Source organism: Pecten maximus, chromosome 13 (assembly GCF_902652985.1).
Source record: "Pecten maximus chromosome 13, xPecMax1.1, whole genome shotgun sequence".
Taxonomy (NCBI): Eukaryota; Metazoa; Mollusca; class Bivalvia; order Pectinida; family Pectinidae; genus Pecten; species Pecten maximus.
This window is the reverse complement of record NC_047027.1, coordinates 25,683,615-25,827,793: the sequence shown is the minus strand read 5'-3', so window position 1 is coordinate 25,827,793 and position 144,179 is coordinate 25,683,615. Positions and strand designations below refer to the sequence as shown.

At 36.4% G+C, this 144,179-nt stretch overlaps 2 protein-coding genes across 2 annotated transcripts; both read right to left on the bottom strand.

Moving 5' to 3' along the window:
• Positions 1-7,029: 7,029 nt before the first annotated feature.
• Positions 7,030-15,187, bottom strand: LOC117340857. Its single transcript, XM_033902628.1, has 5 exons — positions 15,021-15,187; positions 11,596-11,840; positions 10,099-10,209; positions 8,456-8,499; positions 7,030-8,260 (listed from the first exon to the last, which is right to left on the bottom strand). The coding sequence occupies exons 1-4, from the start codon at positions 15,068-15,070 to the stop codon at positions 8,456-8,458; spliced, it is 450 nt and encodes a 149-aa protein (XP_033758519.1). The 5' UTR covers positions 15,071-15,187; the 3' UTR covers positions 7,030-8,260.
• Positions 15,188-42,841: 27,654 nt separating this feature from the next.
• On the bottom strand, positions 42,842-135,656 carry LOC117340581. Its single transcript, XM_033902340.1, is given in 9 exon segments — positions 42,842-43,975; positions 43,977-44,647; positions 57,794-59,773; positions 112,804-113,079; positions 114,166-114,331; positions 117,700-117,841; positions 118,039-118,234; positions 129,412-130,952; positions 135,528-135,656. Coding segments are annotated over 8 exon segments (5,898 nt in total). The 5' UTR covers positions 130,829-130,952; positions 135,528-135,656; the 3' UTR covers positions 42,842-42,925.
• Between the last annotated feature and the right edge of the window lie 8,523 nt (positions 135,657-144,179).

Genomic DNA, 144,179 nt, shown 5'->3' with positions numbered 1-144,179 from the left:
AACAAATTCTCATGATTATTTCTGAAATAAAAATCCTTGCAATAGTTTTTGATTTCCATAAAATGTCCATACGACGCATGGTAAACGTGACGTATACATTCATTAGATTCCAAACATATATTTTCATTCGCTTTATCTATATACACATCATTACTATTTTTGGAAAATTGAACGGCGAACTTACGGAAATGAGACAGGTGAAAGAAAGTTCCAAAAGTCTTACAGTACCGACTGGTAGCTGTACATAACAGGTCTTAATGAGACATATTCTAAGGGATACAACAACTCCACCAAATCCGCTCCTTTTCCCCAATCGCCCAAAAAGTCCATCAATTGGGTTGTTTGAAAACAAACTCTTAAATATAATTCCACTTGGTTGAAATATGGAAAACATTAATTTTCTGTGTATACGAGGGCTGATTGATATGTTGTGACCCTCATATGAAAGGATTTGAATTTTGCCGGACATATTGTGTATTTTTTTCATCATAATCCCCTGCAGTATCTATATGCTTTTGCCAGCGATGTTTAAGGGCTTCAATGCCACTTTATAGAACTCCTTTTCTTGGCTGTTCAGAAAGCCATCCACTGCATTATGTTGCCATAATCGCACTGAAAATGGGTGCCTGAAATAGCTGTTTTCAGTTTTGGAAATAGATGAAAATCTGATGGAGAGAGATCAGGTGTATAAAACGGATGCTCAATCAATTTAAAGCCACAATCGTGACTGGCAGCCATGGCAACGACAGACTTGTGAACGGAAGCATTGTCCTGATGGAATAACACACCTTTAGTGAGTTTTCCAGGCGCTTAAGTTTAATGTTCTCCCATAATTGCATCAGATACATAGTATGTGCCATTAATTGTTTGTCCCTTTTGGAGATAATCTATCAGGAGAATACCATCTGCATCCCAGAGAACCGAGGCCATAATCTTTCCAGCTGATGGAACAGTCTTTGTCTTCTTTGGCGGGGGAGAGACAGGGTTCCTCCGTTGTTTCGATAGTTGTTGGGCCCCTGGTGTAAAATGAAGGACCCATTTTTTCATCCGTAGTTACAAATCTCTGCAGAAAGTTGGCAGGATCTTCATCAAAAAGGTTAAGATAAGCACGCGATAATGTGCGCCTGGTGTGCTTCTGATCAACTGTCAGAAGTCTTGGTACCCATCGGGCCGAAAGCTTTCTCATAGCAAGATCCTTGGTCAAAATGGAAATAACTCTTTCCTGTAGAATGACAACTCTACTGGCTATATACATGTATCTTTTTGTGACTCGTCTGCCAGTCATAACAATATCGAGAAATTTAATAAGCATTTCTTGGTTTGCAACATTGACAGGCCTTCTGGAACGGGGTCATCCTCAATGCTCTGTCGGCCGCGCTTCAATTCCGCAACCTACCTTTTCACTATAGCATATGAAGGGACATCTTCCCCTAGTGTTGCTGCTATATCATTATGGATATCTTTAGGTGTTAAAGTTGTTTTTTTTATTTGTTTGGGGTTTTTTTTGGTTTTTTTCCCGATTTTGTCCATTTTGCAAAAGTCTTGTTTACCTGAGAGTGCTACCTTGCCGATATAAACTAACCAAATGAGACCAGTCCTTGGGTACACGGCCCTATATAGTCAGAGAATAGTAGGGCTTGAAAAGAACATCCTTGAGTACCTCCTTCAATACGAGGCTCATAACATATCAACATCCGTTGTGCCTGTCTTTTCGATACCTCAGTCTTTAGGACATCGGAACGATACCATTCTGACGATTATCCAAGGTGTATGGATCCTCTCGAGCTTGGGACTGTGGTCACAGTCCCTCATGTGATGTCATGTTGTGACCTTCATACCAACCTCTCTGTAGAGCATGTAGCGGAACATTAAATGATGTAGTCATCAGCTACTACAAGGATACCAGCTTTAAAACCCTGCCTATTAACGGGAAGTAAACAACAACAAAAACACATGAAAACTAACGTAGATGTATCCACGAGGTGTGCACCTGGTATATTGGTGGTTTGTTTGACCCCACAGATAAAGTTATCGTTATACCTCAGACCGTCCGTACTTACTCGGAGGTAGTTGTTGGGTGAATTTAATATTTATTCCATCAAAATCTATCTTTGTCGTCTATAGGGGACACAATTTAGTGCAAATTTCGTGTTTAACCCGAAATTCAGTATTTAACCCACATGTGCAAGTTCTGTCTAGCGACGAAATGAACAGGAATTAAAACAGTAATCTGTATTAGGATAAAACCTGTGGGTTGCACTAAACAGGTCACATTAGAAAAGACCTTATTCCACTCCCCGTGCGCCCCTACACCCAACTCCCCGTGCGCTCACACACCCAACTCCCCGTGCGCTCACACACCCAACTCCCCGTGCGCCCCTACACCCAACTCCCCGTGCGCCCCTACACCCCACATACCGTGCGCCCCTAAACCCCACATCCCGTGCGCCTATCTTTTCTGTGAAATCGCTGTAAAGGTGATTTGTTTTGCATCTTTGGTTAAAAACTGACAAAGATAATATTTTTTACAAACAAGAAATATATTTTAAAAAGATAAACGGCATAGTTTACATGCTGGTGTTTAACGTCAGTTTACCCAAATTGATACCAATTTCCAATACTTACCCTGATAATGCATTTGTCGCTAATCATTATTCAAATATTACCTTTTTTTTAACTAAGAGTGAGTACGAGCTTCATCTTCGCGTGTTGGTTTAGTTATTACAATGCGTGTGTTTATTATTAGAACGCTTGGCAGTAGGTGTCGTCACTTCCGGTTTAGAACAAGGTGTGTGTACCCAAATTGATACCCTGCAAGGAAAGCGGCCAGAATGCCATAAACTCTCCCCCCATCAAAGGACGTTATACAGTCATATGGCTCAGTCCATGACTCTGTGATGCCCGTTTAATGCGGATGCCCCTGTTTACATCATTTACTGCAGATTGTAGTTGTGATCGACTGTATTTCTGGTATTTTACTGAATGAATTAAATAAAAAAGGAATCTAAAGCCATGTGATATATTATATGTGATTATTTTAATGTGGTAAATGCTCTGTGCACGATCAAGATGCATTAAATTTGAAATTTCTATGAATTGTTTTGTATGTGATTCTTAAAACTCATCAAATCATATATATCATGTATTTTTTACATGAAATTACAATGCTTGAAATCTTAACTACAGACATAATTCAATTGCAACGTCCCACCATATGAGCAATTGGGAATGTGTGTTATAAAAACACTAGACATCAAATCTATTTAAAACCAAGTTAGGGTTTTATACAGGATACAAAAAAAAAATGTTTGCTACATTTCAAGATGTGATAGCATGTTCAATTAGGGAAATTTCTTTTCTGTGTAAATTTAAACTGGAAATGATATTTGAAAAATTAGTGGGAAACAACTGCCATATCATTGAAATACAAACCTATTTTTGCGATATAAGGGAAATAATTCTTAGATCAGAGCAAAAATCCGGATTTATAACCGGCCTCATTCAAACATCTGTCTGATAGTTCGACATGCACAGAGCAACCGAAACAAGATGGCGGAATCAACACCCGTCTAGTTGTTGGTACTAACAATTTGAGATTCTAGCGGGGTTCAACGTTGTTTTTCTCGATTATGCTGACTGTTTTAGATTTTTGAGAATATCAGATAACAAAAATATACTTTGATAAAGTCTAAATGTGCCCTAAGGCAAGAAAAAACACTTATCGCATGGCCATATGGTTCGGGAAGCATACATATCGGACCGACTTACTCATTTCAAAATTTTCTCACTGAGCAATTATAGTACACAGGAAAAACATGTGGAATAAACGGTAATGTTGCCATTTGACGTTATAAACTGGAAATAGTACAAATTTTATTCACGACGATTTCGGAGCGTTTTTCACATTTGAGGTATCAATTTGGGTACAGTATCAATAAAAATCAGTAATTTGTAAATGGTATATCTAAACCATTATGATTCAAAAGAGTCGAGTTGTCTCCCTTTCACCTAGAAGTTCCTATATATTTTGTACATTTAAGGACGTGCCACGTTTTGGAGGTGGAGGAAAGCCGGAGTACCCGGAGAAAAACCTACGGTCAGGCCCTGGCAACAGCACCACACGGGTTTCGAACTCGCGACCCAAAGGTGGAGGACAAGTTTTAAAATGTCACTATCGACCAAACTATCACTCCACATTTATATAAATGTTAGATTTGAATTAGATAAAATAATATAAAAAAAAATCAGATTTTTAACCTAAATATTCTACAGTTAATCAAATTATATCATTTTAAAACACTATATTTAGTCAGCTGGATGAAGTAAAGAAAATAAGACTAGTTTTCGTGACATAAGTGAGGCAGTATTTAGCAGAGTATGGGATAGACGCTTAATACATAGATTGGGGACATATGGAATTAAGGACATTATGTTCGGGTGGTTCACAAATCATATCGGTGATAGAAAACAAAGAGTATTATATAATGGTTTCCATGCTAATTGGCAAACATTGAAAGCTTGGGTGAAACTGGGCTCGGTCCTAAGGCCATATTTATTTCTCTTGTATATTAATGATCTGGAAAATGTGATAGAATAATATACTGATGCTGATGACAGTTTCCTATTCATTTATAATAAAATAATTTTTTTTGTAAACTATTTTAAGTTTACTTTGCCGCCATCACAATCTTTGTAATATATATTTATGGAGAGGACTTTTAAGCTGTTCAAACTTGTTCCAAATCCAATAGACAATAACTGCCAACAAGCAGCTGAGTCTGAATAAATGTTTACGCAAAATATCAAAATTGGGAAAATGATTTGGGTATACTTTTCAATCAAATTGATTCGGTTCAATTAATGCACATAGCTTACATCAAAACTTCAATTCAATAAAATATGTCAAAGGAATGTCAAAAATAAAACTGACAGAAAAGCATTTGAACTGATAATGTACACTACACTTTCAGACCTTTACTTAAGTATGTTTGTGTTATATGGCAAGACTCTACAAAACAAGAATAATAACTCTTGGACTCAATCCAGTTTTATGTTATTAGGCTAATTAACGGTATAGGAAAAGGCATGTGAAAGTTTATAGAATAGGGATATATATAAACACATCCTTTTTAAAATACCTAAGAAAATAAAATAAAACAATCTACAGTACATGAAATCGTTCATCCTTAAACATTATACTCAGAATGATGAACATATGGAACAGTATCAATAATAACTTTATACAAATATTACTGATCTTAATATCTTATCAGGTATATACAAACAACAACTGAAGCGGGCACAAAATGAAACGTATGTACTCTTACATTAAAATCCTCTGGTTTACGGAAAAGAAAGATATTGATATGCTATTTAAGAAATGTTGCTAGTCAACTTCAACTATGGTTGTTTTAAAGATCACTTACAAACCATTCCAGAATATCCTTGTGGTCACACAATTGAAAATACCGTTTATCTCTATACAGATGGACGACAAACTTTTATGCAAGAAATGATGTTTATTGATGCCGATTTTCCATTTTTTTTTTAAATATTTTTGTATTCTATTCTAAATGGTAGCATTCGTTATGCTAATTAACAGAACATACAATTAATGGAGTATAATTACATTATTGCTACAGGACGATTCAAACAATTTCTCCTACCTACGACATAAGTATATTCTCACCTTACCAATTAACATAACTGTAAGTTTATTACTGCCTGGAGATGCTTCTCTTTCCATCGACGATATCACGAGGATATTCCTTACCGTGCAGAATTTCCTTTAAAATCAAACTCCAATCAAACGTAACATGTTCATATTTTGTCGCCTATCATTTTAGATTAATACCATATTAAGTATATATCTACAACCAGATGGAAGCAGCAAATCCTACTTTTACGTTTTTTCCCCTTTCATTAACTGCAATATATTTGATCATGTGATCAAATTCACACTGACGTTTTCATACTAGACTCTATTGTCATTATAATACGATGTTGTGTTTTATCATGTCTATGCTGTTATGTAACGTCAATCTATATATATATATATAGGTGTCAGATTTATCCAAGTGTCTTGACACTTGTTTCTGATTCCTGTTTATATTATTTATATGTGTGTATATATATTGTTAAATGGAAATTGAACATACATACATAGATTAAACAAAATTAAATCCAGTATAATACATACATGCTGTATGTTGAAACGGTATTGCTTGTATTTAGTAAAATAAATCAATTATTTCTATTGTTTTGGATAATTAATATACAACAAATGTCCAGGAAGTGTATTTGATCATGACGCATACATATGATGGAGTTATATAATGTATTCAAGCATTGAAAAAGTGGTATTTTATTATGAAATACCAAAGGAACATATACATGTATTTGTATTTCTTGAACTAGTGTACTTTTGCCCAATTGGACAATAATTTGAAACAAATATAAACTACATCCATGTATATCAAACATGATCACAAACCCATGTCACCTGCAACATAATTATTTTGTGATAGCGAACAAGTATGTGTGTTTTGATAATTATTATCATCATCATTTTTGTGTGCGTTCTTACATAATTTTTATTTTATTTATTTTTATTTATTTATTTATTTTATTTGTTTGTTTGTTTGTTGTTGTTTTTTTTTTTTTGTTTTTTTGTTTAGTTCATTTAATATTTGATTTCCCCACACATTTCAAGACACATTTCATTTTTTTGTTTTTGCTTTTGTTTTCTATACAGTACATGTTTCAGTAATAGGAAATTCCATCAAATCATTGAAAAATATTGATTCATATAAGCATTATCACCAAAGTAATTTTGAGTCCGAGCCTAAAATGTGTATTTGCTCACATGCATGGTTCGATGAATACAGATTATTTGATCAGTCATGTGTAGTTGTCAGCATTTCACCCTATGTACTGACAGAGTCAAACAAAGGGACGTAACTCGTGTAGGTCAGAATTAACAATGTCATGGAGTCCGTGGACAAAAGAAGACAACAGAACTAAACAACATCAAATTATATCTAACATTGATTTATTCACGAGGAATAACAGAGGTTTAACAATTGACTTCATTTGTCACAAAGATTCGCATGCATTTTGTTATATCTAATGCGACTTCAAAGTTTATAAATTAATGATCAAATTAAAAAAAATAATCAAAAAACTAATTGGTGATTTATTAAAACTATACACAATGCAATAATTACAAAAACAAAAATAGATGTAAAGGATTATTTGATAATCAACTAGAATATTTTCATGTTAACGAGCCATATCCCTCAGGCCAAAACGGAAAGAAAAAAATGCACTCCGGATGTTTGTGTTATGACTCCATAACGTAAAAGAAAATAATAATTCAAGTACATTCTTATAATTTTATCTAGTGACAAAAACCTTTGAGAACCAACTTTTATTGATGAATTATTTCTCTTAGAAATTATCGCACCGCTGTAACATCCAATTGTGGACGGCGTTACAAAAAGTGACCCCATTTTTACATAATGAGATGATAATATGAAATAATTGTTTACGCCAATGAAATTGCTTGTTACAAGCAAGATTAAATTAATTCGATAACGTGTGCACAGTTACCCTAACCCTGCTTAGCGTAACAAAATAATTATCTTGTTAAGGTCACAAGGTATTTGTTAGATGACAAATGAATTGATGAATTAACAAAAGGTGCTCAATGACATGAATTTTTCAATGACATGACAAGCTGTTAAGTCTGATTTAGGTACATATTAAATATGTATCACCTATTTTAAATCACATCCCTACTTGTTTAAATATGTTACATCGTCGACAAAACAGTACTTATGCTCGACTGAAAACCAGAATATGCTGTTGTACATTTCCATAAATTACCAAAACTTACATAATTTGTGGTATTTCCATTACTATCATCCATAACATTAAGTTTCTCTTTTATGATTTTTTTAAATTACGTATCACTATACTTGGGGTGACATTTTAATTTTAATGAATTTTCGTGACAAACAATGTATAGCTCTCGGCATTATAGCATAATTGATTAATTGATTAAGTAATAAATTACAAAAATGAATAATCAAAGACCCACATCACATTGTTTAACCTTGTCCAATTTTTAAATGTAGAATTCCGGATGTCCTGTCCGCTGATGCCCGATTCGTGTATTAGAATGTCGCTACACTATATACAGCTCGTGATCCCTGATACGTCCAAACACTTTGGGTAAAGTGCTTTGAACAGCCTCTTGCTAGAAAAAGAATAAAGAATTGTGATAATTTATAATTACACAAACACGAGATCTCTAAAATATATTAAATTACTCATAGCTTTATTTACCCAGCCCCACAACATCTTAAAAAATAGTCTTATGATAAATGGGTTGCTGAATCAAAATCATTTTAAATTCATATCAAACACATTACATAAATAATTTTGACCTTACCTAAAATTTTCGGTAAATAGTTACCATCTTTGGTGTGCCAGTGCCTGAAATAAGCGAGAGACATAAAAGATTTAAACAATTTGTCGTCTAGAATAAAATGGTACTTAAACATTATCACTGAATAAATAATTGGTGTTTGATATCAGTAGTCATACAAGAGGTTTAGATTTGAAAATGTACGCGTAAGGTGTGATCTATATGAATTACTGGGTAAGGTGTGATCTATATGAATTACTGGGTAAGGTGTGATCTATATGAATCACTGGGTAAGGTGTGATCTATATGAATTACTGGGTAAGGTGTGATCTATATGAATTACTGGGTAAGGTGTGATCTATATGAATTCTGGGTAAGGTGTGATCTATATGAATTACTGGGTAAGGTGTGATCTATATGAATTACTGTGTAAGGTGTGATCTATATGAATTACTGGGTAAGGTGTGATACATATGAATTACTGGGTAAGGTGTGATATATATGAATTACTGAGTAAGGTGTGATCTATATGAATTACTGGGTAAGGTGTGATCTATATGAATTACTGGGTAAGAAATCTGCATTTCTTTTTTCATAATCTGTCATTTATTTGTTTTATTTATTTGTTTATTCATTCATTTTTATTTATTTATTTATTTTATTTGTTTTTATTTATTTACATTATTGATTTATTTAATATCGTCTTTATCGTTCAACACTTCTGCAATATACATATCTATTATGTAAGTTACCTAATCTCTACAGAAAAGCGGAGGTGAAAACAGAAATATTTTCAAGTATAATTAAAAAAAAAACAAAACAAACAAACAAAAAAACTTTGATATAGTACTGTTTAAAGTTCAAGTTGCTAAACAAGTATGTCACACTAACTTTGATCTACACAGTACTTATATAGTACATAGACTTAAATTCTTCTGTTAAGTGTTGATTTACATGCCCGGCGAGGGGATGCTTGAGTTCTCGTTTAACACACTGTCTCGCGCTGAAAAAAAATATAATTCATCCACTTGTCCATGTGTCGTCATCAAGCAAGTAAATATATTTACTACATAAGTGCTCCATTGAGAATGAAATCTTGTCGTGGACCATGGATTGTAGCTTGTTTTATTTACGTGTTATGACTAACCGTGGTTCAAGTATATGACACAATTATCATGTTTGTTGTACACATGTAACGACAAGGTCTCTATTATATAAATGACAATGGATGGTTTATACTTTTTGTATATGGTACAAGGTGTGTGCAACAATTTTGATATTTGATAATATGATCTATATTTTCAGTTACTGGTTCCTATATTTATCACTGTTTGATAATGCAATAGTATCAAGCAATTTATTTAAGCATTGAGCAGTGGTCATTTAATTTTGACGGATTCCCATGCTGCATCTGCCCACAGCACATCTCGCTGCCATATCGACTATAACAGCATTAAAACCAACGTTCATTGCTTATATTTACATTGTCTTGCCATTTTCGTCAATGATGAAAAATGAATCAACGAAAAAAAATCCCGCCTTTTTTAATGTCACATGACCCACTGGGTGGGTGATTATACTTACAACGTTTCCTCAGGAGGAAGAATAAGTGTGTAGCTATAGAGATCTATTTTTAGAAGTCTGGTAGCCATGGTGATTATACTCACTACGTTTCCTTAGAAGGACGACCACCACCAGGACAACAATGCAGAAGAATAGGACACTGACGACCACTATCAGTACAATAATGGCTTCCTGATTTGGCGTGACGTCACCAGCTGTAAAGTAAATAAAAACAAACATGGGATATTACCTACAGTGATGTATTATACAGTAGTATCCTACATCTAACAGTCACGATTGAAAACAAATCAAAATGTTAGCCGCATGTGTGAAACATATTTGGTATCAACGAAAAAGTTAGATATTCTGTTTTTTACATTTCATAGCAAAATATACTGGCTGATCTTTTCTTTTTCCCCGTTGTCGTTTTTGAGCGGTGTTTTGATTGGACAAATTAGAAATAAAAAGTGAAAATTTTCACTCTGATTTATATCAGAAAAAAGTGACAGTGAAAAATATAACATTTATAGAATGAATATTTTTCGATATTTCACAGGTAAAAATGTGATAAATATATATGTATATATATATATTGACCGTGGGATTGGAATTCGTGACGGGTTCATGAGTCATCATCTAAACTGGATATAAAATGTTGATTGATACACACTCCTTTGCCATCCTCTCTATCTTACCCCGGTCGGCATGGCTTGTTGAACTCTCTACACACAATAACATACTTGTTTCCCTAATTTCACGAGTTTTTAAAGCATTGTTAGCCAGCTGATGTATTTGTTAAACCAAAATATCAAACTCGAATAATTTCACCAGTATTACACTCAGTGAAAATGTAATTGCTATGAAGACAAGAAAAAAATGTTGAAATTTCATGAAATGAGGTCTGACATTAAAACATTTGAATTCTGTAGACGCCGCCAAGAAGATATCTCTTTAATACCGTAACATTACTGAATAATTCAATCTCCGGATTTAAACACTATAGCTTTAGTCGATCAACTACACAGGGAGGTACTGAAACACATGGGCCCGGATATGGCAAATCTACGATTAAAGAGATTAAAAGTACTGTTATCCTGCTTTTAAACTACACCAGAGTTTTTTTTTCTATCTTGACATAAAAAGGACATTGAAATATATTTCACTGGACTGGGATACTTTGAAGTTAGTAAGAATGGAATGGAAAATAAATTAATATCAGTAATTAATATCAAACACAAATAATTTTGAATTATCTAACGCAAATTATTGGTTTCATCGATACATCATGTTTAGCATTGTAAAATGTAATACAGTAACTGTATATGACTTTAGGATGATTGTTTTAATTTTAACAGTGGATGGATATTGGCTATGTATAATGAAATGTCGTGTCTATCGTTGTATGAGGAGTGTAGAAGATGGAGATGTGTGCTTTACTGTCAATCCTATCATTGTATTATTGTATTTCATATTGACCTCTTGTCGCGCACAATATAAAGTGCACCTGGGTGAATAAATAAATTGAAATTGTTCAGATATTAATTTTGTAGCCCCCCCAGCAGCTGTACCTAAATATGCTCCATATCTATTATGTTACTTACACTTGGTGGGTGTGACAGCGACGTCGACACTAGGATCATGCCTGACAGTCGTCGTCGTCTCATCGATAAGTATTTCGTCATCCGCAGCTGACGTAGACGGTATGGTGTCATCTATATTGTTATCTTCATTCAATATCTTAACTGCTGTTGTCAGTGAAAGTCTTTCAGTTACAGCATCTTCAACTTCCCCGGATCCTTCGCCAGAAAAACCTGGGAAATTGTCCCCGGGGATTTGTTTTGTTGAACTGTATTGATAAAAAAAAAAATGATAATAAAAAAAATAATAAAAATAAAAAAGGATTTCAGAAAACGCATTTTTATGTTAAACCTTTTAGCAGCTGATAGTATCCCTAATCCTTCTGTGAAAGATTATTTCCGTATTATACTAAAATATATAATTTACACAAGACAATGTCGACGTGTAAATAAAACCGTAACTCTAAACACATGTTGTATTAATCAACACAATAATAATATAATATAATAAAATATGACATGACATGACATGACATGACATGACATAATATAATATAATATAATATAATATAATATAACATAATATAATATAATATGACATGATATAATATATGATATGATATGATATGTTATAATATAATATGGTGTAATATAATATAGTATAATGTAATATGGTATAATATAATATGACATAATATAATATGACATGATATGATATAATATAATATTGTATAATATAATAAAATATAACGACAGAGATCCTGGAGTAAGAATTTAATGAAGTAATAATGAAGTCCATGTGTTTCAAAAGAGTAAGCGTCTTCTGTCATCGACGATACTCGCATAAGACTGCATAATAATTGTATTTGTGCCTTTATTACAAAAATAAAATAAATAAAGCTAACTGTGATAAATACACTTTTATGTCTGGTGTCGTCATGTTACAAACTTCCTGTTTCAAATAAGAACAAACAATCTTGTTCCGGAATATGCATCTGATAGAACAGATACAACAAGTATATTCTGGAGTGTTTTTTCCTCAGGTTTGTTAAGTAAATATGATAGAAGTTCTATGACTCAACCAATAAGATATTTAACAGTGTGACGTTTCGATGACTACACTGTCAACTTCATCAGACTAATGACCAATGTGAAGCGTACTAGCGCTGTCTTATGTTGTGTGACGAGATGGTAAAAGATTAGATCTACTCTGAAGGATCTTTCGTCTTTATGACGATCCTATCAATACCAAGTTCGAAATTAGTGTGACGAGATGGTAAAATAACTTGACATAAATAGGATATTAATAAAGACGAAACATCCCTTAGAGTAGATCGAATCTTTTACCATCTCGTCACACAAATTTCGAACTTGTTGTCAATAGGATCTTCATAGGACGAAACGTCATTTAGATTAGATATAATCTTTTACCATTTCGGACACTTAAACAGTGCTTATACGCCTCACATTGGTCTGATGAAGGTTATAGAAGTCATCAAAACGTCACCCTCCTCAATATCATATTAGTTTTGTCATTTAACTTCTGTCATAAAAACGTAACAAGTGATTTCCATTGTTAATGTATCGGGTACATAACTGCTTTCAAAATGTTTAACTGAATTCTTAAATGTGTCGTGTATTTCAAGTCGTTTTCCTGTTTTATAAGCTTATCAGGTTTAAACATTTTTGATGTCAAGAGGATGCGAGATTTATTTTTGGATGGGTTTACACCCCCCTTAAACAATATACTTTTTCTTGGTAAAGTAAAACTGCTTCAAAGTACACTGTCGGACATATATTATAGGCAACTACATCGCAAAAATAAGTTTTCTGCAGATGGATGAAAGATACCGACCAGAGATATCTAATATTCTGCGTGATTAACAACGAAAAACACAAGTAATTATTATAGCATGTTTTGCCAATCCCGCTTCTTCAACATACATGTAGTAAGTTTTGAGCAAACTTCAAATTTCCTTAAAATCTTTAAAAAAAAATAAATAACTAAAAAATCTTTAAAAAAAACCCAAAAAAACCCCACAACAAACAAACAAACAAACAAAAAACAAAAAAACAAAAAGAAAAAAGAAAGAAATCCACTTGACAGTATGAAACACCATTTGTAAAGTACAAAATTGTATATATGTGTGTAAATATTTGACAAGTGTAAATATTGATGCATTGTCAAACTAATATCAAAGTTGCTAAATCACAAACTCTCAAATTGAATTTCCCTATATACATGTATGTGGGTTTTTTTTATCCGTGAGTCTTTTTTTTTTTAATGGGACAGTTTTCTGAGTCATCGTGAAAAACGGAAATACATATCACACAGGTTAAAAACACAGACCTGTTACAAAAACACAGAAAGAAACAACAAAAACAACAGGATGGAAACAGGAAGGTCTCTGAAAATAACAATAGCATGAAAAATATTTCCAGAAAAACGAAACCGGAAGTGTGGCATGAACGGACTGGGGACAAAACTCATTGTCTTCCAGACAATGGCTCGAGAACGGGCAATGAAAAGCCCAACGTAAGGCGTTTGTAACTTACCATTAACTAAATGCCATTTTAATTAAATATTAATTTGATACTTACCATCAACCAAATATCAATATATATAATTATATTAATTATATTTTAATTTGATACTTACCATCAACCAAATATCAACATATATTTTCACATTAATTTAATAATAGATTGAAACTTACCAACAACCAAATATCAATGTATATATAATCATATCATCTAAATAATAATTGGATTTTAATCAATATACAGTGAAACCTGTCTAATCCGACACCATGTGGGAGTGTCACTTTTGGTCGGATTAAACAGGGTGTCGGAAAAGTCAGGTGTTGGATTAGACAGGTTTCACTGTATATATATAATCATATCATTTAAATGTTAATTAAATTTTAATCTATATATATAATTATGTCATTCATTATCAATTCATTTTTCACCATCAACCAAATGCCGACATACTATCATATTAATTAAACGTTGATTTAAAACCTACAATTCACTAAATATTAATATATATATAATCATATTAATTAAATGTTAATTTTAAAATAACCGTCAACAAAATTTCAAAATAAATAATCATATTGATTAAACGTTAATCAATATACATTGTATATGGAACTATGTCATTAATTGTCAATTAATATCTTACCATCAACCTAATGCCGATATATTCTCATATTAATTAAATGTTAATTCAAAATATACCATAAACCAAACACATGTATCAATATGTATGATCATATTAATTAGATATTAATTCAAAACTAACCATCAACCAAATATCAATATATATAATAATATTAATCGTATTAATTAGATGTTAATCATTATATATATAATCATATAATTAATTGTCAATTTATATCTTACTACCAATTAAACACTGATACATAATTTGATTAAAATCTTACCTTTGACACACAAGGCCGAGTAAGAATACGATTGCGAGAAAGCCATTCATCTTGATTTCTGAAACAAAAATGAAACCTTGGCCAGAGTAAGTGTTCTCACGACTTTCCCCACAGAGTACGGACGAATGAGTAAATGTTTGTCAGCATTTGTCCAAGTACTCTCGGTTCTGACGCGTAACGAAAGTCCGGAAACTATACAGCGTCATAACCGGAAGCTGGTCCTTTGTGTTGTACAATCTAGCTATACAATATTTGCTGAAACATGTAGGCAGTACTTTAGGTAAAACCGCGGTTTAACAATGACTTTATTTAGTAAGATGATGAATGAAGCATCAGAGCTATATGCATTGCAGGGTTTAAAGGCACATCGTAGTGTTATTTTGTAATTTGAATAATATAAACTCATAATTACATTCCCATTGTTTGTACGCAGAATACGGCTTGCTGATTGGCTGAGGATATTTTTCAAGCCTCCATGAAAAAATTCCAAAAATGAGGCCATTGACGTTGTGTATTGATTTGTGAAAAAAGATTCCCGTATAAGATCAGTTAAATTGTACATAAAGCATTCTCTAAATTTCAAAATTAATTTCAATAATTATCAGCGTTGATTTGTTTTAAACATATTTTATTGTATCTTAATATATACAAGGGAATTGGGCACAAGTTATCAAACTTATATCAAGCCCTTTCCCTATATAATTTTACATACATATAATACATTTATTTTTACAAGATGACATATATTTACATTTTAAATATTTAGCTCTCGGCATCGGAATAGATACAACAAGCACACATAAATTTACACAGATATATATAGAGAGATAAGGGGAATTAAAATCTATACGAATCAAGAATGTACTTCTGAGTGTTTTTACATATTGTAACATTATCCTCTATGGATAAATCACTGTTTCCATACAGTAATAGCTGCAGATCTAGCGGTATGAAATTGTTCAGATTCCGGTACAATTCGATTCCCTGCTCTACATAATTATTACAGACGAAGAAGAAATGATATGTATCCTCAATAGGATGACCACATTGACAGTGAATATAATCAATCAGATGAGATCGGAAAAGGTCATTATTTAAAGTACTACAACTATTTCTTAATTTTGCATGCAATATATTAGATTTTCTTTTTCCAACAGAGTAATGATAAGGTACTTTTGATATATTAGTGATAGACTTTTTAAAAACTAAGTATGAGTTACTTTGCCTAGTTTCTAAATCTAATTGGTTCCAAAGTCGAATAGTAGCCAGGAAAAACGAAATATTGGTCAAATGAAGTCGGAAATTTGGTAAAGAGTAGTTATTGGCGTCTCGGAGGTTATAGTGAGAGTTTTCAGATACTAAAGGAGGCAGTAGAGTGGATAAATAGTTTGGTGAATTGTGACTTTATAGAAAAGTTGCAGTTTTCTCCTAGTACGACGAGTAGCAAGTGGTTCTAAACCACTTTCAGAATATAACGAAAGTCTGCTAGCAACAGATGGTAATCCAGTAATTATTATTGCTATTTCTAAGTTAAGTTTTTCCAATTTGTCTGCATCACCGAGAGAACAAACGTCCCAAACCTCGCAACAGTATTCAAATAATGGCAGAATATAAGACTTGTAAATTATAATTAAAGTGTGTCTGTTTAAAAGATATTTGAGCTTTCGGAGGATACTTACCTGTTTTGATACCTTTTTACAAATGTTGTCAATATGAGCGGGAGGCACTTTTTTCTTAACCCCACCACCCATAAAATAAAATTCAATCGGTACCCCAGCAGGCATGCAATAGCATTTTTGTTGAATCCAACCACCCACACAATTCAATTTGTTACTTTTGGCCACCCGCCACACAATTCAATTTGATATTTTAGGGCACCCCCACAGAATTTAATTTGTTATTGTCAACAGGACCACCCACACAATTTTATTTCTAGTCATATTCAAAATGTTGCAGCAGCAAATTCGTCTTGATAATATAAACATTTCAATCTCCATTTTAAAAGTCCACTTCACAGAAACTTTGGTGTTGATGCATCATCGTTTTCCTATTGGTTTTAAACCTTGTGGTGTATTTCTTGTCCTTGCTGCGGTCTGACCGGCTGGTTATCAACCACGGTGTACTAGGATGTGCGAATTTGAAGTCGCATAGTTCTCGTGTCTGACCTTCAAGCAAGCTCTTAAAATATTTGGAGATAAAATATATCTGTATTTTTGTCGTGATTTTAATATAATTTACGAAGAAAAACTTCTTGTAGTTTTATATGCATAATCTAAACATGACAAAAGACAATAGAAATTTCAATTTTAATTCTTGAATAGTGTGTTTTACTGAAAATGTTCATACATGCACAGAGAGGATAATGATGGGATGAACAAAACTTTGTTTTCTAAACCTATTCAAAACAAAATTGATTGCAGAAGATGGATTGGACTATAAACTTTTTGACTTTGACATCTTCAATAATTTATATGGTCACCAAAGTGGAAGTAACAGCTAACAATTGAATTCATAAAGCATTCTTAGTGGATGCTCTGTAGGATTATTAGATATGTGAAAACACTTGAAAGGTAATTCCAATTTCGTTAAGATCCTGGAGTTTGATTATTCGGTTAGCAGGAACATAAAATTGGTAATGTTGACAGCATGTACATTTATTAATTGACATTTTGTCTTTCGCGGGATGCCCCTTTAACAATAAATGAATTAGAGATAATGGTCTTCGTGATTACTTAATGATTAGGCCCCCGTGTAAACAAATACTGTTTGTCCCAAAACATTTCTACCTGGATTTTCAGTTTTAGGAGAAATAGGAAAGTGTCAAGGGTATGGTGTATCCGCCCTACATCGTCGCTCCGAATAACGAGTTATAGATAAATCTCCCTTTATATGTATTGTGCAGCAGCCAGACATGAACAGGTCTGGGGATCGAGACTTTCGTCACGTTTAAATTGATCAAGAACATCACAGAATAAATTGATAAAAGTTGTCTGTAACGTCACGTTTGAAACTATGTGAACGTTTTTTCAGTCGAGTTGAAAACATCATCATCAACTATCGAAGGAACGACGAAAACTTTGTCATCAAACACGACATAACTGTACATGAAATAATCAATAACGACCATGACAGTAAGCTTGACTGAACCAACTTTATTACCTACCAATGAATGTCTGAACGACGGAAGCTAGGCCATTTTCGCCTAGCCACATCGTGCGTCGTGCACGTGTCCGCCATTTTTTCTGCAGTCTCGTTAGTTCTCGCACGAAACGAGAAGTTACTTCCCTTGAACTTCCGGATCCACGAACAGTAGAAGTCGTGAATAAACAACAAGACACCATTTTTGATGACACCCATCACAATTTAATTTCCTGGGTCTGTTTTACCCACACAATTTAATTTCCTGGGTCCGTTTTACCCATAGAATTTTATATTATGGGTTTTTGTCGATCCCAATCACCCATGCATTTCATTTTTTTACCCCCACCACACATAAAATACAATTTAGTGTCGTCCCCACCACCCATACAAAAAAACAATTCAGTTGCCGCCCGACTCCCCCCCCCCCCCCCCCCCCCCCTCCACATTTAATTCTGGAACAGCCCTATATAATTATTCAAAAAATTCACAACTAAGCGTTCAAAAACTTTACCAATAGTACTGAGTAATGATATAGGTCTATAATTTGAAGAAACATGTTTATCCCCATTCTTAAATAATGGCATAACTATTGTTAATTTCCAATGTCCTGGAAAGACACCAGTATCCAACGAGTATCTAAAAATTAATGATAAAGGATAAGCTACAGATACTGCAGTATTTTTTAACATACTGTGACTAATCCCATCATGACCTACAGCTTTGTATATAGATAAAGATTTAAGTATGTCGATTATGTCATTGAGTTCAAATTGTATGTCTGATATAAATGTAGTAGCGTCCGTCCTAAGTTATCAGCGTTGATGTCAATTAATCTTTTTAGTTTCGTAGGGCTAAGCGGATTAATACATTAATAATTTGCGAACAATTTTTTTTTTCATTTAAGCATTTATGTCATTTTTGTTGTTAGTTTCATCGGGGTATGAAACAAATTTTGTTTGAAAACTGTATGAATCCGCGTAACGGATTCTTACAGAATTTTGCAAACAAAAGTTTCATACCCCGATGAAACTAAAAAATAATTGACATCAACGCTTTTAATTAATTTTTGAAAATGATTTTCGAATTTAAAACATGTTTTATGTACAATTTTACTGGTTTTAAATGGAATTCTTTTGATCAAATCAATACATCACGTTTTTTTTTTTTTTTTTTGTTACAATTCCACGGTCTATGCGGCCTTAAAGTGTATACTATTCATTGTTCTCAGGATGTGATCAGATTTGAATAATACTAAATTTCTGGTGCTCTCCATACTTACATAATTTTGTATTAGCATGTCCACAACATATTATGATCCAGATTATCTAAAACACACATGTCTATATCATCGCACAGCATCAATTAACCTATACTCCAACGTCCTAGGTTTTATCTTTACCAAAACAAAAGGTACTATTATACTATATATATGATGCAAACTACCGAATTTTAGTTTCTACTACGAATTGAAATATCAACAAACATATATTGTAGCAGTGGTTCTTATGCGAGCTGTATTACGCTTTTTGCATGTAAAATACTCGCATATTATATCTTGAACTGTTATTTATACATTTAAATATATGTACACGAATTTTAAAAACGTTCTAAGCTAGAAAAGCCAAAATGCTATCACTCGCTAGCCACCATAGTCAGTAAATTGTATTTATATGTATATATTGTATATACATAGTTTATACATATATTGTATACGAACGGTTTCGAATATTGGATACAGTGTCCACGTGCTTGCATGATTGATCTCGCTAGCTAACACAGCCAGTGGTGTGTACAATGTTTAAAGTTGTAAACATCTATATTTGTATTAATTGTGCACTATGCAATCATTCTATCCATGTCGCATTACGATGGCTGAGTATTTAATGCTTCTTTTTATACGTCATATGCATCAGTGGTAGTAATGTTTCCCGTATTTAATTAAAAACAAAAACAAAAAACAAACAAACGTACTTGCAATCGGAATTATAATCTAGTGATTCCCAGTCATCCTAATGCCTTTTTGTTCCCATGAAATGTTTTACTGCCAAAACAATATATTTATATACATAAGAACTTATTGTTTTTATACAAACCTAACCCCCTTCTTATTTACACGATTCACCCATCATATTATGTTTCTCTACTATTTCACTATTCTCTCATCCCACCTCACTTTTATTATTCTTACCCTATAACCCCCCCCCCCCCCCCCCCCCCTTTCCCTCTACCCAGGTGAATAAGCGCGCCCTGCCTCAAAGTACATACTACATAGCTGACTATGTACTCCATATTGGTATATGTTTTTACTTGTCCCTATCCGGATACGCAATTTAATATTCGTACTGCGGTTAACCTCTGTAACCTGAATGCCTATATGTCCTAATCTTGTCTGTGTCCGGATAGGTCGTTTTTACAACCGAATCAATTACGGATCCTGTAATTATATATACCTGGGCGGGTCCTGTAATTATATCTACCTGGACGGATCCTGTAATTATATACATGAACCTGGGCGGGTCAGCGTTTGTGGATATCTTATTTGTATTAGTTATATTATATGCATTACATATACTAAAGCATGTGCTTAGAGCTTCGATTTAACTTAAATATGAATTCCATACCCTAACACATTATATGACTCACGAAGTGAAGAGTGTTACATCTCTCATTGTGTATATCTCTTGTATTTCTCCGAATATTGCTCATTCTCTCCGGTGATATTGAAAGAAATCCAGGGCCTAGCGAGTCTGACTTACTGTCAGTCTCCTCGTGTTCATCTAATTATACTACATTGTTTGACGAAGAAAAATACACGTTTGTTCATCTAAACGTACAAAGCATAAAGCAAAAAATTGACATTCTCCTCAGCGAGCTGCACAAGATTAACATGCTATCTTTTACTGAAACATAGCTTAGTCCTGAAGAAATAACTAACGAACCTGATTTACCTGGTTTCTCTCCCCCATTCTGTTACTGTAGACCTCATAGGCAAGGAGGAGGAGTGTCAGTATATGTTAGTAATACTATAGCATCTAAACCACGATCAGGCTTAGAATCATCCCCTATCGAGTGCGTATTGGTCCAACTTAACCTATCAGGTAGTGTATTTCTATATGGGACATTCTATAGACCCCCTGACGAACCTGTTTCTACTTGGGACCATATTGCACATTCTATCGAACTTGCTTTCAATACTGTAATATCTAACATTATCATAACTGGAGATTTCAACGCAAACTTACTTACTGATAATAATCACTCTCTTCATCTTCGTAACCTACTAACCCTTATAATCTATCATAGAGTGTCACTAACCCTACCGTTTACACTGAATCTTCCTCTAGATATAGTCTGTGCTAGTGATCCTTCCCTAATCAATCTATGTCATGTTGGTTAAAGAGTCCTAAATCAGCCTGTTAGATAGCATTGTCCCGTTTATGGTAGTATTTATATTTCAAAACCTATTCAGTCATGTTTAAAACGTAACATCTAGTTATATGACTTCGGTAACTATGACGAATACAGAGACAATCTTTCCAAAATTGACTGGGATTCTATTTTAGAAAATAATGACGTTGACAGAATTACCGAGAAAATACTGTCATCGGAAAGCTAAGCTTTCTGGTAAAGTAGACGACTGGGCTAAATTCAGAAAACACAGAAACGCTTGTACAAATGCCATTCGAAATTCCAAACGTGAATATCTAGATAAACTCTGCGATAAACTTAACCACAGTAATAACACTAGTACTAAGGAATGGTGGAAAATTATCACTACTTTTATGTCTAACTCTAAAAGACAAGAGATCCCAGAGGGATCTTGGCGCCCACCATTGAATGATGTTTATAGGTTCCATGTCAGATTGATCTTTTCTCTACTTTTCCCTTCCTCTAAGTCTTACTAATCTGTGTAAATTCAGAAACAGCCCTCTAGTACTTTTCAAACAAGGGGAACCTATATATAAAATTTAAGATTTAGCGATAATGGCTGTCTGTCGGCCATGTTGTTTTCAGATTGGTCCCAAAATGCAACACCAGGGACCGAAGGAGAACCTACATATGAAATTTGAGAAAGATCCCTTCAGCCATTTCTGATAAATAGCGATAACAAAATTCAATTGTCAAAATCCAAGATGGCTGGCTGTCGGCCATGTTGTTTTCCTATTGGTCCCAAGATGAAATATGCAGAACTACAGACCAAGGGGAACTTACAAACAAGTTTGAGAAAGATCCCTTCAGTACTTTCTGAGAAATAGCGATAACAAACTTCAATTGTCAAAATCCAATATGTCTGCCTGTCGGCCATGTTGTTTTCCAAAAGGTCTCAAAATGCAATATGCATATCAAGGCAACGAGGGGAACCTACATATGAAATTTGAGAAAGATCCCTTCAGTACTTTTTCAGAAATAGCGATAACAAACTTCAATTGTCAAAATCCAAGATGTCTGCCTGTCGGCCATGTTGTTTTCCGAAAGGTCTCAAAATGCAATATGCATATCAAGGCAACGAGGGGAACCTACATATGAAATTTGAGAAAGATCCCTTCAGTACTTTCTGAGGAATCGTGATAACAAACTTCAATTGTCAAAATCCAAGATGGCTGCCTGTCGGCCATGTTGTTTTCCAATAGGTCTCAAAATGCAATATGCATAACTAGGCACCAAGGGGAACCTACATATGAAATTTGAGAAAGATCTCGTCAGTGCATTCTGAGAAATAGCGATAACAAACTTCAATTGTCAAAATCCAAGATGGCTGCCTGTCGGCCATATTGTTTTGCGATTGGTCTCAAAATGCGATATGCATAACTAGGCACCAAGGGGAACCTACATATGAAATTTGAGAAAGATCCCTTCAGCACTTTCTCAGAAATAGCGATAACAAACATCAATTGTCAAAATCCAAGATGGCTGCCTGTCGGCCATGTTGTTTTCCGATTAGTCTCAAAATGCAATATGCATAACTAAGCACCAAGGGGAACCTACATATGAAATTTGAGAAAGATCCCTTCAGTACTTTCTGAGAAATAGCGATAACAAGAATTGTTTACGGACGGACGGACGGAGGGACGGAGGGACGGACCACGGACCACGGACGCAGGGCGATTTGAATAGCCCACCATCTGATGATGGTGGGCTAAAAATCCGATATCCCTCCTATTTCTGTCAACAACGACATTGTATACGACGATCTCGATAAAGCCAATTCTTTTAACAAGTTCTCCTCACAATCTACTATCAATGACTCTAATATTACCCCCCTGTAATAACTCACTCACATAATCATATACTTACCGACATCGTGATATCTCGCCAAGACGTCCTTGATTCTATACTCTTCCTCAACACGTAGAGAGCCTCTGGTCCCGATCTCATCAATACATGTTTAAGAAAGGTAGCCGTTATGTTCTCAGCTACCCATGGCATATCCTATTTAACTTCTCACTTACTGCATGTACTTATCCGTCAACTTGGAAAACTGGTAATGTTACACCGGTATTCCAAAATACCATCCGTCTATCTTAAGTAATTATCGCCCCATGTCTCTATTGCCCATTGTTGGTAAACTGATGGAACGCTGTGTATATAAATACGTTAACAAACACCCTTTCAATCTGGATTCAGATCCGGTGATTCCACTATCAACCAACTTGTTTCTATTTCTAATTATATCTCCTCTGCTCTAGATAAAGGTAAAGAAGTCCGGAATGGTCTTCTGTGATATCAGCAAAGCTTTTGACCGGGTATGGCATCGATGCCTTCTTTGCAAATTAAAATCTTTCGGCATCAAAGGAAATCTGATTAGCTGGTTTTCTGATTACTTACATAATCGCTGTCAGCGTGTCGTTATAAATGGTAATCAATCTGATTTAGTTTATATCTCATCAGGAGTTCCACAAGGATCAATTCTAGGACCACTTTTATTCTTGATATTCTTAAATGATATTGTTCATGACACTAATTGCACCATTAAGCAATTTGCTGACGATACATCTCTATATGTCGAAGTGGATTCACCGGACTTGACCGCAAACCTGTTAAATAATAATCATTCGAAAATTCACGAGTGGTCTAATAAATGGCTTGTTAATTTTAATCCTAACACAACTTTAACACTGACCGTTAGCAAAATACTCCATAAACCAATCCATCCTCCTCTGCTTATGAACACATACTTAACAGAAGTCACGTGCCACAAACACCTCGGTGTGTCTTTTTCATGTAACGGAAGTTGGACTGACCATATACAATACATTATTGGTAAATCCTCTAAAAAACTTACTTTAATTAGGAATCTTAAATTGATCATTGATAGGAAGTCTCTCCAAACTATTCATTGTACTTTTATAAGACCATTACTTGAATATGGAGACATCATATGGGATAATATAACTTTACACCAAAGTCAGATGTTAGAAAATATACAGCTTGAAGCAGCCAGAATCGTCACTGGGGCAACCAAGCTCACAAGTCACAATAACTTATATACAGAAACTGGTTGGGACCCCCTTGTCGTCCGAAGAAGAAAACATAAAATTATTTAATTTCATAAGACTGTTCATGGTCTTTGTCCTCCATATCTTACTAACACTCTGCCTGCTCGCCGTTTAAATATACATGCGTACAACACAAGAAGAGCTAATGATTTCTGTCAAGTTAAGTGCCGAACTAATCTATATAAAGCCTCTTTCCTACCCTCCTCTGTCGACTTATGGAATTCACTCCCCGACGACATACACTATAGTCCCTCAATTACCAAACTAAAAGCATTCCTAAATACCGACACTTACTCTGTCCCTAAACACTATTACTACTGCAATAGCAGACACGGTCAAATTCATCATGGAAGGCTTCCAATGAACTGCAACTCTTTAAACGATCACCTGTTTAGACGAAATTTAGTTGTTAGTTCCCTTTGTTCATGTAAATTGTCTTCTGAAACTACTGAACATTTTCTCCTCCATTGTCTTAACTATCAACAGATTAGAATCCAATGCTTTAGTCATCTACCCCCCAACTATAGTTGTTAATATCTTACTGTATGACAGTCAAGAAATACCAGATCACATGAACGAAATTATTTTTGATTGTGTTCAAAGTTTCATCTGTCAGTCTAGACGCTTCTAAAAGTTCTAAGAACTGGGATGTATTCTTATCATAAACCGCGAAGCGAAAGCGGTTTATGAAAAGAGCACATCCCAGTTTTTTGTGTTATTGCTCAATAACGTAAAAAAATATTACAGCTAATCCTTAAATATCGCCATGTATTATCGAATAAAATAAAGTTTAAAATAATTGTCATATTGTGACGTCACTTTTTTCGCGCCATTCTCGGAATTTCTTTCATAGAAGAGTGCAAATAATTTTTCGACCAATCACATTTGAGTATTTAGCATGAAAACAAAGAACAAGGGCCCAATTGGACCGAATCGCTCACCTGCAATGTAGTGATCTTTCCATATATGGATCCTGCAGTTATTTGAAAGCATGCTACAGGACCAATATAATGTCTCTCGACACTTTGGCTATTCACTAAACGTCATTTATAGATTTAAGCATACTTGATCGACGTGACCTTGAATGTGAGTCAGGGTCATTCATCTGCACAAACTTGGTAGTCCTTCACCCCAGCATGCTCAAGACCTAATATCAACTCCATGAGGCTCTTGGTTATTGAGAAGAAGCCGTTTAAAATGTTTAGCCTTTTTTACTCCTGTAACTTTCAATCAAGGTCAAGGTCATTCATTTGAACAAGCTTTAGAGCCCTTAAGCCGTACATGCTACAGGCCAAATATAAGGTTTATGGGACTCTTGGTTATTGAGAAGAAGTAATTTAAATATTTTAGCCTTTTTTGTCTCCTGTGACCTTGAATGAAGGTCAAGATCATTCATTTGAACAAACTTGGGAGCCCATTACCAAAACATGCTACAGACCCAATATCAACTCCCTGGGACTCTTGGTTATTGAGAAGTCGTTTAAATATTTTAGCCTTTTTGACCCCTGTGACCTTGAATGGGAATCAAGGTCATTCAATTGACCAAACATGGTAGCCCTTCAACCCAGCATGCTACAGACCCAATATCAACTCCCTGGGACTCTTGGTTATTGAGAAGAATCGTTTTCAGATTTAAGCTTTTTTTACTGCTGTGACCTTGAATGGAGGTCAAGGTCATTCATTTGAACAAACTTGGGAGTCCCTCACCCTAGCATGCTACAGGCCAAATATAATGTCTAGGGGACTCTTGGTTATTGAGAAGAAGTCGTTTAAAGATGTTAGCCTTTTTGACTCCTGTGACCTTGAATGAAAGTCATGCTACAGGACCAATATAATGTCTCTCGACACTTTGGCTATTCACTAAACGTCATTTATAGATTTAATCATACTTGATCGACGTGACCTTGAATGTGAGTCAGGGTCATTCATCTGAACAAACTTGGTAGTCCTTCACCCCAGCATGCTACAGACCCAATATCAACTCCCTGGGACTCTAGGTTATTGAGAAGAAAATCGTTTGAAAGATTTTAGCTTTTTTGACTCCTGTGACCTTGAATGAAGGTAAATGTCATTCATTTGAACAAACCTGGGAGTCCCTCACCTTAGCATGCTACAGGCCAAATATATTGTCTCTGGGACTCTTGGTTATTGAGGAGAAGTCGTTTAAAGATTTTAGCCTTTTTGACCACTGTAACCTTCAATGAAGGTCCATGCATTCATTTGAACGAACTTGGTAGCCCTTCACCCAAGCATGCTACAGGCCCAATATTAGGTCTCTGGGCCTTTTGGTTATTGAGAAGATGTTGCTTGAATGGAAAAGTTGACGCCGAACGGACGGACGGACGGACGCCGCCCAACGGCATAAGCTCACTTGCCCTTCGGGCAGGTTAGCTAAAAATTAATTATGCCCCTAAGAAACTAAAAACGTTGACATCAATGCTTAATCAAAATACATAAGTAAACAAATATGTATATTATCATAATTTAACTGCGCATGCTTCCTCAGTTCTATTCTGTTTAAGGAAGGGTTCCCACGTATTTACGCTCAATTCTTCTTCCCATCCTCCACCATCTACATTTCAATTGTTGCCTACGTTATGAGTACTCGACTTACATACAAATACTGGCGATCGGTGTGTCAGATCGAGAAAACACTATTTTTGGAAGGAAATCTGATCTATACAGAGCACGTGCAGATTTTGCTCATTCGATTTAAAACGAAACGTGAAGACATATGTAAATTGTTCAGTCGGTTTTGAAAATACCACAACAAAATCGCGACGGTGACAACAAGCCTAGTACATGAATGTGCATGTATCTTTATTTTACAGACTGGCGTTAGCTTTAGGTCCGATCTCTCACTTAAAACCGCGTCATGCGGTGGGTTTCTTCCTGAATTGCGCAAAACACGTGTAAGTGTATAGTAATCGCTTACGATAGGGTAACGCCGTAATGTCTTTTCTTCGTTGATTGGTTGGATCCGGAAAATGCATTATCCGGCAGGATAACTTTCATATTCGACCTTCGACCTTTGTTGGCAATTTTAAACATTAATTAAAGCAGAACAATGATTTGATTGTAATTAATAGGTGTTCTGTGTTTCTAGATTATATATCTCATATAGGAAAATAATCATTTGTCTGAATATAATATTGAAACCATACGGTGCGGTATAAATTAGGTAATATCTTAACAGTGAACCCTGTTGGATCTATGATGATGATAACATCTCAAATGATATCATATTATGCGAACTAGTAGTCAGGACATTTTTCAGTAAAGAGGTAAATATATCCATTTATGATGTGAATATGTTGACAAATCTCAATAGTTAAAGGAAAAATCTGACAGATCTACGTAGTTACAGGATCAATCTACATAGTCACATGATCAATCTACATAGTTACACGATAAATCTGCATAATTAAAGGACCGATCTTCTTAGTTACAGGATAAATCTACATAGTTACAGGATCAATATACATAGTTACATGATCAATCTACATAGTTACATGATCAATCTATATAGCTACAGGATCAATCTTCCTCGAAAAAGGATCAATCTACATAGTTACAGGATCAATCTCCATAGTAACAGGATCAACCAACATAGTAACATGATCAATCTACATAGTTACAGGATCAATTAACATAGTAACATGATTAATCTACATAGTTACAGGATCAATGTAGTTACAAGATCAATCTACATAGTTACAAGATCAATCTACATAGTTACAAGATCAATCTACATAGTTACAGGATCAATCTACATAGTTACATGATCAATCTACATGGTTACAGATCAATATACATAGTTACAGGATCAATTTATATAGTTACAGGATCAATCTACATAGCTACAAGATCAATCTACATAGTTACAGTATCAATCTACATAGTTACATGATCAATCTACATGGTTACAGATCAATATACATAGTTACAGGATCAATTTATATAGTTACAGGATCAATGTACATATTTACAGGATTAATCTACATGGTTACAGGATTAATCTACATAGTAACAGGATCAATCTACATAGTTACAGGGTTAATCTACATAGTTACAGGATCAATCTACATAGTTACATGATCAACCTACATAGTTACAGGTTCAATCTACATACTTACAGGATCAACATACATAGTAACAGGATCAATCTACATGGTAACAGGATCAATCTACATAATTACAGGATCAATCTACATAGTTACATGATCAATCTACATGGTTACAGATCAATATACATAGTTACAGGATCAATTTATATAGTTACAGGATCAATCTACATAGCTACAAGATCAATCTACATAGTTACAGTATCAATCTACATAGTTACATGATCAATCTACATGGTTACAGATCAATATACATAGTTACAGGATCAATTTATATAGTTACAGGATCAATGTACATATTTACAGGATTAATCTACATGGTTACAGGATTAATCTACATAGTAACAGGATCAATCTACATAGTTACAGGGTTAATCTACATAGTTACAGGATCAATCTACATAGTTACATGATCAACCTACATAGTTACAGGTTCAATCTACATACTTACAGGATCAACATACATAGTAACAGGATCAATCTACATGGTAACAGGATCAATCTACATAATTACAGGATCAATCTACATAGTTACAGGATCAATTTACATAGTCACAGGATCAATCTACATAGTTACAGGATCAACCTTCATAATTACAGGATTAATTCTACATAGTTACAGGATCAATCTGCATAATTACAGGATCAATCTACATAGTTACATGATCAATCTACATGGTTACAGATCAATATACATAGTTACAGGATCAATTTATATAGTTACAGGATCAATCTACATAGCTACAAGATCAATCTACATAGTTACAGTATCAATCTACATAGTTACATGATCAATCTACATGGTTACAGATCAATATACATAGTTACAGGATCAATTTATATAGTTACAGGATCAATGTACATATTTACAGGATTAATCTACATGGTTACAGGATTAATCTACATAGTAACAGGATCAATCTACATAGTTACAGGGTTAATCTACATAGTTACAGGATCAATCTACATAGTTACATGATCAACCTACATAGTTACAGGTTCAATCTACATACTTACAGGATCAACATACATAGTAACAGGATCAATCTACATGGTAACAGGATCAATCTACATAATTACAGGATCAATCTACATAGTTACAGGATCAATTTACATAGTCACAGGATCAATCTACATAGTTACAGGATCAACCTTCATAATTACAGGATTAATTCTACATAGTTACAGGATCAATCTGCATAGTTACAGGATCAATCTACATAGTTACAGATTCAATCGTACATCACATGAGAGGAAAAATGTTACCATCCGTGTTGAAACAGATGGAAGCGTGCAAAGAAACCAGATTATCTGGAGAAACTAGAAGGACATATAACCCCATGCAGTACCTCTTCAAGCCCATTCGGGAAATGTACCTGGTGTGACAGTGTGCCGTACCGTAATACAATTTACAGGGGTTTCCTGCTACACTATACCCTGTTTACACTGCTATTGTTAGTGATGTACATGCAGAAAAAATACTATGTTTCATAAAGATCTGAATGCTATTTTTTTAAGTGTTGCACATTTACGATACAGAAAATGGACGTCAACAATCACATGGCAGTAAATCAGCTTTATTTATACCAAAAACATTTGTTTTCATACAATAATACTGTTCCTTCATATAAAATTGTGTATCAGTAAACCAGCATTAAAAAAATGTCTGTAATACAACAATACTCTTCTGTACATGTATATCATGTAATACACCATTGTGTGTTCATACAACAATATTTCAATTTCTACTCAAGTTGGACTCAATGAAACTACCAAACTTATCCTGTTTCATTTGCTCATGAATTTGATTAACACTGATCAGTGCGTATGAATACATGCTTAAAATCATTCCGCGGAACGATTTCACTTTTTCTACATTGATGTTATAAACATGGAATAATTATTAAACTTATCAAATTTATAATGTATTCTTGTATTTTATGAAAGACCAGAAATGCTAAATACTTCTATTTTGACAAAATAATGCTGTTTTTAATCCTAATATTGCGGACTATTTTACTCGACCGACTAGACATGCACAATCCGGGACTCCTCGGGCTTTTCCGCATTTGGACAAGCTTCGAGACATTAAATTTCTAGACCGACATTTTTTTTCGAAAAAAAAACAACAACCAACAATTGAAATATAAGGGTTGAATCTTGATTTGGTCGATTTCATGGGGTCATGAATTGAGTTGATTTTGAGACAAATTCAACATGAACTGCTTCGCAGTTCATTAAATTTGTCTCAAGAGCAACTCAATTCATGACCCCATGAAATCGACCAAATCAAGTACAACAATGTGTATACATACAACCATGTGTATACATACAACGACGTGTATACATTCAACAATGTGTATACATACAACAATGTGTATCATATAACAATGTGTATCATACAACAATGTGTATACATACAACAACGTGTATACATACAACAACGTGTATACATACAACAATGTGTATACATACAACAACGTGTATACATACAGCAATGTGTATACATACAACAATGTGTATCATACAACAATGTGTATACATACAACAATGTGTATACATACAACAACGTGTATACATACAACAACGTGTATACATACAACAATGTGTATACATACAACAATGTGTATCATACAACAATATGTATACATACAACAATGTGTATACATACAACAACGTGTATACATACAACAATGTGTATACATATAACAATGTGTATACATACAACAATGTGTATACATACAACAATGTGTATCATACAACAATGTGTATACATACAACAATGTGTATCGTACAACAATGTGTATCATATAACAATGTGTATACATACAACAATGTGTATACATACAACAATGTGTATCATATAACAATGTGTATACATACAACAATGTGTATCGTACAACAATGTGTATCATACAACAATGTGTATACATACAACAATGTGTATCGTACAACAATGTGTATACATACAACAATGTGTATCATACAACAATGTGTATACATACAACAATGTGTATCATATAACAATGTGTATACATACAACAATGTGTATACATACAACAATGTGTATACATACAACAACGTGTATACATACAACAATGTGTATACATACAACAATGTGTATCATACAACAATGTGTATACATACAACAACGTGTATCATACAACAATGTGTATCATACAACAACGTGTATAATACAACAATGTGTATACATACAACAATGTGTATACATACAACAATGTATCATACAACAATGTGTATCATATAACAATGTGTATACATACAACAATGTGTATCATATAACAATGTGTATCATACAACAATGTGTATACATACAACAACGTGTATACATACAACAACGTGTATACATACAACAATGTGTATACATACAACAATGTGTATACATACAACAATGTGTATCATACAACAACGTGTATACATACAACAATGTGTATACATACAACAATGTGTATACATACAACAATGTGTATACATACAACAATGTGTATCATACAACAATGTGTATCATACAACAATGTGTATACATACAACAACGTGTATACATACAACAATGTGTATCATACAACAATGTGTATACATACATACAATGTGTATACATACAACAACGTGTATACATACAACAACGTGTATACATACAACAATGTGTATCATACAACAATGTGTATACATACAACAATGTGTATACATACAACAACGTGTATACATACAACAACGTGTATACATACAGCAATGTGTATACATACAACAATGTGTATCATACAACAATGTGTATACATACAACAATGTGTATCATACAACAATGTGTATACATACAACAATGTGTATACATACAACAACGTGTATACATACAACAACGTGTATACATACAGCAATGTGTATACATACAACAATGTGTATCATACAACAATGTGTATACATACAACAATGTGTATCGTACAACAATGTGTATCATATAACAATGTGTATACATACAACAATGTGTATCGTACAACAATGTGTATACATACAACAATGTGTATACATACAACCATGTGTATACATACAACAATGTGTATACATACAACAACGTGTATACATACAACAACGTGTATACATACAACAATGTGTATACATACAACAATGTGTATACATACAACAATGTGTATCATACAACAATGTGTATACATACAACAATGTGTATACATACAACAATGTGTATACATACAACAATGTGTATACATACAACAATGTGTATCATACAACAATGTGTATCATACAACAATGTGTATACATACAACAATGTGTATCATATAACAATGTGTATACATACAACAATGTGTATACATACAACAATGTGTATACATACAACAATGTGTATACATACAACAATGTGTATACAAACAACAATGTGTATCATACAACAATGTGTATACATACAACAATGTGTATACATACAACAATGTGTATACATACAACAATGTGTATACATACAACAATGTGTATCATACAACAATGTGTATACATACAACAATGTGTATCATACAACAACGTGTATACATACAACAATGTGTATACATACAACAATGTGTATACATACAACAATGTGTATCATACAACAACGTGTATACATACAACAATGTGTATACATACAACAATGTGTATACATACAACAATGTGTATACATACAACAATGTGTATCATACAACAACGTGTATCATACAACAATGTGTATACATACAACAATGTGTATACATACAACAATGTGTATACATACAACAATGTGTATCATACAACAACGTGTATACATACAACAACGTGTATACATACAACAATGTGTATACATACAACAATGTGTATACATACAACAATGTGTATCATACAACAACGTGTATACATACAACAACGTGTATACATACAACGTGTATACATACAACAATGTGTATACATACAACAATGTGTATCATACAACAATGTGTATACATACAACAATGTGTATACATACAACAATGTGTATACATACAACGTGTATACATACAACAATGTGTATACATACAACAATGTGTATACATACAACAATGTGTGTCATATAACAATGTGTATACATACAACAACGTGTATCATATAACAACGTGTATACATACAACAATGTGTATACATACAACAATGTGTATACATACAACAATGTGTATACATACAACAACGTGTATACATACAACAACGTGTATACATACAACAATGTGTATCATACAACAATGTGTATCATACAACAATGTGTATACATACAACAACGTGTATACATACAACAATGTGTATACATACAATGTGTATACATACAACAATGTGTATACATACAACAATGTGTATCATACAACAATGTGTATACATACAACAATGTGTATACATACAACAATGTGTATACAAACAACAATGGGTATACATACAACAATGTGTATACATACAACAATGTGTATACATACAACAATGTGTATTCATACGAAAATATTTGCATCTCTCCATTCTTCAGTTAAGTAAACCCTGACTGCGTTAAAATAAGCGTAAAGCAGTGAACAAAAACGGCTTGGCGGATTAATAAGCGCGGGAATCGGTAACATAATCATGACGTCGTTTCTTTGTGACGTTACCCGAACGTCAACTGGACGGCGCCATTTTGAAAGGACTGATCTACGCGATTTTAGCGTTTTCTCTTGTTACTCAATGATCCAAAATCTGTACCAAATGCTAATGTCAAGTGAGTGTTTTGTCAACAACAAATGGCTGAAGCGTACACTTCCTATAGAACTGTGTGAAAATCCGCTGTGCTTTACAACCACATTTAAAAATGTGTATTGATGAAAAAATGTTTATTCACACAACAATGTGTGTTCACACAACAATGCGTGATCATACAAAAATATGTGTATTCATATGAAAATACCGTGTTTTATACAACAATGTGTATACATACAACAATGTTTATTCATATAGCAATGTGTACTCATCAAATAATATGTAATCATTTAAAAATATGTATTCATATAACAATATGTTTTTATTCAATAAAGTGTTTGTGTATCTATTCAACAATATGTATTCATACAGCAATGTGTATACATACCACAAAGTGTGTTCATTTAAGCAATGAACAGTGGTTTTAATGTTGTTATAGTCGATATGGCAGCAAGATGTATGGTGGGCAAATGTAGCATGGAAACCCTAACCCATGCCATTTGCCCACCTTAAAAGCACTGTTCAATACTTATATTTACATTGTCTTAATATTTTCTTCAACTTTGAAAAAAACTAAACCAACACAAAAAAAATCCCGCCTTTTTTAATGTCACATGACCCACTGGGTGTTATAGCCTGAGGCACTGGGTGTTATAGGCGTATGGTGGCAACTGCCTCTTAGCATTGTGTCAATGGCGAAATGCAGAGCAAATGTAAATAACCAGCAGTGTGTATATATACCACAAAGTGTGTTCATTTAAGCATTGAACGGCTTTCAGTTGGCATTCATAGTCAATATGAATGCCAACTGGACAGAGGCAAATTCAACATGAAGCGCGCATATTGACTATGAATGCCAACTGAAAGCCGTTCAATGCTTATACTTACCATCTGCGATTTTTTTATTTGTCGTGCGATTTTTTTTTTAAATTTTCAAATTCAAATTTCAGTTGGCAGTTCATTAGCTGGTGAACTCGCAACTGAATTGGTAGGGTTATATAGTGGCAGTGCCATGCAATGGTAAATATACAGCAATACATTTTTGCTTAAAAGATTTCATTTTCATATTGGCCTTTACGTCTGATATGTATAAACTGCAGACCAACGCAACATGAGGTGACACAGTTGATCTTTCTCTTAGTTTGATGAAATATGTTTAAGTTAAAAAAAGAGAGTTAAAAATCACAAAAATAGTAAAATGTTAAAAATAAATGTAATATAAAAAAGTTTCCGCCTACTTATTACATCATTCCTGTTCTGCTTTGACAGCTTGTTTTTTTTAAGTAGGATTTAAAATTTTACTACAATTAATAGAACTAAAAACATTTCATAGTTTTTGGGTAGGCAAATTTCAAATTATCTTAATTACAATTGGGTGTTAAAGTGAATTACGCTAACAAGATATTAAAATGTAATGGTTTTTAAGGAAATTTGGATTTCCTAAAAAAATAAAAAAAAATAACGGTGACCTTGACCTTGACCTAGGAGCTTTGAAACTCCAACTTGTCCGAGATAAGGTCCTTTATCAATGTTTGATAAAAAAAACTCGAGGAATGAAGCCGCTACAGCAATTACAAACATTGCTGTTACCTACATAAAACATTATGACATACGATTCAAAATATTCCTTCCTGAGTATCGAAAAGGCATTTGTTTTAATATGAATAAACATCAATTTTATGTCCTTAAATGACCCTGGCTGTTAACAGGACGTTAAACAAAAACAAACCAAACAATAAACATCAATTTTATGTCCTTAAATGACCCTGGCTGTTAACAGGACGTTAAACAAAAACAAACCAAACATAAACATCAATTTAAGCGACAAATGAAAAGGTGATTATAATATGAAAATCTGAATTTCTAAAAAGCACACAAACAACAGCACAACACAAAACAACAGTTTGAAGAAATAAAGCAAACAAACAAAAAACAAAACAACTAAAAAAAAAAAAAAAAAAAGCAAAAAGGAAAAGAAAAGAAAAGAGAAACAACACAAAAAACAACAACAAATAAATAAAAAAAAAAATCCCAAAATCATGCTTTCTACTTGGTTGGTATATTCTAGATGTTGATGGAATGATACATAAATATTAATATCTCAGAGACCAAGCTAGATCCTAACCTGAAAATCAAAGGTCCCGGTATCCCTAGAGAGAATATCGCATTATTATACACAAAGTTAAAATGGAATAGTGCTTTTTGAGTAACTGTTCTAAACTCAAAAAGTTAATATGATTATTTTAGAATGGTCTTTTCATGCTTACTGAAACACTTTTAGAAATGTCCAGGTGTTGATGATCTGTATTTATATGACTTTTTTTTAAACTATTTACTCAAAAGTAAGATTAACGTGCAATGACGAAACTTTGCACGAGAGGTGAATATTGAATAACGTGAAACATGCGTTGTATATAAATATGTTTGTTTTTGTGGTTGCTATGAGACCAAGAATATAAATACAACTAATAGTGTTGTAAGTTTTAATTGGTACATATATTATTGCTGCATGGGCTAACCACGAAATTGTGTACCAACAAAACAATTTGAACGTTCCGAACCACAAATAAATTACACACGAATATTTCATGTTACACAGTATCCTGTTAGTGACTCAACTATTTGACATCTTATGGTCATATAACACTAGAACATTTATCATTGGTATAGATTGGAGATTTAGCTGAGACACTCGGACATTAGAGTTTTATTGTATATAGATGTCATGAATAACAATTAACCAAGAGGTTTCAAAGCGTATACATGAGATCAGGCATCCAGGAGTCATTAAACAAGAGGCCCATGGGGCCTGTATCGCTCACCTGGTTGGATTTGACCAAATGTCAAAATAATGTTCATGTTCAATTTGTTAATACATATACAAAAATGTATTCTCTGAAAGACCATATGGATTATTTTTACAACATAATGGTGTTTAAAGAAACTAAGTCCCTTTGGCCTATTTTTACATAAGAATTGTGTTTATCCCTTAATGCCCAGCGATACTATACATAGTTATGGGATTGAGGGTCACAGTAACCATTTATGCAAAATCTGTTCCCCCATCACCACGGATGTTTCTGATCAAATTGGGTTCAAATCCATTTAAAACTCAAATCTCTATTTCCCTTATTTGGCCCCTCCCTTCAGGCCCCTTGGGGGTCAGAGTCAATATTTATATAAACTCTCTTTCCCCCTTCCCCTAAGGATATTCCAGACCATTTTGGTTCAAATCCTTTCATAACTTTATGAAAAATAGCGATTTAAAGGATAAACCCCTATTTCCCTATTTGGCCCGCCCCTCAGGCCCCTGAGGGTACAGAGTAAACATTTATCCAAACTCGGTTCCCCTTCTCCCAAGGATGCTCTTGACCAAATTTGGTTAAAATCCATTTAAAACTTTATGGCAAATAGCAATTTAAAAACGAATCTCTGTTTCCCCTATTTGGCCCCGCCCCTCAGGCCCCTCAATATTTATACAAACTCTTTCCCCCCTTCCTCTCTGGATGTTCCTGACCAAATTTAGTTAAAATCCATTCGTAACTTAATAATTAATAGCGATTTAAAGGATTAACCCCTATTTTCCCTATCGGACCCCACTCCTCTGTCCCCTGGGGATTCAGAGTAAAAATTTATACCAACTCGATTCCCCTTCTCCAATGAATATTCCTGACCATATTTGGTTAAAATCCATTTAAAACTTTATGACTGGTAGCAATTAAAAGACTAATCCCTATTTCCCCTACTTGGCCCCGCCCCTTAGGCCCCTAGGGGTACAGAGTAAAAATTCATAAAAACTCTGTTCCCCCTCCCCTCAAGGATGTTCCTGACTAAATTTGGTGAAAAGCTATTCAATACTTTAGGACTAGTAGCGATTTAAAGGAGTAACCCTATTTCCCCTATTTGGCCCCGCCCCTCAGGCCCCTGGGGGTTGAGAATAAAGATTTAAACACTCTGTTCCTCTTCCCCCAAGGATGTTCCTGACCAAATTTGGTTCAAATTCATTAATAACTTTATGCCTAGTAGCGATTTAAAGGATTAACCCTATTTCCCCTATTTGGCCCTGCCCCTCAGGCCCCTGGGGTTCAAAGTAAAAATTTATACAAACTATGTTCACCTTCTGCCAAGGATGTTCCTGACCAAATTTGGTTCAAATTCATTAATAACTTTATGACTAGTAGCAATTAAAAGGAGTAACCCTATTTCCCCCATTTGGCCCCGCCCTTCAGGCCCCTGGGGGTTCAGAGTAAAAATTTATACAAACTATGTTCCCCTTCTGCCAAGGATGTTCCTGACCAAATTTGGTTCAAATTCATTCATAACTTTATGACTAGTAGCGATTTAAAGGAGTAACCCTATTTCCCATATTTGGCCCCGCCCCTCAGGCCCCTGGGGGTTCAGAGTAAAAATTTATACAAACTCTGTTCCCTTTCTGCCAAGGATGTTACTGACCAAATTTGGTTCAAATTCATTCTTAACTTTATGACTAGTAGCGATTTAAAGGAGTAACCCTATTTCCCCTATTTGGCCCCGCCCCTCAGGCCCCTGGGGGTTCAGAGTAAAAATTTATAAAAACTCTGTTCCCCTTCCCTCAAGGATGTTCCTGACCAAATTTGGTGAAAATCCATTCAATACTTTATGACTAGTAGCAATTTAAAGAAAAAGTTGACGGACGACGGACGCCGGACGCCGGACGACGGACGCTGCACCATGGCATAAGCTCACCGGCCCTTCGGGCCAGGTGAGCTAATAAAAAATACATCGACAAATAATAAAAAACACGGATAGAATTTACAAAATTGCTCATCCCATAGACTAGTATTACACAAAAATATAAGAAAGATATTAAAGGATTCTATACACATGCTATTTATAATATGATAACAATTTATAGAATGAAATTCTATAGTTCTGTTGGTTTGTTTTTAAGTTTTTGCCGTCAGAAAAAAAATAAGTTGCATTAATACCGAGATCTGGTGCACAAAAACTTTCTAAATGAGATGGCCGTTGACAAAATAACATAATGAGACATGGAATTGCATACATTTACTGGTCCACATGGTAACAAAAACTTGTAAAACATGGTATGTGATGATTTAATCAAGCCAAATTTGATTTTTGTCATATGCATAAAAAGTAACGAATTGTAAGTTATTGTTTTTTTCAACTTATCGAGCCATCATCAGTGTCCCAAGAAATGTTCGTCAAAATTGATGACGTCATTAATTTGCGACAAGCTACGCTACATATAATGATGACTATGCTACTGTAAGTATCATCATAGCGGATGCCATCCGTGTGAGGTAGAGTTATCCCATCGTTAGCATGATAATGTATACAGTAATTCACAATAGTATCGTTATACATTTTAAATCGAAATAACAACTTAATTATTTCTTCAAAGATTTTCTTCAAACTTCTTTTCAAAATTTTACACTGTGATATTAGCAACAAGAGATCCCAGAGGGATCTTGGCGCCCACCATTGAATGATCTTCATAAGTTCCATGTCAGATTGATCTTTTCTCTACTTTTCCCTTCATTTTACTAATCTGTGCAAATTGAGACATCCCTCCAGTACTTTTCAAACAAGACTGGTCCAAAAATGCAATACAAGGGACCAGGGGGAACCTACTTATGAGATTTGAGCAAGATCCATTCAGTACTTTGAGAAATAGAGATAACAAACTTCAATTGTCAAAATCCAAGATGGCTGCCTGTCGGCCATGTTGTTTTCCGATTGATCTCAAAACGCAATATGCATAACTAGGCACCAAGAGGAACCTCCATATGAAATTTGAGAAAGATCCCTTCAGTACTTTCTCAGAAATAGCGATAACAATCTTCAATTGTCAAAATCCAAGACGGCTGCCTGTCGGCCATGTTATTTTCAGATTGGTCTCAAAATGCAATATGCATAACTAGGCACCAAGGGAAACTTACATATGAAATTTGAGAAAGATCCCTTAAATACTTTCTCAGAAATAGTGATAACAAACTTCAATGGTCAAAATCCAAGATGGCTGCCTGTCGGCCATGTTGTTTTCAGATTGGTCTCAAATCGCAATATGCATAACTAGGCACCAAGGGAAACTTACATATGAAATTTGAGAAAGATCCCTTCAGTACTTTCTCAGAAATAGCGATAACAAACTTCAATTGTCAAAATCCAAGATGGCTGCCTGTCGGCCATGTTGTTATCCGATTGGTCTCAAAACGCAATATGCATAACTAGGCACCAAGAGGAACCTTCATATGGAATTTGAGAAAGATCCCTTCAGTACTTTCTCAGAAATAGCGATAACAAACTTCAATTGTCAAAATCCAAGATGGCTGCCTGTCGGCCATGTTGTTATCCGATTGGTCTCAAAACGCAATATGCATAACTAGGCACCAAGAGGAACCTTCATATAGAATTTGAGAAAGATCCCTTCAGTACTTTCTCAGAAATAGCGATAACAAACTTCAATTGTCAAAATCCAAGATGGCTGCCTGTCGGCCATGTTGTTTTCCGATTAGTCTCAAAACGGAATATCCATAACTAGGCACCAAGGGGAACCTACATAAGAAATTTGAGAAAGATCCCTTCAGTACTTTCTCAGAAATACCGATAACAAGAATTGTTTACGGACGGACGGACGGACGGACGGAGGGACGGACGGACGGACGGACGACGGACCACGGACGCAGGGCGATTTGAATAGCCCACCATCTGATGATGGTGGGCTAAAAATGTATCGTTTTGAGTCCCGGGATAGCTAGGTAGGTATTCACGGTTAGTTAAACAATGAAACAAGAGATCCCAGAGGGATCTTGGCGCCCACCATTGAATGTTCTTCATAGGTTCCATGTCAGATTGATCTTTTCTCTACTTTTCTCTTCTTCTAAGTCTTACTAATCTGTGTAAATTCAGAAAAAAACCTCTAGTACTTTTCAAACAAGGGAAACCTATATATATAAGTTAAGATTAAGGCACCAAAGGGAACCTATATATGGAATTTGAGAAAGATTCCTTCAGTACTTTCTGAGAAATAGCGATAACAAACTTCAATTGTCAAAATCCAAGATGGCAGCCTATCAGCCATGTTGTTTTCCGATTGGTCTCAAAATACAATATGCATAACTAGGCACCTTGGGGAACCTACATATGAAATTTGAGAAAGATCCCTTCATTAGCTTCTTCGAAATAGCGATAACAAACTTCAATGGTCAAAATCCAAGATGGCTGCCTGTCGGCCATGTTGTTTTCCGATCTGTCCCAAAATGCAATATGCATAACTACGCACCAAGGGGAACCTACATATGAAATTTCAGGAAGATCCCTTTATTAGTTTCTTAGAAATAGCAATAACCAGTTTCAATTTTCGAAATCCAAGATGGCTGCCTGTCGGCCATGTTGTTTTCTGATTAGTCTCAAAATACAATATGCATAACCAGGCACCAAGGGGAACCTACATATGAAATTTGAGAAAGATTCCTTCAGTACTTTCTCAGAAATAGCGATAACAAACTTCAATGGTCAAAATCCAAGATGGCTGCCTGTCGGCCATGTTGTTTTCCGATCTGTCCCAAAATGCAATATGCATAACTACGCACCAAGGGGAACCTACATATGAAATTTGAGAAAGATCCCTTCAGTACTTTCTCAGAAATAGCGATAACAAACTTCAATGGTCAAAATCCAAGATGGCTGCCTGTCGGCCATGTTGTTTTCCGATCGGTCCCAAAATGCAATATGCATAACTACGCACCAAGAGGAACCTTCATATGAAATTTGAGAAAGATCCCTTCAGTACTTTCTGAGGATTAGCGATAACAAGAATTGTTTACGGACGGACGGACGGAGGGAGGGACGGACGGACGGACGGACCACGGACCACGGACGCAGGGCGATTTGAATAGCCCACCATCTGATGATGGTGGGCTAAAAAATAACAATGTCCAATGTCTTCTATATATACATGTGGCGTTGATCAATGAGAGCACTTTATTGATTAATATAATCTATCATGGGTCTGATCCGTGGACAGGGATATCTCTACCCGAGTGTAAGAGTTTGATCAGTCAGCACGAGGCTTGCCGAGTACTGGCCAGCCAAACTCTTACACGAGGGTTGAGATATCCTTGTTCGCGGACAGACCCGTGATTGATTATTTTTCTCACATACTTGCAACCAAACGCAAGTTTATATGAACGTTTTTCATCGCGCCATCTTCAATGCTCCTTGGAATGTGCATCAAAATTTATGACGTCATCATTTACGACTTGGTTACTCAACGTAAAATGATGACGTTACGTTATTGTGAGCAGCGTCATATAGCGCGTTCCGGCTGTCTTTACCCACCCTGTGTAAGATCGATTTATCTTTCCCCTAGCAACCGCCGGATAACCCTGTGAAGTATGGGAGAAAGTCCTTATCATTGTCCAAATATAACTGGTGAAACACGGCATTGCATCAGATGATCGCACATGACGTGGTACTGTTCATTGACTTCCCTAGCTTTAGTGGCGTTCTGTCTTAGGATGCTGACTTTAACGTCAGGATCCTCGATATCGCCAACATCTATTATTTCAGTTCTGGCGGTGTCAGCCTTTGCTATACCACTCTCCAGAAGAACAGCAGCCTCAGAGAATTGTCCCGTGAAGAAAAATTTAAATGCAAGATCATCTAAAACCTTCATCTGAGCCAGAGTGCAATGCAAAATTCCCTTGTTGATCGGTGTATCTGCCACCGGTCCGTTATAATTCGGGCCAACGATATCTCTGACAACAGCAACGCCAGAGTCTCGCTGTATGGAGGCTTTTATGTTCATGTTGAATTGTTCATCTAGCACTTTCGCCAGAGCAAGCCTTTCCACGACATCTTCCTTGTTTAACACTCCTACAATAAATTCCTTAAAAGAAGACGTATCCATAGGAGACAAACTATCTTTCCTCGAGTTCTTGCATTCTTCGAATGCCATCTGAAACATCTTTCCGACCATTTCAGCATTAGATCTTAGATACGATTTAGCTAATATAATGACACTCGGCACAAACGCTTCTTTGATTGTTCTATCCATGTCATTGTCACGCTTGAATTTAGCAATATCCTCTATCACGGGGTGAAGCATATGTGTTTGCTTGATACCATGTGACTCTGCTAGAAATACCAAGGTCGGTATGGGAAACAATCTAATACTACATACGATTTTAGCTATAGAGCCTAGGGCCTCGTCGGAGTAGTGGTCGATCATGTTGTTGCTGCTGATAAAATAGTTCGGAAGACATTTTTCGGAGACATGCGATTCTAGTTTGCTGAGCAAGTACATAACACATCCACCGCAATTCTCTCCCCAGTTCGAACCACTAATCTCCTCACATGCATAAAACATGATTGATTTCAAGTGGACTGTTTTCAACTTTGTGGTCAGGTTCTTGGAACACTCATCAACCAAGATTTTAAAAACTCGGAAACAATACTTCTGAGGCTCGGGAAAGGCTTTTGATGAGCAATTCTTCAGCATAGTTAAATACAAACTGCCATTCAATGTCCTTGCGTGAGCTATTGGCATGTGGCGTGGTCACTACGAGGCAGCCGTGCTGGACAACTGTCTCAATTGATGAAGGAGATGGCCAGGAAGTAGTTCTGTCACGTGTCACCCATTCCAAGGCGGCATTAGGGAGTCCGTCGCACTTAAACCCAAAACGAGTCTGCTTTTCTGAGGAAGTGAGGTTCAGAGGAATATGTTTCAACCATGAAACACCATTGACAGGGCATTGGAATACACCCTCCTTCCAGAATTCCAGATTGTTTGTTATCAACCTTGTGTAGCCGGGATGACACTCTTGCGTGTCCAATTGAAAGTCAAGTGAATACTCATCCTGATCTGACTCGTCATAAACCAGCGACTCATAATTGATTCCTACTACCATGGGTATATGGAACTTTCCTGCAGTCTTTGTTTTATCGTTGAAGTCAATCAGGACTCCACTGAGAGAGTCAGCTCCGCTTCCGATACACAACGCTGTTGCTTCGGCAGTGCTCACTTTAAACATTTTGGTAGTTAGTATTACTGGCGATGTAATTCGATCGCAGAAGATAACGTATGGTGAAGCTGAGGTGTGGCATTGGTACATCGCTGAATTCTTCGTCGCAACTGTATTTATCCAGAGCTACCTGCATCAGATCTGTAAAGAAAATTCCTATCAATTAGATTATCAAAAACGTATATTACAAAATATAAAAAAAAGATCAGATGCCTTGTATATATTGATGTGAATATTTTTATTGAATTTATCATACTAAAAAATGTTGACCCCCCTATGACTAGAAAAGAAACTCAAGTATGTAAAAGACTAATATAATCTGATATGGTTCAATTTTGTGGACTGGAGTACATAAAGCCAAGTGGAAGAGTTTGGTAGGCTTAAAGACGAGGATTACTGAGTGCTTGTACAATACATGAGTATTGTGCTTGTGATACCACAGTATGAGCCCGTGTTTGATAATGTTTCTCATACTTAAACGTAAGAACTTTAATGAAGCGTGCTAGCGCTTCATGTTGAATTTGCCTTTGTCCAGTTGGCATTCATCAGCCCATAACTTCCAAATGAAAGCAGTTCAATTCTTATATTTACATTTGACAACGAATTTGAAAGACTATATCCAGGAATTTTACTCTGATAATGAATGAACAACTTATTATCGTCAAGGACGGAACAGCCTTTTCAACAGCCATCTTTCGTTATCGCCGACGTGACAATTATGACGTCGCTATAATAATGACGTCATAATAAAGATTTGGAAGTTATGGACTCATAACTTCCAAGTGAGCTTGGTAAAGTTATATAGCGGGGCTGCAGTGTAAATGTAAATATACAATGATGACGTTACGCTACATAAATGATGACGTTACGCTACATACAATGATGACGTTACGCTACATACAATGATGACGTTACGCTACATACAATGATGACGTTACGTTACATAAATGATGACGTTATGCTACATACAATGATGACGTTACGCTACATACAATGATGACGTTACGCTACATACAATGATGACGTTACGCTACATACAATGATGACGTTACGCTACATACAATGATGACGTTACGCTACATAAATGATGACGTTACGCTACATACATTGATGCCGTTAGGCTACATACAATGATGACGTTACGCTACATAAATGATGACGTTAGGCTACATACAATGATGACGTTATGCTACATACAATGATGACGTTACGCTACATACATTGATGACGTTAGGCTACATACAATGATGACGTTACGCTACATAAATGATGATGTTACTCTACATACATTGATGACGTTAGGCTACATACAATGATGACGTTACGCTACATACAATGATGACGTTACGCTACATAAATGATGACGTTACGCTACATACATTGATGACGTTAGGCTACATACAATGATGACGTTACGCTACATACATTGATGACGTTAGGCTACATACAATGATGACGTTAGGCTACATACAATGATGACGTTACGCTACATACAATGATGACGTTACGCTACATAAATGATGATGTTACTCTACATACAATGATGACGTTAGGCTATTGTGAGTAGTGTCGATAACGCGCCTCTCTATAGTACCAAGTGGTATTTATAAAGATTTATCCCATCCCCAGCATCCACGGAATCACCCTGTGACGTTTCTATTTACATCTGGAACAGAAAAGTTCCCAACATGGTTAGACCACTATTAGTATGGATTGGCCTATTATCAATTAAGAACAACACGTTTTATTTCTCGACTCTTCTGAAGTGAGTGCGATGATATAAGTGCACCATTCTCAAATTTACATAAGGAACATCTGTCATCTACTCCATTCGTTGTTCAAAAAGTGATCAGGCTAATCACGGTTTAAAACAATTTGTAGACCATGATAAAATCTTTTTTTTTTTTTTGGAAAAACTAACTTGGCCAAACCAAACCAAATTCTCGTCAGTTTCTTCCTACCTGCCTATTTTAAGGAATACACACACTCAGGTTTTGAAGAAAATTAAAGGAGAAATGATATTTTCACTAATCAAGTGCTAATCACCTTTTGAACTGACTCCTAGTGTTTATACCATTTGTTGTACATACTACGAAATAAAGGTACATGTAACAGAGCGCATGATTAATTAAATTTAAATCACTGCCTCCACTAGGGATCGAACCGGTGTAGTATGGTATTTTGACCCCCATGGTAAATTGACCCCGGGTCAAAATATCATTATGGTAAAATGACCCCCCCCCCCCCCCCCCCCCCACCCCATGATAAAGTGACCCCCCCATATTAAAGTCACTAAAAACTTCATATATCATTTAACATATTTTTTCATTAAAACAATATTGTATCATTATAAACAGTACAAATGTTGATGGGTAGGTTGACTATAGAGTGAAATATAGGTGAATACTTAAGTTGATGGAGAACATCAATGGAGAAATAAAGCTTTTTTATCATTAATTTTGGTAATGGCTAGTGACTTATTTTCACAAAACCTTTATCAGCATACATCAATAATTCTATAAATTTTAACACCAACCAAATTGGTCTGATTTTGATGAGTCATTTATGCTGGGGGTGTGTGTGTGTGTGTGCTTTTTTATCATTAATTTTGGTAATGGCTAGTGACTTATTTTCACAAAACCTTTATCAGCATACATCAATAATTCTATAAATTTTAACACCAACCAAATTGGTCTGATTTTGATGAGTCATTTATGCTGGGGGTGTGTGTGTGTGTGTGTGTGTGTGACCTGCCCCCCCCCCCCCCCCCCCCCCCCCCCCACACACACACACACACACACACACACACACACACACCTACAAAGTTAACAATATTTTATTTGTTTTACTTCCATTCATTATAATATACATAAATAAAGTCAAGAAAATTGGTCTTGGGGTAGGTGATTTTTGATGTGAGTTATGTAGAGAGGTTGGGAGAGGGGAGTCACTTTACCATGATTATAGTGAAAATATTTTTTTGTGGATTTAATTTTTTTTCACTAAATATTTTCCAATAAACCTCAATTCATTAATCTATACATTTAAAAAATTGAATGGAATCGTGATCAGTGAATTTAATGTGAGTCATGTAATGAGGGGGAAGAGGGAGGGGGGTCACTTTACCATGGCCATGGTAAAGTGACCCCCCCCCCCCTCCCGCCCCTCCACACACACCTACAAAGTTACAAATATTTTATATTGTGTTGATTTTTATTTTTTAAATTAAAAATTAATTCATTTAATCAATTGAAGTAAACTACTGAAAGATTTGGCAAAAAACTATTTCTCGATGGAGGGGGAGGGGGTCACTTTACCATAGCCAATCCAAATCATGTTGCTGTTAATGTATAGACCTGCCACAACTTGAAATGATCTACCCCAATACAATTCTGTTGATACTTCATGATCTGATGTATAGAATAAAACTTTTTTCACCAAAATTTTCATTAATTTATTTCAATTGATTAATCAATGTATATGTGAGAACATAAAGCATCTACAAAATGTTTGGATGTTAATGTGAGTCATGTGAGGAGTGGGGGAAAGCGCCCCCCCCCCCCCCCCCCCCCCCCCCACCTTCCTTACATAACTCATATCAATATCAATTATCTCAGGCCAATTTAGAGTTGTTATACTGTATAGATTAAGGAATTAAGGTTTATAAAGAAAAAAGGGTAAAATATTTTATTTCATTATGGATATAGTAGCGTAGTACGTAAAATTGATTAATATATTGATCAATTTTACTTATTACACTACCATATCACACATACATGATCACATCACAAACTTTTCTTAGACAAATCTAGTTTTGTTATAATGTAAAGTTTAAGAAATTGAAGATTTTTAAAAAGGTATTTTGTGAAAAAAAAAAATCAATCACAAAAAAAAAGTAAAATATTTATTTCATTTTGGTCATGGTAAAGTGACCTCCAACTTCCCAGCTTGCAATGATCTACCCCAAACTAATATTGTAAATACTTTGTTTTTTTAAAGTAAACTTGTTATAAAGTTTGGTGAAAAAGATATATCAAAGTATTGGAAGGGAAGGAGAGGGGGTGTGAGGGAGTCACTTTACCATGGCCATGGGAGAAGGAAGAAGGGGGGGGGGTCACTCTACCATGGCCATGGTAAAGTGACCCCCCCCCCCCCCCGACTCGCATCAAAATGACATATCTGCTTATCTGATACAACATAGCTTTCTTTTAAACAGGTTAAATGATATATGAAAAAACAAGTTAGGAATTCTTTTTTTTTTTTTGGAAGGGGGGGGTGTCATTTTACCATAATGGTATTTTGACCCCGGGGTCATTTCACTATAATGGTATTTCGACCCCGGGGTCATTTCACCATGATTCAAAATACCATGCTACACCGGGACCTCTGGCTTACTAGTCTTACGCTCAACCGATCGAGCTAAATTATAAGAGAAGATCTCTCTAGCCGAGCGGTATATTGCGGCTAGTATTTACCAGGGTTACATACATACTTATATTTACAGTACTGTGTACAAGATTCTTTTGTTTATTCAGGTATGAAGGTATGATATATACGATATTTGACACTCCACTTAGACCCCGTATATATAAAATGGCGATGTAATGGCATATACTGGAATAAATATAATGGTCCAATAATATGTCACAGGGCTTGACTCCTGTAAAATATAAACCAACTAAAATGTATAAACTATGAAATGAAATCAACTAAATAATCAACTAATAAAAGTTCCAAAATGTCGGCCTCTTTGCTTTGACGAGGAAATAGAGCCTTTCCACTTTTCAAAGTCCCGATCTTGAATCTTCAAAAGGCATGATATGGTATTAATAATGATGTATCGGAAGATTCTGTTTCTTCACTTAAAGCACAGAAATGGAAAAGTTTGAATTTAAGATAGTGAAGAGATTTGTTTATTTGCATGTACGTGTATATCTCACTATAATATTCCGTGTTTCTTCGATACGGAGATAAAGTCAATGGAATGAGCGACGGACGCTGCACCTAGACATTATCCAGAGCCATCAGACAACGGAAGCGTGAACAGCGGCGCCAGGAACCGATATAACATATGATCCATATCATGATGACAGGAGTACAGCGAAGCACAACTTAAACAGGATCCTGGATACATAATATTTAAGTCAACAGGGCTTGCTTATACAGAAACACGGTTATCCATAAAAGCTTCAATAACATTACAACAAGCAATACTGTTAAGCAGAAACAATCAATAGTAATGAGCTCTATCACAATATTGCATAAAATTATATTCCCTTGAAGAATATACACCAAATTCGACGAGTTGGAAGCTTGAAGGTTTCTCTGTTACTTTCCAGATTTTCGTGTTAGAAACAGGACATTACTTAGACATTATATGAGCGACTTTTATAAAGCAGATGACACAAATTTTAAGAACATGTTTTTACCATATTGACCATCAGCCTGCCTGTAAACCTTTCGGTCACGTTGTGCCGTTTTCTATTTTCAAATTGGAGCTAGACTGTTGTTACTTAAGCATTGAACTGTTTTTGTATGGTATTTATGATCTATTTGAACGACAGAGCTTTGCAAGCAAACAACATAATGCGCGCTAGCACATTATGATTTGTTTGCTTGCAAAGCTCTTTCGTTCAAATAGATCATAAATACCATACAAAAACAGTTCAACGCTTATATTTACATTTTCCAACGATTTGATTTTTTTTCCTTTGACAGATCATATTTAAAAAATTCATAATTCCCGCGTTACGACAGGCAACACAAATTTTAGTCGTTAACTGGAACAGCCTTCATGTCTCGTGCAGATTGGCAAACAAAATCGGCAACAAATAGTGCTTGAAACAAGAGATCCCAGAGGTTCCATGTCAGATTGATCTTTTCTCTACTTTTCTCTTCTTATAAGTCTTACTAATCTGTGTAAATTCAGAAGAAACCTCTAGTACTTTTCAAACAAAGGAAACCTATATATAAAATTAGTCTCAAAATACAATATGCATAAGTAGGCACCAAGGGGAACCTACATATGAAATTTCAGGAAGATCCCTTCAGTGCTTTCTGAGAATTAGCGATAACAAACTTCAATGGTCAAAATCCAAGATGGCTGCCTGTCGGCCATGTTGTTTTCCGATCGGTCCCAAAATGTAATATGCATAACTAGGCACCAAGGGAAACCTACATATGAAATTTGAGAAAGATCCCTTCAGTACTTTCTCAAAATAGCGATAACAAACTTCAATGGTCAAAATCCAAGATGGCTGCCTGTCGGCCATGTTGTTTTCTGATCTGTCCCAAAATGCAATATGCATAACTAGGCACCAAGGGGAACCTACATATGAAATTGGAGAAAGATCCCTTCAGTACTTTCTGAGGATTAGCGATAACAAGAATTGTTTACGGACGGACGGACGGACGGACGGAGGGACGGAGGATGGACCACGGACGCAGGGCGATTTGAATAGCCCACCATCTGATGATGGTGGGCTAAAAAAAAACCAACAATTTATTATATTCTACATTTATTACAAACAAAGTATATGGCATGTTTTCTCATAATAAATTATTTGACAAAAATATGTATTTTTGCTCAAATTTATCTATAACAATGCTTTCAGTTTATTGGCCCGGAACAAAATATTGCGCAGGTCTGTGTTGTATTACTACGCTGATACTGTCGCGTGATGCATGACACTTAAACAAACATCAACGACACAACTCTCAAAAAGGCTTTATAGTGACAATGCCATACAATTGTAAATATATATTCATATTCTGTTTCCCTTGTTTCATATTTTGAACTCGATGATAGTAAACAGAAGAGTTTAAACGATTAGAAATCATGTAAGTAGGGCATTAGGTATGATTGTATGAATAAACTTTCTGCGATCTGTTCGAAGGCAAAAACATTGTATTCTTATATTATTGATGACGAAAAAGAAATTACTTTAACATTAACATTTTTTTTCTCTCTCTCTAAATTTGATTATATATTTTTTTCTTATTCTCATTTTGAAAATGTTACTTGAACAGAAGTGAACCTAGATATGTATGGCGGATGTCACCGCGACCTTGATTTGTATGGCAGGTGTCTCCGTGACCTAGATTTGTACGGCGGGTGTCGTCGTGACCTAGATTTGTATGACGGGTGCGCTGTGACCTAGATTTGTACGGCGGGTGTCGCCGTGACCTTGATTTGTACGGCCGATGTCGCCGTGACCTAGATTTGTACGGCGGGTGTCGCTGTGACCTAGATTTATACGGCGGGTGTCGTCGTTGAAGCAGAAGACGTATATCAGACCGGAACATCTGGTCGTCTTGTATTTCTTCAATGGTCTCTATGAAGATCTATATTTTGTTCGTATTTTGACCTTGTGTTAACATTTTTGAGTTAATGCAGTTTAAATGTCGGTATTCACTTTTTATAATGTGTTTTATAATGCAGCCACAAATTTCAACATATTATAAACATTAAATTATTGTTACAAAGAGTTACGGGTTTATTTTTATCGGGAAGTTAAGAAACGAGCCGCTCAGTGCTGTCCTGGTTGTGGCCTTTGGCACGAATCTTTACCCTTATTGCTCTGGATGGCATGCAACTGGCCCTCCCGTATGCTGTTCCGTTAAGTAGTCATCAATTACTTTAAGAATATCCCACATTAAAATGTCCCTGGCTGTTCAAGGGGCGACAAACCCAGCAAACAAGCAATTATTAACAGGGGCCTGTTCGTTTATGCGGACAAACTGGTTCGTCAGTTTTAAATGAATACTTCAAACATATATCTTGACGGACCTTGGCCTGCAAATGTTAACACAGGCCATGACAGTCTTTGTCAAGGCTCGTCTGAAAACAACATAAAATATCCAGGTCCCTCTTTATTTCATAAACGAACAACACCAATCCTGCTCCAACCATTTTGACGGCAAACACGAAACCGACCAAGGTTGTTTAAATACTGTTAACTACACGTTACGTACATGTATGCTTGTTTGAGTAGATTATTATAAGTGCCTCGTGAAAGCCATTTACCGTTTGGTGTATAACACTGATGTGTTCAGTCAAATCCCGAATTGATCAAAAACATTGAGTTTCTTTGATTCCACAAGATGCTTCAATTTCCTAAAACCAATCACCAGCGATCGAACAATATTTCTATAAACCTCGATTACAAAGACATTTCATACATAGTACAAGTGAGACCAACGCTTCTACAGAGCTACTGACGTCAGATATGGTGTAAGTATACAAATCAGTTTTGAGTTTGCTTTGTAATATGTACAATTCAAGGATATGCAGTATATATCCAGAATTCAAGGAGTGTGAACTACATATCCAGAATATAAGTAGTGTGTTTGAACTACATATCCAGAATTCAAGAAGTGTGAACTACATATCCAGACTTCAAGGAGTGTGAACTACATATCCAGAATTCAAGGAGTGTGAACTACATATCCAGAATTCAAGGAGTGTGAACTACATATCCAGAATTCAAGGAGTGTGAACTACATATCCAGAATATAAGCAGTGTGAACTACATATCCAGAATTCAAGAAGTGTGAACTACATATCCAGAATTCAAGGAGTGTGAACTACATATCCAGAATTCAAGGAGTGTGAACTACATATCCAGACTTCAAGGAGTGTGAACTACATATCCAGAATTCAAGGAGTGTGAACTACATATCCAGAATTCAAGGAGTGTGAACTATATATCCAGAATATAAGTAGTGTGAACTACATATCCAGAATATAAGTAGTGTGAACTACATATCCAGAATTCAAGGAGTGTGAACTACATATCCAGAATTCAAGGAGTGTGAACTACATATCCAGAATATAAGTAGTGTGAACTACATATCCAGAATATAAGTAGTGTGAACTACATATCCAGAATATAAGTAGTGTGAACTACATATCCAGACTTCAAGGAGTGTTAACTATATATCCAGAATTCAAGGAGTGTGAACTACATATCCAGAATTCAAGGAGTGTGAACTACATATCCAGAATTCAAGGAGTGTGAACTACATATCCAGAACTCGTGGATTGTGCTGTACAGTACAGAATTCAAGACGTTTGTATTTCATGTCCAGAATTCAAGGAGTATGAACTACATGGGCTAATAATTCAAGACGTCAGCATTATATATCCAAATGTCAGGGAGGTTTTTAGGTTCAGAATTAAAGACGTTTGTATTACATGCCCAGAATTCGAAGCGTATGCATTACATGAAGTTTAGGTTCATGATTCAAAACGTCTTTCACCAGATGATTTTTTTTTCTCAATAAAACGACCCTTTTAAGTGATCTTGATTTTATTATATTCTGCATAAATAACAGACATCTTCAAAGTATGCGATTTGGACTATATTTTAAGTCGTAAGGTTTTCATACTGGAAACAGAAATGTGAACGTGAGGGCAACAGGTCTATCCAACCCATAAATCGAGACATTGAGAAAAATGTGAAGTATCGATTTTTATTGATAAATTTATATTCCTTGAGAATTTGTCAAAATCCACACAGTTGTCACATTTATATACAAATACATATGTAATCTACTATAAAGGACGGTAAGAAAATATAAGCAGAAAATTGTGTTTTATTTTTCGATTGCCATGATTTTCAATACAAAAATAAACAAATTGTGAACACGTATAAATCTAAGTATAATATCATGTATATTTCATTTTTTTGTTAAATCTTTTTCAATTGATCTCACATATCATTCACATTGGTGTACTTAAAACAAGTTACAAATTCAAGATATTTAAAAGAAAATAATATTTTCATTAGTACCCCTGCGAGATGATATTCATGAGTTCATGAATGTTCATGAATCATTCATGAACTTTCAAGAATACTGTAAGTTTTTGATTCATGAAAAAATGTTCATGAATATCCATCAAATACCTCTCATGAACTCTTCATGAACTTTTATGAATAATTTTACAAATTCATTAAGATTCATGATAGTTCATCATATGTGATTATGAACTATTCATGAACTTTCATGCATAGATGATATTCATTAAAATTCATCAAAATGAATGAAATAGTAAGAACAGTTGATAATGAATTTTGAAGAACTTTAATGAATGAGAATATTATGTGATGATGAACTATTCATGAATTTTCATGCATTGATGATATTCATTAAAATTCATCAAAATGAATAAAATAGTAATGAATTTTGAAGAACTTTAATGAATGAGAATTTGACCTTAAAATTGAACATTTTCTTGAATAAAAAAATACCTTACATTTTAAATTGAAAAGCAAACTTGATATCTAAAAAGTTTTTAATTTAATTCCATGTCTATATTACAATTTTGATGTTGGCTTAAAGAAGAATAAGGAAACAATAAGAAAACTTCAAATTTCCTGCCAAATTTTCCCGCCAAATTTTTCCCGCCCAAAAACTTCTAGCAGGAGAGTTCCAATACATGGCAGCCATGAGGCTTTTCTCACAGAGATGAATAACATGTTATTTTACAAATGAAGGCAAGTATATATATTTATCTTTCATACCTGTTTCATGATCAATACAACACTACCAGGAAATGAAATATTCAACTCTGGAAATATGTCAACCTGTTTATAGGTAAGAATTAACTTAAAATCAATCACCATGCATGTGACCTAAATTTACATAGTGCACATAATATTCAAATAGCTTTGGCATTTCTTAAATTGCATTGCCCATTTAACTAAATTGTTCAAACACACATCATATGTGCAATGAGAATTAATGCAATAATGAAAATAAATCACTCTTATCTGAAGAATATTAAAAGGATTTTCCATCCAAATGATTGTGTAAATATACTCATTTCAAGCAGTTATGAATTTTGAAACAAGTGATGGATCCATTTGAATGCAATTTTTAATGGAAGGACTACAAGGATATTGTCAAACATGCATAGTGATACAGTTCATGACAAACTTTGATGAAATTAAGTGGTAAAATGCATGCAAATTCATTTTCTAAATAAGTTCATAACTCATGAATTAATCATGAATTATCATGAATAGAATAGTTCATGAATATTCATGAAACATGATGATTTTATGAATGAAAATCTTGATTTCAGGATTTATAAATGTTCATGAAATATTTCATTCATGAACATTCATCATAGTTTTAAGTTCATGAATATTCATGAAGGGTTCATGAATGTTCATGAATATTTCATTCATGAGTATTCATCATAGTTTTAAGTTCATGAATATTCATGAAGGGTTCATGAATGTTCATGAATATTTCATTCATGAGTATTCATCATATTTTTAAGTTCAAGAATATTCATGAAGGATTCATGAATTATCATGTATGGAAATGTTCATGAACATTCATGAACTATGATGATTTCATGAATCCAAAACTTTTTGATATAATTCATGAATGTTCATGAACATAATTTCAAAAAAATATTCATGAAGTTTTAAGTTCATGAATTTCATGAAAATGTTCATGAACAAATCAAGAATATTCATGAACTAAGTTCATGAATAATTCATGAACTATTCATGAATGTTCATGAATTATTCATAATCGTTTCGCAGGGGTAACTACCAATTCAAGTCTACATATATAGCCATGCATATCAAATAACTTGGATTGAATTTGCCTCTTAACACTAGATGATAATCCAGAGGGGTATTGGCGCCCGCCATTGAATGCTCTTTATTTGTTCAATGTAAGACTGTTCTTTTCTCTAATATATTTAAGATTTCTAAAGAATTTTCTAAGAAATGTCGATACCGAATTTCAGCTATTAAAATCCAAAATGACTACAGGTTGGCTGGTGTTTGATTTCCTGACCTCACAATTGAGTAAGCACATTTAGGGACTAAGGGAGATATATCAATGAAGTTTAACAAATATTGTTCCGGTACTTCTCAAGATTTGGTGATAACAAACTTCAAAGGCAACCAAGACATAAAATTTAACAAGGAGCCATAATGCTGAACTTTCAGACAAATAGCGATATCAAACTTCAACAGTCAAAATTCAAAATGGCCGCTTGCTGGCAATTTTGCTTTCAGATTAGTCTCCATATTTAATATACAAAACAATAGACAAAGGGGAACCTACCTATCAAATCTGAAAAAGATCCAAAAAGAACTTTATGAGAAATAGCGATAACAAACTGCACCAGTCAATATTCTAAATAGTCTAAATTTTGATCATTCAAAACTAGGACCAAAGGAGAACAGGTGAAATAGCGGTAATGGGGATTGTTTACGGATAGTTGACGAAACAAGAGAGGATGTATTTGAATAGCCCAATAACTGATGATGGTGGGCTAAAATGCAATATCAATTATATACAGCATACTTTATATAAACAGTAAATCATTAAATAGTCAAGAATGTTCTGGCTATAGTATGTTAACACACAAACGTAACTGAATTTTTTTTGCGTGATATTTTGATAATTAATGATCTTTACAATTCAATTTACATTACAACGGGCAGGGCATATTCCTAGGATGCAGAGAAGATAACATGCACGGAAAATTAAATGAATGCAATATGTCGAGGATGCTGACAAAAAGAAATAAATGTACATACATGACGCACTAAGATACAATTTCTATACATTTGGATTTCCGCAAAAAAAAAAAAAAAAAAACCTCAATAAAACATACACTCGATATCTCGATAATAAGCCTGAATCGAAAATAGGCCGGTCTTGAAAGTAAACCTTGGCTTTTTTTGCAGTCAAATGTATCTTGAAAATATGCCGGCTTTGAAAATAGGCCATACTTGAAAGTAAGCCTTGGATTCCTTGCCCCGAAATATATCTCGGAAATAAGTTAACTTTACAATCTCATTTTTAATGTATTACCATTTATGTCTCTGTACTTGTTTAATAAATTGATCAATGATGATTTTTTTTTCACCGATGAACAGTTTCAAAAGTAAGACGATCTCGTAAATAATCCTTACTTTACTTACAGGATAAATGATTTCGTAAATAAGACGGCCTTGAAAATAGGCCGCTTCTAAGAAAAGCCTAACCATGCAAACAAGAAAATAAGTCCCGGTTTATTATTAAGATTTTAGAGTATATCATTTTGTATCACAGAATTTGCTTTTTATAAATAATTCTAAATGCAATTTTCACTTGCATACTTTATAAAAACTAGTTGTTATTAGAATCACCGAATCCACAAGGGTAGGATGACAATAGTAAATTAAACATCACTTCACATCATTATGACATGATTTAATATCATCCGTTTATGGAAGCTTAGTCTACGTCATCAATACTGTCATATCGCGTCACGTTTGAATAGTGCTTCTGTGTTGATTTGATAGATTCGGCCTGGTCCCTTAAGTCCTGTGCTCTAGCACGGTCACCAAGTTTCTGCCAGATATTGGCCACTCTGGTGTAATGGAATGTGTAGTCAGATGCAAGGCACGCCGCTTCGTAGTCCTCAATATATTCTTGCATCAGCTCGGCTTGTCCCATTGACTTGTATATGCCATAGAGATCATAATACAGTCGTAACAGTGCACAGTTATACAGAGTTATTTGAGTCTGGTGAAGACGTTCATTTTGCACGTCAGTTGCGTTCTGATCTGATGCTTTGTTATTGCTGTACTGAATGGCTTGCAATGTCTTCTTTATAGTACATCGCACAAAGTGGGCCGCTTCTTGGTACCGACGCTGTTGAGTAAAGTGCGAAGTTAGAGTTTCCAGGAACATAACTTCCTTTTGTTGAGAATCGACGGAATTTCTCGGTACCGGAACTTCAGAGTAATTCAGACAATCTGTAAGATCCAATACATCTTTTAAATGAACGAAATCTGTCGAGCTGTGTAGTGAACGTGTGAAATCACTCTCACAAGCCGTGTCTATTTCATACAACACCAATCCTTTCAGATCGCCGAATTCATCTCCAGTGATATCAAGAACGAACTGTTCAAAGTTGTGTTCCTCACCTTGGCAAGTTGCCAGTCTCTCCGTTTTCGTAAAGAAAGCCTCTTCCAGTGTCAGCTTAGCATTTTTAAAGATCTTGTTAAGGATTTGAACACGATAATACATGGAATAGTTTCTGAGGAAGCACTCTACAAATGACTGATATAGATTTTGATGTTTTCTAAATTTAACGATGTCTTCCAGCGTTCGGTTGAGAAAACACATTCCAAATAGACTGTAGTGATCCACCAGCATCACAAGTGCTGGTACGGGAAACACTCTAACGGCATACAATCGCTGCCGAAGAGCACATAATTGTCCTTTGGTGAAATGCTCTATCATGTTATTAGTGCGGATGAAGTAGTTAGGCAGGACACCCATGCGAAGACAGGTGACAAGTCGATGAAGCAGAAACATTAGACAGCCACCGGGATTTACTCCCCACAAAGCAGCGGCGAGTATTTCACACGAAGTGTACATTACTGTCTTTAAGTGTGTCGTTGTCAATTTCACTGACAAATTCCTTGTGTGGAAATCAACTAAAACTTTGAAAACTCTGAAGCAATATTTTTGTTCTTCTGATAAAGCTTCGCGTGCAATTCTTTTCTCTGTTTCCGGGAACACCCATTGCCATTCCCCTTCTGGATAACTACTTTGTGGATGTGGTCGGCTAATTAGGAAGCAGTCGTCTTCCTTGGAGGTTGATAGAATATCTTCGTCTGGCCATTTAGCTGGTCTATCTCGTGTGAACCATTCCTTGGCTTCGTCAGGCCATATAGAAGAGCATTTCCCACAGAAGGTCCATCGATTTTCTGACACACACATATTGTGTAGTTGATATTTTGAACACTTCACTTTTGAGAGCAGGTACTCTGCCATTTCCCTATCACCTCCTCTAAGACAAAGTTTTAAACGAACATAGCCAGGCCGAGTGTGCTGGTCTTCAATTTGGTAAACAAATTCATTGCCTACAGAATCAGTGTTACTACTCCCTAGACACACAGGACTATCTTTCAAAGTGTAGCCGATTGTCTTTGGTATTTTAGGAAATATACTTCGATCCTGATCAGGTCTTAAATCCACAACAGTTGTTGCCATTTCTTCAACTATGCTTCCGAAAAGCATCATTCTGAAGTTTGGATCATTCCCTTCTCGCAATACAGTATCATACTGGTAAACAGCGTTCTCTGCGGGAACCGTCAGGAGATGCTTGGATTCTATCATCGTCTTCATGATATGAGAAAGGTGTACCATAGGGATCAGACTCAACGTGTCGATAGCAGATCGATCTCTCACTAACTCTTCAATGTCTGAAAGACAGAAAGGGATGCATGCATTTCAAAAAGGCAAAAGGACAAGGTACACAATTTGTAATTACGTTATTACCGAGTAATGCAATTAGCTATACCAGACTTATTACATTTATAACATAACCGGTACCCGGAGGCTACGCTTTCATATGAGGCCATTTACCTTGCTGCTTAAAACAAGTAATCCAGCCATAACAAGTGTTTATTAAGTATCTCTTACATAAAAAAATAAGCAAAGCAAACGCACCATCTCTAGTAACCATTAAAAGGATTTTTTTTGTGTTTATGGTCAATTGATAGTGAGAGTCAGAAAGTACCATAAAGTACATTAGGTAATTTATTACATAGCACTACATAAAAACAACCTAATGGCCAAAGACGAGTGTCCTGGGTATTTATACATGCAGAAGATTCACAAATGACTTTTGAACTAATTCGGCCCTTTGACCTTAAAAATAGGTCAAGGCCATTAAAATGAGGAACTTTGATACCACTCTGTCCTAGACACATGGGAAAATGTAAGCCCCCTGGGCTTTCTGAAACTTGAGACGACGACTTTTAAAGTTTTTTTTTTAAACAAATTTAACCCTGTAACCTTGCGAATAGGTCAAGGTAATTTATATGTGGAAACTTGATCCGTAATAAAGGTATTGTTGAAACTATTGCAATTGATTGGTTTAAGAGCCGCAACATGAAAATGGTTTTACTGGTAATTTAAGATAAAGTAACTCCAATCTGATTTCTGATAGCAGGTTAATCAAGGATTAACACGGAGATGACAGCTGAAGTAGAATAATCAGAAAAGGAAAGGAAAGGACAGTGACTCGGTGTATTTTACGATATTACAAGAGTACTGCATGCATGGAGTAACAATAAATTCCACTGTTTATATCAAAGTGTTAAATATCTTGCATTAAAACAAGATAAGTAGTTAGGTGGCATGCTTTCAGCTTAACTTTAAACTATGTTTGATTTTCTTACAGTCTAGAGAAAATGTAGAAATAAAAAGTCAGCATCTCATTAAATACAACTTAACACCATGATTATCAAAGTTTGAAGACAATGGACTGAAAACTGTAGGATATAACTAGACAAGATTCAAGTACTAAGATAAAGGAAAAAGGCATATAATGACTTCTGCAAGGATATATAAAGCATTTTTTTTACGCTGGATAGACGGACAGACTACGCAATACCATTATACTCCGTCAAAATTGACAAGCGTAAACAAGCAGATTTAATTAGTTTTTAGTTTCAAACCAACGACATTGGAAAATTTCAGCCAAACAGATTTGTCAGATTTTCATCAAGTTACGAGGGAGTGCGATATTAAGTTTTATCAATGATGTCGTAAGTCATTGTCGAGAATTTCATGGAATAAGATGCGATTTAAATGTCATATGATCATACTTTGAACATCATGTGGTCTACTAAGATTTGATGCAGAAATGTAATAAACAGTTATGACACTTTGTTTCTGTCGAATATTAGTCAATATTAGGCAATATTTTCCGTAGTCCATTTTTAACATATATTCAGAGAGAAGTCGACTGGTGCTAGTAAATTGTACAACACCTGGGCCCAGTTGTTCAAAAAGTGATTAAGTTACAATGTAACCATAGTTTAACAACAATTTTAAAATCCTGATAAAATCATTTCTGGTAAAATAACATTTTATCAAGCTATTACGCTCCTAAGTCGCTTTCTACCTGTCTGTTTTAAGGAATGCATACAGGTTTTGAAGTAAATGAGAAATGAGATTTACACTAATCAAATGATTAAGCTAATCACCTTTTGAACAACTGGCAGTCTTGATAAAGACTATATATGTAAAGTATTGAAGTCTTCATTATCAACTTACTGGAAATTATTCTATTTAATTGTGCAAAATAAATCTATCTTCCACATGTATTTGATACCAGACGGTATTGTTTAGATGTCGCGAAGTCTCTTCATGCTTTCAGAATGTGACATTACTATCCCCTTGCGAATAAGTCGAGGGGTGGATATAGCCCTGTATTCGTACATTCGTTCAAACGTACAGATGTCCATTTCTGTCATGGCTCTAGCGACCTCATTTTAAATTGATTTGGGTCAAACGTCATATATAAGTGAAGTATGAAAATAAATCTCCAACGAGTTTGTAAAGAAGGTTCCCAAGGTTAAGACCACAGTTACTGTTTAAAGAAAAGCGTTATTGTTGCGCTAGCGACTACATTTTCAGATTTGATAAATCTTCACACATTGGTCGAGCACAGCCACACAAGGGGGTAGTTTCAAAAGGTAATTATACCTTCGGAAACACCATTTATCATTTTATAATTTTTGTCCAGGGTTATGGTTAGGATTCCCCTCGTTTCATCCATTATCCCTACTGTACATATTATTAATGATGTTGAAAGCATCAAAATATTACGGGAAAACTGTTTTCTTGTGCCTCCTAGATGATCGGGATATCAACTTATTGATGAATGGTGGGACATCTAAACTTTTCCCCTAGTATATGGTAGAAAACACTGAGAAATTGTGATAACAGAAACTTATATCAATTCAAAATCCGTACCTTAGGATCACGATGGTATTATTTCCAAACAACACTATGACATATATTGCCGTAGAGTGCTGCTAAAACTACTCCCAGCCGCACCAGATAAAATAAGCATCATTACTCTTGCCAAGTTCTCTGCTTTGTCAGCCCTGCTTCGTGTAGCTTCCTGTCTCAATTTATTTGCCTTTTCGCTATTGCCGAACACCTCCCAAACATCTGCCACCTTCTTAAGTGGTTCCTTTGAATCTAGCTGATAACAAATGTCTTCATATTCCTCTAAATGTTCCTTAAATGTGTCTGTCTCACCAAGTTCTGAGAGACATATGAACAACCGTTGATATGAGATCACGAGGCAAGTGTTGACAAGTTTTCGTGGTAATTCACTTTGCTTGATCAGGTCTCGTTTTAACGCAGGGTCGTCAACGATGTCTGGGATCGTAAAGCCATCTCTAAACTTTTTGGCTTTAAAGATAACTTTCTGAAGAAGACAAGCAGCATCAGAAAACTTCTGTTCCTTTCTTAGGCGTTCTACAACAGGAATTATATAGGTCAGTTCTAGGACTGTGTCTCCTAAGCATTTCCTTGGAATTGTTTCATTGTGAAATTGTTCCAGATCACCAATCCCCTCAATGTCCTTAAACCTGGCTGTTTCTTCCGAGGAATCTACAGTTTTTTCCAGACTTGTGCCATAATGTCTATCCATATAACGAGACATGTACCTTCTATCTTCTATGTCCTCTGTTGCAAGAGCTTTTTTCACAAAATCCTCAAATACTGGAACATCGTCATGTTCTTTAGCAACTGCCAAAACTTCCTGAAAGGCGGAATGGAAAACTCTGCCAGCGAAAGGGTACCATTCATTCAATATGTACAAACTTGCAAGCTGGAGTAGATTGGGTAGTAACACATCGTGGTAACTGCGGCGTACATCCCGATGGTTTCTATATTCTTCCATATCCTCTAAAGTAGCATCAAACATTGACATCTGTCCTACGCCATGGTGATCCGCCAGGAAGAATATCCCCATAGCTGGGTAGCTTCTTAGCCCATATATCGAATGTGCAAGTGGTTCATAATCTGTGAGATGGTCATACATGTTGTTGCTTGGAATGAAGTAGTTAGGAAGCCATTTCTTGCTCAGATGGGTGTACAACTTGTCCAATAGGTACATCAAACAGCCACTGATGTTCTGTTCCCAGGCATCAATTGGTAATATCTCACAAGCAAAGTACACAATCGTTTTGAACGTTGTCGTCTTCAGTCTAATTGAGAAATCACGTAGATGAAAGTCAACAAGGATCTTGAAGACATTCAAGCAATACTGCTGCGAGTCCGTTAATGCTTTGGTCATTAAAATAGTTTCGGCACGGGGGAAAACCAGCTGCCATTCAACTTCTCGCTGATGGGAAAAAGGATGAGACCTGGACAACGCCATGCATCCGCCTCTTATAACTGATTCAATAAACCTTTGCCCGGGCCAGCCACTTGGGCGATCACGTGATATCCATTCAGATGCAACTTCGGGCCACTCGAGACATTTAATTGCTTTGTGTGTGACGATGTCTTTGTTGCCCGTTTGTTGCCGTTTTATGTGCTTCTTCAGGAGAGCTGTGGTTTCATCAATCCAATATGTATGTCCCTTGTGTAACTGTGGCGACATAGTTTGGAGTCGTACATAGCCAGGCCGGATCGGCTCTGTTTCTATCATAACGACATCTATATCTCTTGCCTGCTCTGGTGAAGGTACTGCCAGGATATCATCACTAGTTTGTACACACCTATACTGATACAATGACAGGTATCCCTTTTCACAACACTCATCTCCCATGTAGTCCCCTTTCGAATGTTGTAAACAAATTTTCAGATTCTCAGCTCGGCTTCCGATGTATGTCTTACATGTGTCTTCATTGCAGCCTTTCAGCATATTTTCCTCCCTCACAAGAGTTTGTATGATGAAGCTCATATGATACAGTGGCATCCCACTACGGCTGTCTATGGCCTCTCGGTTTTTCGCCAACTCTATCCATTCTGAAAAAGAACCCATGCACGCATAAGATCACACGTCCTTTCTCAATTCAGCATTATTATTGTAAAAGTCATAGATTCAGTACTGTTACAGCTATCACAAGCTAGGAAAACTCAGAATATTAAATGAAACGATGGGCTTGGTAGTATTGGTAAGTCTCATAAACAACTGATGTTTCCTCCAAAAGAATTCATTCCATGAGTTTTCCATCTTAATTTAGATATGCATCATTAAAAGACAGGACATCGTATGTAATAATATTCATGGCAACCATCTTTAATCCCTAACACTCGGTAACTTTAGCTGATGCATGATTCTAACTTATGATGTAAAATTTAAACAAACTAAGATAGAAAACAACATACTACTACTCCGGAACGCCAATTCAAATATGCATGTGCACACTTTATATTCAGCCTTAAAATCAACCTAGAACATGCGTGTTCAAAGGAAATCCTTATCATCAGCACAGTGAACAGAAACAGGGATTTCTCAATATTTTATGACAAGATGATATGACTTTGTTCTTTAGATTATTTTTACTTCCTATGTTACATGTTCCTTATTTTGATTCTTCTGATAAAGGTGTCTTCGGTTTTAAAGTATATTGCTATTTTCACCTTACATGTATATGTAGGAATGACCGACCCCGGTCAAGGAATTCCCTAGTATGTCAGAATGACTGACCAAGGTCAAGGGATTCTCTAGTATGTCAGAATGACCGACCCAGGTCAAGGAATTCTCTAGTATATTAGAATGACCGGCCGAGGTCAAGGAATTGCCTCGTATATCAGAATGACCGACCCTGGTCAAGGAATTCCCTAGTATGTTAGAATGACCAGCCCAGGTCAAGGAATTCCCTAGTATCTCAGAATGACTGACCAAGGTCAAGGGATTCTCTAGTATGTCAGAATGACCGACCCAGGTCAAGGAATTCTCTAGTATGTTAGAATGACTGGCCCAGGTCAAGGAATTCCCTAGTATGTCAGAATGACTGACCAAGGTCAAGGGATTCTCTAGTATGTCAGAATGACCGACCCCGGTCAAGGAATTCCCTAGTATGTCAGAATGACTGACCAAGGTCAAGGGATTCTCTAGTATGTCAGAATGACCGACCCAGGTCAAGGTATTCTCTAGTATGTTAGAATGACTGACCAAGGTCAAGGAATTGCCTTGTATATCAGAATGACCGACCCTGGTCAAGGAATTCCCTAGTATGTTAGAATGACCGGCCCAGGTCAAGGAATTCCCTAGTATGTCAGAATGACTGACCAAGGTCAAGGGATTCTCTAGTATGTCAGAATGATTGACCAAGGTCAAGGGATTCTCTAGTATGTTAGAATGACCGACCCAGGTCAAGGAATTCTCTAGTATGTTAGAATGACTGGCCCAGGTCAAGGAATTCCCTAGTATGTCAGAATGACTGACCAAGGTCAAGGGATTCTCTAGTATGTCAGAATGACTGACCAAGGTCAAGGGATTCTCTAGTATGTCAGAATGACCGACTCAGGTCAAGAATTCTCTAGTATGTTAGAATGACCAACCCCAGTCAAGGAATTCCCTAGTATGTCAGAATGACTGACCCCAGTCAAGGAATTCCCTAGTATGTCAGAATGACTGACCAAGGTCAAGGGATTCTCTAGTATGTCAGAATGACTGACCAAGGTCAAGGGATTCTCTAGTATGTCAGAATGACCGACTCAGGTCAAGAATTCTCTAGTATGTTAGAATGACCAACCCCAGTCAAGGAATTCCCTAGTATGTCAGAATGACTGACCCCAGTCAAGGAATTCCCTAGTATGTCAGAATGACTGACCAAGGTCAAGGGATTCTCTAGTATGTCAGAATGACTGACCAAGGTCAAGGGATTCTCTAGTATGTCAGAATGACCGACTCAGGTCAAGAATTCTCTAGTATGTTAGAATGACCAACCCCAGTCAAGGAATTCCCTAGTATGTCAGAATGACTGACCCCAGTCAAGGAATTCCCTAGTATGTCAGAATGACTGACCAAGGTCAAGGGATTCTCTAGTATGTCAGAATGACTGACCAAGGTCAAGGGATTCTCTAGTATGTCAGAATGACCGACTCAGGTCAAGAATTCTCTAGTATGTTAGAATGACCAACCCCAGTCAAGGAATTCCCTAGTATGTCAGAATGATTGACCCCAGTCAAGGAATTCCCTAGTATGTCAGAATGACTGACCAAGGTCAAGGGATTCTCTAGTATGTCAGAATGACTGACCCAGGTCAAGGAATTCCCTAGTATGTTAGAATGACCGACCCAGGTCAAGGAATTCCCTAGTATGTCAGAATGACCGACCCCGGTCAAGGAATTCTGTAGTATGTAGGAATGACCAACCCCGGTCAAGGAATCTCCTAGAACGTCAGAATGACTGTGGAGTTTCCCAGTATAATGTCAGGAGTTTTGATAATTCACCATAATATCTCAGTGTGACCTGGGAATTTCCCTGTTTGTCAGAATAAAGGGAAATATTTCCTATTAAGCTAGTTAAAGCAGAGATTTTCCCACAATTTTTCAATAGGGTCCAGGGTCCATTGAATTGGGAATTTCTACGCAACATAATGGGACATTGAGAAGAACAAAAATAGTGAAATTCATACAAATTTCAGTTTTTCTTTGATAAATATTGCCTTTATATTATTTTTGATTTCATTTGGTTATCTGTTGCTGTTTTTTATTTTTCAAAATTGCCTCAATATAGGTCTTTGTATCTAAAACATACTTAATCATTCAAAAATGACTTCAAAATTGGGATTTTTGTCACTGGCAAATAGGGACCCTGTTTCTTTTGAAGGAAAATCCCTGTAAAGGTTTACTCTCTGTTTAATCATTTCATTCGGATGCAAACATATCACAAGTTTCTAGCAGTTGTTGGAGTAGGGAATTCCCTATATTTATCAGAATCTCATGAAAGGCGAAGAAAATATACACAAGATGGTCAATGTTGTGACAGATTTATTAAGAAAAAATGTTGGCTGTAACAATATCTGTAAACAATTCAGAAAGACATCAAACCTGAGCACTATCATGCATTGTGTTTGACCTTTTGTTTGACCTTCAGGTTCTATTTATAGTCACTATAACAAATGTAAATGATTTAAGAGTGATTATATTAACCCCAAGACTCAAGGTAAATAGACTAGATAATATAATAAGAGAAACATGGGATATATATCTATAATTCATATAAAACTGATAACTGACAAAAGAAAAAGTTACATTTTGCACTAGCGCTTTTACAGTACCGTATTTATTCTAATAAACGCCCCGGGGGCATGAAATTTTTCCAATGGGGGGCGTTTAATGGAGATCAAAATTTCAGAGTCGGTAAGTTGTGAGATCTGTTGTATGTACCCATTTCACACCATGAAACATGTGTATATGTATCCAAAACATTGTAAAACTAAGTGACAAACATTTTGACACCCGTGTATGAAATTGTAAGAAACATAAACTTTGTTTTTTATACTTACAGTAGTTGTACATTACGTATAACATATACAAAAAAAAAAGGGGGGGGGGGGGGGGGGGGCGTTTATTAGAATAAAAACGGTATATATTTTACTTGCATCTCAACAACTTCAACATTTTCTATATACATACCGTAAATACTCGGGTATAGTGCGCACTCGCGTATAGTGCGCAGGTACGTTTTTGAGGTTCATTTTCAAAACAAAAAAAATTAACAATTTTTTTTTTTGAATTTTCAACTGAGCGGTAGATGAATTCTAAAGCATAAGATGATAGGAATTTGTAACTTATGAAAGCTTATTTACAATGTACCACATTTAATTGGAATCACCTGTCAGATTTGACACATTGGATTGACAGGTTGTTTACATTATACCGCCACAGGCCTAGTCAGCTTGCAAATTGTAGCGGTCCCATCTAGGTCCCATCTACGCTGTTGTACCAACAAAATAATTAATCCTACCCTCAACTACCTTGTGATTTTCACGCAGGTATGATCTCGTGTGGTATATGTCCACGAACATACAAAGCTAATTAAGCTCAATTATAGCAAGATTGACTAGTAAGCTGACTGCTACGTAATGTAACACAGGCCGCCATTTTGTATACAGTACGGAAACAAGTCTGCAGTCGTCGTGCTGGTCACAACTTTTATATCAATGAATTAACATGTGTAATTTATCGTCTACAGTGCAGACGATAAATAAGAGTACCCCGGTAGTTTTCACAGTCATATCGTATTTTATATGGCCAGTTGGTCCGTGACTGCCGCACGAGATCAAGCCATTAGTGTTACCCGTGTTAATTGCGCATGCGTGCTGTTAGGGTCTCACTAGTTACCGACAAGAGCCGACAAGAAACTAGATTTACCGACAAGAGCCGACAAGAAGTTAGAATTACCGACATGAAGCCGACAAGAAAGGAAATGAGAGATAAAATAGTTTTTATTTATTAATACAATGTAAGATTTGTTGATTTTTTTATTTAGGAATATTTTGTGGTCTGAAATAATGGTTGTGACAGGTAATATTGAGCCGACAAGAAGAATAGATCTACCGACAAGAGGCTTGAATTAACGACAAGAAGCCGATAAGATAGAAAATGAAATACAAAATAGTTGCTTTTTTTAATTTATTTATTAATACAATGTTTGATATGCTTTTTTTTCTTTTCTTTTCTTCTCTTTCTTTTCTATTTTTGATTGTTTTGTGGTGTCTGATACAATGGTGGTGACAGGGAAAATTGAGCCGACAAGAAAAATAGATCTACCGACAAGAGGATGGAATTACCAACAAGAAAGATAATAAAAGATATAAAACGCATTTTATTTACCAATACTATGTTTGATTTGGTTATTTATTAGTTATTTATCATCTATTTGGATTGTTTTGTGGTCTAATGTAATCTAATGTTGGCGACAGGTATTATATACACCAAATGGGTGAAAACCTTTGAATAATTTCAAATTGAGTTTTGATGCAAGTTTTTCAAAAGAGTTAAGTCCAAAACAGCTATGGTAAAATTTGAACAAAATTACAAAATATTACCACATTATTTTTCAGTAACATCATACCTATTCTCTAATGAATGTACACAACAAATAAGACGAGTGTCTAGTGAATACTTATGGACTAAACATCTTTTCAAAAAGTCTGACTAGGTCGCTGACACCAACAAGGACATAAAACTTGACGACAGTATTGGCTCAAGGTTACCTAGAGCTCAAAGTGGATATTTTTACCAGGTGGCCTATTTGGCTACCAAGTTATAAAATCTAGACACCAATTGGAAAAGTTCGTCGCCTGGCCTAGTTTTCTTGATTTTATGAAAAAAAAAAGATTTTTTAATTCTTTAGATTAGTATAGTTTTCTTGATTTTATGAAAAAAAAAAGATTTTTTAATTCTTTAGATTAGTATAGTTTTCTTGATTTTATGAAAAAAAAAGATTTTTTAATTCTTTAGATTAGTATAGTTTTCTTGATTTTATGAAAAAAAAAAGATTTTTTAATTCTTTAGATTAGTATAGTTTTCTTGATTTTATGAAAAAAAAAAAGATTTTTTAATTCTTTAGATTAGTATAACTCTTTAACTTTTTCTATTGTGAATGTCATTTTAGTTCGTCCCTTGAAAGATTAATCAAATCGTAAATTTTCACAATTTTTATAGGTCAATAACTGGTCACCAATGGTGAATTTAAGGCATCATGGCCACTAAAATAGGCGCCACTTTGAGACCTGGTTACTCATAACAAATGAGCTAACAATTCAACTTTGATATGGTTTTTTTTATATATATATACAATGTATTTAGGCATGAGGTATAAATATTGTTAAGATCCCCTGAACACATAAACACATGTTCCAGACACTTTAAGGTCAATATAAACAACAAAAACAGAGATATTTATAAATCCAACCCTGCTCGAGGAACGTGCTATGTGGTGACCCGCATTTAGAGGTTAATACTGGTGTAATTAAAAGACATCTATAGAATTTCTAAAAGGTGATAAATTGAAAACTTGATTGTGAATTCAATGACAATTAAAACATTTCTGAACACATTTTATATAATGACTAGATACATTCCTTCTTTTTTGAAAAAATTGAAACAGATTTTTTTATCAAAATACAAAATTTGCTCTCTCTCCCTCTTTCTGTCTCTCTTTCTTTTTCTCTCTGTTTCCTAAAGGAAATATATATATGTGTACCACTGCATGTACTGACATGAACGTCTTAAGTTGATGGGAGTAATATAGCTATTATGTATCAATACCAACTTTGATTGTAATTGCACATATGCCATTATATTGCTAAAAAGTCTTGAATAAAATTACAAAAAAAAAAAAATATATATATACAAAAAAAGAAGTTTTAAGCAAATACACCTCCTTATTCACTAAATTCCATATATTTAAAAAAAAAAGCCAAACCAAATGCCAAGTTGAAGAATTAAAGTGATTGTATGGGAGTACAGTAATATATGTGTCACTCTCAAGTACAGTTTCATACTTTTTGTTGTCATATTGTCATAATGTCACTCAAAAAAATATTGATTGTTTATTTGTTTGGTTGTTAAAGCTGGGTTTATCTCCCCGTAAACAGCCAGAGTTATTCTGAGAGGGAGCCTCCTTGTAGTAGTTGGTGACTACCTCACTAAACAACATACAAGAGGCCTGTAGCACACCATCACAGAGCAATTGGGTAAAGGGTCTTGCCCATGAATTCCTCAGCACAGACCAGTCTGTTTCTCACCACTAGGGTAGGGATCGAGTGTCGAACCATGTACCCCAGATCTTCATCCGAGGTTACAAACATGTAGCAGGAGCTCTATTACCGACCGAGAAATCGTTGCCCAATTAAATACATGTACTGATATTCAGGAATATCAAAGTTGTCATAGTTACATACAAATATATTAAACACAAATAAAAACATCCTATGTGTAACATATACATGTAATCTTACGAATAAATTTGAGATCAACGGCAATGAGTTTAATCTGATGCCAGCTGATCATGATGTAAAACATGCTTCCTGATCATGATTCTTATACACTAACAAATGAGAGGAGACTTTACAATGTGTATTATATTCTTATTGGTATGAGTACCAGATATATGACTTATGAATTCGAAGAGGAATTATCTCAAATCCTACATTTGCATGCAGATATTTTTTTTAAACCTTGTTGAAATTTCTTTTAATTTTCATTGATGAAACTTTCTCATCAAAACTTTCTCTAATCCCGATATCAAATTTAGAGTTACTATAACTCAGAAGAGTTAAAAGCTACTAAAGTCAGAAAATTTGGTTTATTTTGTTTAACGTCCTATTAACAGCCAGGGTCATTTAAGGACGTGCCAGGTTTTGGAGGTGGAGGAAAGCCGGAGTAAAAAACCACCGACCTACGGTCAGTACCTGGCAACTGCCGCACGTAGGTTTCGAACTCGCAACCCAGAGGTGGAGGGCTAGTGATAAAGTGTCGGGACACTTTAACCACGCGGCCACCACGGCCCCAAGTCAGAACATCATACACTTAACATTATGTATTATATAAATTCACCGATGTACATTTTCAGGTTGAAATGTGACAAGCCCGTGCATGCATTATATAATTCCAATTAAAGCGATTATATATAAATGATTTCCTACCCATTGATTAAACTGTGCTTTCCTGAATTATAAATAGTCAAGTGCCAATACGGAGTCCACACCGTTAAAAGTGTTTTATAAAAATATGTTTACGCATACCGTTAAAAGTGTGTTATAAAAATATATTTACCCATACCGTTAAAAACGTTTTATAAAAATATGTTTACGCATACCGCTAAAAATGTTTTATAAAAATATGTTTACGCATACCGTTAAAAATGTTTTATAAAAATATGTTTACGCATACTGTTAAAAATGTTTTATTAAAATATGTTTACTCATACCATTAAAAATGTTTTATAAAAATATGTTTACCCATACTGTTAAAAATGTTTTATAAAAATATATTTACCCATACCATTAAAAATGCTTTATGAAAATATGTTTACCCATACTGTTAAAAATGTTTTATAAAAATATGTTTACGCATACCGTTAAAAATGTTTTATAAAAATATGTTTACTCATACCATTAAAAATGTTTTATAAAAATATGTTTACCCATACCGTTAAAAGTGTTTTATAAAAATATGTTTGCTCATACTGTTAAAAATGTTTTATAAAAAAATGTTTACTCATACCATTAAAAATGTTTTATAAAAAATATGTTTACCCATACTGTTAAAAACGTTTTATAAAAATATGTTTACCCATACCATTAAAAATGTTTTATAAAAATATATTTACCCATACCATTAAAAATGTTTTATAAAAATATGTTTACCCATACCGTTAAAAATGTTTTATAAAAATATGTTTACCCATACCGTTAAAAATATTTTATAAAAATATGTTTACCCATACTGTTAAAAATGTTTTATAAAAATATGTTTACCCATACTGTTAAAAATGTTTTATAAATATATGTTTACAAGTTTTATAACACTGGCTTCTGTAAAGAATGCTATACGTGTGGACCAAGCAAGGTCACTAGGGTGCAAGTGACAAATCCGTGCAGCATTCTGCTTCTATAAATGGCAGTAACATATGCATTTTTGTAGGACCTATAGAATTATAATTTTAATGATTCGCATTCATTAGGTATTTACAAAACACATTGATTTTTACAATTAATTAGTCACTTATTACACAATATAACACGCAATTAACACCAATAAATGTTAAAAACAAACAAATTTAAAGTAACAAAGAACTCTTTATAAATGTAATATGTAAAGATAAACTAAAGAAGAGGCTAAATAGGCCAGGATCTCTCACCTACTACTAATTTAACTATGAAGTAGATCTAAGCTATTTATGTGCATGCTAATCTGATTACCTCTTCATTCACATATAATGTAAAAGCGGACTTAAATTTCAATCATTGAAGCTCGTTTGTAGCCGACTTCATTCTAGCATAGTATTGGCCAAATACCATGGCCACAGATCACTTGGTTATTCAGGGGGGGGGGGGGGGGGGGGGGGGGGGAAAGAACAATTAAATGATATAACACATATGACTTTGATGACATAGAAAGTAGGTCAAGGTCATTTGTTTGAACAATCTTTTTGGCTTTCAACCCAGCATACTATTAGCCCAATATTTTGACCCTCAGGGCCTCTCAGTATATGGGTAGAAGTCATTTAAAGATTTAAATACATATTACTCATGTGACTTTGAATGTATGTCAAAGCCATTCCTTTTAACAAACATTGTAGCCCTTCATTCCAGCAAACTACTCGCTGATTACAAAATGACCCTGGGCCTCTTGGTTAATGAGCTTAAGTCATTTGAAGATTTTAACACAATTGACCCCTGTGACCTTTGAAGTATGTCCATGTAATTAGTTTTAAGCAACCTCCAAAAATCAATGAAAATTTACTTCCTATAATCCTACAAATTTTCCAAGTTTCTAATGTAATGGCAGACAAAACTCATTGCATTGCAGAAAACAAAGTGCAAATTTCACAAAAAAACATCAATTTTCAAATATTCTCAAAACACATGTAAGCTTTTCAATATATAACAAGAGGTCAATGGGCATTAATGGTCATCTGACTTACAAGACCCATTTACTATTGTAGTATACATACTCAGTAGCAAGTATAGTGGTACTGTTCCATCTTGGATTTTGGACCAACCAGAAAAATAACACTTCGTCAGGACGATCTCAAGACTATTGTAGCTAAGTTTGAGTTGATTGTCACTGGTGGAACTTGAGAAGAAGTTTGAAATAGGTGTTGTTCAGGAAAACCATGATTGCTCAATCATGTTACAAAATGGCTGCCATAGCTGAAAAATAACAACACTTTGCTGGTTCTCTTTCCCTAACATGCTCATCAATTTCCAGTTCAATGGCACCAGTGGAACAGGAAAAGAAGTTCAAAATGTGTTTTTCAAGATGACTGCTATGGTGGCCATTTGGATTTCGGACTGACCGAGAAAATAACAACACTTGGTCAGGACCATCTCATTCTGAGTAAGTTAGGGCTGAATCCCACAGGTAGAACTTGAGAAGTTGGAAATAGGTGTTGTTCAGGAAAACCATGATTGTGAAATCAAGTTACAAAATGGCCACATTTGCTGCCATGAATTTTTTTACAAGGCTGAAAAATAATAACACTTTCATGGCTCTCTTTCCTTAACATCCTGACCAATTTCCATCTCAATGGCACCAATGGAACAGGAGAAGAAGTTCGAAATGTGCTTTTCAAGATCTTGGATTTCAGACCGACCAGAAAAATAACAATACATGGTCAGGATTATCTCAGGATCATTCCAGGCTTGTTTCAGCTCATTCTAACCAGAACTTAAATAGAAGTTTGAAATGTTGAAAGTTTATGCATAACGACAGACGAAGCACAGTAACTACAGGTCATCCTGACCCTTTAGGTCAGATGACCTAAAAAGGGAGAAGAAACATTGACTGTTATTATTGTTTAGCAATTGCTTGAAAGTAAGGTCAAGGTCGTTCAGTTGAACAAACTTTACAGCCCTTCATCCCTGGCATGCTATATTGATACTTGCCCATGAATATCATGACCATGGGCCTCTTATTGAAAAGTTGAAAATGTAAATTGTTTACAACACACAGTGCTGAACAAAAGATGACCACAACAGGTCACTTGAGACTTCATCTCAAGTAACCAAAAAAACTTGGTACCTTGCAACTGAAGTGCCTCATGTTAGTTGGAAAAACACAGAGAAAATAGGATATACAATGTTTTTTTTTTTTTTTTTAACTTTTGAACAATAAAAACTGTCGCCTTCAACAACATATATACATGAAACAAACCTCCAAAAAATGTACATTTTCAGGAATATTCATATTTACATAAACATTTTGAACAGTTAATTTGCTCAAGGCTAATCTTGAAGAAAAAACATTTACATTAAGTTGTATTTCTACTAACATGGACATTTTCAAGTATTAAATATAATGATGCACTTAACTTAACATTGAAAGTCATTTCTGATTTTAATTTGTTGTTGCGGGAATGTGACATTGACACTTTTTGAGTAAAGCATTGTATTGTTTCAATCCCAGTTGTTTATGTAAATCCTTTAAAACATCAGTTATATTAAGGTCACTGGACACCAACTCTTCGAAGTCTTCTTTGTATTTCTGGAAGAGATGAACAGTTCCAAGCACATGGTAACAGATGTACAATGTACCAAGATGCTTTATAAGATTGGACTTCAACCTAGCTACTGTTTCTGCACGCTGCTGCTCAACTTCTTCCTTCAACATGGGATCCTCTATACTTGAAGAGTCCAACTCACCGATCTGGTGCTCTTTGATCAGATTTATTGCACAAGAAGCAATATGCGCACCATCCTGAAATTTTGTTTGATGATATAAATCATATCCCAGTTTCAGAAGAAATTCAGATTGCAGTATGATGGAATCTGCTGCCTTGTTGGGTAGAACTTCATCAGCAAATCTACCAGCTTTGGCGGTGCCAAGGAGATCTCTTAATCTGTACTCCTCTTTCCTACTCGTCCCTTTCTCTCCGTCTGATGCTTCTTCAGGTAGATTCCCCCTGTTTTCATTGGTTGTTTCTGATGTTGCCTCGCATCCCGGAGTTTTTTTGTGCGGCAATAACACAGGTGTGTTAACCTCTAAGCATACAGGAAACTTTGGAGTGGCCGGAGATGTCTCTCTTGTGACATCAAACTTGTAGAATTCCTGCAAGGAAGTTTTGAACATATCGTCAAGACACACAGACAATCTGTGTATGTCCTCTCTGCATTCTGTTGTCAGGTTCTGAATGACGAAATCCTGAAATGTGATTGCTGTTTCGTTGTTAGAAGAGGTGTATGCAATTTCTACGAAGAAGTATGCTTCGTGCAGAATGTGGGCCGCCAGTTCATACAGCCGTGAGAAAAGATCATTTGTGAAAATCTGCATCAATTCAGGTAAAATCACGCCGTTAACTGTCTGCTCTATGTCTAATTCTCTATGGAACATTTCAACATCCTCAAGAATATGATTAATGTAGTCTGTTGATCTGTAACCATAGTGATCCGCCATGAATGTGATGGCCATGAATGGGAATGAGAGAAGCGTCTGAACTGTTGCAGTGAAGAAGGCAAGCTGCTCGTCCGTGAAGCCATCAAGCATGTTATTTCCTATGATGAAATAGTTTGGGAGACGTCTTGATGTCAGATATCTTCGTAGCATGTTCAGTAGATAGAGAAGACATCCTGATCTGTTCTTCTTCCACAAATCAACTGAAATTGTCTCACAAGCAAAATACAGCACTGTCTTCAGATGTGTTGTGGTCAATCTTGCACTTGCATTTAGTAGATAGTAGTCTACAAGACTTTTGAAGACCCAGAAGCAGTTCCGCATATCAACCGTCAGTGCATCTAAAGCAAGAATACGTTCTGCACAAGGAAAAACATATTGCCACTCGACATTGGGTAATTTGCTTAAGGGATGTGCTCGTGAAATAACCAAACATCCTTCTGACACTGACAATTGTATCGCTTGCTGACCAGGCCAGTTGCTAGGTCGATGACGTGACACCCATTCCAGAGAAATATCTGGCCATTTCAAACATCTTACACCTACAAGTGCTCTTCTGTTCTCTAGTCCATCAATAGAATGTGACAGATACATTTTCCCATTGTATCCAACGGCTAAAAAGGGCCGCCACATTCTTGGTGAAGTGGGCAACATCCGAAGGTAGCCCGGGGGAGACTTTGATGTGTCTGCTCTCAAATCGTATTGGGATTCTATATCTTCTTCAGGTCCTCTCACAAATTTTCTTTCTGATACAGTGGCGTAGGTGGCTTTCCTTGACGACATGTTATCGCAGCAAGTCTGGTCCAATTGCACATGCCTTATGAACATTCTCAGTTGTTCTGCACAACTTCCCATATATTCTATGGTACTATTGGAGTCGATCTGTTCCGACGCATGAATATATATCTGACCTTGACAAATTCTGCTGGCCATCAGTCGAGATCTTAGAAGGTACTCCAGGTGTAACATGGGTACCCCACTCTCCTGGTCAATGCCTCTTGGATCGCGCAAAAATTTTACTACGTCTGAAACGATAAGTGATCACTGATTTTCAATAAAATGTTACAACGAACAACAGTATAAGTTAAACCAAGCAATTCATTGATGTCTCATTCATGCAGCTAATTCATGCATCGGCAGGCAAGCTTCAGGTCAAGCAGCAGTCTCGCACTGGTATGGTATAGGAGGTGAGCATCGGTATTGTCGTATCAGTACATGCAACAATCAGACAGATTTAAAGACATTGGTTTATAACTGTACACAAGGACGTCCTTGCAAATCCACAAAATCAAAGCAAAACTAGCTGGTGTTCTATATATTTCAAATAACACAAATTTTCATGGTCAATTCAATTTCAACATATTTTATTGAATGATGTTACATCAATATAGGATTGGACATCAGGCAGAGCCTAAATAAGTAATCTCCTTACATAAAACAGGTTAACAAACTTAAACATATTTACATACAACCAATATGGATTATACAATGAGAAGGGAGGTATCTTCTTAGATTGTTCTGATTTTTGCATGATTAGAAGAAAGTAACTTCTTAAAAGATGATTGAATTGATGTGAGATGTATAGATATGCCTATTTGATCAAATTGAGCTTATTCCCCCAACAGCTACAGGCCGACAAAAATTTCATGGTCATATTAAACTATTATGAATTCTCTCAAAACAGATTGTGTAACAATCTAATTTTAGGGTTTTGTAAATGTAAACTTTATTTATTTCACAACAAATTCAAAACAAGTTCTATCAACTCTTATTAATCACTGTTGTTGGCCTGAATTGAAGCACACGAGGGGTGGAAGGACACAGAGAAACTGGGGGAAAAACCCACGTGGTCCTGCAGGAGACCCCCATACCTTTACACATCCGAGTGAGGAATCAAACCCTGGCCACCTAGGTGAAAGGCAAGCCAGCCACCTGACCACAATTTGGGTTTTAATGTTCTCCAATGATTTATTCATTTTGGCTTGAATTGAGATATAACCTTTTTTTTGGCAAATGGCACAAGAAAATTTCAAACACGTCCTGTGTTTTGGTCAACGACAAAATCATTATAATGTTTTAAATGATGTTACCACTCCAATAAAAGAGTATTTGATAAATTGAAAAAAAATGGCTAAATTACAATTTATACCCACACCAGATGTTACCAGAGACATATATACAGAGAGATTGGCAGCTCTCTATTTGCCCTTGTGTTTACATAGTGGCCCCTGGCCTTCCCACAATCCTTTGCGGTCGCTCGGTTCAGTCTTCGCTAGACGCCATATTGGAGAAAACTTGAAAACCAGGCACATAATTATCGATAATTTCTATTTGAAATCATCACCAAGATCCAATTATGTGCTTTAATTTTATTAATATCAAAGTGCAGAAGTGTCATCAATATGAAATATATCACAATTTGCTGTCCAAGTGTTTGTATTTTGAGTATGAAAGTCAAGCACAACGCAGGAAAGATCGGCGGGAATCTCCAATTTTCGAAAAGTCCCTATGGGGTTTTCGAGAATACGGATAAATGACAACAATGTGCATGATAATCAAGACCACATTCCATAAGTATGATAGTTTTTGGTTAATGTGGTAACTTTTGTAGTGGCCTAGATAAAACAATGTGCTTTTTGTGTGCGTTTAAAATTGACGATGTTTTGGTCTGACGTAATGGCGGCTTAATTACAAACTTGGACATGTCGAATAGGACCCAATGGATTTTCGAAAATACGGATAAATGACAACAATATGCATGATCAATAAGACTATATCCCATAAGTTTGATAGTTTTTGGTTAATGTGGTAACTTTTGTAGTGGCCAAAATAAAACGATGTGCTATTTGTGTGCGTTTAAAATTGACGATGTTTTGGTCTGACGTAATGGCGGCTATTTACAAACTTGGACATGTCGAATAGGACCCAATGGATTTTAGAAAATACGGATAAATGGCAACAATGTGCATGATCAATAAGACTATATCCCATAAGTTTGATAGTTTTTGGTTAATGTGGTAACTTTTGTAGTGGCCTAAATAAAACGATGTGCTTTTTGTGTGCGTTTAAAATTGACGATGTTTTGGTCTGACGTAATGGCGGCTTAATTACAAACTTGGACATGTCGAATAGGACCCAATGGATTTTCGAAAATACGGATAAATGACAACAATATGCATGATCAATAAGACTATATCCCATAAGTTTGATAGTTTTTGGTTAATGTGGTAACTTTTGTAGTGGCCAAAATAAAACGATGTGCTTTCTGTGTGTATTTAAAATGACGATGTTTTGGTCTGACGTAATGGCGGATTAACCAGAACATGTCGAATAAGTTCCAATACTACGATACACACATGCGCATAGCCCGATTTACCTGCGCTCGCGTGTGTTTGATAGGAGACAGGACGCTCTCGATAAGGGATATGCTTGAGTGGTCACGAATAAAGGGAGCCACTATGTGTACGGGGAAATAGCGATGTTACTAATCTCTCTGTATATATGTCTCTGATGTTACAAAATGTTACATTCTTCACCATCCCTCATGAAGTTTGAGCTTCTAATTTCATCATTTAAGATTGAAGTGATTAAATTTGGACCCCGAAAAAAAAGGAAGATCTTGTGCTCTGCCTTTTTTAATGTAATATTCGGTCTTATTGACGATAGTTTTTAAGGGTGCTAGTATTTATCTGTTTGCGTCGATTAGATTTATTTCTATATGTATCTCAGTCTTACAAAATATTATTTTCACGATTAAATTAATGCTTGCAAACATATCATTTTATTTGATAAACAGAATTTGTTTGCACTTCATAATAATTAATGAAACTCATCACAAAATGTTTGTTTTTGTACAAAATGTATTTATATGAAATGTTAACTCACGTGACATTTTTATATCATGTTTATTCTTTTTAAATCAGTGCTAGTGTTGCACAATTTACAAAATTAAAAGTTATTTTAAATCTTAGTACTCAGAACTACAGTAAACTAAACACTGCAAGAGATTGAAAATACACAAGTCATAAAAGAGGTCAAAAACCTGTTTATTTTTTATCACAACATTAAAAATTATCACAAACCTTGAAAGAATTATAACCAGCACAAACCTGATAAGGAATAAATTAACTTTTCATTTACAATAAACACAGGCCATATCTGTATAAGTAATGGATTAACTTTTTATTTATAATCAACAAAATTTACAAAATTATCATATCTTAAATTTAAGTCCTCCGATCTGAAACTTAATACTGTGATTTAAAATACAGTCGAACCTGTCTATAAAGGACACCTAAGGGACATGACAAAAGTGTCCTTTATAGAGAGGTGTCCTTTATATAGAGGTTCAACGAGTTATGTCCCTTATAAACGAAGAAACAAACCAAAGTCTGTTCATAGTACACTATATGTCTCCTGATTTATTATATTTAAACACTTACACAAATGAATAAAAGACAAATAATTAAAGACAAATGCTTAATTAATTAATTTTCAATCATTCATTTGACAAAAAAATTGAAGTTGATATTTTTAATAATTTATATTAAGCCTATAGTTTCAAAACAAATCTTTACAATATCATACTATACTGAATATCTATTCAGACAAATACTCAACATATTAAAAAAAAGTAAAGTTAATTCTCATCATAGTAAAACAATTTCCATTAACCCTCAATATTTTGAAAATAAATATGTTGGAAATATCTTTTATATTACAACATTAACTCTTTATAAATGAAAGTGCATTTTCCTCTGATAATTATAATCCCTAAGCATTTATTTTGAGACATGTTTTCTGAAATCCATGTAGGGATTTAATTTAATAAATGCCGTTTCCTGGTTCAGTCAATTCCGAATCAGTCGAGGGATTGCAAAGCCTTTTGGATAATTTAAGGTCTTACTCAGATAAATGGAAAGTGACAGTTAATACAGATAAAACAAAAATCGTAGTTTTTCGGAAGAGCGGTAAAGTCAAAGATAACGAAACATGGACATATAACGGTATAAATATCTCAGTGGTAGACCAGTTCTGTTATTTAGGATTTCTTCTTAAGTTTAATAATAAATTTAACTTTATGTCTAAGCATTTAGCCGAACAAGGTCGTAAAGCTCTTTTTGCCCTACGTTCAAAGTGTAATAATTCAAACTTAAATATAAAAACTATGTTGCATTTGTTTGATACTTATATTAGCAGTATTCTTTGCTATGCCTGTGAAGTATGGAGTACTCATAATGCTTTGGAAGTTGAAAAGGTACATTTAGAATTTTGTAAAAACTTACTGGGCGTTAAAAAATCTACCTGTAACGCTATGATTTATATCGAACTTGGGCGACTCCCACTGAAGAATATGCAACTTAATAGAATGTTAAAATTTTGGTTTAAATTGTTGAATTCTGATAATTGTATACTAAGAGAGGCTTACAACTTGCTCTACATGGAAATTGAGAAAGAGAATCCAAAACAGAATTGGCTCTTGCATGTGAAGCACAAATTATTTGAACTTGGATTTGGATATATATGGTTACGTCAGTTACCTTCTGATTTTGTTTATATGCCTATTATAAAAGAAAGAATTAATGACCAGGCCTCTCAGACATTGTTTAACTCATTACATATGTCGAGTAAATGTGATCTATACAAACATATGGTTAATAAAGTAACACTGCAATTCTACCTCACCAAATCATTACCAAGTCAATTGAGAAAAATGATAACAAAATTGAGACTTTCAGCACACAATCTAGCTATAGAATCAGGAAGGTATAGGAATATTCCCAGGTGTCATAGGTATTGCATTAACTGTAATTCTTTAGAAGTTGAGGATGAATTTCATTTTTTACTCGTATGTCAAAAATATTCAACTCTTAGAGGAAAATATATAAAGAAATATTTTTGGAAAAAACCTTCAGTCTTCAAAGTAATAGAATTACTGAACACAAATAGTCTTAAAGAATTGAATTTGCTAGGAAGATTTATCAAAGAAGCTTTTAGTTGCAGAATTGTGTAAATATACTCGGTTTGTGTAGGTGTTGAGTTTTGATGTAACACGTTATTGCATAATAGTGTGCTTATACATTGTTGAACCTCCCGGTGTCCGTCTGTCGTGTTTACCAAATGGTATTATCTGATACTTTTTTTCCATGTCTCTCTGACTGACTGTTATAAAAGTTCTTCTAGAATCCTTATTCTGTAACAGTGTATTATAATTAGTATTAATTCTGTGATTGGGCGCAGCCCTTGTAAGATTAAGTGGTTACAATGTATTTTTTTGCTGATGTTGCCAGTAGACAATATGGTTGATTAATATTCCTCATAATATAGTACATATGTCGGTTAATCGGTTTCCGTATTTAATTATAATAAGTCAATTACGTTTTGTAATTTTATTATAATACATGTTGTATTCATATATATATATATATACATATATAAATACATGTATATTAATTTATGTACTGATGGGTCATATACCTAAAGTCAATAAATGAATTGAATTGAAATCCAATTAGTATAGTGTATACAAAGACACTCGGAACTCTTCAGCTGTTCTTAATATGTTACGTAGTCATATTCCGAGGAGTTCCGAGTATGAGAAAATGGCGGCTGACAACCATACAGGCCTCAGACCACAATTATACTTCCGGGTCGTTGTACACGAATGTAGTACATATTGAAATTTCAGGACTGTTGCTAAATATTTTTTCCTGACTTAGCTGTTACAGATATGGACATAATTTTAGCATAGATTTATAGTGCAATATTTAATCTAGTGGCAGAATTTTGTTTTGACACCATTTCCATGTTTGTTTGTGAGGCAGGACACGGGGAGTTATAAGGCTTGAGTAGTAATATTTTGTGATTTTCCGGATTTTCCTACAATATAGTAGGGTGGTTACACTTAAATATAAATAACTTTGTTAAATGCCGGTCATGGGGTACTTTCCAGCTCACGGTATGTTCAGCTTGAATAGTTCTACAAGTGATGTGAAAGCCAGATTTTTTGCAAACTTCTGAAATATTTTCAATTTCGATTTTCCTTTGGTAGAACAAAGAGGGAAATTAATTGTGGTCTGAGACCATGTGCCCGTCCTGTCAGATTTGCATACGGTTGATTTTGTAAGTAAAACAAATATGACAGACATAACTATTGCTTTGTCCCTCTTTTGTTGGTCTTGATAATGATTTAATTACCACCATGACCATTCTTGTTGTCTAGGCTATGGTTGAATGGCTAAGCCTAGCTGTCACCGGTGGGGATGAGTAAACAAACACCTCTGACGATGGCGATCGGTCACTCTCTTGTAATTACTGCCCATTGTTACAGCAACTTACAGGTAACAGGACAATTAGTGACTGATGAAGTGGCTTTCTAAGTTAGCATTGCTGCCAGGGGAGTTGAGTAATTAAGGCTTTCCTTGCTATTTAGAAACGTTTTACACACAAATATCAACACGGCTATGGTTTCACGTGTCCGTTATACGGAATTTTTAACAAATTTACGGACAAAAATATGTGTCCGCTGTCCGCATTAGGAAGGTGTCCGCTATATACATGATATTTATATAGTGATTTTCATGGGGGATTCCTGGAAGTGTCCGTTATGGACAGGTGTCCGCTATATAAGGGTGTCCGCTATTACAAGTTTGACTGTACACAATTAATTAAGTCATCAAATCCTATTCTTACAAGTATTTAAGTACTCTAAGCACTCTGATAAAGGAGTGATCAAATAGATAAGAAAAACTGTTCTTCGTTAATTATCACAACTTTAAAAATCATCATAGACCTTGGAATATTTACAATCAGCACAGACCATATAAGGAATTGATTCACTTTCCATTTACAGTCAACAATGACCATATAAGGAATTGATTCACCTTCTGTATATAATCAACATTGACCATATAAGGACTTTTTTTTCAATACACATCAATTTACAATCAACAAAGAATAGATTAAATTTCCATTTACATTGAACAATGAGGAATTGATTTGATTTCTCTCATTTAATGTAGCACATTTATACTTTGTAAATAGATATATTAAGCCTCAAGCATAATCAGAGCTGCTGGCAGCTAGGGAGTCATTAAGCTTGGTAGTTATTCCCTTACATGAACCAGTTCATACTATTCCCTTACATGAACCAGTTCATACTATTCCCTTACATGAACCAGTTCATACTATTCCCTTACATGAACCAGTTCATACAAACATACACACTATTCATTTCTGATTGTAATTTTTTTTTTTTTTTTTTTTTTTGCTCATTTTTTTTTAACAATTTGATAATATTGTCTTTCCTGAGGAATGATCTCACAATGGCATAGAACATTAGAATAAAAGGCCCAATTGGTATATTTATTGCTCACCTAGCATAAATCCGAGAAGTGGTTAAACGTTGGAAGCCATCTAGCATATTACTGGCACAATGTCACCAATCTCCACCTTTAAATTTTTCAGAAGAACATTTAATTGCTTCAAAAACATTTGAATCCAATGACCTTAGATGTAAGTCAAGGTCATTCATTTACACAAATCAGGCAGCCCTTCATCCCAACATGTAATATGACCTACATAAGACCTCTGGGCCTCATAGTTATTGAGAAGAAGTTTGAATTTTTAAAAATATATTTGACCACTGTGATCTTTGGAGCTCTTCAGGCCATCATGCTACTTTGTACATGCCAAGTATCAGTTCCTTTCGATAATTGAATATTGGGAAGGCATTGTTTAAAGATTTGAGCATATTTGACCCAAGGCGTGACCTTGAAGGTAGATCAATGTCATTAATTCAAACAAGTTGGCTAGCCCTTCATTCCAGCAAGCTACTGCACAAAACCAAAACGCTCCCTGAGATTCTTTGTTATTGAGAACTTTTCCAATATTCACTTTCTGCGACTCCTGGATATTTGAAGAAGTTGTTTAAAAGATATTAACCCTGTGACCTTGGATGTAAGTCAGGCTCATTCATTTGAACAAACTTAAGAGCCTTTTACACTAGCATGTTATACAGGACAAATAAAAAAAATCCCTGGGCCTCTTTGTTATCGTGAAGAAGTTGTTTGAAACTTTCAAAGGATTGAGCATCTTTTAACCCTGTGACCTTAAATGCAAGTCAAAGGCATTCCTTTGAACAAACTTGGCTAGCCCCTCCATTCTAGCATGCTACATGCCCAATATCCAGTCCTACGGCCTCTTTGGTCTTGAGAAGTTGATTAAAGATTTTAAATAGTTAACCCGTTTGACCTTGAATATAGGTCAAGGTCATTTGTTTAAGAAAACTTGGTACATTGTAGCCTTAATTCACTCCAGCAAACCACTGTCCCAATATCTGCTCTCCAAGACTCTTGGTTATTGAAAAGAAGTCATTTAAATAGTTAAGCATATTTGAACCCTGTAACCTTGAATGTAACCTTCAGGTAGGTGTATGGTAAATAATGTGTAGAAAATTAATTCATGTAGTGTTAAAGAACTGTATCAACCTGCTGGTTCTGTCATCACTATCCTGGTTCTCATTTTAAGAACAGTTTACAACTTAACCCAAATTTGACCTACATTTGTGTGGCAGATGTCTTCAATAAAACAAAGGATGCATACCCTTCCCGAACACCTGGTCCCGTTTTCTTTGTACTGTTTCAAGGGCCTCTGGGAAATCTATATTTTTGTTCATATTTTGCTCTAGATTGGTTTCTTCCCTTGATTCTCTACTCTCCACCAGGGCTGCGCTCCGATCACAATAAACCGGTAGTGGGTAACTATGTTAGTTTTGGTTAATTTCTATATCTGATGTTGTACTTACCTAATGGTGTAATCTAAGATGATAAAAAGCCCAACAAATGACAAGGATCTTAAATTTCCCTCTTTAAATTATTACAGGTAAATAGTGTCCAAAGTGCTATGACAATGACACTATTGACACTCGCTGCTTCAGTGGTGCTTAACCATCTCCATGATAATATAACATCAGCAATATTACATATGCTGGAGTAAGAAATCCTACTCAACAAGAGGCCCATGGGCCTTAACGGTCATCTGACAAACACTTACACTCACAGCAGGGACACACACCCCAATCCAGCATTATTACCATAAATTATTTATCGCAGCCAGTTATGTTTTAGATCAAATTTGGTTTTTATCCATTTAGCTTGTCCAGGAAGAGCAGCATCATAAAGCAAAATTTTAGCCAAGTTCCCATTTTTGGCGCATGCCCCTCTGTCCCAATGGGTCAGACAAGACTCATTTATATCAATTAGGATTGCCTTTCCCCAATGATGTTTCATACTAAATATGGTTGTAATCAATTCAGGCATTAAGGAGGAATTGCATTTTTAAGAAATGTTTAACCTAAGCGCTCCTTTTGCCCCATCTTTTTTTCCCCAGGGGTCAAACCTGTCTCATTAAAAAATATGATTGCCGTCACCTTATGTTTCACATCAAATTTGGTTGTAATCCACCAAAAGGTTAGGGAGGATTAGGATTTAACAGCAAATATTCACCAAAGTTCCCCTTTTGGGGCCCTGCCCCTCAGGCCCCAGGGGTCACACTAGCCTCGTTTATATAAAATATGACCATCCTTCCCAAAGGATGTTTCACACCATATTTCGTATTAATCCACCTAACGGTTAGAGAGAAGTAGGATTTATAGCAAAAATTCACCAAAGTTCCCCTTTTGGGGCCCCGCCCCTCTGGCCCTAGGGGTCAAACCAGCCTCATTTATATAAAATATGATTGTCCTCCTCCAATGATGTTTCACACCAAATTTGGTAATAATTCACTATGGGTGTTAGGAGGAGTAGGATTTTACAGCAAAATTTCATCAAAGTTCCCCTTTTGGGGCCCCGCCCCTCTGGCCCCAGGGGCCACACCAGCCTCATTTATATAAAATATGACCACCCTCCACCAATGATGTTTCACACAATATCTGGTTGAAATCCACCAAAGGGTTAAGGACGAGTAGGATTTTATAGCAAAATTTCATCAAAGTTCCCTTTTTTGGGCCCGTCACTCTGGCCCCAGGGCTCACACCAGCCTCATTTATATAAAATATGACCACCCTCCCCCAATGATGTTTCACAACATATCTGGTTGAAATCTACTAAAGGGTTAAGGAGGAGTAGGATTTTATAGCAAAATTTCATCAAAGTTCCCCATTTGGGGCCCCGCCCCTCAGGCCCCAGGGGTCACACTAGCCTCATTTATATAAAATATGACCGCCCTCCCCAAATGATGTTTCACAACATATCTGGTTGAAATCCACTAAAGGGTTAAGGAGGAGTAGGATTTTATAGCAAAATTTCATCAAAGTTCCCCATTTGGGGCCCCGCCCCTCAGGCCCTAGTGGTCACACCAGCCTCATTTATATAAAATATGACCGCCCTCCCCAAATGATGTTTCACAACATATCTGGTTGAAATCCACTAAAGGGTTAAGGAGGAGTAGGATTTTATAGCAAAATTTCATCAAAGTTCCCCTTTTGGGGCCCCGCCCCTCAGGCCCCAGGGGTCACACCAACTTCATTTATATAAAATATGACCGCCCTCCCCCAATGATGTTTCACACCAAATTTAGTTGTACTCCACCTAAGGGTAAAGGAGGAGTAGGATTTTATAGCAATATTCACCTAAGTTCCCTTTTTGGGGCCCCGCCCTTCTGGCCCCAGGGGTCAGACCAGGCAGCCTCATTTATATAAAATATGATTGCCCTCCCCCAATGATGCTTCAAACCAAATTTGGAAGTAATCCACCCAAGCGTTAAGGAGGAGTAGCGTTTTGAAAGAAAAAGTTTACGGACGGCGCACGGCGCACGGCGCACGGCGGACGACGACGGACGAAGCACGATGACTATAGGTCATCCTGACCCTTTGGGTCAGATGACCTAAAAATGTTACTCACTACCAGTCCTGTGTAGTGTACCCAAGGGAGGTAACTGAGGAGGTCAAGGGAGGTAATTGAGGAGGTCAAGGGCGGTAGCTGAGGAGGTCAAGGGAGGTAACTGAGGAGGTCAAGGGAGGTAACTGAGGCGTGTACCAGTCCTAATGTTTGTCCCTGATTTATCAATTTTGAATTAAAATTATGATTTTGCTGTCAGAATTCCATGCTTGATCTGATATGTAATATTACAGCCATGTAATTTTGAATTCTTAAAGATTAACAGACATCTTTTTAATCAGCCTCATAAACAAAGAAGTCAGGCACTTGAGAACACCCATAAAAATAATGCTTATCCTCAATCCCAACTGAAGTCAAGACCAAATATTGTTAAAATCAGCACAATCCTTCAGGAGGAGTAGACTTGTAGTAAGAAGTGCCACAATTCACCAACATGTATTAAAGGTGGCCCTACTGTTTGGCCTAATTTTTACCACACCAACTTTGTTCATACAAAATACTTTATCATACCCTAATGCTGTTTCAGGAAAACAAAATATGGCTGAAACCTGTACTAGAGCAAGATTATAAAAAACAATGCCATATTTCTTTTCTTGAGCTCAATCTCAATCGGAGTGTAAGAGAACGAGGCTGGTCGAATACTGGCCAGCCAAACTATTACATGAAGGTTGAGATATTTTTGTTCGTGGAACAGGCCCATGTTTGATTATTTTTCTCACATACATGCATGGTAGTAATGTAAGTGTTTATGTAAGTTTTTCATCATGCTATCTGCAATGCTCGTTGGAATGTGCCTAAAAATTAATGATATCATCATTTAAGACATGGTTACTCAATGCACAATGATGACGTTACGTTATTGTAAGCAGTGTCATATAGCGCACACTAGCTGTCTTTACCAACCTGTGTAAGATTGATTTTTCTCGCATCTCGGACAGGGAAATCACACGTGATACCCAGTGCTAGATTTTTCTATCTTGTCCAATCTGACTGGTACCTTTACGTGAGTTTTGGCGGAATTTTAACCCATTCATGTATTCATCCGCACAAGTTAACCAATAATATTAGAAATAAGTGCATTCAAACTGTTTTTGTCATGTATTTAATTACTATGCATTGTTTGGTTGGTTGTTGTTTATTATTAAAATAATATGTACCGATTGATCATTGTTTTTCTTCTTTGATATAACCGAACTATTTTTTTACGCGAATGGACTGAATTCGAAGCGCAGATGAAGTGGTTAATCAGCTTTGAACCGGGAGGCCCCAGACGGGATACTCTTACACTCTAAACGCATATATAGATGGGTTGTTATTATACAACTAGATATATGTAAGAGGTGCGAGAAAAAAAATCTATTACCTGTAAGTGATCGAGATCAGGTTATCTCAGTCTCGGGCTAAGATTCTGTAACATCCTCGGCTAACGCCTCGGTTGGGTTTATTTTACAGAATCTTAGCCCACGACTGAGATAACGCCGCGGTTGGGATTATGTTACAGAATCTTAGCCCTCGACTGAGATAACCCGATCTCGATCACTTACAGGTAATAGATTTTATTAATCTTTTCCCAGGCAATCGTGGGATAACCCTGTGGAGTATGTGAGAACTCCCCAGGGAGCTAGAGATTCTATTACTCGCACTCTAATAATTAGTACTGAATTTGCAAGATAACTAATTCTGATACAGATTTTCAAGTCTTGGGTGGTGGAATTTTTCTCAATCACCTAATATCTACAGTTAAAAAGAGCAGCTAACTTCAAAATAACACAATGATGTACAGTATACAAATTTTAATGCAAATTAACACAAAAAAAAAAAAATACAAAAATACAAAAAAATACGACACTGCAAAAGATTGTGTGATATGTGGAGAAAGTAGTTGGAAGCCAACCATCTGAGAGTGTAAGGCTTACCCCTGCAGACCTACCATCCAGCTAACTTTCCTGAGGATAGGGGTTAAAATCCTTGACGATAGATATCAAAGATCGGACTGATGATGATGGTTGAACAGTAATAACTATATACAGCTGTATTAAGGTATACATTTTGTATTTGAAGTCCAACCAAACGTCAGTAAATGCAGGACATGGTTTTTAAGACACAATGAATTGGTTATCTTTGCCAGTTTTTTTTTACCTAACCTATAATATACTACATAAGGTTGCTATATACAAGGAATGGAAAACGTGTCATTTCTGTACGATTTTATAATCTAGAAATTCCAAGATGATCCCTGGTAAAATCCAGATGTTTCTTTTTCCCATGCAGACAACTTTTGCCTAATTAGATCAGCTTTGTACGGATTGCCAAGCAATCTCCATAGAGATTCCAACTCTATGTAAGCCTTGAAGTTTCCTCCTGTTCTGTCACATGACTCCTGGTAGTCTTCTAATGTACTCCTGAAACAGGCCTAGCATGCCAGTCAGAGTGTAGCATATTACCAAATGACTGTAGACTGAAAGCAGCTCTGTATGTACAGTGTAATCGTCAATGAGACGTTTTTCACCATGATCCCAGTAGAACTGGTTCACATAGTCATCTACACCAGCCCCGCCTTGGATGTATGCCTTTCCTCTGGTTATGGCACAGCGTAGAAACTGAGCACTGTCCTGAGGTTTCCCTTGAGTGTACTGTACGAAGGCATAGTTATCCAGATATCGTATCATATTAACAACATTGTCCTTCACCTGTTGACCTACAAACACATCACCATGGTTACCAGCCTCGTGGCTGCCAATGATGTCCTTCAGTGTCAGAAAAGGTCCAGTACTCTGTTTGGATGAGATCAGACTTGTCCCGAAATTCTTATCTAGGTGACTCATCAAAGTGAAAATGGAACTATCGTCGTTGTTTTGCAAGATTCGCTTGAAAAACCTGCTCATGCGTTCAGTAGAATCACAGTCATCTTGGTATTTTTCAAACGACCACTCCAAGTAGACATCCTCCATGACGCTACAAGCAGCATGGTGTCTGCCCTCTGTTATATGATTCTGTGCCAGATCCACCAATGAGGGGATAAACGTATGTTCTATTGTGTAAGTAATGTCTCTATGAGTGGCAAACCTTTCACAGTCCTCAAAGACACGACTGGACAACCATTCATGCCCGATGCCATGGGCGTCTGCTAGGAGCACCAAGGCTGTCAGAGGAAATGCTCGCAGAGCTTTCAACCTTTCCTCAAGGGCTTGTCTGTCTGTTTGGGAAAAGTGGTCAATCATGTTATTCTGTGTAACAAAGTAATTTCCAATTTCCCCATCATGTATCCGTAAACTGAGACGGTCCAGTAGGTGGAGCAAACAGGCTGCTGGAGAGCTCTTCCATGCGGCAGCTGGCAACGACTCGCAGGCATCATACATGACCGTTTTCAAATGTGTGGTTGTGAGTTTTAAATTTAAGCAACGAGTATGAAAATCTATTAAAACTTTGAACAATGAGAAACACGATTTCATATCGGGTGTTAAAGCTTGTGCTAACAGCTTCTCTGCATATGGAAAAATGAATTGCCATTCCTTGTTGGAGTGTTCACCAAGGGGATGCCCCCTGGACAACAAGACACAGGGTGTCTTTCTGATTTGATGTACGGTGGAACTCCCTGGCCAGACATCAACATTATGATGGCTTTCCCACTCACTGGCACATGGAGGCCAAGTCTGACATAACATTGCGAGAAAAAAAGATGAATTATTCTTTAAGTACACGATGCCATCATCATCGACCGCAAACAACTGATTGCGAGAAAACAGAGGGCTCTGAAGTGATGGTCGAATTTCAGTATACCCGGAGGGAGAACAGGTTGTGTCTAGATAAAAGTCATTGTAATCCTCTGTAAACCCACATTGAAATGTTTTTGCCAGACCCATCATTGTTGCTTTTCCTTGTAGTTTGCTTCGTCGACCTTTAGAATCCTTTGGAATGACAGTTGATCTCTCTTTATGTTCATGCAACATTGTGTTCATCTCAAAGTTTTGCAACTCTACACATAGCCCCTCTGCTACACTCCCGATAATCTCAGCGCTTACAGCCTGCGTTGTGGTAATACGGAGCATAGCAGTGTTAAAAGCATCAAGTTCAATCGTCCTGATGTAGGAAGGGTGTACGAGATACCTTGTTACAAACTGCAGGTGAGGAAAAGGGACACCACTCTTCCCGTCTATGTCGCAGCCACTAAGAAGTGGTAAAAGTCCTGCAAGAAAATACAGTTATCAACTAGTGTTTGATAAAGTAAACACGATAAAGCGTAATGTAAACAAAGTTTCTTTATTCCGAAAAAAATACATCAAACAAAAACTTAAGGATATAAACTGCTTTTATTAGCATCAGTGTTCTCTAGCATTCATACAAAGAAATACCAATGTATTAAGTCAAAATCTCTTTAACTCTTCTAGAGAAGGTGTTTTTTGTTGTTCACTGTAAATTACTATTTCCCATTTTGAGTAGAAGTCTAATGATATAGTGTGTCATGTGTTATATTGATTTATAGAGATTATAGAGATTTAAGAGGACAATATGTTCCATTTCATGGGCAAACATTTTTTTATCATAAAAGACATATCCATGCAACTACAGCCCCTGTTAGTAAATTATATCAAAGTGAAACACATATGTTAATAGGAAATTAACACAAATAATGGACGATTATGGTGGACTAAAACTTTCCAGCACCTTCTTAAACTAGTTCATAGGAAACAAGACACAATTATTATCATACTGTACATTGTTTATTATACAGAATAAAACATATAATATATTTCTGAGCAGACTTATAACATAATAACACAAATTACGAAGAGAGACAATTTTATGACTTGTGCCCTGACCGGGCCTTGAACTCATGAACTACAGCACTTAATCACCTAGCCAGAAATTCTCGCAGCTTATACCACTGCATCATATCCAATTCCTAAAAAAAAAAAATATTTCAATGGCACAGCCTGATGATCGGCCGATACCCTGACATGATCATATTGGCAAGTTGTCTATTAGATGATAGGAATACCTGGAACCCAATGTATAGCAGAGCAGAATTATGTATATATAAAAGGTCAAACAGCACACTTACCCCCAACTTTGTTGCAATGGGTATAATCATGTTGAAAAAAAAAATTTGATTGATATGTTTTATTGCAAAATTGTATAAAAGCATAATGATTTTCATATATTAATTTCAAAAACTATTAAAATTATGAGTAATTCCAGATGGGGTTATCGTTTATAAATAATGGTTGAATGAATTAAATACATTTATGTCAAACATTGCTTCACAAAAACATAGTACTATTCCTTTGTCAATATCAATCAAAATTTGATGTTTAGTCTGGATATCCAAAATTCAGGTATAGGTGTGTAAAGTGACACCCCTATATCAACAGTGACTTGATTACAGCGATCTATTCAGGTATTATAAACATTGAACAGGTTAAGTTGTTTTCAGGACAGTGTTTTTGAAGTGATGGTGGTTCGTTTAAAACAGGTAAATTACCCCACGGGGACCCCCACAAAACATCACACAATGCGACTTCGCAAATACAGGAATAGATTACCTATTATATAGAGGCTCCGTAGGGGATATCTCAAGACTTCGTGAAATGCAGTTTATCGATAAATCTGACTTTGTGAAATGTGGAGTTTACTGTATACCGTGAAGCTTAAGAGACCCCACACCCTTCCCAAGATAATATCAAGGTATAACTATTTTGATCATTTCCATACTGCATCATGGAAATTTCCATGTGGTAGTATAAGCTTGGAAGTTGAAGATCCTCCTCCTTCATAATCTCTGTCGTGTACCCAAAAGGGAATGGTCTTTTCAAGATGGCGGACCAAAATGATCACAAAAAATGGATGTACACTTCAAGCTAAAAACTTTCTTTATGAGTACAAATTGATGGAGAAAAGAACAAAGTCTAATTCAGAATTTTTTTTTAATTCATATTAGAATATTTATCTTCTGATGTTTAGTTCATAAACAACTGTTAATCCATCACAAACAGATGAACTCACCATTGAGCTTGAGGTGTTACTCACTGAGTTAACTGAACGATCAAAACAACAGCCTATCATTTTATTTTTATCGCCAGAAAGTTTCTTCAATAACATTTGTTTTAAAGCAACATGTTATTTATGCTCACAGCCCTTAAATTTACAAAAACAAAAGGCAGACATTTTTTTACGTTATGTACTAACTAAAATTTTTGGCAATCAAAGAAGAAAATGTTACAGATTTATACTCCCTTATTTAAAATACACATTTAAAGCGTAGAGTGGTGTTCTGATAAGGTAAAATACTTTCAGCCATTCATGAACATTGCAATAAAGAACCACAAGGGATTCCCAATCAGGAATACAACCCATGATTTATAAGATGTAAATCAGGAAATACATGTAAACAAGTAAGAATTCAAAACCCAAACCTTTCACAAAGTTATTATGACTGTTTAACTTTGATGCGAGGAGATATTTCCATCAAACTTATATATATCATGACAAAAGTAAGATTTGAAAGCGAAATGAAAATTGGGTGTTCATCTGTGGGTTTGTACAACACACCAAGATCATTGTACACACATCATCGGCACAAATTGTCCTACAATGTATTGCATGTCATCCATGATAGCTATATTTGCCTCTGCAGTTATTGAAAAGAGGCTTTTGAACAATTTTTCTACACATTTGACCCCATAATCAATCATACAAAAATGATAATGAATAACTATAATCATGAGATTGTGTAATTAAAACTTTTTGCATAGTAGACGATAATGCTGATTGATGAGTGGATATATCTAATATACTTAAAAACAGAAATAACAGTCTACCAGCTACACAGTTCATATGTGATAGTATACAAGATGTCAGTAATAGGCCCTCGGAGAATGAAGTATCGGCCAAGGGGGAATCCTTTGTACAACATCGTGATATTTTTTGTTGTTTATACCTACTATATTTATGTAACTGTTCCAGGTTCTATGTCTATATGTGATCGTATATAATTTACATGTGTCTTGATAAAGGAGCAGATTGCCTCGAAAATTTGACAATTTACTTGTCTGTACTGTCGTTATTACTACTTGACATATATCTATTTCTAGTAATATGCATCCAACATTTGTTTGTTAGGATCCAGTACCTATATTGGTTTATACCGTCGTTATTGTAGACCCTAGATATCAATAGTATATATATATATCTTTCATAAATGAAGACAATCTGCAGACAGGTCATATCTAAGCAAGCTGGTCAATATATAACTTCATATTGTAACGAGAAATTTGTGAATAATTAGCGAAATTTGAGAGGAATCTTGGTAACCACCACTTGAGGTCAAAAGATTAACAATAAAAAAACAATAGACCTTGAGATTTGATCTGGTGACATTTCAGCAACGCTTGTTTTTGTTTGTTTGTTTGTTTTTGTCTAACGTCCTATCAACAGCCAGGGTCATTTAAGGACATGCCAGGTTTTAGAGGTGGAGAAAAGCCGGAGTACCCAGAGGTGGAGGGCTAGTGATAAAGTGTCCGGACACCTTAACTACTCGGCCACCAAGGCCCTATATTCAGCAATGCAACTCCTTTGGTAATTCCAATCAGTTTCAGTGATTCTTTTCATAATGAAACGTAAATCGATCAAAAAAAAAAAAATTCCATGACCTTTCACGTGAATACTTCTGCATCCATATAGGCTACCAATACAAGAGACCTCATGGGCCTGTATCGCTCACCTAACTGTACACTACCAATAAAACTAACTTGATGACATCATAAAAAAAATTACTTCAGAGAAGTCATTTGACCTTGACCCCTTTGAACATAAAACATAAATTTATAACCAAATGCTTAAAAAGAAATTAATTTAAACCTTTATCCTTTAACTTTAGCCAAAACTTGGACATTCATTGAAGCTTGGACTTTTTAAAAAAAAAAAACTTAATTATTCATCAAACTGAAACACTATAATACAAGAAAAAAGTAAAAGCTTTGACACAGACATCTTAAGACAGAAGCCTAGCTTCAGCTTACAGAAGACATGTACAGAATTTAAGAAATCTGTGATATGATTTCCAAGGGATAATGAGATAAAATCTGCCAATAAAATCCAGACCAAAACAGAAGAACAATGCAGCAGGCAAGCCTATATATATAGGTCCTCTCCAATAGGTACTGCAACAGGGGCTTGGCACGTTTTTCCAAATGATGGTCCATATATATATATATATATGTATTATAATGTCAAGGCAACTAACAACACTATAATACATATATATATATATGGATCATTCTTTGGAAAATTGTGCCAAGCTCCTTTGGGTACCCCATATATACAAACCAAATTGGCAAATGAAAACAATAGACATCATAGAAAGTAAAGTATGTATATAAAGAGATCAGATCTGCCAATGAAATCCTTGGTAAAACAGAAGAACCACATTGTAATTTAAATGTCCAATCATCCCTTATTTAATTTCAACAGATTTTATTGTTTAGAAAACAAATAACGTGGACAACAGGCAAGTCATCTCCAATGGGTACTACATAATATATACAAACCAACAAAAAAGTAAATAAAGTAAATAATACTGTAGATATAGACAGTAAAGTATATATAAAGAGAAATAGATTAAGGAATGTAAGTGTACTGATGGTAGTAGATTATAACAGGCATCCTTATCCCAAAAATAGGTGGCGGGTAGACCGTGATCAAGTGCCAAGGCTCGCAAAAATATAAGCTTCTAAGACCACTTATATATTTTGGGATGACTGTAATACTACCAACAATGCTTGCACTCCCAAAATCTATTCTTCTTCTTATAAATTCACAAAAATCTTATATATGAAATGAAAACTTAATTTATATCCTACTGAAGCACTATACAGTTAAGCCTGTTCAGAACATCTACATTTTTGTATGTATGTATAGTACATAAAAAGAGTGCAGGCATTGTGGATAATGTGCCTGTTACAGAGTTCATAGCTTAATAAATGACACAGAATCACAACAATTTTGAAAATAAATAATTCCTGAAAATCTATGTATTTTATCTCCAGATGTGAATTTGCTTGCCACTAGTAAAGCTTTTAAATTTGAAATTCAACAGGTTTAATTGATCAGTAATTATAGAAATAGTCTACATGGCTTCATTATCAAGAACCATTCATGAGTTCTACCAATTTCTATGGTATCATTGTCTGTAATGTTTAAGTAACAAACCAGGTATCGTTGATGAATTCTGACGAACTAGTAAGTGCTTTCATTTTGCGTCTGGCTTGACGTGACCTTTCCACATTGCCAAGCTTGTTCCAAATTTTAATCACATCTTGATAGAAAATGGGTGAACCAGTCATATCACTCAGGTCTTCATAATCCTCTATAAGGTCCCGAAACAGGTCAACAGTGCCAAGGGAGTGATAGCAGGCAAGTATGTGACTGTACATATTCGCTAGAAGAGCATTGAAACCATGCATTACAGCATATGTCTGCCGAGCGATATCTTTTTTCACACGACTATCGGTGATATCGCTGACGTCTATAACACTACTTTCCCGTTCGCGATTCCCTTTCTGGATTCCAGCACGCAAAAAATTGACAGCTTGCTTGACCTTCCCTTGTCTAAACATCTGATAGGCACAATCATCTAAGAAAGATAACTCTTTTTGGATATGGCCGTATATTCCAGGAGGTAAAGGCAGCATGGCACACGAACCGGCAGCCTCATTACCGATCATGTGACCAATAGTTTTTGTATCTGTCCCTTCATAAAGATCTTGTACCAGTGATGTTCCAAGGCCTAAATCCAGATGGTACGCAAGAAAATGTCTGTAATCCTCAGGTTCCGCTTTGATCATATTTTGGAGAATATTTTTAAATTGAACATCTTCATCTGTTTTGTCTTGAATGGTCTCTGTTGACTTGTTTTCATCTTCTTCGGGAGTCTGCATGAGAAATTCTCTGTAAGCATTCTGTGCAGTTGCATATCCGTCTTTGTGTTTTTTATCGTAAAAAAACAGCTTTGCTAGGTGTAACACAGCTGGTACGAACGCTTCACATATCGTCCTGTTCTTACGTCTGTGTCTGCAAAACCGCGGTAGGTCGTCCAGAACCATGCTAGCCATCCAGGAGAGGCACAATTCATGGTGTTCCATGATATGATACAACGCCATGACTGGGAATGTCCTTATGGTGGCGACATGGTCTTCCAGCATCTGAAGCGATCCTTCATCAAGGTGATCGACCATGTTGTTCTGGTGGATGAAGTAGTTTGGGATGTTCCTTGCCTGTAGCTTCTGACACAGGCTATCTAGCAGATAGATCAGACAACCTCCACTGTTTTCCCAGCTGGCTTGAGGGATCGTCTCACATACACTGTACATGACAGATTTTAAGTGAGTTGTACCGAGTTTCACAGAACTGTTCCTCAGACTGAAATCTATCAGAGTTTTGAAGGCATTAAAGCAGTGTCTCTGATCATCTGATAATGCTTCTTTAGCAAGAATAAGCTCTGCCTTGGGAAACACAAACTGGTACTCAATCTGTGGCCAAATACAGTTCGGGTGAGGTCGAGACATGACAACACAATCTGTATTCATGATTTTCTGCATGATTTCATTCCCCGGCCATCCGCTTGGGCGACTTCTGGAGAACCATTCCATGGCACACTCTGGCCATGAGACACACTTGTAACCTGTTAAAGTCTTCTTGATCATCATGTCATATACAGGTCCTTTTTGTTGAGTTCCTAATGTGACATGTTGTACGAAAGGCCTTTCCTCTATGTATGTAATTAGAGTATGATGCATTCTGGGATTGGTAGGGACTAGATGAACATACCCAGGATGTGTCAGTGCCGTGTCTGCAATCAGATCTGTATCACTAACCTCGACTTCAGATTCAGACCGAACAAAATCCTTGCTAACACCGATCACAGACGGGGTGTGTATAGAGGGCGCCACATGCTGTTGAGGTTTGGAATAATCGATAAATCTAACCGAGAGACCCTCGGCCACACTGCCAGCTAACTGAGTCTCGATGTAATTACCTGTGAAATTTGCTACATTTTCGGGTGTTGCCACATACAGATAAGAAGGTTTGACAAATTGTCTCAGAAGAAAACTTAGATGAGGCATGGGAATACCACTAATGGCGTCAATGGCTACTGGATTTAACACAAGTTCGTCTGACATGAGGTCAAGGTCATCTGAAACAGATACAGTAAAACACGTTTAACAACTAGTTTGAAACTAATGAGTCATATTTCAAAAGGAATTCATTATTTATACCTTTTTTATATTTTCAATTATTTTTTCCTAATCAGATTCATGGGACAATTTATTTTGTGGATCAGAATTTGATCAAAAGTGATCAAAAATCAATTGAAAGGGGATATTTACATCAAATTATTAATCCAAAAATTTTCAATTATAAAAAATTTATTATTTTTTAGGTATGAAAAATCGTGCCCCTGATGCATGTTACGTTCTCTAACTTAAACTGGAGTTAAATCCAATGATCAGGTAATATTGGAGTTTTTGAGAAATTCTCGTGAAATGAAGGAACATCCATTTTTGGAAACTTGATTGTATAAAACGTGTTTTACTGTATCACATAATACACACTTAATTTCTATAAAGATATTTGATATCAAAGATGGTGAATCATTTTAGGATAAATTGTACATTAGTTCATCACTCCTGAGTTGTACTTCACCTAACAGCATATTAATAATCAGAAACAAAGCCATATATATTCAATACTTCTGTACAGAAAAGTGTCATAGAAGGAATTATAAAAAAAAATGTATGTACCAAAAATACATATTATCTAGAATCAATCAAGCCATAAAAATGGTACATCCATGTATGAATGTCAGTAAAATGACATCACATCCATGTTTGATGTCAGTAACATGACATTACATCCACGTTTGATGTCAGTAACATGACATTACATCCATGTATGAAGTCAGTAACATGAAATTACATCCACGTATGACATCAGTAACATGAAATTACATCCATGTATGACATCAGTAACATGACATTACATCCATGTTTGATGTCAGTAACATGAAATTACATCCATGTATGACATCAGTAACATGAAATTACATCCATGTTTGATGTCAGTAACATAAAATTACATCCACGTATGACATCAGTAACATGACATTTCATCCACGTATGACATCAGTAACATGAAATTACATCCATGTTTGATGTCAGTAACATAAAATTACATCCATGTTTGATGTCAGTAACATGAAATTACATCCATGTATGACATCAGTAACATGACATTTCATCCACGTATGACATCAGTAACATGACATTTCATCCACGTATGACATCAGTAACATGACATTTCATCCACGTATGACATCAGTAACATGACATTTCATCCACGTATGACATCAGTAACATGACATTATATCCATGTTTGATGTCAGTAACACGACATAACATCCAAGTATGAAGTCAGTAACATAAAATTACATCCATGTATGAAGTCAGTAACATGAAATTACATCCATGTATGACATCAGTAACATGAAATTACATCCATGTTTGATGTCAGTAACATGACATTACATCCATGTTTGATGTCAGTAACATAAAATTACATCCATGTATGAAGTCAGTAACATAAAATTACATCCATGTATGACATCAGTAACATGACATTACATCCATGTTTGATGTCAGTAACATCAAATTACATCCATGTATGAAGTCAGTAACATAAAATTACATCCATGTTTGATGTCAGTAACATGAAATTACATCCATGTTTGATGTCTGAGTAACATGACATTACATCCATGTTTGATGTCAGTAACATAAAATTACATCCATGTTTGATGTCAGTAACATCAAATTACATCCATGTATGAAGTCAGTAACATAAAATTACATCCATGTTTGATGTCAGTAACATGAAATTACATCCATGTATGAAGTCAGTAACATGAAATTACATCCACGTATGACATCAGTAACATGAAATTACATCCATGTATGACATCAGTAACATGACATTACATCCACGTATGACATCAGTAACATGAAATTACATCCACGTATGACATCAGTAACATGAAATTACATCCACGTATGACATCAGTAACATGAAATTACATCCACAAACAAATTTGATAAGACAACATGATGCAATGAAATGAAAAATCCCAAGTTTCCAGGTTTTCAGAAAGAAAATGTCAGATCTTTTTGGAACACAGCTGTCCAACATAAATGTTACCCGATTAAAAGACTTTTTTAAACTCCAAGCCTCAACGTTCTTCTCTACCTGTACTGAGACAAGCCACAAGAGATCTGAACTATTAAAATTAATGCCATGATGATATGTCTGTGTACTGCCTATAGATATGTACATACTCTCCAGCAATACCATACACAATGTATAAGAAATCACTGTTTCGTCTTCATCAAGTTCATTCCCCCATCTTCTCCAGCACTCTACCAGCTCCTTAATTGTCATCTTAAAATTCATCCCTTCCCCCCCCTCCTCACACCCTGGGGGGCCGAGTGGTTAAGGTGTCCCGACACTTTATCACTAGCCCTCCACCTCTGGGTTGCGAGTTCGAAACCTACGTGGGCCAGTTGCCAGGTACTGACCGTAGGCCGTGGTTTTTCTTCGGGTACTCCGGCTTTCCTCCACCTCCAAACCTGGCACGTCCTTAAATGACCCTGGCTGTTAATAGGACGTTAAACAAAATAAACCAAACCAAACACCCTCTAATACTCCACCAGTTCTTATCTTCAATATAATTGAGGTAAAGTATCTTGTCCAAGGACACAACAGCACAGACTGGCCCATGTCTCCGCTTTCCGAGAAACACAAATCGGCATCAAACCACACACTTCAAATTTTCATCTGAAGTTACATGGCCGGTACTCTAACCAACTGAGCTATCGTGGCCCCATCTGAAGTTACATGGCCGGTACTCTAACCAACTGAGCTATCGTGGTCCCATCTGAGGTTACATGGCCGGTACTCTAACCAACTGAGCTATCGTGGTCCCATCACAGGTTACATAGACGGTACTCTAACCAACTGAGCTATCGTGGCCCCATCTGAGGTTACATGGCCGGTACTCTAACCAACTGAGCTATCGTGGCCCCATCAGAGGTTACATGGCCGGTACTCTAACCAACTGAGCTTATCGTGGTCCCATCAGAGGTTACATAGACGGTACTCTAACCTACTGAGCTATCGTGGTCCCATCTGAGGTTACATGGCCGGTACTCTAACCAACTGAGCTATCGTGGTCCCATCTGAGGTTACATGGCCGGTACTCTAACCAACTGAGCTATCGTGGTCCCATCTGAGGTTACATGGCCGGTACTCTAACCAACTGAGCTATCGTGGTCCCATCTGAGGTTACATGGCCGGTACTCTAACCAACTGAGCTATCGTGGTCCCATCTGAGGTTACATGGCCGGTACTCTAACCAACTGAGCTATCATGGTCCCATCTGAGGTTACATGGCCGGTACTCTAACCAACTGAGCTATCGTGGTCCCATCTGAGGTTACATGGCCGGCACTCTAACCAACTGAGCTATCGTGGTACCATCAGAGGTTACATCGCCGGTACTCTAACCAACTGAGCTATCGTGGTACCATCAGAGGTTACATCGCCGGTACTCTAACCAACTGAGCTATCGTGGTACCATCAGAGGTTACATCGCCGGTACTCTGACCAACTGAGCTATCGTGGTCCCATCTGAGGTTATATGGCCGTACTCTAACCAACTGAGCTATCGTGGTCCCATCAGAGGTTACATGGCCGGTACTCTAACCAACTGACCTATCGTGGCCCCATCAGAGGTTACATGGCCAGTACTCTAACCAACTGAGCTATCGTGGCCCCATCTGAGGTTACATGGCCGGTACTCTAACCAACTGAGCTAATCGTGGTCCCATCAGAGGTTACATGGCCGGTACTCTAACCAACTGAGCTATCGTGGCCTCATCTGAGGTTACATGGCCGGTACTCTAACCAACTGAGCTATTGTGGTCCATCAGAGGTTACATAGACGGTACTCTAACCAACTGAGCTATCGTGGCCCCATCAGAGGTTACATGGCCGGTACTCTAACCAACTGAGCTATGGTGGTCCCATCTGAGGTTACATGGCTGGTACTCTAACCAACTGAGCTATCGTGGTCCCATCTGAGGTTACATGGCCGGTACTCTAACCAACTGAGCTATCGTGATCCCATCTGAGGTTACATGGCCGGTACTCTAACCAACTGAGCTATCGTGGTCCAATCAGAGGTTACATGGCCGGTACTCTAACCAACTGAGCTATCGTGGTCCCATCTGAGGTTACATGGCCGTACTCTAACCAACTGAGCTATCGTGGTCCCATCTGAGGTTACATGGCTGGTACTCTAACCAACTGAGCTATCGTGGCCCCATCAGAGGTTACATGGCCGGTACTCTAACCAACTGAGCTATTGTGGTCCAATCAGAGGTTACATGGCCGGTACTCTAACAAACTGAGCTATCGTGGTCCCATCTGAGGTTACATGGCCGGTACTCTAACCAACTGAGCTATCGTGGTCCCATCTGAGGTTATATGGCCGTACTCTAACCAACTGAGCTATCGTGGTCCCATCAGAGGTTACATAGACGGTACTGTAACCAACTGAGCTATCATGGCCCCATCAGAGGTTACATGGCCGGTACTCTAACCAATTGAGCTAATCGTGGTCCCATCAGAGGTTACATGGCCGGTACTCTAACCAATTGAGCTAATCGTGGTCCCATCAGAGGTTACATGGCCGGTACTCTAACCAACTGAGCTATCGTGGCCCCATCTGAGGTTACATGGCCGGTACTCTAACCAACTGAGCTATTGTGGTCCATCAGAGGTTACATAGACGGTACTCTAACCAACTGAGCTATCGTGGCCCCATCAGAGGTTACATGGCCGGTACTCTAACCAACTGAGCTATCGTGGTCCCATCTGAGGTTACATGGCTGGTACTCTAACCAACTGAGCTATCGTGGTCCCATCTGAGGTTACATGGCCGGTACTCTAACCAACTGAGCTATCGTGGTACCATCAGAGGTTACATCGCCGGTACTCTAACCAACTGAGCTATCATGATCCCATCAGAGGTTACATGGCCGGTACTCTAACCTACTGAGCTATCGTGGTCCCATCTGAGGTTACATGGCCAGTACTCTAACCAACTGAGCTATCGTGGCCCCATCAGAGGTTACATGGCCCGGGTACTCTAACCAACTGACCTATCATGGCCCCATCAGAGGTTACATCGCCGGTACTCTAACCAACTGAGCTATCGTGGTCCCATCTGAGGTTACATGGCCGGTACTCTAACCTACTGAGCTATCGTGGTCCCATCTGAGGTTACATGGCCGTACTCTAACCAACTGACCTATCGTGGCCCCATCAGAGGTTACATGGCCGGTACTCTAACCAACTGAGCTATCGTGGCCCCATCAGAGGTTACATGGCCGGTACTCTAACCAACTGAGCTATCGGGGCCCCATCAGACGTTACATGGCCGGTACTCTAACCAACTGAGCTATCGTGGCCCCATCAGAGGTTACATGGCCGGTACTCTAACCAACTGAGCTATCGTGGTCCCATCAGAGGTTACATGGCCGGTACTCTAACCAACTGAGCTATCGTGGCCCCATCAGAGGTTACATGACCGGTACTCTAACCAACTGAGCTATCGTGGTCCCATCAGAGGTTTCATGGCCGGTACTCTAACCTACTGAGCTATCGTGGTCCCATCTGAGGTTACATGACCGGTACTCTAACCAACTGAGCTATCGTGGTCCCATCAGAGGTTTCATGGCCGGTACTCTAACCAACTGACCTATCATGGCCCCATCAGAGGTTACATGGCCGGTACTCTAACCAACTGAGCTATCGTGGTCCCATCTGAGGTTACATGGCCGGTACTCTAACCAACTGAGCTATCGTGGTCCCATCAGAGGTTACATGGCCGGTACTCTAACCAACTGAGCTATCATGGTCCCATCTGAGGTTACATGGCCGGTACTCTAACCTACTGAGCTATCGTGGTCCCATCTGAGGTTACATGGCCGTACTCTAACCAACTGAGCTATCGTGGCCCCATCAGAGGTTACATGGCCGGTACTCTAACCAACTGAGCTATCGTGGTCCCATCTGAGGTTACATGGCCGGCACTCTAACCAACTGAGCTATCGTGGTACCATCAGAGGTTACATCGCCGGTACTCTTACCAACTGAGCTATCGTGGTACCATCAGAGGTTACATCGCCGGTACTCTAACCAACTGAGCTATCGTGGTACCATCAGAGGTTACATCGCCGGTACTCTGACCAACTGAGCTATCATGATCCCATCAGAGGTTACATCGCCGGTACTCTAACCAACTGAGCTATCGTGGTCCCATCTGAGGTTACATGGCCGGTACTCTAACCAACTGAGCTATCGTGGTACCATCAGAGGTTACATCGCCGGTACTCTAACCAACTGAGCTATCATGATCCCATCAGAGGTTACATCGCCGGTACTCTAACCAACTGAGCTATCGTGGTCCCATCTGAGGTTACATGGCCGGTACTCTAACCAACTGAGCTATCGTGGTCCCATCTGAGGTTACATGGCCCGGGTACTCTAACCAACTGACCTATCATGGCCCCATCAGAGGTTACATGGCCGGTACTCTAACCAACTGAGCTATCGTGGTCCCATCTGAGGTTACATGGCCGGTACTCTAACCTACTGAGCTATCGTGGTCCCATCTGAGGTTACATGGCCGTACTCTAACCAACTGAGCTATCGTGGCCCCATCAGAGGTTACATGGCCGGTACTCTAACCAACTGAGCTATCGTGGTCCCATCTGAGGTTACATGGCTGGTACTCTAACCAACTGAGCTATCGTGGCCCCATCAGAGGTTACATGGCCGGTACTCTAACCAACTGAGCTATTGTGGTCCAATCAGAGGTTACATGGCCGGTACTCTAATAAACTGAGCTATCGTGGTCCCATCTGAGGTTACATGGCCGGTACTCTAACCAACTGAGCTATCGTGGTCCCATCTGAGGTTACATGGCCGGTACTCTAACCAACTGACCTATCGTGGCCCCATCTGAGGTTACATGGCCGGTACGCTAACCAACTGAGCTATCGTGGCCCCATCAGAGGTTACATGGCCAGTACTCTAACCAACTGAGCTATCGTGGCCCCATCAGAGGTTACATGGCCGGCACTCTAACCAACTGAGCTATCGTGGTACCATCAGAGGTTACATCGCCGGTACTCTAACCAACTGAGCTATCGTGGTACCATCAGAGGTTACATCGCCGGTACTCTGACCAACTGAGCTATCATGATCCCATCAGAGGTTACATCGCCGGTACTCTAACCAACTGAGCTATCGTGGTCCCATCTGAGGTAACATGGCCGGTACTCTAACCAACTGAGCTATCGTGGTACCATCAGAGGTTACATCGCCGGTACTCTAACCAACTGAGCTATCATGATCCCATCAGAGGTTACATCGCCGGGACTCTAACCAACTGAGCTATCGTGGTCCCATCTGAGGTTACATGGCCGGTACTCTAACCAACTGAGCTATCGTGGTCCCATCTGAGGTTACATGGCCCGGGTACTCTAACCAACTGACCTATCATGGCCCCATCAGAGGTTACATGGCCGGTACTCTAACCAACTGAGCTATCGTGGTCCCATCTGAGGTTACATGGCCGGTACTCTAACCTACTGAGCTATCGTGGTCCCATCTGAGGTTACATGGCCGTACTCTAACCAACTGACCTATCGTGGCCCCATCAGAGGTTACATGGCCGGTACTCTAACCAACTGAGCTATCGTGGCCCCATCAGAGGTTACATGGCCGGTACTCTAACCAACTGAGCTATCAGGGCCCCATCAGACGTTACATGGCCGGTACTCTAACCAACTGAGCTATCGTGGCCCCATCAGAGGTTACATGGCCGGTATTCTAACCAACTGAGCTATCGTGGTCCCATCAGAGGTTACATGGCCGGTACTCTAACCAACTGAGCTATCGTGGCCCCATCAGAGGTTACATGACCGGTACTCTAACCAACTGAGCTATCGTGGTCCCATCAGAGGTTACATGGCCGGTACTCTAACCAACTGAGCTATCGTGGTCCCATCTGAGGTTACATGGCCGGTACTCTAACCTACTGAGCTATCGTGGTCCCATCTGAGGTTACATGGCCGTACTCTAACCAACTGAGCTATCATGGTCCCATCTGAGGTTACATGGCCGGTACTCTAACCAACTGAGCTATCGTGGCCCCATCAGAGGTTACATGGCCGGTACTCTAACCAACTGAGCTATCGTGGTCCCATCAGAGGTTACATGGCCGGTACTCTAACCAACTGAGCTATCGTGGTCCCATCTGAGGTTACATGGCCGGTACTCTAACCAACTGAGCTATCGTGGTCCCATCAGAGGTTTCATGGCCGGTACTCTAACCAACTGAGCTATCGTGGCCCTATCTGAGGTTACATGGCCGGTACTCTAACCAACTGAGCTATCGTGGTCCCATCAGAGGTTACATGGCCGGTACTCTAACCAACTGAGCTATCATGGTCCCATCTGAGGTTACATGGCCGGTACTCTAACCAACTGAGCTATCATGGTCCCATCTGAGGTTACATGGCTGGTACTCTAACCAACTGAGCTATCGTGGTCCCATCTGAGGTTACATGGCCGGTACTCTAACCAACTGAGCTATCGTGGTCCCATCTGAGGTTACATGGCCGGTACTCTAACCAACTGAGCTATCATGGTCCCATCTGAGGTTACATGGCTGGTACTCTAACCAACTGAGCTATCGTGGTCCCATCAGAGGTTACATGGCCGGTACTCTAACCAACTGAGCTATCGTGGTCCCATCTGAGGTTACATGGCCGGTACTCTAACCAACTGAGCTATCGTGGTCCCATCTGAGGTTTCATGGCCGGTACTCTAACCAACTGAGCTATCATGGCCCCATCTGAGGTTACATGGCCGGTACTCTAACCAACTGAGCTATCGTGGCCCCATCAGAGGTTACATGGCCGGTACTCTAACCAACTGAGCTATCGTGGTCCCATCTGAGGTTACATGGCCGGTACTCTAACCAACTGAGCTATCGTGGCCCCATCTGAGGTTACATGGCCGGTACTCTAACCAACTGAGCTATCGTGGCCCCATCTAAGGTGGCCTGCACTCTAAAGAACTATTGAGGTCCTAATATTCTTCATTAATAGTCAGTGATACTTTGTATTCTGTAGATTCAAATTAAGCAACAAATTAAACCCAAACAAAGTTTAGAGAATTGAATCATTATTGTTATATTTAGAACAACAAAACCAAGGCGAGGTCCATGGGATATTGTATACACAAGGTTATCCTGGACGCATGTTCACACGAACACACACATGGGAGTATATATCTATTTCTATATACCCTCTTCAGGAAGTGGAAGGTGTATAATGAATTCTTTTTTACCTGCAGTGTAATATACATTATTCCCTTCCTTATATGTTGAATTTCACTAATTTTCATTGGAATTCAAATTATGCTTCAATTAATTTGAATTATAAATCATACCACGAATGATTTCCTTTGAGTAATTGATAAGTTGTCATGCAAATTTATAGTACATTCAAATATCTTAATTGTCAAATTGGTAAAATGGCTGAAAACATTGACAGCCAAACAAGTGTTGCTTAAAATTACATCCAAAATTGGTTAAATAATGTATTTTTATCTCAGCCAGACTGGGCAGGTCTTCCATCGCCAATGGCAGTCGGTTAAGATTGGGCCTTAGTGTTTATATATGATCAATGTTGGGGAGATAGAGATTTCTATGGATCTTCAGCAGTACAAACATGCATACATGTATACCAGTCCTTATTGATGGTACACTGCATGGGACAGCATAAAATCAGCATAAAAACAGCATAAATACAGCACCTATACTGAAAACCAACCCAATCATGTTTTTTAAAAATTTCCTCAAAGTTGAGTCCAGCTCGCAGAAAATAAAAAGTTCAATCCATTTCAACAAGCACATTTTAGAATTTAAATATCCCATCGAGAAAATTAATAATTTCCACAATTTTTTGTCTTATTCATGCAATCCTTTACGGAAAAAATTTATTGAAGAAATTAAAGATAAAGGAAAGTTCATACAGTCATGAATCACATAACTTTTTTTAAAATGATATTATTTGGCTTTGTAGAGGAAAGCATGAAGGAAAAGGTCGTGTAGATAAACAAAGATGTGTGAAAAACAGCTACTGCTAGCTATGTAACTCCCAGCTCTGATGCTCCCTAAGTTAGTTATGTAACTCCCAGCTCTGATGCTCCCTAAGTAAGTTATGTAACTCCCAGCTCTGATGCTCCCTAAGTAAGTTATGTAACTCCGAGCTCTGATGCTCCCTAAGTAAGTTATGTAACTCCCAGCTCTGATGCTCCCTAAGTAAGTTATGTAACTCCCTGATGCTCCCTAAGTTAGTTATGTAACTCCCTGATTCTCCCTAAGTTAGTTATGTAACTCCGAGCTCTGATGCTCCCTAAGTTAGTTATGTAACTCCCTGATGCTCCCTAAGTTAGTTATGTAACTCCCAGCTCTGATGCTCCCTAAGTTAGTTATGTAACTCCCTGATGCTCCCTAAGTTAGTTATGTAACTCCCTGATGCTCCCTAAGTTATTTATGTAACTCCCAGCTCTGATGCTCCCTAAGTTAGTTATGTAACTCCCAGCTCTGATGCTCCCTAAGTTAGTTATGTAACTCCCAGCTCTGATGCTCCCTAAGTTAGTTATGTAACTCCCAGCTCTGATGCTCCCTAAGTAAGTTATGTAACTCCCAGCTCTGATGCTCCCTAAGTTAGGTATGTAACTCTCAGCTCTGATTCTCCCTAAGTTAGTTATGTAACTCCCTGATGCTCCCTAAGTTAGTTATATAACTCCCTGATGCTCCCTAAGTTAGTTATGTAACTCCCAGCTCTGATGCTCCCTAAGTTAGTTATGTAACTCCCAGCTCTGATGCTCCCTAAGTTAGTTATATAACTCCCTGATGCTCCCTAAGTTAGTTATGTAACTCTGAGCTCTGATGCTCCCTAAGTTAGTTATATAACTCCCAGCTCTGATGCTCCCTAAGTTAGTTATGTAACTCCCAGCTCTGATGCTCCCTAAGTTAGTTATGTAACTCCCTGATGCTCCCTAAGTTAGTTATGTAACTCCCAGCTCTGATGCTCCCTAAGTTAGTTATGTAACTCCCTGATGCTCTCTAAGTTAGTTATGTAACTCCCTGATGCTCCCTAAGTTAGTTATGTAACTCCCTGATGCTCCCTAAGTTAGTTATATAACTCCCTGATGCTCCCTAAGTTAGTTATATAACTCCCAGCTCTGATGCTCCCTAAGTTAGTTATATAACTCCCAGCTCTGATGCTCCCTAAGTTAGTTATGTAACTCCCAGCTCTGATTCTCCCTAAGTTAGTTATGTAACTCCCAGCTCTGATGCTCCCTAAGTTAGTTATGTTACTCCCAGCTCTGATTCTCCCTAAGTTAGTTATTTAACTCCCAGCTCTGATGCTCCCTAAGTTAGTTATGTAACTCCCAGCTCTGATTCTCCCTAAGTTAGTTATGTAACTCCCAGCTCTGATTCTCCCTAAGTTAGTTATATAACTCCCAGCTCTGATACTCTCTAAGTTAGTTATGTAACTCCCAGCTCTGATGCTCCCTAAGTTAGTTATGTAACTCCCAGCTCTGATGCTCCCTAAGTTTCTTATACCCGGGCAGCTAGGATACCCACACCAGTACATCCCTACCAGATCATAGTTCATCTGTTCTTATACCTAATGTCTAAAGCCTTCTCACCACAGGTGATTTGTAGTATCTAGTTATCCTTTTCCATCCATTAACATCTTTAGTTCCATTTTCTCTCCACACATCCATTCTTTATCTATTCCATTCAAAGTCCTCTTTACCTAAAGATGAATTGGTTTGTATGTTGCGTTTATTGCCCATGTACAGCCAGGGCCACTTTGAAGTTGCATCTACTTGTAGTAGTTGGTGATTACCTCTTTGAATAACATGTGTTTTCAAAGGATACAACCACAGCAGCATAGACCGATCCATTCTCATTAGCTAGAGGTAGCATTTACAGTATTTCACAAGAGGCACAATAGGCCTGTATATCCATCACCTGTTCTGCAGCTTATGAAGCTTGGAATGTTTAAATTCATGTGAATCTCAAAATTGTGGAAGTTCAATTCATATCCTTTGCTTTCAGGAACTGTTGCATCACCAGAATTTTTGTATTCAGGAATATAAACACAGTTGAGGATAAGCACATTTAGCCAGTGAAAAATTGTTAAGCTCATCTTTACTGCGAGTCCTATACAATACATAGTAATGAATACCATTCCATTGACCTTTAATGAGCCCACTCCTACTGTCAGTCATATAGCAATGAATGCCATTCCAATGCCCTTTAATAAGCCCATCCCCTAGTGTCAGTCATATAGTAATGATTGCTATTCTATTGTCCATGGTTTAATAACCCCTACCCCTACTGTCAGGTATATAGTAATGAATGCCATTTCAATGTCCTTTAATAAGCCCACCCTCTTCTGTAAGTCAGAGTTTGTGCTCCCTGGATATGGGAATTTGAGATCAGCTGTAGCTGGCCCACACAAAGATGTTTACCTTGCATGCTTTCATGACAGAATGTCATTAATGAATATCAGTAAATCCGTCATAAACTGGCAATTTTAACAATCAAGACAGAGGAGTCTCTTACAAAGCACCATTTCAGTGTCGTAACCTCAAGCGTTAAGCTATCTCACTTTTTGTACAGTTTGCAAGTGAAAACAGGAAATATCCTATGTCTATAAATAGAACACTAAAGAGTTCCTTGATCACTAAGGAGGAATATTGTCGAGGGAAATATAAAGCAATTTGGGACGGTTGTACATTTTTACTTTAACAAACATGGCGGATGGCAGTATGCAAGGGTGGCGAACTTAACGAGGGAATTCTATAGGAGGGAAATACGTTCCCGAGCTTTAGGTGGTGGTATGCGAGGGTGGCGGTAGATTCGCGTGGCGATAGGTCGAGCCTCGAGGTTAGACTGTATATCAAAGATAATTTTGTATTGCAGATTCAGCAGAAATGTAACTGCTAGATTCAGTCTGTGACATTAACATTTTCAAGCACTAGTGCAGTGTTTATTACAACAAATATATTGAGATTCAAGGATTTCCCACTAGTCCGAACCAAAAAGTACCAGTCATGGGCATAGGACTAGTGGCTCACGTCGCAGACTGTAGAACTAAAGAAACTCTGATTTAACAATATTGCCAGATTATGTAAAATTTACTGACATTTATTTTAAAAATAGCTTGTACATACCATCAGTAGTCTTGAACTGCGAGTCATCCTCTTCATCTTCATCGCCTTCATCATCTTCCTCCTCAATGTGTTTCTTCTCAGTTAGCACCTCTGTAGTAGCTCCTTCAGTTTCCTCAGTGCCAGTTGATTCTTTCTCATCAACGGATGGGGATTCCCCTCCGTCGGAAGGCTCTGGTGTTGAAATCTTTTTCAGTTCAGCAGATTTCTTTCTTTTGAGGTTTTTCTTTCTTGCCAATTTTTGTTTCTCCTTCTTTTTGACTCTGTGTGCCTGTGCCACTGTAAACAAAGTAATTATTAATTCAATTTTAATTAGAAATATTCGTTCAGGGAATACGGCATTAGAAAAAGACTTATAAAATGACTTCTACATTAGAAATGACTTATTGAATGACTTATATTAGAAACATACTTATTCAGGTAATTCTGTACTAGAAATAGACTTATTGAATGACTTATATTAGAAACATACTTATTCAGGTAATTCTGTACTAGAAATAGACTTATTGAATGACTTATATTAGAAACATACTTATTCAGGTAATTCTGTACTAGAAATAGACTTATTGAATGACTTTTATGTTAGAAATATACTTATTTAGGTACTTCTATTAGAAACATACTTATTCAGGGAACTCTGAATTAGAAATATTCTTTTTGAATGACTTTTATATTAGATGTATACTTATTGAGGGATTTGTAGGGAATTTTAGATTGGAAATATATAGGTGACCCTTCAATCGGCTTAGTGATATTTATTGTGGGGCTTCTAGATCTGCATCTGTGGATTGATAATATGCATATTCAAATGGCAAGGCCAGTGGATTAGTCATGTACATACAAAAGGGCAGCTACTTTTGTGATATGCATTTACAGGGCCTATGAATTATTAATGTACATATTGAAGGGCAAACTGCTTTTGTGATATACATTTGCAGGGCCTATGAATTATTTCATTTAAGCATTGATGTCATTTTTTTTTAGTTTCATCGGGGTATGAAACAAATTTTGTTTGCAAACTGTATGAATCCGAACAAATTTTGTTTGCAAACTTCTGTAAGAATCCGCTACGCGGAAATCAACGCTTATAATTAATTTTTGAAAATTATTTTCTAATTTAAAACATGTTTTATGTACAAGTTTACTGGTTTTAAATGGGATTCTTTTTCTCAAATCAATACGCAACATCAATTGTCGTATTGTGACGTCACATTTTTCGCGCCATTCTCAGAATTTCTTTCATAGAAGAATGAAATTTTTTTTTCGACCAATCACATCTGAGTATTTACCATGAAAACAAAGAAAAATTAATTATATATATATATATATATATGTCTCAAGTTTCTCTAATAGTGATGTACATACTGAGAGGCCAATTAGCTTCCCAATCTTTCGGACGGAGACTGACAAAATGTGACTCCCCGATGTGGCCGAGAGTGACTGTATTTTCTTCGGATACTTCCTCGACTGTTGGCACCAGGACAGTTTTGTTGGTGTTGGGTTTGAATACAACAATACGCTGACTAGTCACCTGTAATTAGATCCACTCAATTATATCATAATTTCATAAAAGGCAATTTTCCAAAGACAAGTAATTGTTTTTTCTTTTTACAGTAAAACCCCACTAACTCAAACTGCTAGGGACTAGGTTAATAGTTCGAGGAATATGTGGTATTCGAGGAATAGCGGTTTGAGTTATCCGAGGTAGATTTATAAAGAATGTATAAGGACGTGATCACGACCAAATGAATAGTTCAAGGAATAAATGGGTTTTTACTGTATTTGCTTTAGAACACTAAATATTAGTACCATTTGATAATCTCCTATATTCTCCTGTATTCTAAGTCAGTATAGATTTCTAGCTACTATGTGTTTATAAACCCCTATGGATTTCACCTGAGTAGTACCATTTATTACCCCTCTGTATTTTACCTCTGTACAGGTATGTACTATCATGTGTTACCCCTCTGTATTTTACCTCTGTACATGTATGTACTATCACCTGTAAATTACCTCGAGCTACAATTTTATATTAAAATTTGACTACAATGGTTAATTTTAAGGAATAATGATAATATAAAAAAAAAAAATAGAAAAAAATGTTTAATTCTTTTAAAAAATGTTTTTAGAAATTTTATAGAGAGGAACTGTATTTAGTGAATTAATGATGATGTAGTCACTTGAAATCTGCAACCATTAAACAAAAGTAACTACTTATCTACTGATATATTTTTTTTAATTTTGTTCTGAAATATATCTAAATGTATTTATCAAATTATCTCCCTTCCTTTCTCAAATAATAATTACACAGTAATTTATTAATGTTTTTACTACTAGTTCTATTGTGACATAAAACAAACTTATTAAAAAGTGTTTTTTTTCTGACCCAAATTGAAATCCGGATTTTTTTGGCAGTTTACGACTTTATATTAGTATTGACCAATTAAAGATGGCGACAGTACAAACGCTGGTACTGACAGCTACGATTAAGAAAGCCATTTTAAGAAAGGCATTATTGGCTTTCATGTGAGTAAATCTTGTTGGCAGATATTATCAGTGTTTGTTCTTGAAGTGATGTATCCTAGTTGTAATCACAAAATTAGCTGACCGTGTCAAATGAAGCCACATGGGTTATAATGTATACACCAGTCGGCGGGCACGCATATGGTGACCAGGTGACAGACTCCCCTCTCTCACCAAGCCCCAGGCTAGGGCAGCTACACAGGTGGTGGGGGTGTTTTGTTTACATAATCAGTTCAGGGTCAAAGTGTCTGAGATTTCCGGGGTTTCATGAGGGATGACTGCTCAAATCCGGGAGAAATCTAACCCCGATTCGGGAACTCTACCAAATCGGGATTTAGGGGAAATTTTAATGATTTTCCGGGCACTTCCCGCGTAATCCGGGATGGTTGACACCTATGGTATAGCATACTTGCCAACTTTCCCGATTTAGTCGGGAATTTCCCGATTCCAGACTCCCTGCCCCGTCTCCCGATCGTATAGATAAAACATAGTGTATTCTCCCGATTTTGGAGAATATGTCTTGATAACCCCGTATGGAGCCCCTATTCATCTTGTTAGATTCACTTAGGCCTATGACAGGTAACGCTTGCTGGCTGGTGAAAGACATATATGTGGGGCATTGGTCAGTTAACTGACCTGCTCACAGACCGTAACGAAATTCTGACACTTCACTGACTGCAAGGGTGACAATACCCCGATAAATAAACAATTAATTAAAACCAATTAAGCTGAGGACGCGTGGTGATGGTTTTGTAGCAGGTCAGTCATGGTTGATTAAACGCTTGTAAATGGCTTCGTATACTGCCTTTGATGTCAAGCGCATAAACGACCTCTACTTGACAGTATATCTCGGACAGAAGAAGTGAAAACAACACTGGCAATGTTATCAACGGAGTATCAAATTTGACAGATTACTTTTTGAAATGTTAAATACATTTAAACATTGGATGATCTTTAGATAATTAGCACAAGGAAATAAATTCACAATAACGACCATATAGACCGAAGGCCTGGTTGCCGGTAGGTAACGTCGTTTCAATCACCGTAGCATCAGCATACTTTGTGTCACTATTAGCAGAGACTTATTTTGGTAGAAACTTTCCCAATTCACATTTTGAAAGACAGAAACATGTCCACAAATACTCACTTTCTTAAACTAAATACTGTCATGTTAAAACTTTGAGTCCCCACCTACAAAGTACTGAGTTTTAAGCCTAACTGATTACAACTGCTGGTACAGCCCTTTTTATTTTTTTTGTATCGTTGTCTTTGTTGTAATCCAAAGGAAACATTTGAAATTTCATTGAGATATTATATTGTACTCTAGATATTTATCGTGACAGTTTAGGTATTTTCTTTTGAAGTTTACTGCTGGAGAGAAAGCTTGATAGAAAGTGACATCATTGTGATAATTTGCATTTAATTGACTGACATCTATCTTACAACATAGTTTTCATAACATATCTAAGTAAATACTTTTATTTAGAGTGAACAGTGAGTTAAATCATTTCCAGAAATAATTAAAAATGATGTAATTTTGCAGGTTTTTTTTTGTAACTTAATTGTTGCTTATATAATTATCTTTCCAAACTTGAATAAAAAAGATCATTGGCCAAGCTTGAAATAATTTTTTTTCCCCTTTTTTTCAGTGAGGGAAGGAAGCTTAAGTGTTCATGCAAGGAATTTATTTTCCAATAGCAAATTATCTCCCTTTAGTTTTTGTTTGCTAAATGTGTCGCGCGCGTGAAATGTGTTTTCCAGTCAAAAATGTCGCTCACGCACTTTCTCCCCCATGAGAATTTTAAAAAGTTGGCAAGTATGGTATAGGTATGTACTATCATGCGTTACCCCTCTGTACAGGTATGAACTATCATGCGTTACTCCTCTGTATTTTACCTCTGTACAGGTATGTACTATCATGTGTTACCCCTCTGTATTTTACCTCTGTATAGGTATGTACTATCATGCGTTTCCCCTCTATATTTTACCTCTGTATTGGTATGTACTATCATGCGTTACCCCTCTTTACAGATATGAACTATCATGCGTTACCCCTCTGTGTTTTACCTCTGTACAGGTATGTACTATCATGTGTTACCCCTCTGTATTTTACCTCTGTACAGGTATGTACTATCATGCGTTTCCCCTCTATATTTTACCTCTGTATTGGTATGTACTATCATGCGTTACCCCTCTGTACAGGTATGAACTATCATGCGTTACCCCTCTGTATTTTACCTCTGTACAGGTATGTACTATCATGTGTTACCCCTCTGTATTTTACCTCTGTACAGGTATGTACTATCATGTGTTACCCCTCTGTATTTTACCTCTGTACATGTATGTACTATCATGTGTTCCCCCTCTGTATTTTACCTCTGTACAGGCTTGTAGCACCATGTGATCACCCCACTGTGATTCTTGTCCCATGCGTTTCAGATACTCCTCCCAGGTTTCCGTGGACAAAAACGATTCCAAATGAGTTCCATCTTGGTTTTTTGGATTATCCTTTAAGTAACTGAAAAAAATTGATCATGCATCTTAACTTAAATTTCACATATTTTAAACAAAAATGAAAACCAATTTACAAAAATTCAGAGAAATCTAGATTATATAATGTCCACATTTTAGGGTAATTATTTCTCTTATCCTGCATATATAATTTTTTACATTATTCAACAAAAAAATCTTTTTGTAAGCCCTTAGAAATCTTACTGTACAGCCGTTTTTCTGAGCGAGTTCGGAGTGAGGTCAAAGTTGCCTTGGATACGGAGCTGATCAATAATGGCACTGAACATACAGTTCCCGTCGGGAGTGACATCTTTGATGATGTAATCATGGTGATCTGCCAAAGACTGTAGCGACGACATGTAACCTGCATAGCGGGATACAGGGTGATGGGAACTACTCGCTGTAAATATACAATTTTAAAAGATTTAAAGAGTATTTTTATTTTTTGGGATATAGAAAACGACACATCAAGTGATATTTAATGCTTTGCCAATCGACTGCTGGTGTAAATCGTTTTGGTCAATCTGATTAAAACTAAACTTGTAATTTCTGTTCCTCTGTATTGCAGTGTGTCGTAAAGGAGCGGAAATTACAAGTCTGTTTTTAATTAGATTGGTGTTTTGGTTCTTCTAAAGGCATAAGAATTAAACAAAGGGGTAGACATCAAAAGGGGGAGTGTAGGACAAAAGCCCCCCCGGACATTGGCCTCCCCGGACATTAGCCCCTAGGACAAAAGCCCCTCCGGACGAAAGACCCCCCGGACAGAAGCCCCTTCTTTAGAAATTTAGCTGGTATACTTTATATAAATCTGTACTTTTGAAAAACTGAATTTATATATATATGTATTGTTGTTTTTATCTCTGAAATTTGGAGAATAATTGTGTGGAAAATGAAGGTCCTTGGTTCAATATCAGTGTAGCATTATATGTCTGTGGTTAAACATCATAATTTATTTTTTCAAACTTTATATTATTAAGTAAGCTAAAAATTTCAGGAAACTCTCCATGATGAACATATTGTTACTGATTACACATAATTTTTGACTTCCTAATTAATATACTGCAAATATTGATAATCAAAGAAATGCCTACAAAAGCAATAAACATTTGATCCCTATTTGCAGTGTCTCAAATTATAATATAATAAGTACCTAACCAAACATGTTGCTCTGCGTTGTAATAAGAAAAGTTTAATTTTAGGAATGATTAAAATCAAAGAAACAATGAAGCCATTAATGATATATTTCTTTCCAGGAGAACACAACATCAATAAAAACCTACCAAACAACTGTGTAACAGCTTATTATTTATGTAACAGTTCAAGTAGTTGTTGTTGGAACCGGTTGTTTACATTGCCGAAGCCACTGATGACATATGCATATGTAGCAATTAAAAATCATTAAAAAAATAAATATCATTTTTTTTTATGAAGGGGCTTTTGTCCACTTTTTGATTAGTGTGAAGGGGCTTTTGTCCGGAGGGGCTTTTGTCCTAGGGGCTAATGTCCGGGGGGGGGGCTAATGTCCGGGGGGGCTTTTGTCCGTACCTCCAAAAGGGGATATAACTCCCATGATTGAACTTGCTAAATCTAATTCTGAAAGTAAAACATAAGTGAAAGTTCATATCTTCAGGCAGAGTTGACCAAATTTGGGAAGTTTTGTAAAATTAGGCTTAATCTGCTAAAATGATAAAAGGGGAATTACTCTGAGGAAAATCGTTTAAACAAACATTGTCTTTACCACTCTTAACTAAATGTACATATAAGGCACTGATCATGATAATATTAAATTCAGGAAGATAGAGGTATTAACTTAAGACAATCTTCCATCTACTGATGAATTGGTACCTACAATCTGCAGAGCTAGTCTTATCGAGATCTGTAATTATAATAGAGTTTTATAATTTATATAAATGCATGATCAGTTCAGCAAACTTCCCTGATTAGCAATAGTTTTTTCTTGCACAGATGCAAATGTGAATTTTTATTACTACAAACTGTACCAGGAAATTCAGACCTGAACAACACAGATGTACAAGTACAAGGGGTCTAGACTTTAGCAGGGTGAGAAATACTGTTATCTTAAAGTTTTGAAAACTCATTTGACCTTTAAGCGACCTGGAAATGCGATGCATTGCCATGTAAGTGGTCATATGAATCTCCATCCGAATCTAATTTGCTTTAAGGTCAGTCTGACGTGATGAGGAAGATGTAGATATAATACGTGGGATCAAACAATGACCTCTTTGTTACTGATATAGACGTAACACTGTTTGGTAACTGTCATAAGGAAGTATTTAGTGAGTAGAAGTTAGAAGCTGTACTGTAACCTCGGGAAGTATAATACAGGAAATTTTAAAAATTAGTATCCAGGATGGCGAGACATCTGGTACTGTTACCGTATACTGTACATATTAATATAAACAAAATGTGACCTCAATTATCTCCACAAACAATGAACATTTATTTTTTGTACATGTTCCATAAATACCATACATCACAAGACATTATGTGTGGAGGACATTTTTGCAGCTGAACGACCTTCCTGTATTTAGTGTAAATTTTGTATGTATAATTAGAGACCTGTTTTATTCATCTTCCATGACATCTAAAAACTGTAGACTATACTGGCAGATTAGTTAGAACATCAGCAACCTAATGCCAGTATAGTGAGGTTAGTGACCTAATGTCAGTATAGTGAGGTTAGTAACCTAATGTCAGTATAGTGAGGTTAGTGACCTAATGTCAGTATAGTGAGGTTAGTAACTTAATGTCAGTATAGTGAGGTTAGTGACCTAATGTCAGTAAAGTGAGGTTAGTAACCTAATGTGAGTATAGTGAGGTTAGTGACCTGGCCAGTATAGTGAGGTTAATGACCTAATGTGAGTATAGTGAGGTTAGTGACCTAATGTGAGTATAGTGAGGTTAGTAACCTAATGTCAGTATAGTGAGGTTAGTGACCTAATGTCAGTATAGTGAGGTTAGTGACCTAATGTCAGTATAGTGAGGTTAGTGACCTAATGTCAGTATAGTGAGGTTAGTAACCTAATGTCAGTATAGTGAGGTTAGTGACCTGGCCAGTATAGTGAGGTTAGCAACCTAATGTCAGTATAGTGAGGTTAGTGACCTAATGTCAGTATAGTGAGGTTAGTGACCTAATGTCAGTATAGTGAGGTTAGTAACCTAATGTGAGTATAGTGAGGTTAGTAACCTAATGTCAGTGTAGTGAGGTTAGTGACCTAATGTCAGTATAGTGAGGTTAGTAACCTAATGTGAGTATAGTGAGGTTAGTGACCTAATGTCAGTATAGTGAGGTTAGTAACCTAATGTCAGTGTAGTGAGGTTAGTGACCTAATGTCAGTATAGTGAGGTTAGTGACCTAATGTCAGTATAGTGAGGTTAGTGACCTAATGTCAGTATAGTGAGGTTAGTGACCTGGCCAGTATAGTGAGGTAAGTAACCTAATGTCAGTATAGTGAGGTTAGTAACCTAATGTCAGTATAGTGAGGTTATAGTGACATAATGTCAGTATAGTGAGGTAAGTAACCTAATGTCAGTATAGTGAGGTTAGTAACATAATGTCAGTATAGTGAGGTTAGTGACCTAATGCCAGTATAGTGAGGTTAGTAACCTAATGTCAGTATAGTGAGGTTAGTGACCTAATGTCAGTATAGTGAGGTTAGTAACCTAATGTCAGTATAGTGAGGTTATAGTGACATAATGTCAGTATAGTGAGGTTAGTAACCTAATGTCAGTATAGTGAGGTTAGTGACCTAATGTCAGTATAGTGAGGTTAGTAACCTAATGTCAGTGTAGTGAGGTTAGTAACCTAATGTCAGTATAGTGAGGTTAGTGACCTAATGTCAGTATAGTGAGGTTAGCGACCTAATGTGAGTATAGTGAGGTTAGTAACCTAATGTCAGTGTAGTGAGGTTAGTAACCTAATGTCAGTATAGTGAGGTTAGTAACCTAATGTCAGTATAGTGAGGTTAGTGACCTAATGTCAGTATAGTGAGGTTAGTGACCTAATGTCAGTATAGTGAGGTTAGTGACCTAATGTCAGTATAGTGAGGTTAGTGACCTAATGTCAGTATAGTGAGGTTAGTAACCTAATGTCAGTATAGTGAGGTTAGTAACCTAATGTCAGTATAGTGAGGTTAGTAACCTAATGTCAGTATAGTGAGGTTAGTGACCTAATGTCAGTATAGTGAGGTTAGTAACCTAATGTCAGTATAGTGAGGTTAGTAACTTAATGTCAGTATAGTGAGGTTAGTGACCTAATGCCAGTATAGTGAGGTTAGTAACCTAATGTCAGTATAGTGAGGTTAATGACCTGGCCAGTATAGTGAGGTTAGTAACCTAATGTCAGTATAGTGAGGTTAGTAACCTAATGTCAGTATAGTGAGGTTATAGTGACCTAATGTCAGTATAGTGAGGTTAGTAACCTAATGTCAGTATAGTGAGGTTAGTAACCTAATGTCAGTATAGTGAGGTTAGTGACCTGGCCAGTATAGTGAGGTTAGTAACCTAATGTCAGTATAGTGAGGTTAGTAACCTAATGTCAGTATAGTGAGGTTAGTGACCTAATGCCAGTATAGTGAGGTTAGTAACCTAATGTCAGTATAGTGAGGTTAGTGACCTGGCCAGTATAGTGAGGTTAGTAACCTAATGTCAGTATAGTGAGGTTAGTAACCTAATGTCAGTATAGTGAGGTAAGTAACCTAATGTCAGTATAGTGAGGTTAGTAACCTAATGTCAGTAGTGAGGTTAGTAACCTAATGTCAGTATAGTGAGGTTAGTAACCTAATGTCAGTATAGTGAGGTTAGTGACCTAATGTCAGTATAGTGAGGTTAGTGACCTAATGTCAGTATAGTGAGGTTAGTGACCTAATGTCAGTATAGTGAGGTTAGTAACCTAATGTCAGTATAGTGAGGTTAGTGACCTGGCCAGTATAGTGAGGTTAGTGACCTAATGTCAGTATAGTGAGGTTAGTGACCTAATGTCAGTATAGTGAGGTTAGTGACCTGGCCAGTATAGTGAGGTTAGTGACCTAATGCCAGTATAGTGAGGTTAGTGACCTAATGTCAGTATAGTGAGGTTAGTAACCTAATGTCAGTATAGTGAGGTTAGTAACCTAATGTCAGTATAGTGAGGTTAGTGACCTAATGTCAGTATAGTGAGGTTAGTAACCTAATGTCAGTATAGTGAGGTTAGTAACCTAATGTCAGTATAATGAGGTTAGTGACCTAATGCCAGTATAGTGAGGTTAGTGACCTAATGTGAGTATAGTGAGGTTAGTAACCTAATGTCAGTATAGTGAGGTTAGTAACCTAATGTCAGTATAGTGAGGTTAGTAACCTAATGTCAGTATAGTGAGGTTAGTGACCTGGCCAGTATAGTGAGGTTAGTGACCTGGCCAGTATAGTGAGGTTAGTGACCTAATGTCAGTATAATGAGGTTAGTGACCTAATGTGAGTATAGTGAGGTTAGTGACCTAATGTGAGTATAGTGAGGTTAGTGACCTAATGTCAGTATAGTGAGGTTAGTAACCTAATGTCAGTATAGTGAGGTTAGTAACCTAATGTCAGTATAGTGAGGTAAGTAACCTAATATCAGTATAGTGAGGTTAGTACCCTAATGTCAGTATAGTGAGGTTAGTGACCTAATGTGAGTATAGTGAGGTTAGTAACCTAATGTCAGTATAGTGAGGTTAGTGACCTAATGTGAGTATAGTGAGGTTAGTAACCTAATGCCAGTATAGTGAGGTTAGTAACCTAATGTCAGTATAGTGAGGTTAGTAACCTAATGCCAGTATAGTGAGGTTAGTAACCTAATGTCAGTATAGTGAGGTTAGTAACCTAATGTCAGTATAGTGAGGTTAGTGACCTAATGTCGGTATAGTGAGGTTAGTAACCTAATGTCAGTATAGTGAGGTTAGTAACATAATGTCAGTATAGTGAGGTTAGTGACCTGGCCAGTATAGTGAGGTTAGTGACCTAATGTCAGTATAGTGAGATTAGTAACCTAATGTCAGTATAATGAGGTTAGTGACCTAATGTCAGTATAGTGAGGTTAGTAACCTAATGTCAGTATAGTGAGGTTAGTGACCTAATGTCGGTATAGTGAGGTTAGTGACCTAATGTCAGTATAGTGAGGTTAGTAACCTGGCCAGTATAGTGAGGTTAGTAACCTAATGTCAGTATAGTGAGGTTAGTGACCTAATGTGAGTATAGTGAGGTTAGTAACCTAATGTCAGTATAGTGAGGTAAGTAACCTAATGTCAGTATAGTGAGGTTAGTAACCTAATGTCAGTATAGTGAGGTTAGTAACCTAATGTCAGTATAGTGAGGTTAGTAACCTGGCCAGTATAGTGAGGTTAGTGACCTAATGTCAGTATAGTGAGGTTAGTAACCTAATGTCAGTATAGTGAGGTTAGTGACCTGGCCAGTATAGTGAGGTTAGTGACCTAATGTCAGTATAGTGAGGTTAGTAACCTAATGTGAGTATAGTGAGGTTAGTGACCTAATGTCAGTATAGTGAGGTTAGTGACCTAATGTCAGTATAGTGAGGTTAGTAACCTAATGTCAGTATAGTGAGGATGTCAGTATAGTGAGGTTAGTAACCTAATGTCAGTATAGTGAGGTTAGTAACCTAATGTCAGTATAGTGAGGTAAGTAACCTAATGTCAGTATAGTGAGGTTAGTGACATAATGTGAGTATAGTGAGGTTAGTAACCTAATGTGAGTATAGTGAGGTTAGTAACATAATGTCAGTATAGTGAGGTTAGTAACCTAATGTCAGTATAGTGAGGTTAGTGACATAATGTGAGTATAGTGAGGTTAGTAACCTAATGTCAGTATAGTGAGGTAAGTAACCTAATGTCAGTATAGTGAGGTTAGTGACATAATGTGAGTATAGTGAGGTTAGTAACCTAATGTCAGTATAGTGAGGTTAGTAACATAATGTCAGTATAGTGAGGTTAGTGACCTAATGTCAGTATAGTGAGGTTAGTGACCTAATGTCAGTATAGAGAGGTTAGTAACCTAATGTCAGTATAGTGAGGTTAGTGACCTAATGTCAGTATAGTGAGGTTAGTAACATAATGTCAGTATAGTGAGGTTAGTGACCTAATGTCAGTATAGTGAGGTTAGTAACCTAATGTCAGTATAGTGAGGTTAGTGACCTAATGTCAGTATAGCGAGGTTAGTAACATAATGTCAGTATAGTGAGGTTAGTAACCTAATGTCAGTATAGTGAGCTTAGTGACATAATGTGAGTATAGTGAGGTTAGTAACCTAATGTCAGTATAGTGAGGTTAGTAACATAATGTCAGTATAGTGTGGTTAGTGACCTAATGTCAGTATAGTGAGGTTAGTGACCTAATGTCAGTATAGTGAGGTAAGTAACCTAATGTCAGTATAGTGAGGTTAGTACCCTAATGTCAGTATAGTGAGGTAAGTAACCTAATGTCAGTATAGTGAGGTAAGTAACCTAATGTCAGTATAGTGAGGTTAGTGACCTAATGTCAGTATAGTGAGGTTAGTAACTTAATGTCAGTATAGTGAGGTTAGTGACCTAATGTCAGTATAGTGAGGTAAGTAACCTAATGTCAGTATAGTGAGGTTAGTGACCTGGCCAGTATAGTGAGGTTAGTAACCTAATGTCAGTATAGTGAGGTTAGTAACCTAATGTGAGTATAGTGAGGTTAGTAACCTAATGTCAGTATAGTGAGGTTAGTAACCTAATGTCAGTATAGTGAGGTAAGTAACCTAATGTCAGTATAGTGAGGTTAGTAACCTAATGTCAGTATAGTGAGGTTAGTAACCTAATGTCAGTATAGTGAGGTAAGTAACCTAATGTAAGTATAGTGAGGTTAGTGACCTAATGTCAGTATAGTGAGGTTAGCGACCTAATGTCAGTATAGTGAGGTTAGTGACATAATGTGAGTATAGTGAGGTTAGTAACCTAATGTCAGTATAGTGAGGTTAGTAACATAATGTCAGTATAGTGAGGTTAGTGACCTAATGTCAGTATAGTGAGGTTAGTGACCTAATGTCAGTATAGTGAGGTTAGTGACCTAATGTCAGTATAGTGAGGTTAGTAACCTAATGTCAGTATAGTGAGGTTAGTAACATAATGTCAGTATAGTGAGGTAAGTAACCTAATGTCAGTATAGTGAGGTTATAGTGACATAATGTCAGTATAGAGAGGTTAGTAACCTAATGTCAGTATAGTGAGGTTAGTGACCTAATGTCAGTATAGTGAGGTTAGTGACCTAATGTCAGTATAGTGAGGTTAGTGACCTGGCCAGTATAGTGAGGTTAGTGACCTAATGTCAGTATAGTGAGGTTAGTAACCTAATGTCAGTATAGTGAGGTAAGTAACCTAATGTCAGTATAGTGAGGTTAGTGACCTAATGTCAGTATAGTGAGGTTAGTGACCTAATGTCAGTATAGTGAGGTTAGTAACCTAATGTCAGTATAGTGAGGTTAGTGACCTGGCCAGTATAGTGAGGTTAGTGACCTAATGTGAGTATAGTGAGGTTAGTAACCTAATGTCAGTATAGTGAGGTTAGTGACCTAATGTCAGTATAGTGAGGTTAGTAACCTGGCCAGTATAGTGAGGTTAGTAACCTAATGTGAGTATAGTGAGGTTAGTGACCTGGCCAGTATAGTGAGGTAAGTAACCTAATGTCAGTATAGTGAGGTTAGTGACCTGGCCAGTATAGTGAGGTTAGTGACCTAATGTCAGTATAGTGAGGTAAGTAACCTAATGTCAGTATAGTGAGGTTAGTGACCTAATGTCAGTATAATGAGGTTAGTAACCTAATGTCAGTATAGTGAGGTTAGTAACCTAATGTCAGTATAGTGAGGTAAGTAACCTAATGTCAGTATAGTGAGGTTAGTAACCTAATGTCAGTATAGTGAGGTTAGCAACCTAATGTCAGTATAGTGAGGTTAGTAACCTAATGTCAGTATAGTGAGGTTAGTGACCTAATGTCAGTATAGTGAGGTTAGTGACCTAATGTCAGTATAGTGAGGTTAGTAACCTAATGTCAGTATAGTGAGGTTAGTAACCTAATGTCAGTATAGTGAGGTTAGTAACCTAATGTCAGTATAGTGAGGTTAGTGACCTAATGTCAGTATAGTGAGGTAAGTAACCTAATGTGAGTATAGTGAGGTTAGTAACCTAATGTCAGTATAGTGAGGTTAGTGACCTAATGTCAGTATAGTGAGGTTAGTAACCTGGCCAGTATAGTGAGGTTAGTAACCTAATGTCAGTATAGTGAGGTTAGTGACCTGGCCAGTATAGTGAGGTAAGTAACCTAATGTCAGTATAGTGAGGTTAGTAACCTAATGTCAGTATAGTGAGGTTAGTAACCTAATGTCAGTATAGTGAGGTTAGTACCCTAATGTCAGTATAGTGAGGTTAGTAACCTAATGCCAGTAAAGTGAGGTTAGTGACCTGGCCAGTATAGTGAGGTTAGTGACCTGGCCTAAGACATACACAGATGACATATGAAGATGGACAATAGGCAATATCAATAAGTCACTTTAGACTTGATTTTTGTGATGTTTAAGTTTATTTGGCTTTAGACTAACCAATTACCTTGCTGTATCAGACTTCCTGATCAGCTGAATAATTAGTTGGAGATTTTGTTCTAACTGCTTATATGGTAAGTTGGTTTATATATATATAGTGCAGTGCTTATTTGAATACACAGTATGGTCAAATCAATACAACTTATTGGAGTGACCTACTTGTGACATTACTATAGGTTGTCATACCTGTGACATTACTGTAGGTAATCTTACCTGTCACATTTCGGTAGGTAGTCTTACCTGTGACATTACTCTAGGTAATCTTACCTGTGACATTACTCTAGGTAATCTTACCTGTGACATTACTGTAGGTAATCTTACCTGTGACATTACTGTAGGTAATCTTACCTGTGACATTACTGTAGGTAATCTTACCTGTGACATTACTGTAGGTAATCTTACCTGTGACATTACTGTAGTCTTACCTGTGACATTACTGTAGGTAATCTTACCTGTGACATTACTGTAGGTAATCTTACCTGTGACATTACTGTAGGTAATCTTACCTGTGACATTACTGTAGGTAATCTTACCTGTGACATTACTGTAGGTAATCTTACCTGTGACATTACTTAGGTAGTCTTACCTGTGACATTACTGTAGGTAATCTTACCTGTGACATTACTGTAGGTAATCTTACCTGTGACATTACTGTAGGTATTCTTACCTGTGACATTACTGTAGGTAATCTTACCTGTGACATTACTGTAGGTAATCTTACCTGTGACATTACTGTAGGTAATCTTACCTGTGACATTACTGTAGGTAATCTTACCTGTGACATTACTGTAGGTAGTCTTACCTGTGACATTACTCTAGGTAATCTTACCTGTGACATTACTGTGGATAATTTTACCTGTGACATTACTGTGGATAATTTTACCTGTGACATTACTGTAGGTAATCTTACCTGTGACATTACTGTAGTCTTACCTGTGACATTACTGTAGTCTTACCTGTGACATTACTGTAGGTAATCTTATCTGTGACATTACTGTAGGTAATCTTACCTGTGACATTACTGTAGGTAATCTTACCTGTGACATTACTGTAGTCTTACCTGTGACATTACTGTAGTCTTACCTGTGACATTACTGTAGGTAATCTTACCTGTGACATTACTGTAGGTAATCTTACCTGTGACATTACTGTAGGTAATCTTACCTGTGACATTACTGTAGTCTTACCTGTGACATTACTGTAGTCTTACCTGTGACATTACTGTAGGTAATCTTACCTGTGACATTACTGTAGGTAATCTTACCTGTGACATTACTGTAGTCTTACCTGTCACATTACGGTAGGTAATCTTACCTGTGACATTACTGTAGGTAATCTTACCTGTGATATTACTGTAGGTAATCTTACCTGTGACGTTACTCTAAGTATTCTTACCTGTGACATTACTGTAGGTAATCTTACCTGTTACATTACTGTAGGTAATCTTACCTGTGATATTACTGTAGGTAATCTTACCTGTGACATTACTGTAGGTAATTTTACCTGTGACATTACTGTAGTCTTACCTGTGACATTACTGTAGGTAATTTTACCTGTGACATTACTGTAGTCTTACCTGTGACATTACTGTAGGTAATTTTACATGTGACATTACTCTAGGTATTCTTACCTGTGACATTACTGTAGTCTTACCTGTGACATTACTGTAGGTAATCGTACCTGTGACATTACTGTAGGTAATCTTACCTGTGATATTACTGTAGGTAATCTTACCTGTGACATTACTCTAAGTATTCTTACCTGTGACATTACTGTAGGTAATCATACCTGTGACATTACTGTAGGTAGTCATACCTGTGACATTACTGTAGGTAGTCATACCTGTGACATTACTGTAGGTAATCTTACCTGTGACATTATTGTAGGTAATCTTACCTGTGACATTACTGTAAGTTGTCTTACCTGTGACATTACTGTAGGCAATCTTATCTGTGACATTACTGTAGGTAATCTTACCTGTGACATTACTGTAAGTTGTCTTATTGCTGTCATTATAGTCTTGATATCCAGTGTTTTCGTCCTCGTCATTCTCCGTCACATTGTTAGGGCTACCCTCAGATGGTAAATCCTGGGACTTCCTCTTCGGGGGTAGCTGGGTGATATGATTCAATTCCGGGTTGGGGGAATGTTCTGGATATTTCAAGGGTGGAAGATCCTGACGAATGGAAGAATCATCCGATTGTACTGATGGACTGTTATTTTCCGGCAGGGCTGACAGACTTTTATTTTCCGGTAGGACTGACGGACTGTTATTTTCCGGTAGGACTGACGGACTGTCATTTTCCTGTATTGTTTCACTGGCAGATAGATTCTTCCTAGGAACACTATCATGTTGGTTTGTGGAGTTAGCTTTGATGTCAGTCTGGATTGTGTCACTAGAATCTAAACTGTTGTGATTATTGTACAAGTATCCAGGGGTCTTTCTGCTCCGTGTGTGAGGAATGTTGGGGTTAGCAGGCAGTGTAACTTCTACGACTTTGTGCGTTGCGTCCACTTCAGGAAACTTATTTTCAAAGACACCATCATCCATAATTTCACTGTCAGAATCCACACTCTTTTCTCTGAATCGTTCATCACTACTAAAATTGTTTACTATTGCATCAGGCATATGTTTTGGTCTATGATGAATCGTGTTTGATATTTCTGGCCCACTTTCTTTCACATTCTGTGGAAGACGCCAACCTCCACCATCTTCTTTCTGTCTTTTAGCATCAGATGAAGGACTAGACCACAAATGCTTGAGGAAATCTTCCTGATTGAATTCGGTTTTACTACTGTACGAGTCCTTCTTTAGGAGTTTAGAGATAGGTATCTCAGAGTTATTACATTTGAGCGGGGCATGAACTTCATTCTCTATGACCGTGTCCTCATAGTTTTCTCCCTTTTCTGACGACTTTCCTTGAACTGAATTATTGCCAGATTCATCGTTCTCATCTTTACGATATTCATTGCCCGAGACGGCAGACAAAAGTTCGCCTTTTTCTTTATTTATCTCATCAAGTTCTGCCTGTAGCTTTTCTATTTTCATTTTGATCTCCTCTGTCTTTTTATCTTTCTGCTGAGGAGGTAGCGGAGTTGGAGGGGCTAAGTCCTCTTCATCCTCAAGTATTGCGCTACGACTACCCATTGGTCTGCTGAACTGTTTACTAGACAGTACAGTTCCTGGTGTTAAAGAATTCAATGAAATACTTACAAAGATACCCCTTGACCTCCTTTGAGATGGGGTGATGTTTGTCAGTGGCTGTCTAGAGTTCGTTAGAAAGTTTGCTAAACTGGTAGACTGTCCTGAGGTACTGTAACCTTGTCTGGGTCGTTCATCATCATCATCATCATCTTCATCTTCATCAATATCGTCCTTGTCAAAAACATCCATTGTATTATTACTGATATATCTTTTCACATAAATCACATTCCTTGACAGCTATCATGGGTACTTATGTTACCATCACTCTTCCTTTCACTGAATGACAAGAATCCTGAGCTATGTGGTCATGCATCTATGGAGAAAAGATAAATACATTAGGTCAGAAGTGAACATCTTAAAATTTCCTAATCCAATCTGTTGAATATATAAAGATGAGGCCTCATTTTGTTAATTTCAAAGATACCACACTTGTTATATTTATATATATATGTCACAAAAATACATAATAGTCCCTACAAAAGGAATTATATACAAAATAAACAAGCATGCTGAGTATATTGCCACAGCAATACATGTCCCTTACTGGCCCTCGCTAAAAATAGTAACAGTGATCTTGATGCTAGCCCAAAAACCCTAAAACTCGAACTTGATCTGTAGCTACTTATACCGAAGTTGCATACCAACATTCCTTGAAGCATGACTGAGAACAGTGTGGAAAGCTGAGAAGACAGAAAAAGCAGACGGATGGACAGACAGAAAGACGGGGAGAAAAAACTATATAACCCCCCCCCCTCTTCTGGTTTCACTGGTAGGGGACTAAAAATGCATAAAATGGTCCCACAGTAGGAATTATATACAAAACAATAAGTAGCATAAATTACCTCCCCTACAAGACTGAAACTTATATGCCCAATGTAGAGGCAGAACACGATAAAATTTGCTTGAGATCCAATTTCATATATTTACTTGAAGTTGAAAGATAAAAAATGCTGGTTTATTTGTTTGCTGTGTTTATCACTCCATGAACAGCCAGGATTATTTTGAGCCATCCTTGTAGTAGCTGGTGACTACCTCACTGAACAACATACGAGAGGCCTGTCACATGCCAACCAGAACAATTAGGGTCAAGTGCCTTTCTGAAAGGACAATACCATGCATGCCACCACAGACTGGCTCTTTTCTCAGCTTTCCGAAAAATACAAACCGACACGAGTAGGCAGCGGTGAACCACACACCTCGGATCTTACTAGGCTGGTGTGCTTACCTCTATCTGACTTAGGTACAGCGGCCCCGATTAAAAAATAAATAAATAAAAGATGCGGCCATGAAAAAAAATAAAAGATGGAAGAATCAAAGAAACTCAAAGTTCTAATGGGTTAGTCATAGCACTATGTATGTTACTTGTTTATGTTTATTTTTGTTTAACATCCTATTAACAGCCAGGATCATTTAAGGACGTTCCAGGTTTTGGAGGTGGAGGAAAGCCAGAGTACTCGGAGAAAAACCACCGGCCTACGGTTAGTACCTGGCAACTGCCCCACGTAGGTTTTGAACTCGCAACCCTGAGGTGGAGGGCTAGTGATAAAGTGTTGGGACACCTTAACCACTCGGCCACCGCGGCCCCATAACTGTTATGTTATGTTACTTATGGTATTGTATAGCAATAGACTTGTTTTCAAATGATGTGTAGCGTCTTTATATAATAAATATAACTATGATATATATACATAGAAGTTGTCCAAATATAAAAGGTAGATGTTCTCGAATTAGCATAGTCTTTTCTTTAACAGACAATTCTGGAAACGTCACCTACTTACTTAAGAGATAGCCTGTGTTGAAAAAGTCAATCCTGTAGCATTTAAAGCGAAGAAAATGAAAGCATACATAATGAAATGGACCCCTGTACTTATTTTTAAAATGTTCCTTCAAACTCTACTGCTGGACCCAGGTTTTTTTTCTGAAATGGACTCCATTTAATTTTGCTTCTTTTATAATTAGGCCTTTAACGTCCTCGTAACAGCCAAGGTCATGTGGGGACGGCCTGGGTGTGAAATTCAGAAAAAAAGACACCTTTAGAGGAAAACATGGCACAGATAGACACCTTTAGAGGAAAACATGGCACAGATAGACACCTTTAGAGGAAAACATGGCACAGATAGACACCTTTAGAGGAAAACATGGCACAGATAGACACCTTTAGAGGAAAACATGGCACAGATAGACACCTTTAGAGGAAAACATGGCACAGATAGACATCTTTAGAGGAAAACATGGCACAGATAGACACCTTTAGAAGAAAACATGGCACAGATAGACACCTTTAGAGGAAAACATGGCACAGATAGACAGAGTAATGAAGACAAAAAGAAAGGAAAGATTTAAGATTCCAAGTGGTGTTTGTAATGAGGCAGAAAATCTATTTTTGTCTCCTCATGATCAATGTCCCCTAAATAGGAGAACTGAGAGAAAATCCCCGATTCATAAAACGCCGGAGTGGAAACCCAGAAATATAGTCAGTGTAGGATATTCATGAGTCAGAGTGAGGAAGGATATGGATGAAAAATCTGTAAAATTATATTTATGATCAGCAAAATGACGACTGAGAAACACATCATCATTCAGCTAACAGTTTAAGAGTCCCTGCAAATCAATTTTTATGAAGAAATCTTTATCCATATGTATTTCAAGCGTATTCACTTATTAGCTCCAAGTTTCTATTTATCGAAGCTAAAATAAACATAAAACAAGAGGCCCAGAGGGCCTGTATTGTTCACCTGGTTTATTTGAGCAAACATAAAAATAATGTTCATCGTTCATGTTATATTTGTTAATGTCTAACAATGCTACATTATATATGTATGATTATGGGGTGGGGTTCTCAACTGCTTTAAATGAAGTCAAGACTCAACATGATTGTGTTTAAAGAAACCATTAGTCCCATGGGGATGGGAAACGACCCCTGGGCTTATTTTTACATCAGGATTGTGCTCATCTATTGATCTTAATAGTTTCAAAAATGCAAGAAGTCTTTTATAGCAATACAGTCAAATTGATCCCTTTTGCCCCAACCCTAGGAGGGGAGGGGGGGGGGGGGGGGGGGGGGGGCATCAGCCCTTCATTTGTATAAATTTGAATCCTAGCCACCTAGGGATGTTACCACTAAAATATCAATATCATTCATTGCTTAGGTCAAGAGAAGAAGTTGTAATATCAATATTGACAAATGGACCCCTTTTTTTGCCTCGCCCCTCTAGTCCCTGGGGGTCAACCCCATCATTTGTATAAATTTGAATCCAAGCCGCCTAGGGATGCTACCACTGAAATATCAATGTCATACATTGCTTAGGTCAAGAGAAGAAGTCATTAATATCAATATTGTCAAATGGACCCCATTTGTCCCTGCCCCTAAGGCCCCTGGGGGGTCAGCCCCATCATTTGTAAAAATTTGATCCCGGCCACCTTCGAATGCTTCTTATCAGCGGTTCAGAAAAAGAAGTCTGTGACGGACAGACGGAAGGACAGACGGACTGACGCCACAGTATGGCATAAGCTCACTTTGGTCCTTTGGACCAGATGAGCTAAACATATGTTCGCATGTGGGTTAATGTTGCGTCCCGTTTTGTTGCTCATTAGTGTATTCATGTAAAAAATACATTGTTGTACATTGTTGCAACTTGTACATTCCAATGACGTCACATTGTTTACAGATCCCGCGTTGTGTCTGCACTGCCTGACATGAAGGCTTCATTCTGTGTTTTTTAGTGTTTTTGTTAGTTTTCTTACAATTCAATTGATCAGGTATGATTAAACAACCCCAATCAATATGAGGTGTGAATGTAATTTTAAGTTTAAACGGCATGTTGCGAAAAATATTCCAACTTTCACTTTGACAGTGCATTCGTGATCGGAGCTTCGATCGGCTGTCATGGCAACGACGAGGACGGTGGTTTTATCACAGTGTCGAATTTACAAACTTGCATGTACAGCCGAAAAACGTCTAACTATACCTTATGTCTTTGGAAATCATCTGTAAATAATTATTTGAATTAATTACGATCCATTGCATTCGTTTATTAACGTTTGTTTTTTTCTATATGCCGATTTCGATACTTAAAACACTGAAGAGTTCCAATATTGGAGAATTGATAGTACTTCCCTAGTTAGCAAAAATACCACTGTGATTTCCCAATGGAAAAGGTACAAGCCCCTGTACAAAGAAAGGAAATCATTACAATACAAAAAAAAAATTCAAAGAGATCTTTCTACAATTTTGTTTATTTAAACAAAAAAAAGCATTAAATACTGTCAAATGTAATATATGCATATAAAATTCGAAAAACGCTCATCAGATACAAAAATACTCGCATTGTTTTTACTCTGAGCTCTGAATTTTACCAATATCACACACATGTACATTGTACTAGTATTTGTACATGTATCCAAAACGAAAACGAAAGTACAATAAGGAAATACCAGGTGTCATAGGAATTTCCAGTAAGAATGGCTTCCTTCTATTGAAATATTTTCATAATTATTACAAACTCTTCTGTTTACTCAAATAAAGAAAAGAACTCAACAATAGTATAGCTAGTGACATTGATTTTTACATGCACGACTTATAAAAAGTTTGGAAAAAAACACCAGGAAGAGATATCGCCACGCATGTCCAAGCAAACACTTGACTTGGCATTGTTCAGTATGCCTCTAGTGACAAATCTTATGGTACACAACAAATAACTGATACCGAATATAAAAAGAAAATCACTTATTTATAGACAATACAGATAAATCTATGTTAATGTACTGTTTGCAATGTTGTTTGTCCCCCTTCATTGGCACTCAATTTAAATCTACTTTTTGTACTTTGTTTACTATCTGCGAGTAAACAAATGGTTAATACACTTAACAGTAGATACAAAAACAATACCTGGCAATCATAGACAGGGTTGCATCGTTCTGATAGCGCTGATAAACGATAAAATAGACAGTTTCTCGCTCACGAAGTCCATCACTCTCCTATCTCAAACTGAAAGTATCATTTTGGGGTTTTCCGACTATAAATCTGAATCAGATTTGCGTTTGCATTGAAACCATTCATTTCCAGTTATTTTCAAGCGTCAAATCGATTAAGAATATTTTTGGAATGTTAGAGGGACCATATGAAAACGGAATTTCTAGAACAGACCTGCTTGTGTACACGTGTGTCTTGGTATACGTAGTTGGCGCCCACGAATAGTACTGTCGATTCGCACCAAGCACAAAATCCAGTAGCGGATACCTCCCTCATAAGGTTGTTATTACGGCAATATTACGAGTCGTGATACCATACATGTATGTAATGAATAACTATATCAGAAAAAAATAATTGAAACGTTTATTTGTAATAAATCGGGTTTTAAAACGTCTTGCTTTTGTTACATTTAAATTGTTGATTTGATTTGATTGATTTTTATTGACCCAAAAATGAGCAGAGGTTTAGGCACAAGTTTTTCCAACTTATCAACGCCTTTTCCTCTAATACAGCTCATTTAAATGAGTTACCTTTAAGTACGAAGTACAAATGTAACGTTTTACATAATTTTGTAAAAGTACATGTGTTGAATAGAATTGATTATAGATGATTCATGACACCATTATATTGTATGACCGTGGATATATGAATTTACCCTACAGTACGAAGTACAAATATGTATACGATACCATACAAAACATAAATATTAACTAAAGCGTTTACTTAGATGAATAAATTTTTGTACTGCTAAAAATATTTCCTCATTTTTCTGCTTTGTATAAACATCATTACCCCATAAAAGTGTTTTTTTCAATAAGAATAATATCTAACTGTAATAAAGTATTTTGTCTGATCGTGGTGTATTTTTCACATGAGAGTAAATAATGATGAGTACTCTCAACTGATCCACAGGTACATAATGGACTATCTTCCAGATTTCTAATGTACAAATGTTGATTTAGATTACTACATTTTAGTCTTAAACGTGTATGTAAAATTTGAAGATGTCTACTTCCAATGTTAAAGTATTTAGGAATGATTACTTTGTCTTTTTGTAAAAAACCTTTAATTATATTGGCCGAGAGATTTTCGCGAATATCTAAAGGTAATAGATTCCATAAATGTACTGACGAGGATAAAAAAGAGTCTTTATAATACTGAGTTCTACAATTAATTGAAAGTAAATTATTTGAATTTCTGGTATTATGTCGGTGGCTTTCTGACACCCGGCATGGGATTAATTCAGATAGATATGATGGAGTTTTTTTATGATACATTTTGTGAAACTGTAAAATTTTATGATTTTCCCGTCTTTTAGATAGCTTTTCCCACCCAACATCTTTATATAATAAACTTAAACTTGATAATTTTGTAGCACCCGTTACTATTCTCGCAGCTTCTATCTGTATGTTTTCTAAGTTTTGACTTAAATAATTTGGTAAATTATCCCAGACAATATCAGAATACTCCAATATAGGTCTTATAAAAGAGAGATAAATTGTTTCAAGAGAATTTCTATCGAGGATGTTTTTTAAATTTCTGAATACAGCCACCCTTGGTGAAACTTTCTTCAATATATAATCAATATGGTTATTCCATGTACCATCATCAGACAACAATACTCCTAAATGTTTGTGGGATTTTACACTAGTTACATTTATATTATTCATAGTTATAGGGTCATAAGTTCTTTGTGAAGTTTTTTTGCTGAATAATAACGATTCTGTTTTGTCTGGATTGAATTTTACTAACCACTTGTTCGTCCATGTATGTATTCTGGATAAATCATTATTGATAGTGTTAATAGCAACTGTAGGATTTTCAACTAAAATGTACAATGCAGTATCATCTGCAAACAATTTTATTTTACAGTTAATATCATTTACTATATCGTTTATATATACAAGGAAGAAAAGAGGACCTAAAATTGAGCCTTGAGGTACGCCTGCAGTAATATTTTGAGTTTCAGAAGAAATTCCATTAAGTACAACTCTTTGACATCTGTCAGCTAAATAGTTTTTACACCAAGACAATAGTTTCCCAGAGATACCCGATTTTTGTAGTTTGTGTATAAGACTCCTATACCAAACTCTATCGAAAGCTTTACTAATGTCACAAAATACAGCTATAATTTCTTTACCCGCATCTAAAGCCCTCCCGATATCATCTGTAATACTTAATAACTGGTTACATGAAGAATCCCCTGGTGTAAATCCTGACTGACATTTTGTAAAAAAAAGTGTATCTCTATAGAAATTATAAATATGTTTAAAAATACACCTTTCCATTAGTTTACCTACGATACTTATCAAAGATATAGGTCTGTAATTTGATACAATACATTTATTGCCTTTCTTAAAGACTGGCGTGACATTTGCTTCTTTCTATATAGAAAGATATATACCACAATCGATAGATTTATTAAAAAACTTGGAAAGAATTGAAATTATTGAATTAGTTTTTGCTTCTTTAATGATTTTAGGACTGATACTATCAGGACCTGATGCTTTAGAAGTATCTAACATACATATTGCATCTTTAACATCTTGTTCAGATATGAAAATGTTTTCCAGTTTATTTCCTGGAGTAACTATATTACGCGGAAGTGTTACATGGGAGTCATCAATTGTAGACTGGCTTATAAAGTAATTATTAAAAATATCTGCCTCTTGTTTATCATCCCCATAATTTATATCGTTATGTAATAATGTAGGTATACGAGATTGTTTTGTTGAAAACTTTGTAAAAGTATTAATTAATTTCCACCAGTCTCGTGTCGAAGTAGACATAATTTTTATTTTACCCGTTAACTTTAAAACATATTCACTTTTTGCTTTCCTTATAGCATCTATACATTTATTTCTTGCATATTTAAATTGCTGCCAATGATATGGAGTTTGTGTCTTTTTAGCTTTCCGATGTAATCTTTTTCGAACTCTTATTAGTTTTCTTACTTCACTATGTATCCATGGTGGCTCACTATGTCTTATTAAAACGGTTTTATTAGGAATACATTTTTTTGCTATTTCTAAAAAAATTTAATTAAAAAAGATAGCGAATTCATCAACGGTTAAATTTTCAAGTGGGCCACTCCAGTCAATATCATTCAAGCTATCACAAAACCTTTTATAATCACCATTTTTATATAACCAAATATGTCTTTCAATGTTAATATTCAAAGTATTACGGTCAATATCTAAATATGTGTAGATGGGACAGTGGTATCTAGTATCAGCTGGTAAAAACGATTCGCCGACAACAACTTTCTTAATAACATTTAAATCATTTGTCAAAAGTATATCTAGAAGAGACGATGAGTGTTCAGTAAAATGAGTAGGCTCATCAACAAGTTGGATAAGATTATATCTATACATTAAATCAATAATTCGACAAGGGTTAACGGCTTACTGGTTTTCATTAAAATCACCTGTAATTAAAATGCTATCAAATTTACAATTTGTTACCAAATCAATAGAGTGGTCAATTAAATTCCAAGTTTCATTTCCAGAGTTTGGTGGTCTATAAAAAGTTCCCAACATGATAATCCTATTATTGATATGCAATTCAACCCAAATACATTCAAGATTATTTACTTCAAATTCCGGGCGTCGAAACGCAGTAATATCTTTATTGACATACACAGCAATACCTCCTCCAATTCTATCTGACCGTGATTTTACAAATGGATCATGAAACTTAGAATTCAAAAGTTCACTTGAATTTTCTGTATTCGGTGTTAACCAGGTTTCAGTGAATGATAAAATGTCATACTGGTGTAATTCACTAAAAAATAAATCAGTTTTTGGTAATAAACTCTGAACGTTGTAATGTACTAATGATAAATAATCTCGGTTAAGAATAGTTAAATCAGAACATAGGGAGGAATTTCCAGGACCTGGGTTACTTTCAATATCTCCACAGCGAAGAAGCAATTTTATGAGACTAAACAGATGTACAATATACATTATAGGTGAAAAGCTTTCAATAACGTATATGAAGTAATAGTACCATTCGCAACGTAATTGTAGGTAAAAAAGACCCGACAGTAATATACAGTACACGGTATACTTCATGATTACAATTGCAGGTACAGTATCAAAATTATCCTCAAATACATGTATCTTATCATTACATATGTTTTTGGAAAGCTTGTCGTGTACAAGCATATAAAGAATCAATATGATTGGTAGAGCATTGATTTTGTATGTAAACGACTTGACCTCGCATGATACAAACCAGTACGGACACGGTGGGAAAAATAATCAACGGGCATTATGTTATATCATACAAATAGTAGGGATACTCCCGTGTCCAAAAATAACCAGTTTGAAAAATGCGAGGTTTAAGTGATATAAAATGGTGCGTTTCATTAACACGGTAAGATGTATTTACTAGTACGACTAATATGTAAATACGCAAGAAATAAGTTTCATTATTCACCACAATAGAGAAACATGAGTTGTAAAAAAATGATAAAAAAGAAACCGAAAAAAGAAAATTTCCTTGAGTAACCATAGGGTTTTGAGGTAAATTTAGTTTGGCATGCTTTCTACACATCGTACATCCATGTGTATATATTAACAATCAAATATATATATTTATTTATTAACATTGGTAGATTACTTAGACTTAAACATACATATTACCACACACATGTATACAACAACACCCGCGTGTACCTTTACATACAAAATACTTTCGATGCCTGGGAAGCCCGAGGGGTCCAGGGGTTGGGGAGAGCCCTGCCAGCGAGGTCCTCTCAGGCTTTCCCATACAAAATAATAATAGTAATAAAAAAGAGTAATGACTTGGCCGCTGTTTCTGAAACCTACATTTGTACTGCTTAAACGTAAACGTACATATTACCACATATACAACACTTATATATAAACTCAAATACTATGTATACAAACTAGTACAAGTATACTCACTTGCACACATGTGCACGAATGTGACATGCGCATACAGGAGGTCATCTCTATCAGGTGGGCGGGGCATTTCCGAAGTTGTTGTGACATAGCCAAATCTATACAAGTCCTTCTCCTTGAAGATCTGGTGACTACGGTCAGCATTGTCCTTCACCATTACCTTCCCATCCCAGGTCCATGTCTGGACAACTGAACTGGATGGGTTTTTAACCAACTGACGGCAGAGAAAAGCAAGTTTGTCGCGGTGTTTTGTAAGGTCCTCATTTACAGACACTGACCCGGTGGTAGGGCAATCTCTGAATTTCTTACTGGATTTCAGAAGTGTTCGTTTGGCTTCGTATGACCTTAGTTTCATGATGATCTGGCGAGGTTTAGACCTCGTTTTCACGGGATTTCCAACGCGATGAGAACGTTCAATATCATCAGAACTAACGGATGTGCCAGCTTTGTCAATGGCATCTAGGACCAGGGCAGTAGTATTCTCAGATTGGGATTCGGGGATCCCAGAAATTCTAACAAGAGGCCTCCGACTATATTGCTCTAAATCGTCCAGTTTTAGCCGGAGATCTTGATTTTCTAGCTTTAAGGTGTCTAGGTCGGCCCTAAGGGGTGCTTATAATAAAGCTTAGATGTTTGCGTTAAATACTAAACAATACTCAATTTTATTTAATCGACATATATTATGAAACCTTGCTTCATCTCTAGTTTCAAGTTCATATTGTGCTTTTGATAATAGATGTATTAAGTACAATTGCCTTTAATAAATGTTACTTAAATCTGGGTTTACGTATTTTTTTTTAACAAAATGACGGATTTGAAAGAAAGAAAACAATTGAAATCTATTCCGTGCATAGCAGTATTATAAAACATAGGCGTTCGCTCTCGCGATGAATTAGAACAAAAGTTGTGAATATTTAAACGTAGGCATAGGCTATGTTGTATAAAAATAAAGGTCTGACATTCAATATTCAAAGAGAATACATATTTCTTAAAGTATCTCATAAGCCGAATACGGCTGGACATCATGTACATTTTTAACAAGTTTTTACCGTAACCCTTTGTACATTTGTACATGATGTGTGACACTCAAATAAAATATCATTGTAATGTTGTATTGTATAAAATTATATCAAACCAGCAGCGTACGTGTTTCTTAATGAAGTAAAAAAAATCTATATAATGTTGGTCCTGAAACTACACGATTCAAATCATTCACCCTCTGTTGTATGTTTTTCCAAAACTTTCCTTTTTGCCGTGTGAATCTCTTAAGAAGGAAACACATGTTAAAGACTTATGTGTATGGCTCACTCAAAATTTTTACTTTTTATTACATGTTTAGTAAGTGGTTGGTAAAGCCATGCCAATGTTTTGGATTTTTAAAATCATACTTGCAGGCCATTTACAAACGTGTCTGTTATCCGCTCTCTGTATATAAGTATGGTACGTGTTCAGTTAGAATACTGCTCTGAAATGTAGTCACCATATCAACAACACTCATACACCAGGTTGAAGTAGTACAACGAAAGTTTTTAAAGTTTCTGCATTGAAGTAAAATTAAACTCTAATAGTCCATCTTACTTGCAAAATGTACACTACACCTGGAATTTACACGTAAATTAATATATTTCTTATGTTTAATCATTTTTATGCACATAGCCTGTTTGATTGAACTTTGTAGTTATTTCCCAGAAGAAATTAACTTTTTAGTTCCACATCGGTTTTTAAGGTTGAGTAGTTCAACTCTGTTTTATCCCTGTAAATGCCGGATTAATGTAAGAAAATGAGGTGTCCAAATTAATTCTAACTTTGATTGAACTTTGTAGTTATATCACGGGAGAAATTAACTTCTTACTTCCTCAATCATCGGTTTTAAGGAACTCTGTTTTATTCCTGTAAATGCCGGATTAATGTAAGAAAATGAAGTGTCCAAATTAATTGTAACTACCTTGGGCATGTTTCTGATAGGTTAGATTTAAGTTGGACTTGGAAATTTGTTTTTATAATTAGTTTTTTTTGCTGTTCATAACATGATTGTCTAGATGATATTATTAAGGACATCAATTCTATTTTAGATGTGTATGCTCTTTATATACCGTATCTGTTCTTACTCTGCATTTTATTTACTCTTATGATATATTTTATGAATTTTCTATGAATTCTGCAATTGGACCTTTTGGTGTGATGAAATTGAAATAAATAAGAAATAACTCAATAGAAATTGATCACGATGACATCCTCATTAAAGTTTGAAGTTTTATGAAGCAGTCTATAGGCTTACCTGTAATTATCTATTGTTCTACCTTTCACACATAGTCTCACTTGGCCAACAAAATACCTTACCTGTATGCCTCAAAATTCAGAATGTTATAATTAGCTAAGTAAGAAGACGTCCATTCTATCATGCCACGTGGCAAGAAAACCAATCAACCTAAATGGCCATGCAATGACTGAATTTTCGGTCACCTGTCGCATTGCAATTCGTCATCGGTTGCTATTTTTTTCTTAGGTTGATAAAACTATGTATTGGCTACAACTATATAGCATGACTGAAATGACAATTTGTAAATGGAGATACAGGCGGAGAAAAATTATCATTAACAAATAACGATTTTGAAATCTCATCATCAGATGCATAATGGCGGCATCAATTATTTCAGTGCGAAAACTTTCTTTTGTTTTGTACACGTATAGCGTTGATGATATTACAAAATTGATGATGGTTGTTGCTTTGATTTAACTCTTGAATGGTTTATGCGACGATATATACATGACAAAAATACATCATAGTGCGTGGATTAGGTGTGCAGTAATTAAAAGCTGCAGGTATTTTTGACTAGGCGATTTGGTGCTGTAGATCGCGAGGTTATTTTTTCTATAATTACTAACCGGAAGCAGACACATGTGCTTTGATATACGATTATGCACTGTATATGAGTCATTTTCAGAAATTTGCCGATTTCAATTTGACTAATTATGATATTATGTTAGGTTTCCGTGGTCCTAGATCATACAGGTTTCCGTGGTCCTAGATCATACAGGTTTCCGTGGTCTCTAGATATCATACAAGTTTCCATGGTCCCTAGATATCATGGAGGTTTCCGTGGTCCCTAGATATCATACAGGTTTCCATAGTCCCTAGATATCATGCAGGTTTCCGTGGTCCCTAGATATCATGCAGGTTTCCGTGGTCCCTAGATATCATGCAGGTTTCCGTGGTCCCTAGATATCATGCAGGTTTCCGTGGTCCCTAGATATCATACAGGTTTCCATGGTCCCTAGATATCATAAAAGTTTCCATGGTCCCTAGATATCATACAAGTTTCCATGGTCCCTAGATCATGCAGGTTTCCGTGGTCCCTATATATCATAAAAGTTTCCATGGTCCCTAGATATCATACAAGTTTCCGTGGTCCCTAGATATCATGCAGGTTTCCGTGGTCCCTAGATATCATGCAGGTTTCCGTGGTCCCTAGATCATGTAGGTTTCCATGTCCCTAGATATCATACAAGTTTCCATGGTCCCTAGATATCATACAAGTTTCCATGGTCCCTAGATATCATGCAGGTTTCCGTGGTCCCTAGATATCATACAAGTTTCAATGGTCCCTAGATATCATACAAGTTTCCATGGTCCCTAGAT

Bases quoted from the DNA above. Each gene is read 5' to 3' on its own strand.
- LOC117340857 (XM_033902628.1), bottom strand. From the start codon at position 15,070: ATGAATGGCTTTCTCGCAATCGTATTCTTACTCGGCCTTGTGTGTCAA. The intron at 11,841-15,020 runs GTAAGATTTTAA...TTATCAATACAG, and splicing joins CTCGGCCTTGTGTGTCAAAG to TTCAACAAAACAAATCCCCG. The intron at 10,210-11,595 runs GTAAGTAACATA...TTTACTTTACAG, and splicing joins CGCTGTCACACCCACCAAGT to CTGGTGACGTCACGCCAAAT.